The sequence below is a fragment of the Oryctolagus cuniculus genome, chromosome 8 (assembly GCF_051225735.1).
Source record: "Oryctolagus cuniculus isolate XC-2025 breed Fujian yellow rabbit chromosome 8, ASM5122573v1, whole genome shotgun sequence".
Lineage (NCBI taxonomy): Eukaryota > Metazoa > Chordata > Mammalia > Lagomorpha > Leporidae > Oryctolagus > Oryctolagus cuniculus.
In genome coordinates, this window is record NC_142874.1 from 52,418,247 (window position 1) to 52,562,425 (window position 144,179).

The following is a 144,179-nucleotide window of genomic DNA, read 5'->3' on the forward strand; positions in this document are numbered from 1 at the left end:
TTGACATATTCCAGGGCATTTTAATACCTAGGTCCACATGGCACTTAAAAAGTTATTATGCAATACAGCATACACATATTTTATTATTGACAAAACTGGAAACAAAATGAAACTAGGAGTAACAAGATAATAAATCAAGTTAATGTAAATTATGTATGAAGTTTCATTCGGCAGTAATATGATAGGTAATAAGATAAAATAGTCATTTTGTTGTAGTGAGGTGAAATCTAGAGAACAGAATAACTTGAAAATGAATTGGGGAAAGAGGGTAGGAATTTGGGAATGTTTCAGTAATCACTGTTGAAGGTTGCAATTAACTGATACACCTAGGACAAACAATTGGTGGAGTTGGAGTAAACGTGAGAGGGTCCAATCTTTAGGTTGGCTGAAAGTCATGGAGAGAACATTCCAAGGAAATCCTTAATATATATATATATATATATATGATATTATACTTGTTTTCACCTGAAGTTATCATCAGTTTTCTAATTATAACTCCTAAATAACCACTCCAGTAGAGTAAAATGTAACTAAAAAGTGTTTCAAGAAAGGGAGTACTGAGGAAAGTTATTCAGTGTATATTCTTTACCAAGAACTGTAGTAGGCATCTAACTTAACTACAATTTTGGTAGTCAATAATATCAGCATGGCTTTTTTAGACATTAAAAAACGGGATCAGAGTGGTTAAATGACTTGCAGAATCAGCTGACTAATGCCACATCTTGTACCATGTCTCTCCAGAGGATGTCCATTCAGTAATGGCTGCAGCTTCCTGGGACAGCTCAGAGGTAAAACCTCTTGATGTTAGATTTTATGAAACCTTTGTTGCTTAATATATGACTGCTGGACCAAAAGCATCATGTCTTCTGGGAGCTACTGAAGTCAGAAACTGCATTTTACCCAGACTGTAAGATGCACACTGTGCAAGTTCTACAAAACAATGTTGCCCAAGTCTTTGGCTTAACAGAGAGGATGAGGAATTCCTAGACAGGCAAAATCAGAATCAAAATCCTTTTAATTCACTGATATACATACTTTCTAAGAGTTAGAGATGATAGAGACCCCCTGACACCCACATGGAGACAATCTATCTGTGGACTCCAGGTCAAAAATGTCTTTGAGAGGTAATAAGGTAATGGAGAAATCCAAAGCTGTGGATGAAGTCTGGAAAGTGAAAATCCAAGGCAAAAGAAAATAATGAATTATTTTCATTAGTAGCACATTTGTAAATATGCATGTTGCTTGTTTATGCATTCCTAAAATACATACGATTTTCGTTAATTCACTTAGGAAAACAAAATGGAATTCCATAGAAATTGCCTCTTTTTTTCGTATTTATTCATTTCTTTCAGTGGACTTTTTAAATATTTATTTGAAGTTTCAGTCCCAGTGCCAAGATCTTTCATATTGAGAAACATGTTTTATAAGACGGTGCTTTTTACAATTTTATATGCATTTATTTTTATTTTAAAGAGAAAGTGGAACACGTGGAGATCTTCCATCTTTTGGTTCACTTCCCAAGTCCCCACATCACACGGACTGATCCAGTCAGAAATCAGAAGCCTGGAACTCAGTCTGGGTCTCCCGGGAGTTGACAAGGACCCACGTACTTGAACCATCATCTGCTGTCTCCCAGGATACACATTAGCAGAAAGCTGGAATTGGGAGCAGAGCCAGGACTCCAGTCTAGGCACTCCAAAATAAGATGCAGATTTTCCAAGGGGCATCGTAACAGCTGTGCCAAAAACCCACCAGCTAAAATGATGACTTGATAGTCATTATTAGGGACTTTTGGATATAATTTCAAGTGTTTTCTCAGAATCTTTATTTCAATAATTTTATACCTATTCAGCTAGTGACAAAGCTAGACATTCTAAATTTTGCATTTTTCTAACTGTAAATAGTGTAGCAAAAATTTTTAAAGCTTTTAGATTTTGAATAAACTACACAAGATCTTAATACTTTTTCACCATTTCCTATATTTCTAAAACCAGGAAATCATCAGGGTTTGACCACCTCCTCCACCCTTTCTCCCTCTCTGCAGACATCACAGGACAGCCTCTCTGTATTGTGCAGAGGTTCACTTACCTCCTGACTACAGGAATGCTCAAGTTATCTGGAACCAGCTCTGTACAAGTACCGAATGCAAGCTAGATTAAGTAGTTCATCTATCCTCATTTCTTCAGTACAGTTCAAGACTTGCCCAAAACTTGATCGGTGCCTTGGTCTAGCCTTAGTTGTTCCTTCTGCTTTTCTATTATTATTTTTTAATTTTTTCAAATCTAAAATTTTCTACCTAAAATCCTTTATTTAAAGAATACAAACGTCATGCATTTCTCTTTTTTTTAGAAGGCTTTTATTTAATGAACACAAATTTCATATGTACAGCTTTTAGGAATATAGTGGTTCTTCCCCCCTATTCCCACTCTCTCACATTTCATTCATTTCATATATACAAATTTAGAAACACAGCAATTCTCCCTACCCTGCCCTCCCTCCTGCTTTCCTATTATTTTTAAAAATCTTTTTGGTTTTGTGTTTTGCTAGTATTTGCCCTCTATTCCTCATTAGTGCACAATGTTACACTCACAAATATGACAACTTAGAGGAAATAGACCAATTCTTTAAAAGCTGCAAACTATGATAACATAACCAAGATGAAGTGGATAATCCAGCCTCCATTATAACCAATAAAGACAATGAATTTATCACACAGAACCCCTCAGAAAAGAATCTTCAGACCTGCATGGTGTCACTGTTTCTTTTTCCCAAATATTTAAAGAAACATTCACAATTTTACAGTATTTTTCCAGAAAATGAAAGAGAAAGAAGCACTTTTTTTTTTTTTTTTTTTTTTTTGGCCAGGCAGAGTTAGACAGTGAGAAAGAGAGACAGAGAATTATAGACAGTGAGAGAGAGAGACAGAGAGAAAGATCTTCCTTCTGTTGGTTCACTCCCCAAATGGCCGCTGCGGCCAGTGCTGCGCCGATCCGAAGCCAGGAGCCGGGTACCTCCTCCCGGTCTCCCATGTGGGTGCAGGGACCCAAGTACTTGGGCCATCCTCCGCTGCCCTCCCAGGACCCAGCAGAGAGCTGGACTGGAAGCCGAGCAACCGGGACTAGTACCTGGTGCCCCAACCGGGACTAGAATCCAGGGTGCCAGCGCCACAGGTGGAGAATTAACCAAGTGAGCCACAGCACTGGCCAAGAAGCGCTTTTCTACCAATTTGAGGAGGCCAGTATTACTCCGGTGCTAAAATAGATACGTTACCAAATAGAAAATTACAATTAACTCTAATGAACTTTGAAACAAAATTCCTTGATAAAATATCAGCAAATCAAGTAATAAAATGATGTATGAAAAAGATTATAAATGGTGGCCAAGCGCAATGTATTCCAAGTATGCAAAGTCTTGTTCAGTATTTGAAAATAAATATAGTCTATCGCACTAGCAGGCTGTCATAAAATCACCTGGGATGGGCTGTATTTTGTTCCTATCTCCAATTTCAAATGTTGAAATTTTTACTGCTGGTACCTCAGAATGTGTTTTGAAATGTGTTCTTAAAAGGGAGAATTAAGGGGCTGGTACTGTGGCATAGCAAGTAGAGCCGCTGTGCTGCCTGCAGTGCCGGCATCTCATATGGGTGCCAATTCAAGTCCTGGCTGCTCCATTTCTGACCCAGTTCTCTATTATGGCCTGGGAAAGCAGCAGAAGGTGGCCCCTGCACCCACATGGGAGACCAGGAAGAAACTCCTGGCTCCTGGCTTTGGATTGGTCCAGCTCTGGCTGTTGCGGCCATTTGGGGAATGAACCAGAAGATGGAAGATCTCTCTCTCTCTCTCTCTAACTCTACCTCTCACATAAATAAACTCTTAGAAATAACAATAAACTTGTAAATGGATTATACAGGTGCTGCTCAACACATTCATTTCATTGATTATTTTCCCTTCACTTGCTCATTTATTCATCATGATATTGTTGAGTTCAAAACTTATAATGATGAGTCTACAAAGAAAAAATATCTGTCCATATAGCTATTACTTAATTGGCTTGGAAAAATAGGGAATGGTATAGGAAATTATTACAAAAGCAGCAGAGGAAGATGGCCCAAAGTGCTTGGGCCCCTGCATCCATGTGAAGAAGAAGCTCCTGGCTCCTGGCTTCCAAAGGGCCCAGCTCCGGCCGTTGCGGCCATTTGGGGAGTGAACCAGCGGACAGAAGACTTCTCTCTCTCTCTCCCTCTGCCTCTCTGTAACTCTGCCTTTCAAATAAATAAATAAATCCTTTTTTTAAAAAAAATAGAATTCCAGGAAGTCATACAATTGAGCTGAGATTCAGTTTCCTCTTCCTTGAAATTACTGTGCCAACATAGTTTATGCCAATCTGTTTAAATGCTAGTCAATACAAGGCTGGAGCAATGATAAGGCACCAGGGGATCCCAAAAACTGCTATGAATTATTCTGAACTCTTTAGAGGAGATTGCAAGCTGAGCACACTAGCATTGAATGTTCCCATGTCATAAAAAGTCTCAAAATCTACTTCCACACAGAGTACAGTGCTTATTAAAGGATAAGTCATAAGGATGTGCTGCTCTGTTTCTAAAGAAAACTGTTCCTTGAGCAATTAATTGCCTAAGATTTAGATAGAAAAAAAAGCACTTTTAAGGTAATAACCTACCACTGGTTTTGTTTACATACAGTAATTATTGTTACACATGTCATCATAAAGGTAAACACTCTTTTTTATTATTGTTTATCAATTCTCTATCAACAATGCATTTTCTTTTTATTAATCTAAAGACAACAGTTTGCATATTTAATAGCTACAATTCTAAATTTGCCTGTCCTGCCTCCTACCTTTCCTCCTTCCCTCTGCCTTCCTTCCATCATTTCTTATCTTTTAATTTTTGCAATAACATTTTCAATTTACTTTATAATCATAGGTTTAATGTTATGGTAAATATAGTGTTAAACAAAGTAAACAAGGGCTATAAATAATAATCAAATTATAAGATATCAATTTCACTTTTATACATTCAGATATTTCTTGTTCTGTCTATATTAGCTACCACAAATAAGAAAAAAATGTCCTTTGGGTCTGGCTTTCACAAACATAATGGCCTCCATCTGCATATATTTTGTTGCAAAAGACAGGATTTCATTCTTTTATAAAAGGCTGAGTAGTATTCCATCATGCATATATACACCACATTTTCTTCATCCAGTCATCAGTTGATAGACACCAGGATTGATTCCATATCTTATTTATTGTGACTTAAGCTACTATAACAACAGGGGTACAGACAACTCTTTCATATGCTAATTTCATTTCCTTTGAGAAAATTCCCAAGAGTGGGATGGCTGGGTCATATGGTAGATCTATTTAAGGATCTCTGAGGAACCTCCAACCTGTCTTCCATAATGGTTGTACTGATTTACATTCCCACCCACAGTATAATAGGGTATATTTTTCTCTATATCTTCACCAGCATTTGTGTTTTTTAAAATTTTTTTTTATTTCTGAATTTGAGTTTCTTGAAGCCTACACCTGAAACTTCTGCCACTGGCTCTTGGTACCATTGCTTGCAAATATTCTTTTGTTGTGAACATTTATGTGTGTTTTTGGAAACAAAATAAAGATGACTAAGTAATAAAATGAGTATTTATGAACAATTTGGCTTTGCTGTATAATAACACAGCTTCATGAAAAGCCAAGTTCCTTCAAACAGGGGCAGTCTACAGCCCAATCAGATGCCTTGGAGTGTTATGACCTCATTGTTGTGACAAAGGTGAACTTGACCTGAGCTTTCTTGGCTCGGAGCTTAAAAGATCTCCCTGTGAAAGGAAAGGATTCTTCTGTTTTGGCAACATACTCCCTCTTACAAGGGTGTCAAAAAGCAAGTTATGGCATCACTGTGACCACTTAGATGAAACCTGTAGCTGCCTCTTCACTTTCTCTTTCCAGGGAGATATGCTTTCCTGGTACAGAGTCTTAAACTGTGAAAGGTCAGGGTCAAATGACCAGCAAAGGCCATGACCATTTAAGAGATCACTGTCTTCTGCTGGCTGCTTTGTCTTGAGTGCCTCATAGAAAGCATATTTATTACCATGCTGCAGTATGGATAACAGGTGCTTTGCATTCTTCAATAAACTCTGGGACACCAATGGCTTACATTATATGGAAAACAGTGGATTTCTTTTCAGATGAAATGTTTAAAGCAATGCTATTAATAATGCTGTGTATAACAGCTGCATTTATTTATTCATAAATACAGTGCAAACATCTTACTTGTCAGAAGGAGAGGATTTTCTTTTACTATAAAAAGATAATTAATTCAGGCTGGATGAACTTAATGGTGCATTTGCCATCTGGGCAAAGCAAACAAAACACCAGAATAGAACTCTGTGAAGAAAAAAATAATCAAAATATGAAATAAAAATACCTGCTTATGCTTTATTTTGATTTCATGAATAACAAATAATTTTCTACCCCAGGTATAATGTTTATGCTTATTTTGAAAGAAATATAAAAGGCAATAGGGCATAGAAAAAATATACAAGTGAGGCTGGACAGAACTTTCAGGTGGTTTCTTGTTTTGTATTTTTAAATTTTATACATCAGTAGCAGAAGCAAAATATTTTCAAGATTCTGACACTCTTCTTATCTATGCCCAAGAGGGACAGAAACTCTTAGCAAATAGAATAAGGTAACTAAAAGTACTTTATGAGCTATAAAGAATCACAAAATTTTAAGAGCAGTAATACTATTACCATCAGCCTGGTGTGTCCTTAGAGAAGACAATGCAGACACATTGGTGGTTTGAATTCAGTGATGTTCAGGAAGCTGAACTTTGCTGATGACCATTATCTTAAAAACCTTAGAACAGACAGCACTTGTCATGTAGAACCAACACCACGCTGACATTCCAGTTTCATTTTTAGGCTTTCAGCTGTCACTTTTTCAGAACTGTTGCTTCTTTCCTATCCTCTCCTTGAACCCACCAGCTTTCTTCTCTTCTAAGCCCCTGCGTATTCAAAACCTGCAAGTCCCTGATTACAAGTAGTATAATTCCAAGGATTAAATTGGAATCCCCTGGTATGTTTCTAACTCTACCATTTGGGGCAAGTCAGCTTGAGCATGTCCCAAATTATATATCTTTTCCCTCTCTTATTCCTACTCTTATGTTTAACAGGGATCACAATTCAGTTAAATTTCAACACTTAAGAATAACTGTGTATTAATTACAGAATTAAATCAGTCATATTAAGTAGAACAGACAAAAAAACTACTAAGAGGGATAATGTATTAAGTTGTTCATTAACAGTCAGGGCTATGCTGATCAAGTCACCGTTTCCCATAGTGTCCCTTTCACTTCAACAAGTTTCCTTTTTGGTGTTCAGTCAGTTGTCACCGATCAGGGAGAACATATGGTATTTGTCCCTTTGGGACTGGCTTATTTCACTCAGCATGATGTGTTCCAGATTCCTCCATTTTGTTGCAAATGACTGGATTTCGTTGTTTCTTACTGCAGTATAGTATTCTAAAGAGTACATATCCCATAATTTCTTTATCCAGTCTACCGTTGATGGGCATTTAGGTTGGTTCCAGGTCTTAGCTATTGTGAATTGTGCTGCAATAAACATTAGGCTGCAGACCGCTTTTTTGTTTGCCAATTTAAATTCCTTTGGGTAAATTCCAAGGAGTGGGATGGCTGGGTCGAACGGTAGGGTTATCTTCAGGTTTCTGAGGAATCTCCAGACTGATTTCCATAGTGGCTTGACCAGTTTGCATTCCCACCAACAGTGGGTTAGTGTCCCTTTTTCCCCACATCCTCGCCAGCATCTGTTGTTGGTAGATTTCTGAATGTGAGCCATTCTAACCGGGGTGAGGTGGAACCTCATTGTGGTTTTGATTTGCATTTCTCTGATTGCTAATGACCTTGAACATTTTTTCATGTGCCTGTTGGCCATTTGGATTTCCTCTTTTGAAAAATGTCTATTGAGGTCCTTGGCCCATCTCTTAATTGGGTTGTTGGTTTTGTTTTTGTGGAGTTTCTTGATCTCTTTGTAGATTCTGGTTATTAACCCTTTATCTGTTGCATAGTTTGCAAATATTTTTTCCCATTCTGACGGTTGTCTCTTCACTCTCCTGACTGTTTCTTTTGCAGTACAGAAACTTCTCAATTTGATGCAATCCCAAGATAAGAGTTGGAGAACTCAAGGGGCTTCCATAGCCTTGGAAACTCATGACTGGAGCATAGGGAGATTACTGATGCCATAGACAGGAGTGTCAATTGGTAAAGTCAACAACAGGAGTCACTGTGCACTTACTCCTCATGTAGGATCTCTGTCCTTAATGTGCTGTGCATTGAGATTTAATGCTATAATGAGTACTCAAATAATATATTTCACTTTGTGTTTCTATGGGGGTGCAAACTGTTGAAATCTTTACTTAATGCATACTAAACTGATCCTCTGTAAAAAAAAAAAAAAAAAAAAAAAAAAAAAAAAAGAAAAGAAACTATCAACTCCCAACTTGACTCTCACTGGGATTAAACATGACAATAGGTCTGATCTGATTTCATCATCATTAAAAAAAATCATCTATTATTTTTCACTTTATGTTTCTGTGTGGGAGCAAACTGTTGAAAGCCTTACTTAATGTATACTAAGCTGATCTTCTGTATATTAAGATAATCGAAAATGAATCTTGATGTGAATGGAAGGGGAGAGGGAGTGGGAAAGGGGAGGGTTGTGGGTGGGAGGGACGGTATGGGGGGGAAGCCATTGTAATCCATAAATCGTACTTTGGAAATTTATATTCATTATATAAAAGTTAAAAAAAATAAAAAATAAATAAAAAATTAAAAAAAAAAAAAAACAAAACAAAACAAAAAAAAAAAAAAAAAAAACAAGTAGTATAATTGTGATTCCAAAGCTCCCTCCTTCACCTGCACATCCTGATTTTTTCCATTTCCCTTGCTTCAACAGCACCTGTCATCACTCAGCAGCGCACAGTTCTCATGCATTGGTGCCTTCCTCAATCCTTTTGCTCTTGATGAAACTAATTGGTCTCCTTTGTACCAAACAGTTTTCAATGCAAAGTGATTTAAAATATTATTATTGCAAGAAACCTTCCCTGTGATGAGGTTTTAACCACAGACCAATTCTTACAATCCTTAGACCCCAACACTGGACTTGCACATTATTCCTTATGACTTTAAGCCTTTAACATCATATATACCATCAATATATTCATTGGCAGTGACCACCTACTGAAATTGATTTCTATTAAGTATTGCAAGGAAATAAATGACTGCAGTGACAACATGTAAGATGGTGTATGTGAGGTGATTTTATGAACCCGGGATTGAGTGGTAAGGAGACTTTGATTGCAGTTTATTCTCTTGACAATAAAAATGATGCCTCATTTTTTTTTTTTAGTGATTTCAGAGTAAGAGTCTTATTTCTTCTGAGGTTTTAGAAAAATTCTTACCAGAGCCTATCTATTCCTCTGATTAACTCTTCCAGCATCCCCCAGGATAATTCCTTGTTGCAATCCATAGCCAAACTCAGATTTCACTTTCTCAAAGAAGCTCTTTCTGACAACTTGAACAACTGAACAACACTGGTCCTCCCTGTATACACTGTCAAGTGGGGCCCATCATGATGTTGGTAACAAGTAACAAAAAACTCAACTTTGCCAGTAGAACAGTAATGTGGGATGTTCACTCCATGAGGGCTGAGAGTATGGATTTCTCATCACAGTTGTGATTGCATTACCAAGCATAAGGTGCGCACACCAATTTTCAATAAATATGGTCACAATAAAAAGGAGAGTGAATTCCTTCATGAAAAATATGAGAGTGATAATAGTGATGGTGAAAACAAATAAGCTATAAGGAGATCCTGGATTCTCTGAGAGCATTATTCTGAAAGTTTTGGCACTGTACAAGTGAAGTGTACAATTTTTAAATTTGCTTCTGTGTAGCAACTTCCTCTTCAATTCTTCCAATAGTTAAACTTATTTTGAAATGCAAGATTGAAAAAGTAAAATTCAGGATGAAAGCATGACTATTTACTCATGATTCATTAATTTTTCCTCTAGTTTACATCAGATAGAGGATGCAATTATGATTAGGAGACTTCATAATGAAGCCGAAGTGCACTTTGCATAACAAATTATTTCATAAGGCCATGATTCAGCCATCAGACACACTCAGAAACACTGAACTGAATTTCTATGGAAATGGGACTTCCTCTGGGTGAAATATTTACATATGACATGGAAATGCTAAGCCTGACTTACCTGTGAGTGCAGAGAACTTACACCAAGCCTGATACAACACACATAATGAAATATAACAGCATTTTCTAATATTTCTGTTTTGGGTGGGGGAGAGGGCATACAAATCATGTTATTTGATTTTCATATCATACATGTCAGGGTGACCTTATGAGCTGCTGAATTTGATGTCCATAAACAGAAACACATCAAAAGCTATAAGCTCTTCCTGCAACAATAGGACCAAAACAAAGTAATTCTATTGATTCACTCTTCTAACATAAAGACTGAGAGTACATAAAACTAGACCTGTTGGTTGATTTTTAAATTATTTTAGCACACAAATTATGTATTGGTTCTGCTTGCTTTCCCACCATATTATCTGCCTTCTGGTTCTTTCTGTGTATCAAAGATAGAGTATACAGATAATATTCTCTCATATATCTTTTCCTTAGTTGAAATTAAGAAATTTAAGTGCACAACTCACCACTATGACTTTGGACTATAAACTTGATTTTTAGCAGGCTTGCTTTCACTGTTTGAAGTTAGGTATAGAACTTTGTGCTTTGCTTTAATATATGTAACATATGGGGGCCAGCGCTGTGGCTCATTTGCTTAATCCTCCACCTGCAGCGCTGGCATCCCATATGGGCTTCGGGTTCTAGTCCCGGTTGCTCCTCTTCCAGTCCAGCTCTCTGCTGTGGCCCGGGGAAGGCAGTGGAGGATGGCCCGAGTGCTTGGGCCCCTGTACCCGCTTGGGAGACCAGGAAGAAGCACCTGGCTCCTGGCTTCAGATTGGCACAGCACTGGCCATAGTGGCCATTTGGGGAGTGAACCAATGGAAGGAAGAACTTTCTCTCTGTCTCTCTCTCTCTCACTGTCTATAATTCTACCTGTTAAATAAAAAATATATATGTAACATATGGCAAATACTTTCAGCATGTAGGGTAGCAGGTGAGCCACACACACAGTATCCTTTAGACAAATGATGTTAGGTCTATTAAGGGGCATGGCTCAAGAAGGGCAGAATCTTAAACACAAAAAAAGACTAATTCTGAACACAAATATGAACAACACGATAGACTGTTTTATGCGATTGTCTCTTAACTAAGAGTATTTTGAGAAATTGTAGATCCGTGTCTTGAGTTTCCTAAGATCAGATCATGTGAGCCATATTACATAACTATGTGAGAATAATTCTACTTCTGAGCTGGAAATTTTAAACTCATTGTATGCTAATTTAAACAAAATGGCTATTGCTCACTGTAAAATATTATTGGTAATGTAAATGGCATTATACCTTTTCTTCTCTCAAATTAATAAACTCAGGAGTTAGACTAACCTTTGTTTAAGACTCGAAATGGAAAACTTAGAATTAAAAATTTTTCATTTTCCCGACTCTCTACCAACAGAAAAGCTAGAGATCTTGCTAATTTTAGACAGTACTGTATAGAAGATTTATAAATGATTATGAAAATTATACACAGAAAAGAACAAGCAATTTCTGTTAGATAATGTTGACTCAAAAAATCATCAGGTTTATCCTAAAACATGACAAAAATATGAAAATAAAATATCTGTACTTGGGAAAGCATGAAATAAAATATTGATATTAGTTTTCTGTATATCATCCTTCCTATCACCAAAAGTTACCACCACCACCACCTGTGATTCAGTATTGTCCATTGCATGCCCTGTATTGCAATTTCTTTCTTTCATGACAGGAGTTTTATGTACCAATAATTACGTTACAGAGTAAAGCCCAGGGTTCACACATGTTTCCTGTTTTCCTTGTTGGTAGCCAATTTTTCCTCATTACTACATCCAGTGGAGAAGTCAGAGAGGCATACTTGTCAGTGGTTCCCCTCTGGCAGGAGCATCCCAGCATGGGTGTGGACCTGTGGTACTGGTACCCAGTCCTACCATCTGTTACATGATTTGACTCTCCCCTTCAGTGACTGCTCCCTATGTTTCCATAAGAGGTAAAATACCAACGCAATTGCAAATGATAAAATATATACACAAATTTATTCAACATTTTTCATCATGCTACACATATATACAATCTCAATAAATTAAAAACAAGCTAGCAAAATATGTCTGTACAAAGTCTGTAGTCACTATGTTATTCATTTTTGTACCTTTATTTCTAGGATTTCATTTGATCCAACCCCTTCTCATCTGCTTGCAGGAAAAACGTGTTCTGGCAGCACATTTGAAATGCAGTGTCTTGTTGCCTCCAAGCAGCAGGAAGGAGTTTGTTAATAATGGAAACACTGCACAGGATCCACGGCAGTCAAGGAGAATTGATGAACATTTGTACAATATGTATAAAACTCTGCAAAAATTCAGTAATATTTTTTTCCTCCAGTTCCTCACATTCTTTGCAACCAGATTCCGTTACATTCTGCTGAACAAAAAGAAAGAATTAGCTGGGCATGCCTAATGCACTTCTTTCCTAGGGATATCACATCATTTGAACTTTCTGGTTCTGGAGACATAAAAACTTTGGCCAATTAATGTACATTAGGAAGAACTATGACAACAGAGAACTAGTAGATTTGATATGGGCATTTTCTTTCTATAGTAGATAAAGGTTATTGAAAAAAAAAAAAGCTGTGTCTACCAAGCTATGAACTTCCAGTTTAAAGCCTTTCAGTGGTGTCTTACCATCTACCCCTAGCATTAGGCATTAAGTTCAACACCCACCTCATGCACCCACCCCCTTAGCACACAGGTTCTTTCCTGACCTATTTCTTTAAGCTTTCACCACCACCTCTACTGTGGGGGACAAAATCACAGAGTGATCCCCGCCTTCCACTCCCATGCACACATCATACCATTAGATGCCCCTCTGCCTTGCTAATGTAGCTGCTGCTACTCACACAGTTTGTTCAGGTGTTGTCTCCTTTAGGAAAGCTACCCTGGACCCCTGAGCTCCCCAGCCTTAGGTTCCATATGCCTTCTCCAGGTCCCAGAATCTTTGTTCAGACATTTCTCACAGTATCTCATATACTATGTATTATGGTATACTTCATATACCACTGTTTTCTAAGCTCTCTTCCAGGAGGGCAAGACCATGCATTTTTGTTTGCCTAGCACTCAGCATGGGACCCAGCACATGGTAATCATCTGGACATTTTGGCTCAGTGGGGCCATTTAGGTGAATATCACAAATTGCTGTAATTCAAACACAGTCTCATGAATAATGAGAATGTTTCAAATGCAGCAGTCATGAATAAACTTTTTAGAGATCATCTGAACCATGGGGGCTGTGCCAGCAAAATTCCAAATTAGATTTTAAATCCATTAAGCTTTTGGAATTCAGATTCACCAGTGTTTATCAAGCACATAGTCAATGCTCAGCACGGTCATATTTCATATAGTGCTGTCCTATTTGATCCTGAAAATAATCATGTCAAACAGGAAGGCAGAGATATGAAGTGACTCATTCCAGTCGACATAATCAGTGGAAACTCTCCACATCTCGGCCTTGCTGGCCTGCCACTCACTCCAGTATGCAGGCCACACTGTCAAGATGAGGGTGACCAGAGAGATGAACACCAAGCTTCAACACTAATACTGCCATAAGTTGTCTGCTCCATGGCTCACTCTCCCTGGGTGAGATGGAGATTACCTATCACAAGAGTTTGTTAGCAATAACTCCATTTCATAAGTATATTGAGTGTTTAGTCTATACAAGGCATTGTTCCGGGAATTGGGATTCCATGCTGGAAAAAAAAAAAAAAAAGAAAGAAACATTTGCCCTTTTGAAGCTGTTATTCTAGTAGGAAAAACAGCCAATACTCACTAAGCAAAATGTATAATATGTCAGATGGTAGACATGCAGGGAAGAACACAGGGAATGCTAAAGTCGGGGAGGGATTGCAACTGTAAGAAGTGACATCACTGAGACACTACAGCATCCTGGCATCCCAGACACACTAGCTCAGGGTCTTTGAATGTTCAGTTGCCTCTGCCAGAACACACTTCTGTTGGTACCCTTGAGGCTCAGTCCTTCACACCCTGGTCAAATTTCAGCTTATTAGTTAAACTGTCTCTAAACTAGGACTTCTGTCCCTCCTTATCTGCCTTCTTTTTTGTCACTGGACTTAATAAATAACTGTATAATTATTCATTTGCTTATTGGTTAATTGTGAGCAGGGATTGTGATTTTTTTTTCATCCTGTGTCTTGAGCACCAGGATTTATTAAATGAACTAATTTTATTATCACCTCCGCAATATAAAACTCCTATCGCTTTGGACACTAGTGATTTGCCATGAAAGCCATCATTCTTTGTACATCAGGGCATTTGTGTGTTCATCCCACAGCTACCATGAGAGTTGCCAGCAATGTTCTGGAACATTCCACTGCCCATATTACCTAAGATATGCAAAATTATATTTAAATATTAATACTTTCATTATTCTTTTTAAAAATTTGCATTTCCAGGAAAAAGAGGACTGACTCCAGAGTGAAACTTCCTGGGAAAGAATCATGGCTGCCCATTCGACTGTGTTTCATCTAAGCCCAGTGCTCCAATTTCTTCAAACCTCATACAGAGATAAGGATAACTACTTCACATATGTATTGTGAGGATTAAGTGAACTGCCGCCCAGTTATAGCTTGAAGAATAGTGTCTGGTCCACCATAGTAACTCAATAAATGTGAGCTACTACTATACTTGATTATGTCAGTAGACTACTGTCTGTCAGGTGCACCTGAGGATAAACACCTAGAGGTGAATAACCTGTTTGGCTTACCACTAGGACCTGGCATCAATACACACTGTCTAACATTATTCAGCAAATGTTTGTTTACCAAATAAGCACATGAGTAATTCTGGATGGTGTGCATGCCTACAATGTTGTCACTTTCAGATGTCACTCCACTGGATTTGAACGCTGTCACCCAAGTGCCCTTTAGGAGGATCTGCTTGTCCATTAATAACTTCCCACAATGAAGCCAAAAGCATCGGATGTGGCTCTGTGTAACTTCTAGATAACTCACCCCTTTAGAAGATAAACTGGTATTTGCTAGGATGATAAGGTTTTGTACTGTTTCATTAATGTCCATGTTTCTGGACTCATGAGAAATAACTCGTAACTCCAGGAGAAAGCACTTCATCGCTGTGACTTTGCAATTGGGCTAAAAATAAAAGTTACAGAGAACCATTTTGAAAAAAATATTTTCTCATTATTCAATTTTACATTCATGCAATTTTGAATTTTTTCAGTCAAGGACTTTTTTAAAAGATTTATTTATTTATTTGAAAGTCAGAGTTACACAGAGAGAGGAAAGGCAGAGAGTGAGAGTGGTCCTCCATCCGTTGGTTCACTCCCCAGATGACCACAACGGCCGGAGCTGTGCCGATCCTAAGCCAGGAGCCAGGAGCTTCCTCCGGGTCTCCCACGCAGGTGCAGGGACCCAAGCACTTGAGCCATCCTCCACTGCTATCCCAGGCCACAGCAGAGAGCCAGATCAGAAGAGGAGCAGCCAGGACTAGAACTGGTGCCCATATGGGATGCCAGTGCTTCAGCCCAGGGCATTAAGCCACAGCGCTGGCGCCTGAAGTCAAGGATTTTATAAACATACATAATGCTCTTCAAATTTTATGAGCATTCAGTTTAATTTTTTCTTTTGGCTTAGAAATAAAAATCGAAACAAACCAATAAAATAATTACAAAGAATATCACTATTGTGCAGGAGAAAGAACATAAAACTAGAGAACCTAGAAAGAGTAGAAAGAGGAGCACATTTCTCCTATGGAAAGAGTAATATTGGACCCCTAGACTCTCAAAATATCAATACAGTCAATTGTAAGAATGTTTAAAAATCAGACTATATATTATCATTTTAATTGTAATCATCCTATACCTGCAAGTTCCAAATTTTCAGAGGCATAAGTGATTCCAAGAAATTTATTAGAAAAATCAAAGCAGATATAGTACCTATCCATAGCTGAATGTATCAGAAAGATTACCACAAAAATACCTTTCCCACATTAGTTACTTTATTTAAATCCTAAATTTCAAAGAAAGGAAATATTTAATGAACATGTGGAGATTTGATCATGATTCCAGTGACTCTGTGTTCACAATGGCTTGCACAGTGCTCGGGACCCTGCAAGCAATCCACATGATCACTGAATGAAGGAATAAATACAGGAGCAAATCTATGTGCCTGGGACTAGCAATGTCCTTTACCCCCAATAGTAGCTGCTTAGGATTGAAAAGCAAATATTGTCACCATATTAGCAAAAACAAAACCGAGGTTCAGAAATATTGATTTACTTCCAAGGTAACTCAGGAGGAAGTGGCTGAGTCAGTATTCAAATCTGAATTTCAAATTTGGGTTCTTTCTACAACCCATGAGCTACAAGATTATCTGGCAAAACCAAAAAATCTCAGAATGTTAAGTGTTGGTGGTTAGCTGACTGCTTTCTGCTTTGAAAAACAAATGAAAATAGAAAAGATGCTTAGGCCAGAGGAGTGCAGCAGCAGTACCCTAGTGGTCGAGAGATACTGCTTTTTTCCAGTGTTTGGATGTGGCTTCTTTCCAATGCTTAGAAAGTTTGAGTGGGGACAATGCTTTCTATTTCAGAGAAATTCTAACTGAGACAGAATATTGTGTTGAACGCACACAACATAGTTTGTTTTCTTGGTTTTAGTAACAATCCAGAGAAAAATGATTAAGATCATGACTGCAATCATGTTTGCTTTAGGCAATGTAAATATATTTACGATGTAAGTTCAAGGTCATTTTTGAATTCTGATCAGGTTTATAGATTATATTTCTTTTCTCACCTAGAGAATATTTAGTCAAAACTCTTTCCTGACAAAAGTAGGGAATCCCAGAAAAGGAGGAACACAGATGCCTTTAAGCAACTTGTAGAAAATACAATTAGACTTGCTGACATACTGCAACACTGGAAATAACTGAGATGCTGGATACTTTTAAGTTGAATCACTCAATCTGATTCGTGCATCTGATTGCATCAAGACGCAACTACATCACAAGAACACATAATATATTTTGTCTGACATTCATAGAAAAGGCTTTTTTATATTTTGATTTGGCATCATTATAAAAAAGCATTTATGAAGTTTTTTCCTCAAGTCAAACAACCTCAACAATCACTTATAAATTTCATTCATCATATAAGAGCACATTATAAGTTAGATTAAAACCCGCACGTGGGGGCAAACATTTGGCCTAGCAGTTAGGCTGCCACTTAGCATGTCTGCGTCCCATATCAGAGTGCCTGGGTACAAGTTCCCTCTATCCCTGGTTCCAGCTTCCTGCTAATGTGAACCCTTGGAGGCAGCAAGTGATTCCCTCCACTGCTGGTTCCAACTTCCTGCCAATTCCTTCCCCTGGAGGCAGCAAGTGATGGCTGAAGTGGTTGAGTCCCTGTAATGAACATGTTGACCTGAATTGAATTACTGTCTCTCAGCCATGCCTAACTCAGTCTAAGTCATTATGGGTATTTGTAGAATAAACCGGTGAATGGGACATTTTCTCTGTCTCTTTCTATCAAATAAATGAATTTAATATAACAATTTAATTCTAAAACACACATTTTAATTAAGTAGTGAAAATGCACTTCTTAGACTTTTGAAAACTGGAAAGTAAAGCAATTTTGAATAAAATACTGTACTCACATGAGCATCACTCTCAGTATATAAAGTAGCATCAATATGGATGGACTGAAAGGAAACAGAATTCAACAACGTGAAAATCCATGCCTCGTTTTAGATAATATGAAGACAATATCCTGAAAATAACTTCAGCTTTTTAAATTAAATTTCTGGAGATAAGTTTATATTCATATCAAGTGTAAGAGAAAATACAGAGATTCTGTGTACCTTTCATCAGGTTTCCCCCAATGCAATACCTTGCATAACCACGGTGTCATAGTATAGCCAGAAAACTGACATACATACTATAGTGGGTATGTGTGTGCACATGTCTGTGCAGTTTCATCACTCACTCAAAACGGTTCTATCGTGATGAGGCTCCTCCTGCTCTTTTTGTACAGGCAAACCCTCCACCCTCTCATCTCATCTCATCTTCCCACCACCACTTTATCCTGCTGATCTCCAGCTAACCCTTCTCTGTTCTCCATGTCTATGATTTTGTCGTTCCATTCGTGTGATATAAAAAGAACCATACAGGATATTTAGCTTTAAAATATTCTTTTTTTTTTTTGAGAGGTTGTGGATTTACAGAAAATGAACTGAAATTATAGCACTCTCATATGCTCTGTTACCCTAATCCAGTTTTCCCTATTTTTAAGGTCTTGAATTAGTGTAGTACGTTTGTTACAACTGGTGAGTCAATATTGCTACATTATTAAGTCTACAGTCTATTAGGGTTCATTTTTTTATGTCTCAATTTCTCTGTGTCTTGACAAACGTATAGTGACATGCATTCACTATTACAGCATCATATAGAACAGTTTCACTGCCTTTCCCCCAACCCTTGGCAACCATTGATGTTTAAAACTTTCTCTATAGTTTTCCATTTTCCAAAATTTCATGTATGTGGGATCATACAGTATGAAGTCTTTTCAGATTGGCTTCCTTCACTTACTAATATACTTTCAAGTTTTTTCCAATTCTTTTCATGGCTTGATAGCCCTTTTATTTTTCATCACTGAATGATTTTCCACTGTATGGGCGTACTAGAGTGGAGACTGGCTTTTTCACACAATATAATTCTCTTTAGATCCATCCAGCCTAACAATAGCTATTCACCTACTGAAGCACACAGTGCTCATTTGTGGTCTGGAGCAAATGAACAAAGCTCTATGAATACTTATGGGAATGCTTATCTGTGAATGCACAGTTTCATTTCTGTGGGGTAAATATCCAAGAATATGTCTAACTGTTAGATCAGATGGAAAATGCACATCTTTTACAGGAAGCCGTCAGACTATGGAGTGGCTGTGCCATTTTATATTCTTAGCAGGAATGAATGATTCAATTCCTTCACAGTCTTTCCAGAATTATCACTAGTCTAATTACATTTATTTGACATTATCAGCAATTCTTTTTTATTTTGGACATTCTTACTGGTGCCTGAAGAGATGTCAATGTTATTTTAATCTGCATCTAAATAAAATACACTCAGATTTGGTACTCTTCAAAACAAACAAACAAAAAAATTAGAAAGCTTGTTGAGGAGATTTATCTCTTTCCTTTCCAATCTGCATGCTATTTATTTATTTTTTCTGCTATGTTGAATGAAAATGAGGAAAGCCTACATGTATGCTTTTCTTCTGTTGCTAGGGGAAAGCATCCCGTCTTTCACTCACCACTAAAGTACAGCAGTTGTAGGGTTGTTGCTAGGTTTTCTGTTCTCAAATTGAGGAGGTTCTCCTTGTCTCTACTTTGCTGAGAAATTTTAACTTGAATGGGTGATACAGGGATACCATGACAAAGTATCACAGACTGGTTGGTTTAAAAAACGCAAATCTATTTTGTCATAGTCTGAAGACCAGAAGTCTGACATCAAGGTGTATAAGGCTGGTTTCCTCTGAGACCTCCTTGCTTGGCTAATATTGACCGCTTTCTCTTGGTGTCTTCACTCTGTGTATCTGTATCCTCCTCTTACCTTTTTTGAAGAATACCAGACAGATGGGTTTAGGACCTAACCCAGTGACCTCATTTTGACTTTATTCATTCTTTTTTTTTTTTTTTAAAAAAAGATTTATTCATTTATTTGAAAGGCAGAGTTACAGACAGGCAGAGGCAGAGAGAGGTCTTCCATCTTGCTGGTTCATGCCCTAGATGACTGCAACTGCTGGATCTGCACCTACTGAATCCAGGAGCCAGGAGCTTCTTTCAAGTCTCCCATGTAGGTGCAGGGGCCTAAGGACTTGGTTAATCTTCTACTGCTTTCCCAGGCCACAGCAAAGAGCTAGATTGGAAGTGGCACAGTCATGACTTGAACCAGCACCCATATGGGATGCCTGTGCTGCAGGCAGCGGCTTTACCAGCTATGCCCTAGAGCTGGCCCCTTAATTCTCTCTTTTTAGAACGCATCTCAAAACACATTCTGAGGTGCCAGCAATAAGAATTTCAACATTTGAAATTGGAGATAGGAACAAAATAGAGACCATTAACAGGTGATTTTATGACTTAGCCTGATAATGTGATAGCCTATATTGATTTTCAAATACTGAACAAGACTTTGCATACTTGGAATACATTGCGCTTGCTCACCATTTATAATCTTTTTCATATGCCACTTTGTTATTTGATTTGCTGATATTTTATCAAGGAATTTTATTTTGAAGTTCATTAGAGTTAACTGTAATTTTCTATTTGGTAATGTATCTGCTTTAGCACCGGAGTAATACTGGCCTCCTCAATTCGGTAGAAAAGTGCTTCTTTCTCTTCTATTTTCTATAAAATACTGTAAAATTGTGAATTTTTCTTTGAATATTTGGGGAAAAGATACAATGACATCATGTAGGTCTGAAGATTTTTTTTTGAGGGCTTTTGTATGATAAATTCAATGTCTTTAAGTGGTTATAAGGGAGGCTGGATTACCAACTTCATCTTGGTTATGTTATCATAGTTTGCAGCTTTTAAAGAATTGGTCCATTTCCTCTAAGTTGTCATATTTGTAAGGGTACCATTGTGCATTAATTTTTTCTTATTATCCTGATATTGGTAATTTGCATCTTCAATCTTTTTATCTTTGCCAGTCTTACTAAAAGTCTAGCAATTTTATTTTATGTATTTATTTTTAATTTATTTTACAGGTAGAGTTATAGACAGTGAGAGAGAGAGACAGAGAAAAAGGTCTTCCTTCTGTTGGTTCACTCCCCAAATGGCCACTATAGCTGGAGCTGTGCCGATCTGAAGCCAGGAGCCAGGGGCTTCTTTTGGTTTCCCATGCGGGTGTAAGGGCCCAAGCACTTGGGCCATCCTCCACTGCCCTCCAGGGCCACAGCAGAGACCTGAACTGGAAGAGGAGCAACTGGGACTGGAACCTGGCTCCCATATGGGATGCCAGCGCCACAGGTGGAAGATTAACCTAGTGCACCATGGCGCCGGCCACTCACAATTTTATTGATCATTCTATATAACCAACATTATCTTTCATTGTGCTTTTCTTTGTTTTCCTGAATTTCTTTTTTTTTTTTTTAAGATTTATTTTATTTATTTGAAAGACAGAGTTACAGAGAGAGGTAGAGACAGAGAGAGAGGTCTTCCACCCGCTGGTTCACTCCCCAGATGGTTTCAATGGCGGGAGCTGTGCTGATCTGAGGCCAGGAGCCAGGAGCTTCTTCTGGGTCTCCCACAAGGGTGCAGGGGCCCATGCTACTGCTACTGATTTCCTATGCCATAGCAGAGAGCGGGATTGGAAGAGGAGCTGCTGGGACTAGAACCGGTGCCCATATGGGATGCCGGCATTCCAGGCCAGAGCTTTAACCCGCTGCTCCACAGCGCTGGCCCCTTCCTGAAATTCTTAATTTATTTGTTTATTTAATTTTAATTCATGCATTCCTACTGGTTGTGTTGGGTTTGCAATTTTTCTAGTTTCGTGAGATGGTAACAAAGTTCCTTGACTTGATATCTTTGTTCTTTTTGAGTGTAGTTACTTGGTTTTTAATGTTTTCCTCTCAATATTGCTTAAGCAGCATCCCACATGTCTTCTTGCTCTGTATTTCATTTTCAGGCAGTTTATCCATTTTCAATATTCATTATGACTTGCTCTTTGACCCTTTGATTATTTAGAATTAGACTATGTAATCCTCAAGTTTTCAGAGATGTTCCTATTGTATTTGTGCTAATGACTTCTACTTTGATTCCACTGTGGCCTAAGAATATATTCTGTATGTATGATTCAAATTCTCATACTTTTCCTATTTTATTTCCCAGGCCAGAATATGTTCAGTCCTGATAAATGCTCCATGGATGCTAAAAAAAAAAAATAAATAAAAAAAAAAAAAATTCTGGGGCCAGCACTGTGGCATAGTAGGCTAAGCCCCAGCATCCCATGTGGGTGCCAGTTTGTGTCCCAGTTGCTCCTCTTTGAATCCAGCTCTCTGCTTATGTCCTGAGAAAGTAGTGGAAAATGGCCAAGTGCTTGGGCCCCTGCACCAACGTGGGAGACCCAGAAGAGGCTCCTGGCTTCAGATCAGCCCAGCTCTGGCCGTTGTGGCCATTGGGCGAGTAAACCAGCAGATGGAAGACCTCTCTCTCTGTCTCTCCCTCTCTCTGACTGTAACTCTACCTCTCAAATAAATAATAAAAACCTTTTTTAGAAAAGCATATTCTATTGTCGAGAGGAGTGTTTCATGTATTAGATTATGTCATGTGGGTTGGTTGTTCTGTGTTTGTCTATATTCTTTCTGATTTTCTGTATGATAGTCCTATTAGTTACAGAGAAGGAAACAATGAAGTCCTTGGCTCTAATTATGAGTTTTTCTATTTTGTCCCTTCAGTTATGTTACTTTGTGCTTCATGAATTTAGAGACTATTGTTTGGTGCATATATATATACTTAAGATATTATATATAATATATTATAGTATATATAATATACAATATATCATATATAATACACAACATATAATAATATATAACATATTATAGTATAATATATTAATATAATATATAATAAATAATAAATTTATATATGATGCATTATATATAATATCTCAAGTATATATACATATATGTATACATATATATATGTGTGTATATATATGTATTTAAGATAGTATATTTTTCTCTTGGAGATATCTGCTATTATTATGTAATGTTTCTCCAGCCTCAGGAAATTTTATTTGCTTTTTAGTTTAATTTATCTAATATAAATATAGCCTCTTTTGTTTTAAATTAATGTGTGCAAGTGTATTAGTTTCCTAGAGCTGATATACACAAAATACCACAAAGTAAGTGAGTGGTTTACACCAACAGAATTTTGCTCACTCGTGTTTCTGGAGATGAACAAAATCAAGGTGCTGGCTGGGCCATGCTGATTCTGAAGGCTCTAGGGAAAAATCCTCCCGCGTCTTTCCCAAGCTGCTGGTGAACCTTGGCAATCCTTGGCCTTCCTGAGCCTGTAGCTGCATCATTCCACCTCTATCTTTATACAACATTCCACCCAGTGGGTTTCGTTGGGTCTTTTCTGTTTCTTATAAAAGCTCTAGTTATTGGATTTAAGGCCCACCCCATTCTAGGATGACCTCATTGTCACCTCATTAACTGTGACTGCACAGACAAATAAGCTCACATGTTGAAGGCAATACAGGGCCGGCTGCTCGGGGAGGGCAGTATTCACTGCATAGTATATCCTTTTCTATTCCTTTAGTTTCCGCTGACCTATGCCATTGTACTTGATGTGAGTTTCTTGTAGATAGTTTAGCTGATTTACGTTCCGTGATCAACTCTGCCCATCTCTGGCTGTTACTCGATATACTCTCTCTTCTTCTTCTGTGATGCTGAAAATACAGCTGCTGGATCTTTTATGACTGTCCTCAAGATCTCCAAGCCTTTTTGGGACAGTTTTCTACATAGTATTCTATCTTCAATATAGTTGACTTTCCCTTATAATAGTTACTTTGCTAATTAGCACTTGTTTTGAATGTTTTATATTTTAGTTATGTATTTTTCAGTTATTTAATTTCCATTTGGTTCCTTTTATATTTTCTAATTCTCTGCTAAGGATTTCTCTCTTTTTATTTGTTTCACAGGCATTTGTAATTGCTTTTTGAATTTTTTTATAATAACTGCTTTTCAAATCCACGTTGGATAATTCCATCATATGACCCATCTTGATTTTGGATTCTGTTGATTGCCTTTTCTCATTCAAGCCATAACTTTCCTGCTTTTTGGCATCATGACTGATTTTCAATTGTATCGTGGCATTGTGGCTGTGTTGTTAGATTATGGTCCAACCTAAATCCATTTCAATTAGATTTCACATGCAAGTTCTGACTTGCTTAGGTATACTGCAACGATAGTGGCAGTTTAGTCTTCAGCACCTCTTGGGTGCTAGTTTGGTAAGCTTCAGGCTCTCACATTTTGGTTTCAGCTACTGTGAAAAGAGGTACTTTTCCAGCCTAGGCCATCTGATTTCTCCAGGGAGATGATGGGAGACTCTGGCCACCAGGGCTAAAATATAATTCTCCAGATCATGATTTTGAGTGAGGATCCTAGTCTCTCTCTTTCTCTTGCCCACTGGTTCTGCCAGGTTGCAGAAGAGGACCTCTAGTCCACAGCTGAGTGAGCACTTGCCTGGATGAAGCCATTTCCCATGCAGGTGCCACCAACCTCCCTAGTTTCTTTAGCTAGGCCAAGGAGTGTCTGACCTATAGAGACCCTTCAGGCTAGACTATGTATTGCTTTATACATAATTACAGCTTGAAAATGTAAGCAAAAGATTTTGGGGCTTCAGAGAGCTCATACCTTTCCACAAAAATATTGGGTCAATGAGATCTCATTAAAAGTGACAGAAAACACAAGGAGAAACATACATCATAGAAATTATGCCAGCAATTTTATGGACAAATGAGTACTCACTTTTATAAGATCTTCAATTCTTTTCAGATCACTAATGACATCATGCCAGTTGGCTTCTGTTTTAGGAAGACCTGCACTGATACAGCTGGAAAGGAAAGCACACAGAAAAGCATTTGGAATGAGCACACTAGTGCTTATAATTGAAGGAGCAATCAAGAGTTGTTTTATTTGGACTATTGAAAGGACCAGTGTTGCCCTTTTTCTCTGTATTCAACAGCTGTAGAGAAATATAAATATCAAAAATATAATACAACCTTGACACTTTAGGTGTAACTCAAGTCTTGACCAATTAGCTAGGAGCCTAATTGCAGTCATAATTCATAAATAACCTTGATCAATTTATCACAAAGGGAGAAAAACAGTACCAGATGTGTGTTTAGTGCCCAAATAAATGTTTCTAACTGAAACATTAAATTTATTTAAGTAGAGGTTCTTTAGAAAGTTTTAGGTCTAACAAATAGATAAAGTTCTTAAAATAAGCAATAATCATTTTCATGTAATGATTTCAACAGTAAGTGTTCTTTACAGTGTGTCAATTTAGCCCCTTTCATATGCTCATGCTACTACTATGCTTGCAGCAGGTTTCTTCACAAATATTGTAGGCTTTAGCCCAATCTGGGCTAAATAATCATATATTTATTCACTTCGGTAAAAATTTCAATTTGATATCCAGAAAAAGGCACTAACAGCAATCAAATGATTATGGAATGATTCCTGGAGCTTCAGGAAATACAGTCACTCTCTGAAGGGTCTTTTTAAAAGAAAAGAAAAGATTTATTTATTTATTTGATAGAGTTACACAGAGAGAGAAGGAGATAGAGAGAGAGAGAGAGAGAGGTCCATCCCCTGGTTCACTCCCCAATTGACCTCAACAGCTGGAGCTGTGCTGATACAAAGCCAGGATCCAGGAGCTTCTTCCGGGTCTCCCACATGGGTGCAGGGGCCCAAGGACTTGGGCCATCTTCTAGTGCTTTCCTAGGCCATTAGCAGAGAGCTAAATTGGAAGTGGAGCAGCTGGGACTTGAACCAGCGCCCATTTGGGATGCTGGCACTGCAGGGGGTGGTTTACCTGCTACACCACAGCACCAGCCCCTGATGTGTCTTGTAAAGAAGCATGACAGCCGACGCTACTCTTTCTTATGAGGAAAATTTAGTTGTACAACTCTGTTTTCTTATAGCCTAAGTAAGGTATCAGTACAGTGAAAATGAAACAGCAGTCACAGTACAGAACAATAGTGTGTATGCTTTAGGCCAACTGACTGCATAATAGTAGTTGAATCTAAGAGAAAGGAAAAAGTTAATAGGCACAGGAAAATATGGATCTTTATTAGAAGAAAAAGCAAAAAATCTAAATAAAGGAAAAAACCTTTTATATGGAACCAAAATAGCAGTCAGGCAATAGGAAGAGTCAGTGCCAGGAACAGATTAGAAAAGTAACACAGTGAATCCTTAATACCCACTGCTGTGAACAGCATGTGAGGTATCAGTAAGTGAGGTATTTCCAAGATTAGCCAGGTATCAAGAGGCCTGTATTATTTGAGGGACACACTACTCTTTGGGAATATGGCAAGAAATAGAAATTCTCATCAAGGTGTTCACCAAGCCTCCCAAATCCATATAATCTTCCTTCTATAACATCCTGAATACTGAGTACTAATAAATATGAGAAAACTGAAGATAAACCACTTTAATGGGGAAGATATTCAAAGGCAATCATATGGCCATTAATCTAATGATACTTATGGTAAAATTAGGGGCTGGCATTGTGGCTCAGTAGATGCTGGCATCCCATATCAGAGTGTTGGATGGAGTGCTGGCAACTCTGCTTCCAATACAGCTCCTGCTGATGTGCCTGGGAAGCTTCATTTGATGGTTCGAGTATGTGGGTCCTTGCCACCCATGTGGGAGAAACAGATGGAGTTCCCAACTCCTGGCTCCTGGTTCTGGCCAGGCACTACCTTGACTGTTGTAGCAATTAGGAAAGTCTCTCCCTCTCTCTCCTTCACTCTGCCTTTCAAATAAATAAATAAATCTTTTTAAGAAAACAAAACATTACCCAAAAATGAAGACATGAATGCCAGCCTCAGCTAAAAAATGACTGTTTAGGAGTAAACACAGGTAGCACTGGATGGAAGTACTTCTCAGATACGGTTTCTGAAAAACAGAATTATAGACAAGATGATAATATTTTTAGCAGAAAGCTTAAGTTTAAAACAATGTCTTATTCTTTTTTATATGCAAAATGTGCTTTTATCACAATTTTACAATTAATGATCATTAGTAGAAATGATGAAACTTAAAATTTATCTTTGTTTTTCTGCTTTTTCTCCCTTACCTCCAAGTCTGTCTCTTATGTTCTAAATTCATTAACAGATATTTCTTCAGATGAATGTCAATGTTAACAACTTAACAAGGTTACATATAAGTGAACTGTATATATACATCAATATGACCACTCAATTTTTTTCTTATTCTTTGACTTCTCATTCATCCTTCTCTCCTTTTTTAACAGGCTAACATAAGTATAATAACATACATTGCTAACATGGAAGCAGTATTTCTATGTTAATTTCATGTGACTGTATAAAATTAATTATATGTTAACATCACCTAGAGAAAAATTGGATAAAATGGAATCAATTAAATATGTTCTTTTCCTTCCTGACAGACATTATATAATTTTCTTGGTAATTTGGAAAAGTTATTTATTTCAACATTTTCCAGAGTTTCAATACTTTTATCTTCTTCTTGTGGTTTGTCAAATCTTTAATAGTTTCAAAAAGTAGTGTTAATTACCACTTTGCACACCAAGAGTCTTTGCTTCATTTAGTCTACACTGAAGATATGAATAATACCAGGCCTTGCCCTCAAAGACTACATAATTTACACAGTAGATAGACATTTAACAAACAAAATAGAGTTAGATAAGTGGAATAATGCATTCACAATGGCATGAAGCATGTAGCAAGATTATTAATAGAGCTCTTAAAAACCTATTTTATTTTTCTTCAAAATAGGAATAAACCTTATGTGAACAGATATGTGTGACATCCCAATATCATTAGAGAATAATCATATAACTTATTATGAAATATCTAAATTTCAAGTGATTTGTTAAGAAAAATCTGTATGCTGATTTCATTTATGTTTTCCTACCGAAATTCTCATTACTCAATGCCAGGGTAAATCCTTAAGAACTGAAGAAGAGCTGGCTATGACGATGGGTTTCCAGCAGCCATCCATCCAGAATGCCTCCTAGAAAACAGCGAGGGTGAGGGATGATCCATTAAAACAGGCAGACAGCATGGGGGAAAGAAAGGGAGGGAATTAGTATTCATTTAGCACTGACTTTATTTTTTGGAGAAGATGGACAGACAGATAGAAAGTGAACTTTCATCCACTGATTCGCTTCCCAAATGCCTGCAACATCTGGGACTGACAGACTGAAATCAGGAGCTGGAAACTCAATCAATTCTCCCACATGGGTAGCTAAAACTCAATCACTTGAGTGAACAATGTGCATTAGCAGGAAAGTGGAGTCAAGAGTTGGAGCCAGGTATTAAAACTCCAATGTGGGATGTAGTCATTTTAACTGATGTCTTAACTGTTAGGCCAAATGCCTTCCCGGCACCTACTTTTTAATGGATGCTTTATTACTTACTTAATATATGCTGGATCACAATTAATTCTCACAATACTACTGTAGGGTAAGGTTAACAGCATTAGGGCAAGCTACTGAAACCCCACAGCAAAAAACATTACAGCCAAAATTTCAGACCTAGTTTGTCTAATTACAAAACCCAAACACTTTGCTACATTATGTCCCTGAATTGACAAATTCCAGAGCGATGTATATGAAAAAGCAGATATAACCAAATACTTGAATTCATATAACCGCTGCCTGTTAGTCTAACTTACACAGCAATAACTCTTTGTGCAGACCTTAAATAAATGTCTTCAGTCTGATGAAATAAATGACTATTAACTGAAACATCATTTGAAAATTTTGTAAATAACAAAATTCTATTTTTTTCTAATTCAAAGCTGGTAAAGAAAGTGAAAATCGAACTTTCTCTCATTTGACTACATTTAATTTAAAATATTTAAAATAAAAATATTTGAAGTACAAACTTTTATTCATACTGTCATTTAAATATAGCTTAAATATAGTATGCATTTGTTGACCTCCTCCACAAAGTTCAATGTGCCACATCCCCTGAACACAAGTATTCACTGTGATTAATTTCAATAACTCAGATAACTAAATTATTAGACTTCCCAGTTGTTCAATTCAAAAAGTTATTATTAAAAATATATAATGAATTACTCTTTTCTTTTTTGACAGGCAGAGTGGACAGTGAGAGAGAGAGACAGAGAGAAAGGTCTTCCTTTGCCGTTGGTTCACCCTTTAATGGCCGCTGCGGCCGGCGCACTGTGCTGATCCGAAGGCAGGAGCCAGGTGCTTCTCCTGGTCGGCCCAAGCACTTGGGCCATCCTCCACTGCACTCCCTGGCCACAGCAGACATCTGACCTGGAAGAGGGGCAACAGGGGCAGAATCCGGCACCCCAACCAGGACTAGAACCCCGGCTACCGGTGCCGCAAGGTGGAGGATTAGCCTAGTGAGCTGCGGCTCCGGCGATGAATTACTCTTAAAAGGGAAAGTTAACATTTATCTAGATATTAAGCAAGATACCGTAAGGATATATCCAGCAGGAATACTTTTTGTCTGACAAAACATATTAAATCAAATCTTCCAATTAAGCATGATCTAAATCACTCATTAATTCATTTAGTTAAAGCAAATCCTCTTCATTGCTCTCATCTTACAGTCACTCTCTTTGTGTTATCTCACTGCTTCAAATTTCTTATAAAACTCCCAATTATCTTTGTAATTTCATCTAAAGCCTCTTAAATTCCCTGCATTGTTGTGGTATCCCAAATTCCACATTGTTGAAACAATAATAGTATTTATCGATTTGGCCTTGAGTACTGGGAAGGGTGATACAGTTTTTAATCTGGCCTTGGGAAGCTACTTTCCGAACAATGGGGATTCATCGTGTGCTCCTCTAGCAGGGGGTCTTCTGAAATGTCACAGTGAACTTCACTGCCCTGCCCGGTGACTCCCCGCTGTTGTAAGTACTCATAAAGAAGAATAAGTGCTCTGGCCACAGTGCTGCACAATAGAATACGGTTGCCAACTGGGGGAATGCAGGAGGAAGCATCCTCTAAAGCGTCTAACAAAATAATGGTAATGGGAACCTGTGTAGCTGGAAAGGAACATGTCACAGCTGTGATCGTGACTCGGCAAAAGAACAAGGCTTTCTGAGCTGACAGTGAAGGATCTGGGTTTTCCCAAACAATCAACCTGCCACATGCTATAGTTTCGCAGACTAAAAATTGTACTGAAAATATATGGGTGTGCGTGTGTGTGTGTAAGTTTGTGTGTGTGTGAATCCTGTGGGTCACAGAAACCTGAAAACACAAAAACGTGCTATCTTTTCTTTGGGAGCAGGAACCAATGATAACTATATATAGTTAGTATATATACATATATAGTAGTATATATGTATTAATTATATATATAGTAATATACCCACTATCCATGATGAAATATTAACTAGAATAAATATTGTTTATCTAATGTTTTATATTTCATATATATTGCATTTGATACTGGGAATATCTTTAAGTGGGAGAAGCTACTCTTATTTTACAGTGAAGAAACCGATTTTGTGAGAGGTTAAGTGACTCAGTTCTGGTATATGGCATGCATAGAGCCATGATAATGTTTCCATATCATCTGGATTGAGCAAGGGGAGGGAGGAGGCAACACATTTCGAACTCCATAGAGAAAGTATCTGAATCAACCCATGGGAATAATAAAAAGCTACTGCTCTCTGAGTATGCAAAAGCAGGTCCCTCAAACAATTCTGCCACACAAGGGAACTCACGTTTACATACATTACATCTGCATTCTGTCATTAGACTTTCACAAAACACCTTTTAGGAAGAAGTGGCTGACACCAATGTAATTACTTTCGAGGAGGCAAATATAGAGTGGAAACTTTCTACTTCCCTTTCTGCCACATTATTTGAAGAACTATAGAAGCAGTGTTTAATTCTGCCATACTAATTGCAAACAGTCATGAAATGCCCTCATAATCAGTCCCTCTTTGGTTTCTGCTTCATTACTGTGGGTCCTAGATCTGACAATAGAAAAGATGAAATCCCAGGCCAAACCTCCAGGAGCTATTCACAGGGTTTTAGGCAGGAGAGTTCTGGACCTTATAACTAGGTCTCACTGCAGGGTGACTGCCAGCCTCATGGCACCACTGCCATCTTAGCAGGATGATACTGCTCAGGAGAGCAACTTCCCAGAGAATGGCCAGTTCAACACAGTGGGGCAGCTCTGGCAGCTTTTATGCTGGACTGCTTTGTGAAAATAACTGCAAACATATTACATTCTGTACAAGCGTTGCAGTTCTTCCCAGAGAGGAAATAAAAGCTAACATTGATGGAACAAACACATAAGCCTCAGCCATTCCTGCTCATTGCCCAAAAGGTAGATGAATATCAGAATTTATTCCTTGTCCTTGAATCGTAATTGTCTTTAACCCCACCCCTGCATTCTTCCCCAGGTTCAGAGGCCCAGAGGCCACTTGAAAGACCAGTGTGGAGGAATTCGCCTCTGCCTGCTGCCTCCTACCCCGGCCCCAACCCCTAGCCCTCCTAAGATATAAGAAAGCCCAGTCTGGGTCTCCTGACAGGTGTTCCGGCACTCAGTTCTGGTATATGGCATGCATAGAGCCATGAAAATGTTTCCATATCATCTGGATTGAGCAAGGGGAGGGAGGAGGCAACACATTTCGAACTCCATAGAGAAAACGCTGGCAGCTGGTCACCTCTGCGGATTTACTGTCTCTGAATAAACTTGCTCTGGCTGTAGATTTATATTCCTGCCTCCTCCCCGTGCTGCAACTCTTTTCCTGGTATTTTTGTGCCCCATGTGAGGAGGCAGCAATCTGCACTCTTTTCCTAACAAACATACTTGCAATGTTGTTCTGTTCTGCTTATTTACTTGTCCAGTCACACATTTCAAATTTATAAATAGATTTACTAATAAGACATGTAAGCATTGCATTACTCTGAATATATACCACTTGTTTACTCAAAAAAAAAAAAAAAAAACTAAGTTAAGCTAAAGAAGAAGGCAAGCCAAGACTGAGTATAAAGACTGTAAGACAGCACTGCTGTCCTTAAGTCAATTAGTCAATATTAGTTGAGCACTTACTATGGGCTGTTTTGTATGACCTTGGGTTGCATCATTGATTGCAAGAGAAAAATAACCTTTATTTCAGGAAGTCAGACCATACATAACAAACCAAGTAAGTTCATTTTATATTTGATCAGAGAGTTACAAATACTACGGGAAAAAAAAAAAACACAGAATGAGATTAGAAGCATGGTGTTGCAAGTTTTTGTAGGATGTTCAGAATAGTTTATCAAGAATGCAAAATTGGACAAGACACACATAACAAGGGCATTAGCTCCAACGATGTCTTAAAGAATGGCATTTGATGTGGTAGGAACAGCTGAAGCAAGGTCTCCAGGGCAGCAGCCAACCTGTGACTTTGGGGGACAGAAAAGGGGACAATGTGGGGCCAGCTCTGTGGCATACATGTAAGACCACCACATGCAGTGCCAACATCCCATATGAGCACCTGTTCAAGTCCCGCTGCTCCACTTCTGATCCAGCTCTCTACTAATGGCCTGAAAAAGCAGTGAAGATGGCCCAAGTGCTTGGGCCTTTGCCACCCATGCGAGAGACCTGGGAGAAGCTCCTGGTTCCTGGCTTTGGCTTGGCCCAGCCATGGCCATTGTGGCCATTTGGGGACTGAACCAGTATATGGAAGATCTGTCTCTCTATATATTTCTCTCTCTCTCTGTAACTCTGACATTCAAATAAATAAATATTAAAGAAGAGAAAAAATAAAAGAAAGAAAAGGAGAAGTGGAGTGAGCAAGGGAGAGCAGTCTGAGATGACGTCAAAACGTAGGTGGTAAAGGGTGGATCTAGATCTAGTCAGGACATTTCAGTTACTGCAAGGATCTGAAAATGAGAAATCACTACATATAATTGACATAGTCTGAATTTCTTTGTTAAGAATCTCTCAGGCATTGGGCCAGCACTGTGGTAAAGTGGGTTAAGCTGCCACCTGTGACACTAGCATCCTATATGAGCACTGTTTAGAGTCTCAGCTGCTGCACTTCTGATCCAGCTCCCTGTTAATGCGCTTGTGAAAGCAGAGGAAGATGGCCCAAGTACATGTCCCCCACATCCATGTGGGAGACTCAAATGGAGTTCAAGACTCCTGGCTTTGGCTTGGCCAGAACCTGCTATTATAATATTTGGGGAATGAATCAAGACAGAAGATCTCTCTCTCTCTTCCTCTCTCTCTCTCTCTCTCTCTCATTCTCTCTCTCTCTCTCTCCTGCCTTGTAACAAACTTTCAAATAAATAAATAAATCTTTTGAAAAACTTAAATTAATATGTCCCTCTGGCTCCTGAGTCAAGGGCAGCAGAGGGTTCTATGGGGATAGAAGTAGTAATCCAGGTGAGAGATGGTGATGGCTGCAGCGAGGGGTAGCAGGTGATTAGAGTCTGGAAACAGCCTCTTATTAGAGAGCCGACAGAATTTCCTGACAGATTAAACATGGATTATAAGGGTAAAAGAGAGATGGAGCATTCCACCAAATCTTTTGCCCTGAGCTACTGAGAACATGGAGCTACTATCAACCTGAATAAGTAAGGCTGTTGTTGGCATGCTGAATTTGAGATGCCCACTAGGTATCAGTGTAGGAATGTTGAACAGGATGTTGGATATGTGGGAAGAGTCTGGACTAAATATCGGTATGAGAGCCAGGGGACTGGTGTAGGTTAGAGAAAAGTACCAAAGACTGAGTCTGGGTACTTCAGTATTAGTTATTAGTTGGGGAGAAAACAATCAATTGGTAAAGAAGAATCAAAAGAAATGACCAATGCAAAGGGGAGAATAGAGTATTGTAGAACGGAAGTCAATTGGGAGAAGTAGATCATGGAAAAGGAAATGATAGTTGAGGTAAAAGTGCTTATGGGTCATGAAAGACACAGACTGAGCAGTGGCCAGGGTCTTGGCAAGGAATAAATCATTCATGACCCTGCCAAGAGCAACTTTATGGGTGTAACAGAGATAGGAGGTTGAGGATAAAGTGTAAGAAAAGGATTTGTGAACTGCTAGTGCAGGCAATATTTTCAAGAATGTTGCTTCAAAGTGGGAAAGGATGGGGAGTGGTAGAAGGTGGCAGAAAGTAGAGGAGATGCAGCATGTTCACATGTTGATGGAGCTGGCTGATACGAGAGGAGAAAGTTGAGGACGGTAGAGAGTTGGGACTGAAGTGCCTGAGTGATGCTCTCAAGCCAGCGAGGAAGGGGAGGGTATTGCAGGCACTGTGGGGCGGGAGCTGAGTTGTTCACTGGCACAAGAAGGAAGGCTGAGTATAAAGGTGCAAGGGCTATCAGGTGTAAATTCTCAACCAGGTTTTAATTTTCTCAGTAAAATTAAGACAAAATTCATAAATAGAGAGGGGGAATGGAAGGAGAAGCTGGGGCTTTGTGTACAGAGTACGACATGAAATAACCATGGAGGCAACAGAGAGAATGAACAGAGGTGAGCATAGGATGACAGCCTGACTTACTGGAAGGTCATGGTTGTAAATGGTCATACAGTGAGATTACTCATAGAACTTGCCTATCTTTTTTCTGAGCCATAGTGAGCTGCAAAGAATGGGTAGCTGGGAATAAGTACAGAACTGTTATACATAACAGATAACATACTTGTTATCTGGATGCCAAGAATGCATAAACAATAGAAAGGTAAGGGATTTTAGAGTATATATAAAGGAGTGACTGGGAGATCTGTCCAGGCAGTGCATGAATACTGGAAGGATTTTAGGCACAAGTATGGAAAGCAACAGCATCTAGGTAGAGGAAAGTGCCCAGGCAAGGACGTATGCAAACAAGTGTAATATGTTTGCAGGGAACAGTGAGTCATTTCCCTAACAGTGTGAGAGTGTGCACACTGTCACTGGTGCCTAGAGCACACAGTGCTGAACACTTTCTGCAAAGTGCCAGATAATAAATATTGCAGGCTTTACAAGTCCTGTGGTCTTCATCACGACCACTTAACTTGGCCACTACAGTGTGAAAAGAAGCCACAGACAATGAATAAAATCCATAAATGAATAGGTATGGCTGAGTTTCAACACAACATTATTTATCAAAGCATGTGGTTGGTGGATTTGAGCCACCAACCCACTATTTTAATAAATAGTCAATTTGCTGACAACTTCTGACCTCTATGGATCTTTTAATCAGTTCTAATTTGAGTAAGCCTCAAAAAGTAATATCTTTAAAAGACTCAAATCCTCCTACCATAACAACACTGGCATTTTTTTTCAGTAATTGCCTTCAAGCTGTTTTCAATTAATATCTATATGAATTTTTTAAATAAGAAATTTCTTTAAACATAATCTGTAACCAACATTAAGGCTAAAGATGATAAACTATATTACCATGGATTACTGCTGGATTTTCAAAAATTGCTTCATACCACATAAGACCAGAAGTTTGTACCTGATTTTCATACAAAATTACATAATATATCGACAGGGTTTTCCTGTGGTTTAGATGTGATTTGTTCTCCTAAGGTTCATATGTTGGAATCTTGGTCCACAATGTGGTGCTAAGAGGTGACAGAAACTTGAAGACATAAGGCCCAGTGAGAGGTGATTAGGGCATTGGAAGTGAACCCTTGGAAGGGATTAGTTTCTGCAAAACCAGGTTGTTATAAAAGGCCACACCTGGCTCCCGAATCTCTCTGGCTTCCTGTCATGGCATATGATAGTTCTCTCTTGCACATACACCCTCCATTATAACACTCATCTGGAGGCCCTCACCAAAAGCCGCACTTCTGGGTCCACCTGCTCTTGAACTCATCCTCTCTAAAACTGTGAGATAAAACAAGCCTTTTGATTTATGACTACCCATCATTGTGTATTTTGTCATAGCAACAGAAAATGGACTAAAACTGGCCCATAAATCTCACAATTTATCAAAACAAAAAATATATCAATAGGTAGGATGTTTTTTCTTCTTAAAAAATACTATTTCATAGAAAGATAAGTGAGTGTGTTTGTGCACACATGCATATGTCTGTGTTTATCTTAATGAAACGACTTTAAGTTCTTAGGAATGCTTAAAACAAAATAAATTACTAAATTCTATCAAAATGTTTCCATATCAAACCATAATCCATTGAAATAATATTTAACAGCAAAGGAAAGAAGTAGAAATAAGATTGGAACAACTTAGCTGTCAATGCTACTGGAAAGAACATTTATTAAACAGATGACATTACATGAAATGAACATAGGAAACACCTCGGGCAGTCTATCACCTAAGTAGAAAAGAAAATGTGCATGTATACAGCTAGAGGGCATCTGGGAGGTGCTCTTACTGCTCTCTGATCATAGTTATGTAGCAACAGACTCATGCTTTTTTTGTCACTTTGTATAAATGCTTTTGAAAAATGTTTGCAAGTGTATTTGAAAAATTCTAGCCAATAAATTTCTCTAGGATAGGTGCACTGTACAGCTTCCTCAGGTTAGCATGGCTATGGCAGATACTTAACCTGCTGCCTAGAATAGTCTGTGAGACCTGTTCCTCAGGACACTTTCCAAAAGCACTTCTTAAGGTGGAGAAGTTCGCCTAAACCACATTAGAAAAGGACAGAAAGTTGGAAATTATGAGATATGTCTAGAAATTCCAAACAGTATCTAAAAGGAGATCCAGAAGGGACAGGAAATAGAATGGAAAAGTGAAATAATTAAAAAAATCATAAAAAATTTCAGAGTTAAAAAATGCAAACTTTCACACTTAAAGACCAAAAAGATAAATTAAAAACACAAAAAACCTTAAATTAAATTTCATAATTCCAGGATAAGAAACGCTGACAGCAAGTTATTTAAGGACAAGAATCAGAATGAATTTAATCATGTCACCTACACGAAAACAACCCATCATCTTTCAAAGTTCCAAGGGAAATGAATTAGAAAGCCACTATTATTAGAGAAACAGGATAGACAACATTCTCTCTTATAACAGACCTTAGAAAATATCAGACACACAGAATGTCTGTGAAAAAATAATAATCTTATTAAAAGACAATAAAAAAGCTATCTGGGCTTGGTGTTGGGTGCAGCAGTTTAAGCTACCTCTTGTGACATTGCCATCCCATATTGGAGTGCTCATTTGAGTCTAGGCCACTGTGCTTCTGATCCAGCTGCCGTTAATGTGCCTGGGAAGGCAGTCGAAGATGGCTGAAATGCTTGGGTCCCTGCACCTATGAGAGAGAGACTCAGACAGAGGGATAGAGTTCCTGGCTCCTGGCTTGAATCTAATCCAGCTCCGGCCATTGTGGCCATTTGGGGAGTGAACAAGCTGATGGAAGATCTCTCTTTCTCTCTCTCTCTCTCTCCCTCCTTTCTCTCCCTGTCTGAAATTCAAATAAAATTCAAAGTCTTTATTAAAAAGTTACCCAAGAAAAAAGAAAGATGTGGGATATAAAAAAGAATAGAATACAAAACAATAATAATTTACACCTGGGTTTAAGTAACTAATGAGCAAACATTTTTTGAAGCTCTTTTTTTTTTTTCCAACATTCACTGTGTGAAAATGTGAAATGGCGATAAATGTTTATCTTATTCATTATTGTACCTCCAATACAAAAAGTACACTAATGGGCATATATTAAATGTCTTTGGGTTTGAGTTTTCATTTATTTATAATTGTGGGGAGCAGCTTGGACTAGACTGAGTTACTGGAATTAAGACATTCTATGCATCTGCTCTCCTCTGTGGGGAGCAGCTCGGACTAGACTAAGTTACTGGAATTAAGACTTATTCTATGCATCTGCTCTCCCACAATATGGCGTTGGGAGAGAAGTAAACAGCTTCCACATAGCTGCCTCCAGTTCAACTAATAAACTGTAGGACTTGCTCCTGATTGGAGAGCAGCGTACTCGGCGTGTGGGCAGCCGAGTTGGGATTGGCGGAGGAGGACTATAAAGGAGGAGAGAGACGGCATGCACCAGGAACATCTATGAGGAACATCTATGGGGAACATCTAAGGGAACCCGTGCAGCCCCCGAGAGAACCGGCCGGCGGTGTGCCGCTCCCCTGCGGAAGTGGGGAATGCGGCCAGGGGGAACTGCCCTTCCACGGAGGTGGAGGGGATAGTAGCCAACCCGGGAAGAACCAGCAGCAAACCCGGGGAGGGCCGAGCAGACGAAAAGAACAGCGCAGGGTCTTGTGTTGCTCCTCCACGAAGAGGGGGAGCGACATAATGGTGCCGTGACTCGGATAGGAAACCTAGCTCGGATAGGAAACTTAGGACGGATATGAAACTTAGGAGGGAAGAAACGGGAAGAACTAGGGAAAATATCGGAGAGAGAAACTAGCAAACAGCCTAGGGAAAAGCCGGACGAAAAAGGAGCCGGAAGAAGCTATTGAAAGCCTAGGCATAGACTCGAAACAGCCTAGGGAAAAGCCGGACGAAAAAGGAGCCGGAAGAAGCTATTGAAAGCCTAGGCATAGACTCGGATACGGACTACGGGGGGAAGCTGGGAGAAATCTCTAAGGTTGAAAGCGAAAGTGAAAGCTAGAACAAACAGACTCGGATACGGACTGTGGGGAGAAGCCAGGAGAAATGAGGGAGGAAAAACGTTGGAGGAAAGCTTGGGGAAACATACCGGGTAGAGAAAAATGTTAGGGAAATTGAAGCCGTGGGGGGCAGGCCAAGGCGGACACGAAAGCCACTTTGGGGTTCTCAAGTTAGCCCGGGAATAGGGGGCGAAAAGTTGAAACCAGAAGCTGAGACGTAAGCCAGGTTGGGATCCGTCTGATTAGCCCGGGGAGCAAAGGACGGGAAGCCAAACCGTGGGGCGGAGACGTACGCTGGGTTGAATTCGCCAGGCTAGCCCGGGGAACTTAGATTGAATGCTAGTGGCGGACACGTAAGCTACGCTGTGTTACTCGCGGAAGCCGCCGCGTGCAGAGAGAGCACGGGGCGTGAATAGATAGGGAACGGGGCTGGCGTAGGCCGTGGTTCAGACGCGAAAGGGTTAAGCGTGGAGACCGCGGAGCGCGCGAAGCCGAGCCGTGCAAAGCCGGGAAGCTGCGCAGATGAGAGAGGCGCGCGGGCTGAAGTGGCGCAGAGCCGGGAACCCGCCGGCGGGGCGAGGTGCCGGAAAGCCGCAGGGATAAGAGAAACAGAAGTTTAGAAGTAAAGTGAGAAAAATAGGAATGCTGGAAGATAGAAGTAAAATGGGAGAAATAGGAATGCCCGGAGATAGAGAAATAGAGAAATAAAAAGGCCTCCCTACAACACTGCAATGTGAGAGCTTGGATTCGGTCTGCCTAATCAAGTGAGGCGATGAGCACCTGCGGGCAGCTAGCAGCTTATGCGCCGCAGGTCACCGAAGACAGGCACGAATTAACATCAGTAAGGCTTCCCCACAATACAACAATATTAAGCTTGGATTCGGTCTGCCTGATTTAAGGCGGTAAGCGCCAGCAAGCAGCTCGACCAGAGTATGAGCTGCAGGTCACCGAAGATAGGCACAAACCAACACTAATAAGTCTCCCCCACAATACGGCAATGAGAAGGCTTGGATTCGGTTTGCCTAATAGGTCTTGTAAGTCCCCTGCAGGCAGAGCAGAGCATGCGCTGCAGGGCACCGAACACAGGCACGCATCAGCGCCTAAAAACCTCCTCACAACATGGCGAAGAGAGGACCCGGATTCGGTTTGCCTGATGGATAGGACTTGTAAGAGCCTGTGGCAACTCTAGCAAGTAGAGCAGAGTGTGTGCTGCGGGACACCGAAGACAGGCGCGTATCAACGCCAAAAAAATAAAAAGAAAGGGGGATCTGTGGGGAGCAGCTTGGACTAGACTGAGTTACTGGAATTAAGACATTCTATGCATCTGCTCTCCTCTGTGGGGAGCAGCTCGGACTAGACTAAGTTACTGGAATTAAGACTTATTCTATGCATCTGCTCTCCCACAATATGGCGTTGGGAGAGAAGTAAACAGCTTCCGCACAGCTGCCTCCAGTTCAACTAATAAACTGTAGGACTTGCTCCTGATTGGAGAGCAGCGTACTCGGCGTGTGGGCAGCCGAGTTGGGATTGGCGGAGGAGGACTATAAAGGAGGAGAGAGACGGCATGCACCAGGAACATCTATGAGGAACATCTATGGGGAACATCTAAGGGAACCCGTGCAGCCCCCGAGAGAACCGGCCGGCGGTGTGCCGCTCCCCTGCGGAAGTGGGGAATGCGGCCAGGGGGAACTGCCCTTCCACGGAGGTGGAGGGGATAGTAGCCAACCCGGGAAGAACCAGCAGCAAACCCGGGGAGGGCCGAGCAGACGAAAAGAACAGCGCAGGGTCTTGTGTTGCTCCTCCACGAAGAGGGGGAGCGACAATAATTACACTGTTCTCATTCTCACAACCATCAGCCTCTTAGCTTAACTTGTATCTCCAACCAGCAGGTGTCCCAGTAAGTCACAGTAATATTATCCTAAACAAAACACTAAGCTTCCTACACATTTGGAACCTGAGCTCCCATACAATACTTTGAATGTGCATGCTGGATATCATCAGGCCTCAGTCCCCTAGCATCCCTCCCTTAGCTGAAACTTGCATTACCTGAATTTTTGGCAGCAAATCAACCACTCTCTAAAATTAACTCCTGTGTTGAAGGAGTGATACAGCCAGCCCTAAAAGGTTCTAATCACTGGAGTCATGAGGTCATTTGCTTCTCCACAAGGTAACACTTTGATGGGCAGTATTATCTCAGGGGGTTTATTTTAGGGAGAATTTCAGGACCAGGGCAGAAAGTAACTTCCGCTTGCAGGTAGACCCTAGATGAACTGAAGTCCACTTGGCCATCACAAAAATTCCCTAGCAAATAAGATATTACAGACCAATTGAAGGAGAGCCACAACACTGCAGACCAAATAGAAACTTGGACAGGAGCTGAGCACATACACCTCTTAGACCTAACTTCAATCTATAAAAATTTTTACCCCTAATACTTCGGGGAGCCTGGGAAGTAAGCAACAGCAGCCTGGCACCTTGTTCTGCACCCTGCCTCATTTCTTCTACCACCCTGAAGTCAATGACTGGCTCTGCACATTTGGTAAGTGGATCCAGTTTGGGGGGCTTCTACAGTGGCTCCTTCAACCAGTTCAAGGGTTTATTCCCTTATCTATCGCACCTTTCTGCTACATTGATTCCAAATTCCAAGCTGCTAAGTATTTCTAGAAAGAACAGTGCCATTATAATTTCACGAGCTGTAACTTCCAGTAGTCTTCCCTCCTCCTGTTCATTATTTCTTGCTCTGACATCCTTGACCAGACTTTTAGATCAACTTTATTGAGGTGCAATTTTAAGCTGATAAAATATACCTATTTTAGGCATATAGCTTGCAGAATTTTGGCAATTATATAAATCATGTAGTCACCAGAACAACTGAATATAGAGCATACTTACAATCACAAAAGTTTCTTTTAAACCATTTTTCAATCACTCCATCTTCAACCCCCAATGCAACTATTAATTAAGGCAGCTATTAATGTAACCATGTACTTTTCAAAATGGCAAACTGTTGAAATCTTTACTTAATATATACTAAGTTGATCTTCTGTATATAACGATAATTGAAAATGAATCTTGATATGAATGGAATGAGAGAGGGAGTGGGAGTTGGGAGGGTTGTGGGTGGGAGAGAAGTTATGGGGGGGGAAGCCATTGTAATCCATAAGCTGTACTTTGGAAATTTATATTTACTAAATAAAAGTTTAAAAAAGTGGCAAAGTGGGAAGAAAATCATGGACAATATCCACATGGGAAATAAATTGCAAATCCATGCCATGCTTATTCATTTATATGTGAACCTGAAACATTTGGATGCTGATTAATTGGAAACAACAAAAAAATTAACTACAAAAAAATAGACAAGACAAATAGATGGAACTTCCAAACTAAAAAAAAAAAAAGAAGAGGAAAATGGGGCTAGGAAAATGTGGTGTTAAACAGAAGGTGGTCGTGGTAGCTTGTGATGACAGCACAAAAAGAGAAAAAAACACACAAAGAAAGCACAATAAAAATATACACCGTCTATTTGGGAGGTAGAGCAAGAGGGCAGCACACCCACGTGCACATCTCCCCACAGAGACACTGATGAGGGCAGATAGCCTCACACCTTCACAAATGCTACGGAAGCCAAGTCGGAAAGCACACCGCCTAGTTTTGGTATGACAAGAAAGTCCCACTGAAGAAAGCAGGAAAGAGCCTACATCACCCCTTCCCAACTCCAGGAAATACAACATGAAAAGGGAAGTCTACACCTTAGTTGGAGAAGGGGAGGGAATTAAGTCTGCACCTTGGATTGAAATCCATGACCAGTATCAGCACAGTAAAAACTGCAGATCAATAGAGTCCCAGGGCCCATTCTCCACAGCCTGTACCTGCAGACTTACTTTTGGGATCCACCTTCGCCCTGTGGCTAAGGACCTGCCTCAATCTGCTGTTCCCAGTGTCCAGTAGAGAGCAAAGAAAGAGCATAACTACTGGAGAGCAGGGCCAGGAGCTCAGAATGGGTAGCAGTGGACACTTCAGTGATATTGATTCTTCCAGTCTTTGCACAGGTTTCATCATTCCAGTTCTTTGTGGCCACTTCAATTTCTTTCATCAGTGTTTTATAATTTTCATCAGAGAGATATTTCATCACTTTAGTTAAATTTATTCCTTGGTATTTTCTTTCTTTTTTCTTCTTTGCTTTCTGTTCTTTTTCTTTCTTTTTTTTCCTTATATTTCTTTTTCTTTCTTTTAGTTCTTTTCTCTCCCCTTCCTCCCTCTATTCCTCCCCTCCTCCCTTCTTTTTGTAGCTATGGCAAATGGGAATAAAAGTGGTGACATGTGCATCCTTGTTTTGTTCCAAATCTTAGGAAGAAAGCCTTCAGATTTTCTCATTATGTATGATGCTAGCTGTTTGTTACATATAGCCTTTGTTATGTACATGCATGTTCCTTCTTTATCTGATTCTTCAGAGTTTTTTTATGAAAGGCTGTTAAATTTTATCAAATTCCTTTTCTGCATCTGTTGAGGAGAATCATGACTTTTATCCTTCACTCTGTTGATGTGTTGCATCATGCTTGTGGACTTGTGTACAGTGAACCATGCTTGTACCCTGGGATGAATCTCCCCTGATCATAGTGAATAATTTGTTTGATGAGCTGTTTGATTCCATTTCCTAATATTTTGTTGAGGAATTTTGCATCTAGCTTCATTGAGGATATTGAAAATACTGCTAAGAACATTCATTGGAGAATTGTGCTGGGAAAACTGGATATCTACATGTAGTAGAATGAAAATAGATCTGTAGCTATACAAAAATAAACTTAAGATGTATACAAAAGTTGAAACTTTGAAACTACTAAAAGAAGCTTAAAGAGACTAGAAAGTGCGAGCTTTTTTAGATCAGACCCCAAACAAAAAGAACATAAACACAGAAATAGAAAAATGATCAGAGCTGGTGCTGTGCCTTAGCCGGTTAAGCTGCTGCCTGCAGCACTGGCATCCCATACAGGAGTTGGTTTTAGTCCAGCTGCTCCACTACCAATCTAGGTCCATGCTAATGCAGCTGGGAAAGCAGCAGAGGATGGTCTAAGTGCTTAGTCATATAAAAGGATGGAATCTTGCCATGTGCAACACCATGGATGGGAATTGGAGGTCATTATGTTACATAAAATAAGCCAAGCACAGAAAGACAAATACCACATGATTTTAATAATACGTGCAATCTAAAAAACAAAAATAGGAGAGGGGCCGGCTCCGTGGCTCACTTGGTTGATCCTCTGCCTGCGGTGCCGGCATCCCATATGAATGCCAGGTTCTAGTCCCGGTTGCTCCTCTTCCAGTCCAGCTCTCTGCTGTGGCCGGGGAGGGCAGTGGAGGATGGCCCAAGTGCTTGGGCCCTGCACCCACATGGGAGACCAGGAGGAGGCGCCTGGCTCCTGGCTTCCGATCGGCGTAGTTCCGGCCATAGTGGCCATTTGGGGAGTGAACCAACAGTAGGAAGATCTTTGTCTCTCTCTCTCACTATCTAACTCTATCTGTCAAATAAATAAATTAAAAAAAAAAAAAAGATCTTATAGAATGTAAAGACGTAATGGTGGTTACCAGAGGCTAGGAATGTAGGTGGGAGGCAAGGGTGTGGAAAGGGTGATTAATGACTGCTAAGTTATACTCAGAAGGAAGTAGTTTTGGCCTTTCTACTGCACCATCATGTAACTACAGATAATAGTACTGTAATGCATATTTCTTTAAAAAAAAAAAAAAAACTAGAAGAAAGGACTTTGAATGTTTCCACCATCAAGAAATGTTAGGCTTGAGGGGCTGGATATGTTTATCCCAACTGAACATTATGCAGTGTATGCATGTATTGAAACATTGCATAGTACTACAGAAAAATGCGCAAAGTTTTGTGTCAGCTAAAAAATTTTAAATAAAATATATAAAATAATGCACAATTCTAAATATACCAGCAACCACTAACTTATACTCATAATGATATGATGAACACTATATTTTCTTATTACAAGATAAGAATAAAATTACTTAATAATATATAAATTTTAAAATAAGATGCTTATAAGAAATATAACAAAAGGAAATGATACAGCAAGTTTATGAATACAATAATAGAAAAAGATATGTTAAGTAAATATTATGTACTGTATTAGAAAAATGAATTCACATGAAAAGACTTAAACATTACAAAAGATAATGAACATGGATAAAGGTTAAAACCCTTTGGGAAGATATAACAATTAGGAACATTCATGTATCTAATACGGTAGCTTCAAATTATACAGAAAAAAATAACAGAGAAAAAGGACTTTAATTATAGATTGTAATATGTTTTCTATAAATTTGCTCATTAAAAAAAAGTTGCTGAGCCTGGCAGTAACCTGGCTCTCAAAAATTTTTCCCCTAATTTGTAGTACTTACCAATTCTATTGTATAAGTGCATTACCATGCCCACTCAAGGTACCAACTGTATAAAAGCCAGCTCATAAAAGTCCTGATTATTTAACTATTGGGTTTAATGAGCCAATTAGAGTTGTCTCTAGTACAATACTGCCTAAGGCAAAATTTTAAAACACTATAAACAATCCTTCTAATGTAGTACATAGATATATTAGATTAAATATAGTTAACATTCTACCCTAAAGAGATAGCCCATTATAAAGTAAATACATAGAGTATCTGTAAAAGCTTGTTTATTGCCTATACCTAAAATAAAATCTCAAAAAATTACCAAGTGGGCAGGAGGGAGGGTAGAGCAGGAAGAATCACTGTTTCTAAATCTGTATATATGAAATTCACGAAATTTGTATACCTTAAATAAAATTAAGAAAAAAAAAATAAACACAGAAAAAAATTACCAAATCCTGAAACCATGCCTACTACATTGTGTCATCACAGCTCAATAATATAAATGGTACTAAAACATTGAATTGAATAATCCTGAATTATAATAATTTTAACAATATTGAATTAAACTCACAAGTGTAAAATGGTCTCTTTAATCCTAGAGTGAAAAAAGAATTCAAAATGAAAATTACACTTTATTAAAATACCTGGAGAATATAGCAAAAACATAACCATAGCAAATTTTACAACTTTTTACATAAATTGAAATTAAATTCACATTAAACTGGAATATTTTATGCACTAATCTCAGGGATCTACAAAATATAGTAAGCACAAAGAACATTGATTAATATGCTAATGAGATGCAAGCAAGTTAATGATAGAGTAAAAAGTGGTTCCTCTGTGAGCTTGGGCTGACAGGCCCTGTGGTTAATATAAGAATTTGCTCCTTGAAAAGCAAATCTGATCAAATCTAAAGTCTGTCTAAAAAGCCAACTGCCTATTATTAGTATAATTTTTATAAATTACATAATCATGCACCAATAAAAAATACACACTATCAAAGAGACTGAAGAATACCTGATTAGCATAAAAACCATAAAATAAATTAAAGAACTAGGCAAAATATATGTACTAAAAAGCTCTGAATTTTTGATAAATGTTTTTCCATACATTTGGGGACTATACGGTTATTATGATTCATGAACACCAAAATCTGATATCAAAACTACGTGGAGATAACCCCAATAAAGAAAACTACATTGTAATCTTCTATATGAAAACAGATGCAAATTTTCAAAATAAAATCTTAACAAATTTCTTCAAGCAGTGCGTCAACAGAATAATATAAAACAACCAAGTAGGTTTTATCTTGGAAATGAAACAGATGGTCAGCATCAAAAAATCAGTGCAATAGAGGCCAACACTGGCATTGCAGGTTAAGCTGCCACCTATAGCGCCACCATCTCATACCTGCGCTGGTTTGATTCTTGCTAATGTGCCTGGGAAAGCAGCAGAGGATGTCCAAGTCCTTGAGCCTCTGCATCCAAGTGGGAACCTGGAAGAAGCTCCTAGCTCCTGGCTTTGGCCTGGCCCATCCCACATCATTGCAGTCATTTGGGGAGTGAACCTTCTGATGAAAGATCTCATTCTCTCTCTCTCTCTCTCTCTCTCTCTCTCTCCTCCTCCTTCCTCTCTTTGCATAACTCTGCCCTTCATATAAATAAAATAAATCTAAAAAAATAAAAGACAAAGGGATCGAGACAGCAAGTAAAGAGAAATTTGCAGTGAGAATCAGAACAACCATCTCTATCCTTTCTTTAATAAGGGTTCAGTAAAAAGCGCTGTAATTCCTTCAGGTTACTAGTCCCAGCTAAGAGGTTCGGAGAGCAAGCAATTACAGCACTCCCACATACTCTGATGGTGTGTTTCCTTGAATATAAGAAGTATGCATATGCATGGATGTTTCTGAGGTTGGGTAACATCTTTTGTATGATCTCCTCCCTCATCCTTAGAAAAATCTGTTATTAAAAATATGGTGCCTTTTGGGGTCAGCGCTGTGGCGTCGGCATCCCATATGGTCGCCGGTTCTAGTCCTGGCTGCTCCTTTTCCAATCCAGCTCTCTGCTATGGCCTGGGAAAGCAGTAGAAGATGGCCTAAGCACTTGGGCCCCTGCATCCATGTGAGAGATCCGGAAGAAGTTCCTGGCTTCAGGCTCCGGATCAGCTCAACTCCAGCCCTTTTGGCCATTTGGGGAGTGAACCAGCAGATGAAAACCTCTCTCTCTGTGGCTCCTTCTCTCTGTCTGTAACTCTACCTCTCAAATAAATAAATAAAATCTTAAAAAAAAAAGTAAGAAAAATGCAATGCCTTTTAAAAGATTGACAGTGTCTCAGGTTTTCTGAGACAGATTTATGTATGCCTGGAGTATAAAGAAACGTCTTCAGGATCATTACGTGGTGGGGGGAAGGAAGACAGTTGAACTGGGAGGAGAAGTAATTGGACAGTGTGGCCACTAGGTCTCCTCTTGGCATCCTCAGTGTACTTTTCACAGTGGCACCAAGCCAGGGGCCTTTCTAAACACTACATCCCAGTGCCCTCCCAAGAAACACTGGATGGAGGCTGATGCCTGGTGTGGTGGTGATACATTTTCTCTTAGGTAAGACTGTCAGTTTGGAAATAGCAAGCAGTGAACCCAGAAATTGGGAAAACAAATTATTTATTCCTGAAGGAGTCCAGACCTTAGGATAGTGGCCACTACAAATGATACTTAAGAATGTGGGAAATATACTTGATGTCAATATGACATCACTGTACTATGATCATCAAATATTCAACATAAATTTACTCTAGTACCAACTATCTCAAAGTCTGTTTCTGTAAAAGACTGGTTTATCTGGAAACCTGCCCTCTTTGGGATAATAGAGACAACGAGAGTTACTCCTGAATATGCATATCAGAATTACTGTATTTTGCCATGCAGGAGTAAAATTATAAAGATAACAGCTAGTCTAGTGCTCATTGTGAATCAAGACAGATTTCCCATGAAATCAGTGGAGCGTAGGCTCTAGCATCCCTTTCCTCATGGCCTATATTGTGAGAGCAGCAGCCCAGGCCTGTAATGGAGGCATGCAGAGTGGGCCCTGGCTGGGATCCCCTTGCACCTGCTCACGTCATCCTGGGTCTGCCACAGGTACTACTGGCAGGCGGGCTGCCAGAATTTACTTCCATCAATCAAGACTCCAGGGATAATCTAATCAGCAGAGAATCTGGACCTTACTTGGACCCTAAAGATGGACCTATGAAGCTTTTAGGCCACTGTGTCCCACCACCTCCGTTCATCTCTCTTAGACAGACTTGCACACAGCATGAAGATGGGGAATCCAGAGGGAACTGGCCAGGCTGGGGCCCTGCTGAGGCAGTGGCTTGTCTGACACCATGCCAGCTGAGACCCACAAGTTGCACTTCTCTGAGCGTTCCTTCCAAATAAGGACAGCCTGAGCAAGAAGCCTTGGAACACAGTAAAATTGTAGTGTTTCCATTAATGCATTATGAAGGTAAATGAATGCTTCCTAAACCATCAACAATAAAAACATATTTCAATCCGTTTTACAAGAGAAAAGAATAAATTGCCTTCTTTTCTTTCTGGAGAAATTATGAAAAATTACCATATGAAAGAAAGAATCTGATTCTCTGCCATGAAAAATGTGTAGGAAATTAAGTATTCTAAAGATGAGTCAGGAAGTTAATTAATAATGAAAATACATTATGATGAGTATGGTACTTTTAAGATTCTTGATATCTGTAATATATAATTTCTTTTCCTGCTCTAAATAAAAGGTGTTCTAATTAACTAACTTTACATTCATGATTTGGGTTCCTTTTCTTAAAGAGAACTCAGCCACTATAAAAGGTTAAGCCCCCCACAAGTGATTCTTCCTTGCATAGGATGGGTGAGGCACTCTTCCAAGTAGCCATAAGAAGACACACAAGCTTCCTGATAGCTCTCTTACTATTTCACGATGTGTATACAACTTTAGGAATATAGTGATTCTTTCCACCATACCTATCTTCCCACCCATACTCTCATTCCTCTTTCTCCTCTCTCTCCCACTCCCATTTTTATTTTTGCTAAGATCTATTTTCAATTAACTTTATACACATATGATTAACTACATACTAAGTAAAGAATTCCACAAATTGTATGGAAAAAAATTGCTCCTCAAAAGTCAAGACAAGAGCTGTTCAAAGTCACTGCATCTTAAAGTGTTAATTTCACTTCTACAGATTACCTTTTAGGTGCTTTATTAGTTATTAAGTTATGTATTTTAAAAATGGACATAAATGCTATTGTGGGCTTCATTTTATGGTGGAAATAAAATAAACATTCAATTACAAATGGTTTACTAACTGGTCTTAACTATGCATGCAATAAAAATCCATGTTTAGGAGGACAGTTCCTGTAACACAGAAAGTACTTTAACAGACATTTGTTGAATGATTGTGAATACCTGAATAATAAAGAGTATTGAATAAACTCTGCTGGAAATGTAAAAGGCCTTTGGTTTTGGTGGCATTTGGGCAATTGAGGTTAAGAGTGGATAAGCTTGGCCGGCGCCGCGGCTCACAAGGCTAATCCTCCGCCTGCGGTGCCAGCACACAGGGTTCTAGTCTCGGTTGGGGTGCCAGAGTCTGTCCCAGTTGCTCCTCTTCCAGTCCAGCTCTCTGCTGTGGCCTGGGAGGGCAGTGGAGGATGGCCCAAGTACTTGGGCCCTGCACCCGCATGGGAGACCAGGAGAAGCTGGTCCTGGCTTCAGATCAGCGCGGTGCACCGGCCACAGTAGCCATTGGAAGGTGAACCAACGGTAAAGGAAGACCTTTCTCTCTGTCTCTCTCTCTCTCTCTCACTGTCCACTCTGCCTGTCAAAAAAAAAAAAAAAAAAAAAAAAAAAAAAAAAAAAAAAAAGAGTGGATAAGCTTTGAAGCAAAGGAAATTACCAAACACTAATACAGACCTGGCATCAGTAACAGCATCACAGGATGAGAAAGCCTAGGAGATGCCATTGTCTAGAAAAGTTTCAAGAAAGTCAAAAGAAACATGTGAACTGGCATGCTGGAGCTGGGTGGCATGCACCCTTCAATGTCAGGCTGAAGAATCTGATTTGATGTTCTAGGCAATGAGCCACTGCTTCAGTCTTAGGCAGTGATGATGGCCAAAAACTGTACTTGTCAGGGATCAGTCAGTAATTTAGTGGACAATGGAGAAGAAAAACATTACACTTCATTTTATAACATCAGCTAGTATGAAAATTCAGGCCAGATATTTACCTATTAGAGTAACCAGAGCCCTAATCTGGTAAGTAGTCCTACTAATTGAATATATGATCATCAATAGTCACTTTTTTTACAGGAAAGGAGACATTATTGACTACTGACTATTGAAGAGTGAGAATTTGTAGTTGATTGTATGCTGAGCATGTGTGTTAATTATTAGTTCTATAGTTACAGACACAGGTCATAATTAGCAAAGATACTAGCATGAAATCTCCCAGCTTCTCCAACACTTAGGCCAATAAAGGCTTCCATCTGGCTTGTGACATTCTTTGTTGCTGTTGTTTCCATAAAAATATCTGCTGCTTTAAGTATTCATTTTGTTTCTGTATTTTGTCCTGCATACTAAGGTTAGTCATTACTTAATCTCTCTACAAATCCATTCACTGTGTGTTTAAGTTATAGTTAACACTAGAACTGTAATAGTAGGTGAAAATCAGAAGTGAGCAATTTTTTAAAGGTTATTTATTTATTTGAAAGGTAGAGTTACAGGGAGAGAGACACAGAGAGAGAGATAGATTGATCTTCCATGTGCTGATTCATTCCCCATATGGTCAGGAGCTTCTTCCCAGTTTCATGAGTACAGGGGCCGAAGCACTTGGGCCATCTTCTACTGCCTTCCCAGATCATTAGCAGGGAGCTGGATCCGAAATGGAGCAGCCGGGACTCAAACTGGCACCCACATGGGATACTGGCACTGCACAGGGAGGCTTCACCCACTGCACCGCAGCATTGGCCCCAGCAATTTTTTCTAAGAAAATTGTATCACTCTCTTTCACCTATAATCCTCTTATGCTTCTTTAATACCACTGTCTCCATCTTCAAAAAACTGTTATTCTAATAATTGTGAAAATATTCATGGGAGATTGTTTGCATATCCTCAAGTTCCTTGCATAAAATGTCACAGTATTTACATATAACATATGTACATCATCCCATATACTTTAGATAATCTTTTATTGCCCATATAATGCAAAAATTGTATAAATGGTTTTTAATAATCTATTGGGGAATAATGATGAGAAAAAAGGCAATACATGTTTTGTAGACATGTAACATTTTCTGAACATTTTTGATTCATAGTTGGTTGAAACATGGATTCAGCCTATATGGATAGGGAAAAAAACTGAACATGGACAAGACACAAGTGAGCCAGGAGGGTTTTTTTTCCCCCCATGGGGATTAATTTTGTTTATGTTGAAAGAGTAAAAGAGAGAGAGAGATCATCCATCTGCTAGTTTACTCCTCAAATGGCTGCAATGGCTGGGGCTGGGCCAGGTCAAAGGCAGGAGCCAGGAACTCCATACAGGTGAACCTACCTCAGTGGCAGGGGCCAGAGCACTGGCGTCATCTCCTGCCACTTGCCCTGGTGCATTAGCAGGGAGCTGGAGAGGAAACACAGCAACTAGGAGTCGAACCAGCACTCATGTGGGATGCCAGCATTGCAGGCAGTGGCTTAGCCCTCTGTGCCGCAATGCTGGCCCCAGAAGTTTGTAAACTACTTATTTGAGTTTGACACAGCTCAGTAATAACACAAACTGAAATCACCAAGTTCACCACTGTTTCTATTATTCTACCTCATCTCACTTTTCTCTAACTGCCCAGAGGAACTTCCAATGTTGATTTTCCACTTGGTGCATGCGAATGTGTACGTACTTGCCACTGGAAAGAACAAAAGAGAGGAGGCCGGCGCTGTGGCTTAGCAGGTAAAGCCGCGGCCTGCAGTGCCAGCATCCCATATTGAAGTTACACCTTGACAGTAGGGACTCCATTTTGGAGAACCTAAGACTCCATTCTGGGAAGGTGCCTTCCCCCCAAAACACACACACCATGAAACTCTGGTCTGAAACTATGATCTAAAACAGTTGAACTATAGCAGTCCACTACATCACACTTGGCAGAGCATAGAAACCCCCTCGTATGATCGCTCAAGCTTGGAAGTAGATAGACTGTACCTGGGTTAATGATTAAAATGTAATTTGTCTATGTCCTACATATGGTTAAAACTAATACCTGGATTAGTGTCAAGATCACAATTAAAATTATTAAGATTGTAACTGGTATTGTTAAGATTATAATTGATACTAGTTTCGCATAGGTTTTAGGTCAGCTTGACCCCACCATGTATTTCCCCCGGATCCTAGCAACCATGTATTCCCCTCCTGATTTTGCGGTTTTTGCCTTTATAAACCCTGTTGCTTTGGGCTGCAGGGTCGCGAGTTCTTTAGGGCATGAGCCCACTCTCCACCACTGGCAATAAAGGACCATCAAAGTTTATCAATGTGTGGCGCTCCTTTGTTTACACTTGCCCAGGTACAATATGGGCGCCGGTTCTAGTCCTGGCTGCTCCACTTCAATCCAGCTCTCTGCTATGGCCTGGGAAAGCAGTAGAAGATGGTCCAAGACCTTGGGCCCCTGTACCTGTGTGGGAGACCTGGAAGAAGCTCCCTGTCAATGCACCTGGGAAGGCAGAGGAAGATGGACAGAGTGCTTGGGCACCTGCCACCCACATGGGAGACCCACATGGAATTCCTGGCTCCTAGCTCCAGTCTGTTCCAGAACTTACTATTGTAGCCAGATGGGGAGTACCCAGCAGATGGAAGATCTCTCTGTCTCTGCCACTCTGCCTTTCAAATAAATAAATAAATCTTTAAAAACAACAAAAAAGACAAAAACCCTATTCTTGTGGGAATTATATATTTTTAAATGTGACTGTACTTAAGATGGATGTGTGTTATGGACATGTGAAAATACACAGCAAGGGGCAGCGCTGTGGTGCAGCGGGTTAATGCCCTGGCCTGAAGCGCCTGCATCCCATATGGGCGCTGATTTGAGACCCGGCTGCTCCACTTCCAATCCAGCTCCCTGATGGTCTGGGAAAGCAGTAGAAGATGGCCCAAGTCCTTGGGCCCCTGCACCGCTGTGAGAGACCCAGAGGAAGCTCCTGGCTTCAGATCAGCACAGCTCTGGCTGTTGCGGACAATTGGGGAGTATAGCAGCGGATAGAAGACCTCTCTTCTCTTTTCTTCTCTTTTCTTCTCTTTTCTTCTCTTTTCTTCTCTTTTCTTCTCTTCTCTTCTCTTCTCTTCTCTTCTCTTCTCTTCTCTTCTCTTTCTCTCTACCTCTCCTCTCTCTATGTAACTCTGACTTTCAAATAAATAAACAAATCTTTAAAAAAAAAATACACAGCAGTGACTTCCTGATATAAGCTACCTAATACTTCATGCCTTAAATAGTTTTGATAAAAATTTGTTGAGAAAACATGTGTAACTCCTGATAAAATTAATTTTATTGGTAGAATTCAATTAGCAATATTTTCCAAAGTTAGATTCAGTAAAGAAAACTCAGAATCATTAAGTAAAATTTTCCTAGTGGTTACATTTTCTTTCCACAAATACAAACCTTAATTTAAGAGAGAGGTATGTATGTAGAGAACAAGCTAGATTTTAGTGCATTAATTGTGTTTTAAGAAGATTTATTTTTATTTATTAGAAAGGCAGAGTGTCAAAGACACAGGTAGTAAGAGAAAAAAAGATCTTCCATCCACTGGTTTACTCTCCACATGGCTTCAATGGCTGGGGCTGGTCCACGCTGAAGCAAGGAGCCTGGAACGCTTTCAGGGTCTCCTAGTGGGTGATGGGAGCCCAAGTGTCTCATCCAACTTCCACGGCTTTCCCAGCTGATTAGCTGGATTGGAAGTAGAACAACCAGACTCAAAGCAGGGTTCCTATATGGGTGGCAGCTTTTTGAGTGGCAACTCAACCCTCTGTGCCAGCTGCTAGTATACTACTTATTAACATGTGAAAACAACAGCTAAACTTCTCTTTGTTAGTTTTAAACAAGTATTCAATAAAAGCTCCACAAATTAGCAAACACATATTGTGAGAACAAACTCTTTTATGAATAATCTTCATAATACAGCATTTCAGTTCAAATGTTCTATCTACTGCTGACTCTACAGGTTTGAATAATTGTCTAGAAAAACAATCACTTCCTAGTAGAAATAATTTCAACCTGAGTTCTAAGTTTGTGAACTGAAGCCCACAATCCAGATGCTGACAAAAGAAACTGGATGGTTCTTGGTCACAGAAACAACACAATCTGAGAGTTACACACACCCAACGTAGAGGATAAGTTTCTGCACTAACAACCCCTAAGTCAAGCCAATTTAATGATTTAACCTAAGCACCTGCAGAGACACTATGGGTTATTAAGTTAAAAATAAAATATAGTCTTATAAAAGAGTGAAAATGACACAGGGAGTAGCAAATGTTTTCTTAGTTTTCAGTGCAAATATATGAAACATAAATTACATGGGAATAAAACATATGTGAAAACTCCTCTTATTCACTTTAATATTCTAGGCCATGGTGGGGGAGGGCATTAGCATGCTAATACTGACTTTTTACATCAAACTAAGAACATTAGCAGCAAAGAAGATGAAAGAACAATTCTCCCCATTTAGAGCATTTGGGCTGCCTTGAGGCATTAGGGCACTATGGAACAGCCTTCTGGGCTGCTGTTCTCCCTTTTATTTATTTATTTATAAAGGAAAATGTGAAGGAATATCTGTGTAGTTTAGAGTTCCTCTGGACACTGAGCCACCTATCTCCAGGAGAAGTTAAAGATCACCATGACTTTGATATCCTTTCAAAAATTTTCTTTCTTTCCTGCCTTTTACTCAGGTTAACTGAACATGCCAATTCAAAGAAAGAAAAAGGGAAGAAATTGTGTTTCATATTGCATCGCATATAAGAACTCATAGCTAGAATCAAAATGTAGTCTGGGGATACATGAAAAATGTACAACAGTGGAAGACAGGCACTCTCTCAAACTCTTCTCAATTCAGGTGAAACAGGAACATTAATAAGTCACAGAACTACAGGGTGAACAAAGGGCACATTGGCAGAATTAAATACCATAGATATCAGTCAGTAGGGATACAAAGCCAAGGTTACAGGGTTACAGGATTTTAAATGGGTAGCAAGGAATTTTAATATGAAAGAACTAGCATTAAATCATGTTCACTGCAAAAAGAAAAGTAAATTCCCTGAAATGTTCAATTAGCATTCATTGGGAACTCCTTGCTGTGAAGCACTTAGGCGCCACGCTGGGGTGAGGAAGAGGTGAAATGTTGGACATAAATGATATCTGGTCCTTGAAGTTGCATGTATCCAAGGAAGATGCCAAAGAGCTTGATTCTAGTGCGTAGAAGGGTTGGACAAGATGGCTGAGCCTCTGCGGGGAGGCTGATGGGAGAGATTTTCTTTAGGAAGAACATCATAAGGATATGTTCAAATGCAAGACACCCACAGCTCTGAGTTAATGCCAACGTGCAGGTTCCGAGCTTTTAATAGCACACAGGATGGGAACACGTAAAGAAAATTTCCAATCAAATTTTGTGGAACTTTATAGCCAAGACATAAAGTTATCTCCATGAAGGCCGCTTTACAATGAGGCTTTCCATCAAGGATTTGACAGAAACAGAACCATCTGACATGTCTCTGATATTCAAACAGAACCATGAAAACAGGGATACAACATTCACTCTGCTGAATGACACACATAAAGCTCAGGAGATGGTTCACTTTTGGACACGGTGTTGATGGCATTTGCCTCCTTGCCTCTAATAGCACACAGTGATACGCTCCCTGCGGCTATAATAAAATATTGCTATCAAGCTAGAAAATCAACACATTGGCTTCCAAAGCACATGCACTTGGTAGTTTCCCTATCAGAATCCTACAGCTTTATGAAGCCACGTACTGACAGAATGGCAATGTAAGAAGAGAATAAAACCAAAAGAAAAACAGATAAACAGCTGTTTCCCTGTGCACTGCAAATATACACCAGCATAGGTTCCTGCAGCCCGAGAACTCCTCTTGTTCCATACACACCAAATGACAACATGGATCGTTTTGCTCTGTTTTGGATGCTATTTTCCAAACTTTATTACTAGGAAGATCTTTTCCTACTTGGATGTTGCCATTAATATCCTCACTACTGGTGAGAGAATTTATACCTTAGTCTCAATTTTTAAATTACCTGTTTATTTAATTTTCCTCAGCACTTCAAAACACATGGACACACTGACTTGGCAAAACTGAGGGCAACACATTAAAATGACAATATCAGCCTTTCATACAGTACATTCACAAAGAAAGGCATAATTTGCTTCTCCAAGAAAACGTGTGGCCATGCTGCATATAGTCTATAAGATTATGTCTGTCTTGTAATATTTTGATAATTCTCTTTGATAGCAAAATATTCATGTTCTCATTTAAAATAAGCACAACCGTGCATGAATTGTAATAAAATAGCATTCAAAGTAAAGATCTTTCTGGTTAAACAAAAAAAGAAAGGAAAACACTCCCACTTATTTGAGAAGATAAATGTATACAAATATTGGAACCCAATAAAGAGTTATATTGTGTGAAGAAAGACAATTCTATAACATTTTTAAAAAGACTTATTTATTTATTTGAAAGGCAGAGTTATATAGAGAGAAGAAGAGATAGAGAGAGACACAGAGAGAGAGATCTTCCATCTGCTGGTTCACTCCCCAACGGCTGCAACAGCAGGGTCTAAGCCAGGAGGAAACCAGAAACCAGGAGCTTCCTCTGGGTCTCACACGTGGGTGCAGGGGCCCAAGCACTTGAGCCACTTTCTGCTTCTTTCCCACACTCAATAGCACAGAGCTAGATCAGAAATAAAACACTGGGATTTGAACCAGTGTCCACATGGGATGCTGGTGCTGCAGACTGCAGCTTAACCAGCTGCACCACAGCACTGGCCCAGACAGTACTATAACTTGGTTAAGTACCAGGCATATTCTAATCAGTTTTATCATAATATTCACAGTTTTATCATAATATTCACAGAGACTAGTCTGTATAATGCTTTGTGTCTTAATGAGATCCAAATTTCTTATCAGTCAAACCAAAGCAAATTAAATATTTTTCACAACTTGAATACTGAATAAACTGTATCACAGCAGACGTCATTTGTGATAATAAAATGTTGGAACTCCTCATTTTTGTAACTGGGAACAACATCTCTGGGTGCAGAAATGTCTAGTATTTTGTCCTAAAAGACTTAGATATTGAGGACACCAGGATCAGACTTTATTTCATGCAATCCACACTGCTCCTAATACACCTAAGCTGGTTATCATTCATGAGGCTCTGTCTGGCCTCGTGAAAAATGGGGAAAAGGCAAATCCCTATCTTTGCCTTACTGCAGACAAATAGAGAAGATCCTAAAGGTGTCAACAAAAGAAAATGTCCCATCTAGTGGCCTTACAAATATACATCAAATAGTTTATACTGTTATTTAAGATCAACAAAATAACACTTATTTGTTTTTCCTCATTTATGCACCAGATCAAACATTTTTATTCATAACAATTCATGTGGTCTCTAGTTCAATGAGCTTTGTTTGATCAAGGGTTGAATTTTTCTGTTTTTGACTGTATCTTTTGCAATTTGCTATGGGAATTACGGTCACTTGATTCAATTATCTCTAAAAAGGTTTCAGGTAAATACAATCACTATGATTTCATTCATTTTTCCAAAATTAACTGCAGTGATAATGACACTTATTAGCTAAGGTTTTTTTTCCCTCCTGTTACAAATTATTTTCTGTCTAGTTGAAAGGCTGAGAGAGAGAAAGAAACAGACAGACAGACAATGATCTCCCACCTGCTGGATTACAAAGTTCCTCTCTAGTACCCACGACTGGTATGTCTGGGCTGGAGTTCAGCCAGGACCTGAGCCTGCACTCCAGGTCTCCCATCTAACTGGCGGAAGCTCATTGCGTTGAGTCATCGTCACCTGCTGCCTCCTAGGTTATGAATTATCAGGAAGCTGTAGTCAGGAGCTAGAGCCAGGAACTGAATCCACATACTCTGTTTTGGGGGCATGGGCATTCTAAGTGCTAGGCCAAATGCCTGCTCTGACCATATTTTAGAAGTGTGTTAAGAAGACAAACAGAAGGAGAGAAAGGTATAAAGACCAATGCTTGCAGCAAAATAGGGCAGAATAAACAAACTCATGTTCAAATTGCAGAAGTACATACAGCAAAACAAAACCCAATATATGATTCCTGTCCATCTGGATCTCCTATTATATAGGAACAGTATGCTTAAAACTTGGGTTGGAACCCTTGAAGGCAGTACTTTTTATAGCAGTATGTGAGACCATTTGACTAGTCAGTGGGTTCTCCCAGAATGCCCACAGATAAAATCAGGCCCTCTCACAACTGTCTTATAGAGCCAAAGCTCTGGAGTTCCATCAAGCCTGGGTTTGACCCCCAACTCTGCCAATGACTTATGGTAAACAGAATTATATTATCCACCCCTCTCCTCCAATTCTACTCTAGCTGTGCACATGGTGAGACTTCACTCCTCTGATTACGTTGTGTTACCTGACACGGTTGGCCCTACGATAGGGATATTGTTGGGGTAGGTTGGCTATCTAATTGCAAGAGCCCTTAAGAGCAGAGCACTTTTTCTGACTGGTAGAAGGGAGAGTCAGAGATTCAGACCATGAGAAGAATTAGACATGTCCTTGCTGGTGTGAAGAAGGAGGGAGCCACATGAGATGGGATACAGGTCGAATCTAGCAAAGATAAGTGCCTGCTGACAGCCCAAGGATACAGGAATGACATTCCTACAATACAAGGGACTCAATTTTGCCAACAACCTGAACATGCTTTGCAAAGGACTATTTCCAGGTCTCCAGGTAAGAGGCCAGGCTAGCTGCCACCTTAATTCTTGTCTTGTGAGACTATGAACAGAATATCCACCTGAACTTGCCTGGACTTCTGATCTCTACAGAACAGTGATACAATTAACTGTGCCCTTTTAAAGATTTATTTATTTGGGCATCACAGGTAGTACCACAACACCAGCTCCGAACAATGGTATTTTAAGTCTCTCAGTTTGTGATAATTTCTTACACAACAACAGAAAATTAATAGATAGGGAAACTCATTTAACTTCTAGACGGCTGAAAAGCAGAGATAATAATAGAAATCATAAATGGCTATAATGAGGGATACTGAGATTATGCATGCAATATGCCTAGCACAGTATTTAGCATGGAGTGAGAATTGAAGATGCAATTACTATGCCTTTAAATATTTTATGAAAATTGAGAGATTTCTAAGTCAAACTTCCCATTATTTTCTGCAAAATTGTTATTACTTATGCCTAGCTTCTCCTTTACTTTAAATAGACTTACAGGTTGGTACAAATTAAAATAAATTTTCATATGAGATCCACAAAATAAACAGATGATTCCATAAAGTCCATGTGAATATCAGTCTTGTTAATCTGTATTTGTATTCCATATATGCCACAGTTCAGTAAAGCATAACAAAACACAAACCAAAACCAAAACTAAACCAACAAGCTACCATTAAAATGTACTGAAGTGCTAGTAAGTGGACAAAGTTCATAGACTCTAGGTTTTAGTTTGAGTTAAGCCTCTACCAATCAAATAGATTTCGCTAAACTTTCAAAATTTTAGGACCCACCAGGAAAGAAAAAAATGCCTTGTGAATATTCAATTTTCCTACTATATTAGTTGGCTGGTCCAAATAATTTATAGCCATGAAAGCACAAAATCAAGTCAAGAGTAAAGAGAAGATGACTAATTATGTTGGACTATTAGGAAAGATAAGAAATGAGGATGTTTGATTTTGGAGAGAATAAACCATATGGAGAAACTCAGAAGGTGGAATCTACGACACTGCTCTCAGGATGAATAAAGTCATTTTCCATGCACAATATAAATGGACAAAAGGACAGGAATGGCAGAAAACCATGTGCTGAGCTGATGTATTTTGCAAAATGGCAATAATCACATCCTCTCTCAGGTGTGTTGCCAGAGACAGAAGGAGTCAGTGCACTGGTATTAGCCACTGAAAAGACTAAGGATAATGGGACAATGGGTTAATATTGCTTCAGAAGGTGAAAGGAAACCAAAAGGCATGGCCTGTGGGGAGCAAACCGGACTAGACTGAGTTACTGGAATTAAGACTTATTCTATGCATCTGCTCTCCCACAATATGGCGCTGGGAGAGAAGTAAACAGCTTCCGCACAGCTGCCTCCAGTTCAACCAATAAACAGTAGGACTTGCTCCTGATTGGAGGAGAGCAGCGTACTCGGCGTGTGGGCAGCCGAGTTAGGATTGGCGGAGGAGGACTATAAAGGAGGAGAGAGACGGCATGCACCAGGAACATCTAAGGGGAACATGTAGCTGAAGGAACACCTGTGCAGCCCCCGAGAAGAGCCGGCCGGCGGTGTGCCGCTCCCCTGCGGAAGTGGGGAATGTGGCCAGGGGGAACTGCCCTTCCACGGAGGTGGAAGGGACGGTAGCCAACCCGGGAAGAACCAGCAGCAAACCCGGGGAGGGCCGAGCAGACGAAAGAACAGCGCAGGGTCCTGTGTCGTTCCTCCACGAAGAGGGGGAGCGACAATGGCCCAAGTAGGAAGCACGGTGAGGAGTTAAGATACCAAAGGCATCACTGAAGTGTCTGACTGAGGTGGCCATCATTCCCAGGGCAATGTGGTAAGGAACTACAAAAGATACAAAATAAATAAATAAAGGATAACCATATCTTGGTTATATAAAGTTATCACCTAACAAGCAAGCCCATGGTTACTGATCTCCAGAAAATACTATTATAAGGCAGAATGTCTGATGTGTTGAACACAATGAACAGACAAATCACTGTACTCTTTTTCTTTTTTTAATACCGAACATTTATGGTCCTGATCCAGAAAACCAAGTATCTATTTTCTTTTTATTTGGATGAAGAATATGTACAGGAAAAAGGAGAATTTTCTTATAGTCTACCCCAGGTTAAGTGATTCATTAAATGTTCATCACTCACCACAATGCTCCAACTGCTGTTCTAGGAAGTGAAGCTATAACAAGGTCAACACCATATCTGTCCTCATTGACCTCACAGCTTGTTGAGGAAGGCAGACAAGCCCAGAGCAACTCTGTAACAGTGGGAAATGTCAGAGGAGTGTGCTTTGAAAATGTGCAAGAAAGGGAACTGCCATTGTGGTGCAGTGGGTTAAGCTGCCACCTGCAATGTTGCCATCCCAGATGGGCACTGGTTTGTGCCCTAGCTACTTGTCTTCCAATCCAGCTCCCTGCTAATGGCCTGGGAAAGGCAGCAGAAGGTGGTCTGAGTGCTTGAGCCCACTCAGAACCCACAACCCAGAATAAGCTCCTGGCTCCTGGCTTCAGCCTGGCTCAGCCATAGCCATCTTGGCCAAGTGAGGAGCAGACCAGTGGATGGGAGATTCTCTCTCTCTCTCCCTCTCTCTCTCTCTCTCTAACTTTGCCTTTAAAAATAAATAAATCTTAAGAAAAAAAAATGTGCAAGAGAAAATGTGCTTGGCCTAAGTAAGGAGACTTTCTGAAGCAAGCAACACTGAAGCTGGGACCAAGCAGGCAGAAGTCATTCATGAGAGGAGTGTGGGGAGGATTCCAAGCTGAAGAGGCAGGTGCCTCAAGGCCAAGAGAAAAGAAAACTGAGTTTCATTTTCATGAAATTGAATAAGACATTCCCTATAACTACAGACGATGGTGAAGTACATAATTGGCTATAAACTGGCATATTGTTCTTTATTAACCCTGCTTTTATGTATTCAAAGTCAGTTCAATTTTGCTACTCTGAATATCTCTCAGTGTAGAATAAATGCTACTCCCGAATGCCTGAAATCTGCTGTTTTTAGGACAATGGAGAAATTTGTGTTTTCTGTTTCTCCAAATACACCCTCAAGAGTATTATAATTATAAAGCTTCTCAGACTACAAAACAACAAAGATATATCAATACAACAAAGTAATTTCTTTCTGTCATGAGGGAGTGAAAACACTCTCTGGTTAAAAACAACACTGAATCTATTAGGTTAAAACGAATACCAAAAGAAAAAAAAGTAACACTATCCATTGGGCCATACACTCTCTAACCTTTCATTATGCATTGAGATAAGAGGAAAACTAAATGAAAATATTTATTTTCTTGTCATAAAAACTAAATTGGCAGCTATTAGAAGACAGAATTCACTTCTTATTACTACACAATGGTAGTGTAATGATCAAGTAACAAGGCTTCAAAATCCTCAAATTAATAGATTTTCTCATACACTCAGACAGATCCTTCATGAATAACATATTGATTAGAAGTGTCACACTATTTTTTAAAAGATTTATTTATTTTGAAAGCAAAATGACAGAGAGAGAGGGAGAGACACAGGGAGAGACTCCACAGAGGGCCACAGCAGCCATGGCTTGGCTAGGCTGAAGCCAGAAAATCCACCCTAGTCTCCTACATGGGCAGCAAGGGGCTCAAGTACTTGGGTCATGATCCGCTGCCTTCCTGGAAACAGTAGCAGAAAGCTGCATCAGAAACAAAGCAGCTGGGATTTTTAGCAGGACGCTGGATTGGAAGCTGCGACTAGAACCAGCACTCTGATGTAGGATGTTGATTTCACAATCAGTGGCTTAACCCACTGCACTACAATGCCAATCTCTAAAACATTACTTTTACTTTTGATTTAATGCTATCACTAGTACTCAAACAGTATTTTTCACTTTATGTTTCTGTGTGGGTGCAAACTATTGAAATCTTTACTTAATGTATGCTAACCTGATCTTCTGTATATAAAGAGAATCGAAAATGAATCTTGATGTGAATGGAAGGGGAGAGGGAGTGGGAAAGGGGAGGGTTGCGGGTGGGAGGGACGTTATGGGGGGGAAGCCATTGTAATCCATAAGCTGTACTTTGGAAATTTATATTCATTAAATAAAAGTTAAAAAAAAAAACATTACTTTTACTTTTGCCAACATTGCAAGTGGCAGCCTAACCAGCTGTGCCACAATATCAGCTCAGATGCACTATTTCTTTAATCAACAAATACAACGAAGAGCAAAGGAGAACTTAAAACTACATGTTTTTCCATAATATGTTTAGTAATCGTTGCTGAGATTAAAATAAAAAAAAAACTGCTATCCACTGCACATAGACAAAAAGTTCACTTCACCAAATGAGAAAATACAACCCCACCATGTACAAATGTGGTAGGTTATTAGCTAAGATGACAAAGAAATCCCTCTCATCTCATGCGTCCCTTTGCAATGTGACTTTGCCACTTCTCCCATCGAGATGTGGAGTCTATTTCACCTCCCCTTGAATTTGGGCTGGCCCTTTCCCTATAACTAGCTATGACTAAGAAGAAGTGTGTGACTTCTGAGGCTGAACCCTAAGAGGGCTTGGCACTCTGTTTGCTCCACTGTGGTAAAATCCAGCTAGACTGCTGATTGAAGAAACTACATGAGGACAGACGCTCTGCCCACAGCCAGACTCCAAAGTCAGAGACATGTGAAAATCCTGAATGAGCCCAAACAAGACCAGCAAAAAAAGTCACTCAGATAACTACCAAAATCATGAGAAATAATGCACTTTTGGGTTTTTTAGTCACCAAATTTTGGATGATTTGTTACATCTCTCTCTCTCTCTCTCTCTCTCTCTCTCTCTCTCTCCCCCTTCTCTCTTTCCACACATACATATGTATGTGTGTATAAAATAACATTTAAGGGCTGGCGCTGTGGTTAATCATCAGCCTGGGGCACCGGCATCCCATATGGGCGCTGGTTATAGTACCCGGTGCTCTGCTTCCATTCCAGCTCTTTTCTATGGCCCGGGAAGGCAGTAGAAGATGGCCCAGATGCCATTTTCTACTGCCAGATGCCCCTGAACCCACGTAGGAGACATGGAAGAAGCTCCTGGCTCCTGGCTTCGAATTGGCTCAGCTCCAGCCATTGCAGCCATTAGGGGAGTGAACCAGCAGATGGAAGACTTTCTTCTCTGTCTCTCCTTCTCACGGTCTGTAACACTCTCTCTCAAATAAATAAATAAAACCTTTAAAATATATAACATTTAAAAATTTACAAAAGATGAGCTAGTGGTCTCTTGTAAAGAAATTCCCCAGTCATAATATAAAGTCATCTAAACATCTATAGTATTTTGCAGTACTTTTGCAACTTCGTTTTGCCCTAGGGATAGCCTTATCTGATAGATATGATCCAGACTAACAGAAAAAGCAACATAGGGTGATCAGTTTACTTGTAATAAGCATACTCACAAAATTGAGCCTCCATATTGGTCTATCAGTTTCTTTAGGCAGTCTATGTAACCCATCTTTGTCTGTTAGTACATACATGATCACTAGTATATAGGAGGCTATTTTTTTTTAAGAATTGGGTGGATGGATGGATGGATGGATGGATAGAAAGTCAGAGAAATGAACCTGCCCCTTCTCTTGCTTTTTTCAATATTTAAGAAAGCTCTGACATGCGAACAGCCCACCCTCATGCCCAGGATCTCCAAAGTCTTTCTTGCACATGTTAGTGGATTCAGCGATTTTTCACTTGAATTAGCACTTAGCTAATTAGTACTTAGCTAATTTTTTCCAATTTTTAAAATTTATATAAGGTGAATAAATTTCACATATTTCATATATACAGATTTAGGAGCATATTGATGCTTCCCACCCTATCCTCCCTAATATCAAACACTTGAGGTACTAAGGTACCTGGAACTAGACACAATATTGTCTATCTAAAACTGACTTCTGTAACTTGAACTCTGCATCCATATACAGCAAAGTGATTTCAAAAGCTTACCTGAGGGGCAAGTTAATCTGAGGCCAGTGATGCTGCTTATCATAGGGGTGCCGATTTGAGTGCCAGATGATCCAGTTTCAATCCAATGCTACTGCACCTGGGAAAGAAGCAGAAGATGGCCCAAGTACCTGGGCTCCTGCAGCCACAGGGGAGACCCTGATGAAGCTTAACCTGACTCAGCCTTGGCCACTGTGGTCTTTTGGGGAGTGAACTAGCAGCTCGCTCGCTCTCTCTCTCTCTCTCTCTTTCTCTGCTTCTTCTCTCTGTGTAACTTAACCTTTCACAGAAATAAATAACATCTTTTTCTTTTCATTTATTTATTTATTACTTATTTAAAAGTTAGAGTTACACAGAGAGAGAGGCAGAGACAGAGAAAGATCTTCTATTCTCTGGTTCACTCCCCAATGGCTGCAATGGCCAGGGTGTGCCAGGCTGAAGCCTGGAGCCAGGAGCTTCTTCCAGGTCTCTCACACAGATACAGGGGCCCTTGCACTGGAGTTATTCTCCACTGCTTTCCCAGGTGCTTTAGTAGGGATCTAGATTGGAAGTGGAGTGGCCTGGTTTCAAATCAGCACCCAAGTGGGGCGCTGGTGCTGCAAATAGCAGCTTTATGGGCTATGCCACAAAGGTGACCCCAATAAATACACTTTTTTAAAAAAGTATGTCTGAAACAAGATGTCATCTTCAATGAAAGACATAAAATAATTTCTAGTTTGTATTGGAGAAAATTGGATTGCTCTTTAGTGAAATCTGCTGTAAAAAGCAAAATGTTTTGGTTACATTTTTTAAGATTTACTTGAAAGACAGTGTGACTGAGAGGAATGGAGGGAGGTCATGGGAGCAACAGAAAGAAATATATCTTCCATTCCTTAGTTCACTTCCCAAATGTTTGCAACACCCAGGGTTGGGACAGGCTGAAGCCAGGGGCCAGGAAATGCATCCTAGCTTCTCAGAAGGGTGGCAGGGGCCCAAGCACATGGGCCATCATCCATTGCCTTTGTAGTCACATTAGAAAGGAGCTAGATTAGAAGCAGAGTAGCTGGGATTTGAACTGACACTCTGATACGGTATGTCAGCATAGCAAGTGGCAAATTAACCAACTATGCCTCAACACTGGGCCCCTATATTGGTTAAGCTTGAAATCAGTAAAATTCCATAGTGAAAATGTGCTTAAATTCCTAGTGATCTATTTCAATTGAAGGAATAAATGGACTCATTAATCATGGTTAGTTTTAGAAATTTTTCTCAAGTTGTGTCATTGATTTTGGTTAATTTGGATAGAATTAAAGAACTCAAATTATTTTTACTTAAATTCTATCTGTAATGCATTTATTTTGGTCAATTTTAAAAGACTGTAACCCCCTCCAGTACCATAGTTAAAGCATAAATATCCCAATGAATTGATGCCAAATGCAGCTTCTTATATTTTACATTACTTTCCACAGCATTATTAAATTATGAATTTTATGAACCATTACATTCTAATCAACATTTTAAAAATTCATATTTTTAGCCTACTTTTATAGTTAATTGATAGAAATCCTTAGAAAGAACTTTATAGGGCTCCCAAGAAGATGGACATGATTTTATAAATTCTATTTCTGGGGAAAAAAAGCTTTCAATTTGAATATATATATATATATATATATATATAATTTAGCAATAGTATTTAATTAGAATATTACACATCTACTACATGCTGCCTCAATACAAATTCATTTTCACCGACTGGTATCTCAGTAGATCTAAAATCAAACCACAAGCTGTTCTTCCACTTGTTCCATTTGCGCTAGATTCAACACAATGCAGCAGATGTCCTTGGCTCAGAAGCACCCTTAACCAGCCACTTTCCCTGGCCCCTGATGTCCTTCTCGATCTTCCCTCGTTGTCACCACTGCTGTTTGAAACAACATAGTCTAGGCTTGCATCACCCTGAGGCTGAGCGCCTGCAACTCCAGTCTCTTACATGTCGATCACACTGTATGTGATCATCACGTCGTGTGATCCTAATGGGCTAATTTAAATCAAAAGTAATACTTTCACCAGCAGCCACTCAAATAATTTCAAGTGTTCTTGTTGCTTTCTCTTGTCTGTCTAAATTGAAGGAGAGGGGATTGAGGGAGGTTAACTTCTTAGAATTACATGTTTAAAATATATGAAATCTGTTCCCTTTATATTAATAAAAATTAAAAAGAAAAAATAAATAATATGGAAATTTTGAAGTTCTACTTAATGATTCACCTGGTTTTCCAAACTTACTTCTAGTTAGTCTCCAACAGGAAGTCACCTGTCTCCCTTCAGTTAGACCAATCACCTTGCCAAATTCTATGTCAGCCCTGCAGATAGAAAAGAATATTTTTTTACTATCAATAGTACAGGCATTAGAGATGGGCATTTGGTGCAGTGGTGATGATGCCTCTTGGAACATCCACCTCCTTTATCAGAGTGTCTGAGTTCAAGTCCCTGCTACCCTTCCCATTCAGCTTCCTGATAAGGCATACCCCGGAAGGCATCAGATGGTGCTTCAAGCAATTGTGTTCCCTGCCTCCCTTGTGGAAGACCCAGATTTGGTACTTCACTCCAGGATTTGGCCTGGCCCAGCCCCATCTGTTGTGGCAATTTGGGAGTGAACTAGTGGATGGAATATTTCTCTCTTTCTCTCTCTCAAATTAAAAATAAATAACTTTTAAAAATACTAACAGTATAGCTGTGGCTGGCGCTGTGGCATAGTAGGCTAAGCTTACACTTGTGTTGTCAGTATCCCATATGGGCGCCAGTTCATGTCCCAGCTGCTCCTCTTCCGATATAGCTTTCTGCTGTGGCCTGGGAAAGCAGTAGAAGATGGCCCAAGTACTTGGGCCCCTGCACCCATGTTAGAGACCTGGAAGAAGTTCCTGGCTCCTGGCTCCTGGATTCAGATTGGCTCAGCTCTGGCCATTGTGGCCATTTGGGAAGTGAACCAGTGGTTGGGAGACTTTTCTGTCTGTAACTAACTTTCAAATAAATAAAAATATTTAAAAACAAACAAACAAAAAAGAATAGTAGCTAATAAATATCAAATGCTGACTACTTATCAGTTACTATTCTAAGCTAGTTATGTCTTAATTAACTAGTTTTTTTATTACAACTTTATAAGAGACACGTCATTATCAACATTTTAAAGATAACAAATCTGAAGAACAAAGAAATCACATGGCTTACTCAAAGTTACATAGCTAGTTAGTAATGGCAGGAACAGAGAGCCAGATGTCCTGTTTGCATCCGGATTTTACCACTGTAAAACATTCCTCTTGGAATTAAACCAGTGCTCTCTTCCATTTGAATAACCCCATCTACATAGCCTTCATGGGGCTCTAATCTTGAAAATGAAACCTAGCCTACACCTAGCTTCTTCTATAGCAGAGAGAGGTAGCTGCCTGCCAATAAAGGCCAGAAATGAGGCTGCCCTGCGGAGAGGGAGAGGGAAGTGAGTCACTGATTCAGCCAGGATGATGCATAGGAAGAGAAACAGAGTGGAGGAATGCACATGTGGGCTGGATTCTGCATCCAGGCTGACATTCTTTTGGGAATGAGCTGAAAGAAAATTTGGCAGTTGGCTGGGCACTGCCTGCCTCCAGAATTCCTGATGTGCACCAACATGAAGGGGAGTCCTTGTCAAGAAGCAGCCCTAGGTGGTGGAGTAACAAAGGGGAGTATAAGTGAGTGAGAGAGAAGAATTGAGAAGTTTCTCCCCAAACCCTCAGGAAACATGGAAGAGACTAACGCTTGCCTTGGAGAGGTAGCGGAAGGTAAGTTAAAGTGAGCACAGCCCACCAGTCAGAGATAGTCTAACAGCATGAGCCAAGGAGGAAGACAGGGGCTCTGGGGAGCCACTCAATGCTTTTTTTTTAGAATTTCCATTCTAAAGACAACCGCTCAGAACAAGGACGTGAAAACATTTTAGGTGTGTGTGGCATCAAATACTACCTCTATCTCTATCTGGAAATCAGTCATTTTGTATTTTTAAATAAAATGATATAGCTTAAGCAATTAGAAAATATGTATTAAGAACAGGAAATTGTATTATCTGCATACTTTTATCAATAAATAAATTTTATTTATGTAAAGTGAGCTTTATGAGCTGGGACAGTGGTAAACCTTATTGTCTTAATGTCTCATAAAACATGATCACATGTCTGGTTTCTACCAATAATGTAACATATTATTTCTGAAAATTAAAGTAAGGCATTGGGTTAAATAAATCAGCTCACTCTGCAGGTGCTAATGGTGAGGCTCATGTTGTGTGTCTATCCACATCTGACTGACACTCAGAGTACTGGGACAACTAAGTGTTATGTGCATTAGACAATCCAGACAAAGTAAACACACTCCACATTATCACTCATATGTTAACTAAAAAACAGTGTTTCAAAAATTGGTATTAATTCAACTCCACTACCAGTCTTTTTTTTTTTTTTTTTTTTTTTTTTGGACAGGCAGAGTTAGACAGTGAGAGAGACAGAGAGGTCTTCCTTTTTCTGTTGGTTCACCCCCAAAATGGGCGCTATGGATGGCACACTGCACTGATCCAAAGCCAGGAGCCAGGTGCTTCCTCCTGGTCTCCCATGCAGGTGCAGGGCCCAAGGACCTGGGCCATCCTCCACTGCACTCCCAGGCCACAGCAGAGAGCTGGCCTGGAAGAGGGGTAACCAGGACTAGAACCGAGGGTGCCAGCACTGCAGGTGGAGGATTAACCAAGTGAGCCATGGTGCCAGCCTCGCCACTAGTCTTATAACCCAGTAAGGAGAGGCTTGAAAAGCAGAAGACAAATTCATTTCCTAATCTTGCTGACTAGACAATCACATCTTACTTAAAGGTGTTTGCCACATGAAGTGAAAAACACAGGATGTGGAGTACACCATGGGTTCTCAAACACAGGGTGGCACGGGTCTGTTCTAAGATAGCCACTGCTATCCAAGATCTCCCTCACACTTGCTTTGCTGACATTCTCGCATGTCCAGTGGTCCCATATGCAACTCAGAGGACCACCTCATCGGAGGATAATAGGACTGTTCATTGTGCACCTAATATATCCCAAACACCATGTAAAATGCAATACAGGCTGTAGTTCCTCAGTCATTTATAGAACCCCTAGAGGCAAATATGATTACCATCTGCGTTTTACAAGTGACAAAATGAGAGTACAAGGAGACCCAAGGATGGAATACAACATGTCTAAGTGAGAGAGCTGGGCTTCAAATTCTACTCCGCTCAATCTCTGAAACACTAAACCAACAGTACTCTAATAAGTCATTTGACAAAGTTAGCACCCATTCTTTTTTTAACATAAATTTTAAACAAATGGAATAGATGATAATTCTTAATTTCAAGCCTTCTAGCAAATCTCTATAGGTATAGTTGTTGTATTCAGGAGCAAGAATAAGATATCCTGCTGCTTATTCTTTGTACTGTAAGGGAGAAATCTGAAATTATAGTTGTAGTTATCCAACTGGAGGATTGAGGAAGGAAGAGGAGAAGGGAGGGAAGTATGGTTATATTCTTAGAGCTGTACCTAGGAAATATGTTCTCTTAATATTAATAAAAATTTAAAAAAGAGAAAATTACAGGTGGTACATAAAGAAATCAATAAAATCATGTTGAGAAGCAAAAAGAACAATTAAATTATTTGAGAAACATACTTTAATCCCAGATGGAAACACTATATATTACAGGGACATACTTTTTTTTAGAAATTATTTGATAAGAAGTGCAACTGACATATAAGAGGTGACATAAGAAGTGCAACTGAATCTTAAGTTCATTTGGAAATATCCATTGGTGAAAATAATTTTTAAAAAGGAAAAGAATATAGACTCAATATATGGTGGAATTTATCACAAAATTAAAATAAGTTTGGATTATTAATACTACAATGTTCATGAATTACTCAATGAAACATTATAACTAGAATTTTGAAGCAGCAGATAAGGGAAGATTGTTTAACAAAGTTTTTTAAAACAATTAATTAGCTCTTTAGGAGAAAATTTACATTGTCACATCATATCGGAAATAAATTCTAGATTTATTAAATAAAAAAGTCATCTATAAAAATATAAGTATACATTTATCTGATTTCCAGATGTACTATAAAGTAATATTTTTAAAAGAACATCATGGCTGGCACCGCGGATCACTAGGCTAATCCTCTGACTTGCGGCGCCGGCACACCGGGTTCTAGTCCCGGTCGGGGTGCCAGATTCTGTCCCGGTTGCCCCTCTTCCAGGCCAGCTCTCTGCTGTGGCCAGGGAGTGCAGTGGAGGATGGGCCAAGTGCTTGGGCCCTGCACCCCATGGGAGACCAGGAGAAGCACCTGGCTCCTGCCATCGGATCAGCGCGATGCGCCGGCCGCAGCGGCCATTGGAGGGTGAACCAATGGCAAAAGGAAGACCTTTCTCTCTGTCTCTCTCTCTCACTGTCCACTCTGCCTGTCAAAAAAAAAAAAAAAAAAAAAAAGAGAACATCATGAACATCATGACAGGGCTGGCACCGTGGCGCTCTAGGTTAATCCTCTGTCTGTGGCACCGGCATCCCGTATGGCACCAGGTTCTAGTCCCGGTTGCGCCTCTTCCAGTCCAGCTCTCTGTTGTGGCCGGGGAAAGCAGTGGAGGATGGCCCAAGTGCTTGGGCTCCTGCACCCACATGGGAGACCAGGAAGAGGCACCTGGCTCCTGGCTTCGGATCAGCATAACTCCGGCCATTGCGGCCATTTTGGGGGGAGGGGTGAACCATGGATGGAAGACCTTTCTCTCTGTCTCTCTCTCTCTCATGTCTGTAACTCTACCTGTCAAAAAAAAAAAACAAAAAAAAAAACAAAAAAAACCAAAAAAAAAAAACAATGGGGCCAGCATTGAGGCATAGCAGGTAACGCCATTGCTTGTGTGCCAACATCCCATATGGGCACTGGTTTGAGTCCTGGCTGCTCCACTTCCAATTCAGCTTCCTGCTATTGTGCCTGGGAAAGCAGTGGAAGATGGCCCAAGTTCTTGGGTCCCTGCATCCACATGGGAGACCTAGATGAAACTCCTGCTCCTGGCTTCACCCAGCCCAGACCATTACAGCCATCTGGGAAGTGAACCAGTGGATGGATGATCTCTTTCCCCCTGTAACTCTGACTTTCAAATAAGTAAATAAATATTTTAAAACAAAGAACATCAACAAAGGAAGATTAATTAATCTTACAACAAAAATTTTGCTAAGTTCTATAAGTTAATATATAATAAAGAAATTGACAGGATGAACAAGAAATAGTCAAGTAAAACATTAAAAAAGGCTGGCCACTTTAACACTTAAAATACTATTTTTACCCCTAAGCTTAAGAGGATCTGGGGTCTTATTGCAAGTTTTTACATTGTTCCCTTAGAAGTAAGTCCATAGGAATGTATGCAGAACTATACAGCCTTACAATTACAAACTTCATACACTTCATAATTACAACTTTAGGAACATGCTGATTCTTCCCACCATGCTTGCCCTCCCACCCACACTCCCACCCTTCTTCCTCTGCCCTCTTTTATTCCCACTCTTATTTTTAACTAGAATCTATTTTCAATTAACTTTGTACACTAATGGTCAACTCCATGTTAAGTAAAGAGTTCAACAAATAGTAAAAAATAGCATTTTAAGTGTTAAAGCAATCAGATGGATAGGATTAAGTGTTAAAAATGATCATATTGAGGCCGGCGCCGCAGCTCACTAGGCTAATCCTCTGACTTGCGGCGCCGGCACACCGGGTTCTAGTCCCGGTCAGGGCGCTGGAGTCTGTCCCAGTTGACCCTCTTCTAGGCCAGCTCTCTGCTGTGGCCCGGGAGTGCAGTGGAGGATGGCCCAAGTACTTGGGCCCTGCACCCCATGGGAGACCAGGATAAGTACCTGGCTCCTGCCATCAGATCAGCGCAGTGTGCAGGCCATTGGAGGGTGAACCAACAGCAAAGGAAGACCTTTCTCTCTGTCTCTCTCTCTCACTGTCCACTCTGCCTGTCAAAAAAAAAAATGATCATATTGATAGAATTAATTGCTAAAGTGATCATATAAATAGGATTAAGTGTTTGGTAATAATAATAGATAAAATTAAAAAGGAGCAAATTATCTAACATGGGAAGCACTCCATACAGCAGACTCATAGAATGGCAATTGCTTTAAGTAGCATTCTGACCTTAGAATCAGCCCTTAAGACATTCTGGTCTGGCTGAAAAGCCCACAAGAGTATTTCAGGCATGGCAAGCCAAGAAACAGTGGCAAAAAATTTCTTAAAGAGGGACCTCTATGGGTGAGACACCTGTGGAAAGAAGCGGTCATCAAAGAAGGATATGCTTTTCTCTGATGGAAAGAGAATTTCTACTTTGCTTATGGCCTTGTCTAAATATTGAAAGGGTTTTTATATTCAAAAGGCTTCCACAGCCTAGGCAGCTCATATCAAGAGCTTTGGGTGATCACTGACATCATGCTTAATAGTTTTAATTGTTAAATTGACAATAGGAGTCATTGTTCACTAACTACCCATGCAGGACTCCTGCCCTCAAAGAGACATTTTAGGACAGTTAGCAGTAAAACATGTTTTCAAAGATTTATTGCATTTTAGTATATTAAGTAGAGGATATTCTTAGGTCTCATAGTTTTAGTTATGCTAAAGTGTCCAACCCCATTGCTTGTTTTCTTAGGTGCTTCTTTAATTAATGATAAAACATGTTTCCAAAGACTAATTTTCTTTTAATGTATAAAATGGAGGTTATTCTTATGTCTTATAAGCTACAGTTATGTTTAAGTGCTCCCAAAAGATGTATAATTCTTGGGTGCTTCTTTTAAGTTAATTAAGTTTTTCAAAAAAAAAAAAAGTGACATTAACTTTGAGATGCAATGATTTTGAACAGTCCTTGTGCTGACTATTAAGAAATGTTTTTTTTTTCTTTTTTTCTTTCTTTTTTCATACAAATTGCTGAACTCTTTACTTACTATAGACTTAATTTTTGGTGTATAAAGTTAATTGAAAATAGATCTTAGTATAAAATAAGACTGGGACTAGGAGAGGGAAGAAGAAGAGAGGGGTGGGAGTGTCAGTGGGAGGGCAGGCACAGTGGAAGAATCACTAGATTCCTAAAGTTGTACTTATGCAATGCATGAAGTTTGTAATCCTTAAATAAAAGGAATTTTTTGCACTGTGGCATAGCAGGTAAAGCCACCATCTGTGGTGCAGGCATCCCATATGGGTGGCAGTTTGAGACTCAACTGCTTCACTTCTGATCCAGCTCTCTGTTAATGTGCCTGGGAAAGAAGCAGAAGACAGCCCAGGTGCTTGGGCTCCTGATCCACAAGGGAGACCCAGAAGCAACTCCTGGCTCCTGGCTTTTGACTGGCCCAGCTCTAGCCCTTGTGGTATTTGGGGAGTGAACCAGCTAATCAAAAATTTTTCTCTCTCTCTGTAACTTTGACTTCAAATAAACAAAGAAATCTTTAAAAAATATATACTGGTTCCTTTATATATCAGGATATAAAATTTGGTAAGAAAACCAAGAAGTATCTCTAAATATAAAGAAATTGATGGATAATTTCAAGGCGTGAAAATACAATAAGCAAATGAACCCCTTAAAGAATTCAGCTTCTACCCTAAACACAGTGATGAAATCCTAAATCTACCATTTGTGTTTTATGGAAATTTTTTTCTATATAGTATGCTCACGTGGTTGAAAACCAAAAGAACATGACAACATTTTCATTTAGAGTCCATGCTACACATCCTCTCCCTGTCTACCCCATTTTCCTTCCATCCTGGTCTCTGTAGGCAGCCATTTCTATTTATTTGCTATATCCTTGAGAGTTTCCCCTATGAAATGTAAGCAAATTCAGAAAAGAACACATGCTCATACTTCCTTACTTCTTAAACAAAATTAAGTAGCCAGCACTCTATGTTGTGGTAAGTATATAGCAATGTGACCTATATTTTCTGCTATACACACTGTTCAACCATATTCTTTGCTCACTGCACTATTTCTTCATACTTCCCCATTCCCCATCAGAGGTAATTTCTGGTTCTTTGAGAGGTAAACATTTTCTCCCACCTTTTAATCCTCTTTTATATTTCCCCAAAGTGGGTTTATTTTTATTTTTATTTTTTTTCTTGTCAACCAAAGGATTTTTTTAGTCAGATCATCTGTTATTTTTTGTCCCAATTTTAGAGATACTGGAATTGGGTAATGGTTAGAAATTATCAGTTAAATTCTCTTGGGGTTTCTAAATATTAAGTCATCAAAACACAACAGTTTCACTTCCCCTTGCTTGAGTTTTAGAGCTCAAATTTCGTGTCTGCTTGGTTGACTAATATGGAAGTTTCACTAGTAGGGCTCAGAGTTATTGTGTATATTTCGTTTTTAGTTTTTTTTTTTTTAGATTTATTTCTTTAAAAGTCATAGTTAGAGAGAAGGAGAGGCAGAGAGAGAGAGAGGTCTTCCATCTGCTGGTTCACTCCCTAATTGGCTGCAATGGCTGGAACTGTGCCAATCTGAAGCCAGGAGCCAGGAACTTCTTCTGGGTCTCCCACGCGGGTGCAGGGGCCCAAGGACCTGGGCCGTCTTCTACTGCTTTCCCAGGCCATTGCAGGAAGCTGGATCAGACGTGGAGTAGCTGGGACTAGAACCGGTACCCATATGGGATGTCGGCACTGCAGGCAGCGGCTTTACCCGCTAAGCCACAGCACCTGCCCCTCTCATTTTTAGTTTTAGCAGAAATAACAGAAATGCCTCTCATATTTTGCCAATAATTATGATCCTGTTTTTGGACTGAGAATGTTTGTGTATTCTTTTATTATTACATAAATAGTATAGTAACTTTGTGAAATGTTTTGCTCTTACTTAATTGTATTGTCTTTTTAAAAATGTGCACAATGGATGTTAAATTGTATCAAATGAGCATTCTGCATCTATAGAGGTTAATGGATGATTGTTTCCTTAGACCAAGGAAAACATCATGACCCTACTTGGTCAATATATAGTCCTCCATTAATGAGTAGCTGATTTCTTTCTGATAATAATTTATTGAAAAGTTGTGTATTCATAAAATATAGTGGGGATAGTTTTCTTCTTATGAAATTTTGGTTAACCTCAGATATCAATGACATTTTCACCATAAGAATTCCACCATGAAAAGAATGGCAAGGCCAGTGCTGTGGCGTAGTGGGTAAAATCACCACCTGAAGTGCCAGCATCCCATATGGGTGCCGGTTCAAAACCCAGCTGCTCCACTTCCTATCTAGCTCTCTGCTCTGGCCTGAGAAAGCAGTAGAAGGTGGCCCAAGTCCTTGGGTCCCCACCCACATGTGAAGACCTGGAGGAAGCTCCTGGCTCCTGGCTTCAGGTAGGCACAGCTCCAGCTGTTGTGACCAACTGGGGAGTGAACCAGCAGATGGAAGACCTCTCTCTCTCTCTGCCTCTCCTTCTCTATGTGTAACTTTGACCTTCAAATTAATAAATAAATCTAGCAGAAGAAAAAAGGAAAAAATAAAACGTTGATTGACCCAAAAAAGGTAAGAAAGGAGGACAATACTATGAAAACAGCTGGGTTAACAGAAAAAAATTAATGTATTAAATATAAATACAACTACATGAATTGTATTACATGGAATGAATAAGTACTCAATAAAAGATAAAGACTCTCAGACTGCAATAAAAACAAAGATGAACACAGCTATATGCTGTCTGCAAGACACACCTGAAACATAAAACAAAGATAGGCTGAAAGTAAACCATAGGGAAAATGCTTGTCATGCAAACATTAAAGGAAATAAATCTGGGGTAGCTACATTGATATCAAAGCATACTTAAAGGTAAATAGCCTTGTTAGAAAGATAGGATTGAGGAACATTTCATGAACAAAAAAAGTCAATCTACTAGGAGGATATCATAATCCAAAACCTATATTCTCCTAAGATCCTACCTTCAAATTTTATGAACCAAAATTAATAGAACCAGGAAAGGAGAAATGGGTAAATTCACCATTATGAGTGATTTTAAATCATCTTTTCCAAAAGATCACGGATGTACCTTTTTTTAAAAATGATTCTTACAGGTTGGGAAGGGTTAGGACAGGGGTTACTGAAAAAGGCACCAAAGCACAGTTGGGTAGAAACAAGTTACAGTGTTGTGCAGCACAGTGGGGCAGCTGCAGTCCACAGGACTATACTGCATGGAGAACTAGAAAAGAGAAGCTCCTAGGCTTAAATAGAAAGAAGAGATAAGGAAATGGAAATACAAATTATCTCATTTCATCAGTTTCTGCGATGTTGAAATACTGCACTGAAATCCTGAATAATGTACAAGTATTAAATGTTAATCAAATTTTAAAAGCTGATACAACAAGCAGTAAGGATATAGTAGGTCTGAAAAAAACAATTAATAAAGTTGATATACATGATATATACTAAGTCTTGTTGTCAACAATGGCAAAATTCATACTTTTCTCAAGTCCTCTTAGTACAGTTGCCAAAATTAAGTTTATGTTGAGCCTTAAAGCAAGCCATTACAAAATTAACAGAACTGAAATTATTCAATGTTTTAATTTTCTAACAGATTCTAGCTGTGAAACCAAGAAACAAAAATGATAATTAGTAAACTCCTCAAGTGCTTGAAAATTAAGCAATGTATTTTTAAATAATCCACAGATCAGCAAAGGAATTCCAATAGAACAACAATAAAGGAATGGCACCCTCATGAGACACAGAACAAATATTTTACTAAGGAATGCCATTCCAGGAAAGTGAGGGAAGGTTAACAAGGGAAAAATCAGGAAGTAGACAGAGCAGCTAACACAAGGCAGTACTGCAGAGCTGGTCACTTCCAAGTGCACAAAAGTACACAAACTGCATCTTAAGGGATCACTCATAGGTGAAGAAAAGGGAAGAATGTTTTGCTAACTCATATATCCCACATTCAGAAGTGAACTTCACAGGCTGTTTACTGATCTCTCTGCCTCTGCCCACTGCATTATAACATCAACCCCTAAAATACTACTTTTAATAATTTAAGTTATAGAAATCAGTGATGGATTATGACACATTTTAAATGGAAGTATCATGTGTACTAAAATAATATGTACTGCACTTCTGTAATATCACAGGGAAATGTCACAATTTGTTGTTACAATAAGCAGGCATTTGTAAACCATTTTACATTACCTGTGTAGTAAAAATGACCTGGAAAGAATCAAATAATAATTTGACTCAGTAATTGCATAACAGATATTTTTCTCACTTTACACTTTCCAGTAGTTTTGACTCTTTTTTATTTTTATTTTTATTTATTTGACAGAGTTAGTGAGAGAGAGAGAGAGAGACAGAGAAAGGTCTTCTTTCCGTTGGTTCACCCCCCAAATGGCTGCAATGGCTGGCGCTGTACCGACCTGAAGCCAGGAGCCAGGTGCTTCTTCTTGGTCTCCAACATGGGTGCAGGTGCCCAAGCACTTGGGCCATCCTCCACTGCCTTTCCGGGCCACAGCAGAGAGCTGGACTGGAAGAAGAGCAACCAGGACTAGAACTCGGCACCCATATGGGATGACAGCGCGGCAGGTGGAGGATTAACCAAGTGAGCCATCGCTCGGCCCCATACTCTTTCTTTTTAAAGATTTATTTATTTATTATTTAAAAAGCAGAGTTACAGAGAAGCAGAGGCAGTGGGAGAGAGAGGTGTCTTCCATCTGATGGTTCACTCCCCAGATAGCTGCAATGGCCGGAGCTGTACCGATCTGAAGCCAGGAGCCAGGAGCTTCCTCTGGGTCTCCCACCTGGGTGCAGGGGCCCAGGCACTTTGGCCATCTTCTGCTTTCCCAGGTCATAGCAGAGAGCTGGATTGGAAGTGGAGCAGCCGGATCTCCAACGGGCTCCCATATGGGATGCCAGCATTGCAGCCAGCAGCCTTACCTGCTACACCACAGCACTGGCTCCAGGAGTTTTCACTCGTACAAAAGCACATATTACTTTGATAATCAGAAAGTAAGAAGCAAAGGGCTTAAGCAAATTGAGTTAAAATGGTCAATAGGGCCACCCAAGTCTGTAGATTGCAGCTATGGCTGAAATAAAGATGAACAAATGCACAAATGAGACCTGTATTAACCCACTCCGTACCCAAATTCTGCCTTTCTCCAAATACAAAAAGCAAAACAAAGATCATGATAAACACTCCAAGTGAGATTAGATTGGCACAAATACTGCAGCAAGGGTTTCTATACCATAGAAGCTATTCTGTTTCCCAATTATTGATACAAAATAAAAACTTCCACCCAAAGAGTGCCTTCCAGGATCCTTGCTATAGTCAAGGCAGGGCTCACCAAGCAACATCTTACCCTTGAATGACTGCTTTCAGTATTCAAATTAAAGAGATATTTGAGGTCCTTAATTTCACCTACACTAGATTCCTGGCTCATCCTCACATCAGACAGGAATAGCTTTCATAGGCTACCACAAAATACCAAATGCCTCTGTTTAAAGAACCTCAACGAAGCTAGCCAAACCTAAATGCCTAGGAAACAATGTCAATTCCTGCAAAGAAAAACAGAAAGTACATGCCACTTTCCTTTTGACTTCAAAGCACTTATTTACTACTGAGATTTGAGGGGAGATTCCTGTTTCAAGCTCTTACATATTTCAGCCATGATTTCATTTAAAGAAAATTCCCCAGTAACAGATAATTTGTCCCAGAATTGGTCATAGTGGAATTTTTCAAAAATAATGTGTTTCTTTTCATCAGCATTTCAAAGTGGGAAAATAAATAAATAAATCAGAGCTATACTGTTATCAGTAGAAATGTTCCAGGTTCCATGCTCAATACCCAAAATGCACTCCAGCTTCTTGCTGGAGCTCTCAGTGCAACAACCCCCCCTCTGTTCACATCCATAAGACTGTCAGCAAATAGATTCTTGACTTTGGAGAATTCCTAATAAGAATTCCAGGAAACAGCATAGTTTCAAGGAACCATATGAAGTTAAGGAGGAAGTTTTAGTTCATAGACAATTTTTGCCACGGAGCATATTTTTCACACTTTTCAAATTATATTTCATTTATTATTTTCTGGAATTAAAAATGACTGAATAAGAGAGCAACAACTTTTTTCCTCTCAGGATTCTTGTAAAGGGTTTCAGTTTCCCTTTACTTTCTCCACTGTTTATCTTGATCCATGTGAGTACTTCAGGAAATTCACAGAAAATGGAATTAAAAGATAAATGTATTCTGGTACAAAGCATTTTTTTTAAATCAACTATTTAAGAGGTCTTTAAAAAGGTTATGTAAAACATGTATTATAAAAAAAACTATGCATGGATTTCAAACTTTTTTGTGACAAAACAAACTTGACTTTTAATTACAATTTCCACACTTTTCGAAGCACCTTCATTTTTTTTTGTTTCAGGATATTATATAAATTGCAACTGAAAGGGACACTTTCACTTTACCTATAAGAAGCCAAGTGCTTGGGTTTGTATTCCATGTTTTTTTTTTTAAGTTCTTGAAACGAAACTTGATATGATATTTTTAAAAATTTCAATTATTCATTTAAAATTCCAAGCTGCATTAGTCTCTTATTTCCTTACACTAGTAAACTCATTCAGAAACTAGATAGCTGGAGGATTGCATTTATTACATTAAGCACTTCAGTTGCTTTAAGATTGACCTGTAACACAGCAGAAGGTTAGATGCATAATCGCGTCATTTTATTTTGCCAGAATTGGCCAGTGTGAGCCACAGGCCAAACCTCAGCAGCCACCTGTTGTTGTGAGCAGTGTTCTGCTCACAGCATGTTACCCACGTGGATGGCTGCTTTCCAGCTACTGCGCAAGGTGACTAGTTTGAGAAGTCTAAAATATTCGTTATCTAGCTATTTTAAGAAAAAAAAGTCTGCCCACTTCTGTTAGGTATAATAATCTCTGCCCTTGTATAATGCTTTATAAATTCTTTTTCCACCAAGAGGCTCATTTAAAAAAAATTCTGAGTATATATAACTTTGCCTAATTGGTCACATCTTATTTAAGTTATTGCAAAAAGTATGTACATTGCATAATACTACTTTCTATAATTTTTATATATATTTTTATCTTGAGAGGTAGAGAGAGAGAGAGAAATATTCTATCCTCTGGTTCACTCTCCAAAAGCCTGAAACAGCCATGGCTGTGCCAGGCCAATGTCAAGAGCCAGGTCTCCCACATCAGTGACACAAGCCCAGCCACTTGAGCCATCATCTAGTGCCTACCAGGATGAATCGGCAGGAAGCTCAATCAGAAACAGAGTAGCCAGAACTTGAACTGACACTATGATATAAGATACCAGCATCTCAGCATACTGTGCCACAATGCCCACCCCAAATAATACAATTTTAAAAACTTACACCACCTCATATAGGCTGGCTATCTGCTAAAACTGGCCTCTGTGCTCCATGTGACATCACCAGCAGGGAACATGATGGAATACTGCTGCAAGCAGCAAAGTGGCCATATACCAAAACAGATTCTGTAGGAGTCAAAGTAAGAATAAAAAAATTACAGATTAATATTGAGCAATAATCTCTTCCTCAGATTAGTGGTCACCTATGTAACTGATCATGTTATATAAAAATAGTAAAAACTGGTGGCCGGTGCTGTGGCTCACTTGGGTAATCCTGTGCCTGCGGCGCTGGCACACCAGGTTCTAGTCCCGGTTGGGGTGCCGGATTCTGTCCCGGTTGCTCCTTTTCCAGGCCAGCTCTCTGCTGTGGCCAGGGAGTGCAGTGGAGGATGGCCCAAGTGCTTGGGCCCTGCATCCATATGGGAGACCAGGAGGAAGCACCTGGCTGCTGGTTTTGGACCCGCGCAGCGTGCCAGCTGCAGCACACCGGCCATAGCAGCCATTTGAGGGGTGAACCAAAGGAAAAGGAAGACCTTTCTCTCTGTCTCTCTCTGTTTAACGCTGCCTGTCAAAAAAAAAAAAAAAAAAAGGTAAAGAGAAAGATTGTGAAATCAAGATTGCATTTTTGGAATTAATCTTTATTAAACTGATCAGATTTCCCCACAAAACTCATATTTACATTGACTATAAACTGAAATTCTTTCTATAGCAATATAGTAAAATGCTTTTCATTTTAATACAAAATAGCACAAAGCAAATGTGACATCACACATTTGTAGGCTTGATTTCAATTTACTAAGTCTTACGAAGATTTTGGAAATAAGTTGTAAACATCTATTCTAAAAGTGAAATGGCAAAGTCTCCAATGAAATATTCAGTATTAAAACTCAACATTATAACATCATGTTATACTTGTGATTCTGAGGGTTTTAAATATGCCAACAGATTATACCATTAGAAAACCTTAAAATACTAAAAATCTTAAAATACTTAAACTACTGTTAAGAAAAGTCCAACATATAATTTTTAAAAAGAGATTGAATATAACTTCTATTGCGTAAAATGAATTAAGAAATATATTTATAAAAGTTCAGTATGATCCATAATATAAAGTATACTTATACTACTACTAACAAATTTAATTAAAGATCATCTTACTTCTGATGACATTTGAGTTAGTAAAAGTTTAATATGATTTTAAAATCAAAATTTTTACAATTCTGTATGAATACCTACAAAGTGACATCTTCCTGACATTAAAAAATATTGACTCTAGGGGCTGGTTCTGTGGTGTAGTGGGTTAAGCCACTGTCCACAGTGCTGGCATCCCATACAGATGCCAGTTAGAGCTCCACCTGCTCCACTTCCAATCCAGCTCTCTGCTAATGCACCTGGGAAAGCAGTAGAGGATGACCCAATGCCTTGGGGACCTGCACCCCTGTGGGAGATCCAGAAGCAGCTCCTGACTCCTGGCTTCACCCTGGCCCAGCCTTGGCCATTGTGGCCTTTTCGGGAGTGGATCAGCAGATGGAAGATGTCCCTCCCTCCCTTTCTCTTCTCCTCTCTCTTTAATTCTTTCAAATAAAATAAATAAAAAAAATTTTACGAAAAATGCACACATTCTATATCTTTTAAAAAATTGACTCTGGTGCAAACTATTGAAATCTTTTCTTAGTATATACTAAATTGATCTATATATAAAGATAATTGAAAATGAATCTTGATGAGGAATGGGATGGGAGAGGGAGTGGGAGATGGGATGGTTGTGGATGGGAGGGAGGTTATGGGGGGAAAAAGCCGCTATAATCCAAAACTTGTACTTTGGAAATTTATATTTATTAAATAAAAGTTAAAAAAAGAACTTAAGCTAGATGACCTAACAGTTTTAATTTTATTTTTAAAGATTTATTTATTTACTTGAAAGGCAGATTTAGAGAGAGAGGGAGAGAGGAAGAGGGAGAGAGAGAGAGAGAGACAGAGAAACAAAGAGAGGTCTTGTATCCACTGGTTCACTCCTCAAATGGCCACAACAGCTAGGGCTGGGCCAGATTGAAACCAGGAGCTTGGAGCTCCACTCCCATCTCCTATGTGAGTGCATTGGCCCAAACACTTGGGCCATTCTCTGCTGCTTTCCCAGACACATTAACAAGGAACTGGATGGGAAGTGGAGCATCTGGGACATGAACTGGCACCCATATGGGATGCCAGTTTGCTAAACCCACTGTCCCCAAATGCCAGCCCTCTAGTTTTAATCTTTAAAAGTATTTCCAATAAGTAGCGGGGGGGGGGGGGGGGGCGTGGCTTGAGAACACTTAAATAATGCTCTGAGCGTGTTAAAAGAAAAATGAAGAAAGCCCCAGGTAAAGCTACTGCATGATGCAATTAATTATATGCTCAAGGAAGATGAGTGACTTGGAAAGACTTTCAGTGAAAGGGTGATCCCAAGTTGGCCTTAATGAATGAGTAGTTGCAGCCTAGCAAAGGAATGCTGCTTTCAGATGCTCAGAAATCGACGAAGTGGATATTCTAATAGGATTTTCAATGTGGTTTTACTCTTGCCATAGATTTGGTGACTGGATTCTAATACTTAGAACAAAGAAGCATTAAGTTGTCCTATGTTCTAAAGAGAGTTTTGTAGCTGGGTACAGCCATCTCATCCAAGCTAATTCAGAGGCAGGAAAACCTGTACTACTTCTCATACTTCCAACTACCAACTCACTCCAGTACCTAATCTCTGGTCCACATAAAGAAGACTACAATACTAGTGAGTGTTGGTAGAGGCACTGCTAGAATAACCATTCAGGGGCCTGATGGGCAGCACTATGGACTGTAGACCAGAAAGATTGTGCCATGGACTGAATGGTGAAATACCAGTTTGAAAGCTACCATTTATGCTACTAGATATGAGCCCTGAGGAGACAGGATCCTCATCTTATTCATTTGGAAGGCTGAAAGCCTATCACAGTGTTTGAACCCAAGGAGGCAGTAATTTCCTTTTTAATTGAGTTTGACTACTTCATAGAGCAGCACACTTAAGACAGAATTTTTTTTTTTTTTTTGAGAGGCAAAATTAGACAGTGAGAGAGAGACAGAGAGAAAGGTCTTCCTTTTTCCATTGGCTCACCCTGCAAGTGGCCATTATAGCTGGTGCGTTGTGGCCAGCACGCTGCGCCAATCTGAAGCCAGGAGCCAGGTGCTTCCTCCTGGTCTCCCACGTGGGTGCAGGGCCCAAGCACTTGGGCTATCCTGCACTGCACTCCCGGGCCACAGCAAAGAGCTGGACTGGAAGAGAGGCAACAGGGACAGAATCCGGCGCCCCGACCAGGACTAGAACCCAGTGTGCCAGCACCGCAGGCGGAGGATTAGCCTACTGAGCGACGGCGCCAGCCAAGACAGAATTTTATTTTGTTTTAATGTGAGGGAAATTCTAGAAATGGAGAAAGAACAGTACCTTCTCTATATATCATATCTTCTTTGGTTTTTCTTTTATTGGCTTACAGTCAATAACACTTCAGAAGTATCTAGGCTTATGTTGTACAATTTAATAGTCACAAACCACATGTGGCTATTTAAATTAATTAAAATAAAATGAAATGAGAAATTACTTCCTCAGATGAGCCAGCCACATTTAATGTACTAAAAAGCGACATGGGGGCAGTGGCCACTATGCTCAACACATCAGGTAGAGAACATTTTCAACACTGCAAGACAATCCCTCCAGGCAGCACTGATCCAGGGAGAGTACAGACTTTGGTTTCACACAGATCCAGGTCTAAAACCTGACTTAGCCCCTTACTAACAGTAGGATTAATTTGTTTCTCAGGGCCACAATTTTTTAATCTACAGAACAGCGAAATGGTAATACCTACTCACAGGGTCATTATGAGGTTCAAGTGAATGCATTCATGCAAACTGCATAGAACAGGCCTTGACATACAGTCAGCACTCAACATTATTGGCTCTTATTAGCAATTATCACCATTGTGAATGTAACACTTCATCATGAACCAGTCATTTTATCCCTTGCAAGCAGGCTATGCCACTGCTCCCACAGGACTGGCAAGAGGGAAAATCACTTTTGGCATCCTCATGGTCTAGTGTAGTGCTGGGAAAGTGTCAGCTGCAATGCATAAAATTTGTGCCAACTAATTCTTCAGGAAGCTCTTTGCAGGAACAAAATGTCAGGTGAACTAAAGGTATGTTGCTGATGTGGCTAACATACTACTGCTAGTGCTTTATCATGTCAAAGACTAGGAATAAACAGCTTTATGCTTGATTACAATGGTTGTTGGGAAGATCTACCCTTTGAAAATCTAAAATTAGATTTTAAAATTCTAACAAAGAAAAATGCTCTCAAGCTTGCCATGAAAAGGGCAAAGCCTAGTTCAACAGAATTTGAAGGGGTAGAGACACACTAGAGCTTGTGAGGCTTTTATGGTGATAAATCTGAGCTTTGTTATGAAGAAAAGAAAAGCCACATAAGGCAAGAGAGATAGTAGAGAGGAAAAATAAGGGATGAAAATAAAGGAAAGAGGAAAAGAGTCACAGTGTTTTCATCTTTCAAGGAAAAAGGAATAGGGAAAAGCTTTGGGCGCAGTGGTAAAGATGGTGTTTGGGATACCCGCACACCATGGAGTGCCTGGGTTTGAGTCCTGGCTCCACTTCCAATCCCAACTTGCTGCTGATGCACACTCTTGGAGGCAGTAGATTATATGGCTCAACTATTTGAATCCCTGTCATCTACACGGGGTTCTGGCCTTCTGATTTTGGCCTGACCCAGTCCTGGATCCTGTGGGCTTTTAGGAAGTGAACCACTAGATGACTGTCCTTATTTCTCCATCTTTCAGATAAATAAAAATCAATAAAATAAGAATAAATATATAGTTGTAGGTGCTTGGTATGGTGATTAAAAATGCCCCTTGGGATGCCTACATTATGGATTAAAGTCCCAGTTCTATTCCTGATTCCAGCTTCTGGCTTATATGCATCCTGGGAGGCTGCAGGTGATGGCTCAAGTGGTTACATTGCTGACTCTTACGTGAGAAACCTGAACTGATTTCCCAGTTCCTGACTCTAGCCTGGTCCAGTCTCAACTGTTGTAGGCACTTGGGAAGTGAACCTCTCCTCTCCTCTCCTCTCCTCTCCTCTCCTCTCCTCTCCTCTCCTCTCCTCTCCTCTCCTCTCTTCTCCTCTCCTCTTCTCTCCTCTCCTCTCCTCCCCTCTCTTCCCCTCTCCTCCCCTTCTCTTCCCTTCTCTTCCTCCTCCTTCTCCTCCTCCCCCACCTCTTCCTTCCCCCCTTCCTCCTCCTCCTCCTCCTCCTTCTTTCCTCTCTCTCTCTCTCTCTTTCATCTTGTCCCTCTGTCTCTTTGCCCCTCTCTTTCTCAAATAAATAATCTTTAGAAAGGAGAACAAAGGGATAAAGAAATATTTTCCTTTAATTTCATAGGCCAAGTCATTCCCTCATTTACTTGTGGCTCCAAGCAACAGAAAACTATATAGGCCTGAATTTAGCAAATGTTAGTTTAAGCCTCTTTAGTCTTACTATACTGCTTCACAAAAATAAAAATTGTTGTATATATATATATGTATAATATTTGAGCTCTAAAAATACATATGATATATATGGCAAGCTGTTTTGATGGATCTCTGACATTTCAGACACTTGAGTTAAAGATAAATAACTCAAAAAAATAAAAACAAAAAGTTTCCAGATATGTGTTTAAAATGAATGCTCTTTTTGGAATTCACCAAGTATTTACATAAAAAGGTGTATGAGAAGTTATTCTTCATCATAAAAATCAGCCAGTCATTACTAAACAATTTTCCAGTACTGTGACTATAGATAATAGTTTAACTATTAAAGTGTATGTTGAGATTTATAACAACCATAAAGACACAAACCTCTACGTGCTAACTCGGAGCTGCCATGGAAGATGTACTTCATCTGCTGTAGCACGAAATACCATCTGACAATTTGTAATGACACACATTTCTTACTACATGCTGATAATTATCTATCAGTGAAAATGACAGCTTAATGATATAGAATATCTCCTACTGGCAAATAATGGATTAAAACATTCCTACTGCTTCTCAACAATCCTTTACAGTAGCAAAGAGATGTGATCATCGCAACACTCAGGAATAACGTTTGTAATTAAATAAAACAATCTAAGGCAAAGCCAATCTTTTATTAAACACAGATGCACCTTGGGTCACATAATCCCTCAGTGCAGTGTCTGGACACTCGCTAGAGCCAGTCATCGTTCTTCCAATCTTTCACTACTCTTGCTCATCAAAACTCTGGCATCTCCCATTCCAAATACTGGGCGTTCTAGGAAATGTATCAATGTATTAACCCTGCACACTGGTTTGTGAATGAACACAGGTCTCATAAATTTGCTGTAGACTTCCCAACATCTTGTTTGTAGAACCAAGCTTGCTGGGCTCCTTGACCATGGCACCTGCTGGAGTGTTTGGACTGCTGAGCTCTCCTGTGCTCCAAAGGATCTGATGACCTCCCTCGCCCTGCATTGGGCTGCGAAATTTGTCTATCTTGAGTAGGTCTGCTGGTCCTTTTCTCTTGACCTAGGCTGGGTGGAATTACCTGAAATACAGTTAATAAAGTGTTTGCTCCCAGGATAGAAGACAGGCAGCTGTAGTATTTTTTCCTCTTTCATTTGCCTTACTAAATAATCTTATTTAAATAGTAGTTACCATAAACTATCACTTATAAGAATGCCATTCCTGCCTCCTTGATAATTTTTGATTTTCAGTTTTCTCTGTTTTCTATCACTTTCTCTATTGGTGGAGAGAAAAATGGGCTTTTCAGACCCAATTGAGCACTTGGTATGCTTCCTTCCTTTAGGGAAATCGCCCATTTGTTATGATTTTCCAAGATTATGACTCTTTCTGCTGGGTGTACTTGTAACAGGATAACTAAGATGGCTGCATTTTTGTTTCTGAAGATGTTGGATAATCTTTTTGAGGGGTATAAGAGGTAGAAGTGGGCTACTTGCTTCTTTCAACAGAGCTAACCATAAACAACCAACATTCACTATCAACTTAAATGTACAAATAACTAGTAAGAAGAATCTTTGCCAAATATGGAGTGGGAACAAAGGAAATTGGAAAGCCTTATGGAATATTTGTCAGCTAAGTTAGGACACAACACTGACATTTACCTCCACTCACTTACAGGACATAGCTGTCCACACAATTAGCATTAAATGTATCACTACCATGTGCTACCACAAACACTCATTTCTGTACACCTAGAAGCTCTCTCTTCAGATGTGTTGTACAATAATGATGAAGGTAGTTGCCAGCTTCTCTCTTACTATACTCCATATAGATGCCCACCTTTCCATTCTGTTTATCATGGACAAAACTTCTGTTAATATAATATTGAGATAAAGACTCCTGCATTAAATTTGGAGCTCCAAAAGCTTACCAAAGCCACAGAATGAATGAAAATCTAGAGACATGGGCCCTGGTCTTCTTTAGTCTTTAAAGCAAAGCAACTTTAATGAGGTACTTCACATATCTGAACTTCAGTTACTTGATAGTTAAAATAAGGTTAGATTGGAGGCATCTGAAGTCCCTTCTAAAGCCAAAGTAACTCTGATAAAGGCCAAGGTTGATTATCAGCACAAAATTGAATTGATTCATGTTAGTCCTCAGACCATCAGACTTAAGAACCAAAGGAATTTCTCTTATCTAATCATCTCAATTTTCTCCAGAATAGGAAAAAAGAGAAGAGAGATTAAACGTATGGTCCAATTTTACATGAAGACATAAAGTTGGGGTTTAACAATGTGTTGCTGATCACCAGTTAGATTATTTACTGGAGTTCATTCAGTTAGCAGTGTGTACAAAGTTTACACTAAACATCATCTTGCTTCTCTTAATTAACTTCAGTTTCAAAATAGGTCCACCCTATCCCTAAAATGTAACATAATATATTTGAAGACAGCAACTCTGGATCCATTGACTAAATCTAAAAGGGAGATTTTCAGGATTTTTTTTTTTCCATTTCACATCTTAGATCTATCTACATCATCACTACCACCAGCAAAATGCCACTGTAGAGTGCAAATTGCTCCACTCTATTTATTTCTGAACAGCTACTTTTGGGGTCAGAATAGTAAAGAGCTCACCCACATCTCCTCTGGAACAACTCTGTTTCATCCTAACTCGAAGTCTCTCAATTAGCACTTTCCTATTCAGAAGAGGGTAGATGGATATTTCACAATCTGCTTCACTCCAATGGCCAAGTCACAATCCTCTGGCACTGCTTGGCATATAGTAAATACTCAGTAAAATGAGCTATTGTAATCTTATATTTCTGTATTCTATGAAGAGTTATTTCCATTGTCTGCTAAAACGACAGGATTTAAAAAAAAAAAACTTGCATTAACTTTGCTGCTCATTAGAGATTTTTTTTATAGGTATCCTTCCAACTTTTGGAAGACCCTACTTATTTTTATTCTTCTAAGAGCCCTCTAAATTTTACTGTATCATTGTGATTTACTGATAGAATTCCTGATGCTGATCCAAGACACACAATCCATAAGTAAACTGTATTTCATTGTGGTGAGTATGTTCCTGCTGGAGAAAGCTATATTGCTTATTTGACTATTGTGTTATGCTAGCTATATTTTATTTACTATTAAATGGTATTGAATTTTTTTTTTGACAGAGTGGACAGTGAGAGAGAGAGACAGAGAGAAAGGTCTTCCTTTATCATTGGTTCACCCCTCAATGGCCGCTGCAGCTGGCGCACTTCAGCTGGCGCACCGCGCTGATCCAATGGCAGGAGCCAGGTGCTTCTCCTGGTCTCCCATGGGGTGCAGGGCCCAAGCACTTGGGCCATCCTCCACTGCACTCCCGGGCCACAGCAGAGAGCTGGACTGGAAGAGGAGCAACTGGGACAGAATCTGGTACCTCGACTGGGACTAGAACCCGGTGTGCCAGCGCCACAGGCGGAGGATTAGCCTACTGAGCCGTGGTGCCAGCCCAGCATTGAAATTTTTAAGTCTTCCATCTGGCAACCTTGCTAAACTCTCTCATTTGTTAATTCGCATGGTTTTCATAAATATGGAAAAATTTACTTCCTCTCTTCTAATCTTTACACTTCTTACTAATTCTATCAGTGAGGCAGTACCCTCGAGGTGAAAACCACAGATCCTAGTGTTCCTGAGTTCCAACCTAGCTCTCCCAGTTCCAGATTGCAGATTCTGGGCAAGTTACCTAACCTCTCGTTGCCTCATCTCAAAAGTGGGTGAGAAAGCCCCTCATGAGTTAAGGAGAATTAGATGTTAAAACGCTTGGCACCATAGATAACATGTGTTTTCTTATACACAAATATTAATTGCTCTACTAGATAATATATCCCTGAGGATATTGTGTCTTTACATAAGAGAGACATGTACGCAGAAAATGCTCAATAAGTAGCTGACAGAGTGAAGAAAATCTTTTGGTCCATTATTAGCTGACCTGGATTACCAACCTTAGGCTGGAAGTCATGCTTTTTGTATTGAGCAACTGAGAGTAACGTGGCTTGAATTGAAAGATGTCCAGACATAGGAGATAAACACCCTAATATCAAGTCAAATAAGCCATCAGCATTACCACATGTCTCAAATTTTAAAGACTCATCAAAAACCATGAGAAAACGAAGATTCTGCCTTCCAGAAATAGTTAAAAGATACAAAACAAAGATTTGTAAAAATCTGGTATTTCCAGTCACTGCAAATTTTAAAGTAATATAATAATGTTGTTAAACTATATTTTTTCTTTTGAATTCTCAGAAGAGGCAATGAATTAAATGCCAACAATACTATTTTACAATGCTTCCCTCAGAGTTTGTACTACTGATTTTTTTCAAAATACTGGGCAAAAATAGAATTAAGAAAATGAAAGGATTTCTATTTGAAGGAAGTTGGATAATAGGGTGTGCCTGGCCTCTATTTCCTTTCATTAATTGAAACACTCACTTTGGAATTCATAAAATTATCCTCTCTATAATAAACCTGGTACAAAATATTAAACAGCCTCTTTTTTTTTCACTTATAAAAAGCTCCTATCCCTAAGAATGAATGTAAGGGTTCTATCCGTAGCCTAATCCACATCAACCCTCAGGAAATTCCATTTTCATTTGTGATTTTCATAATAAGGAATACACTCAGAGAATTTCCCCATAACCACGTGATCACTATTAACTGACTCTGAGTCAAACCTAGTCAAACTTCTCAGAACCTTGTCTTACTTGACCTATCAACTACATGTAATAGACTACTACCAACAAAAACAATAGCATCACTGATTTTCCTATGTGGTAGGCAAGTGCTAGGCACACGAAGACAGAATGTCTCCCAAATTTCAACCCTTATAATAACACCATCACTATTCTTAGCATCCTTTGTACCTTGTGCTTTACGTGAAGAAGATGCAATAGGAACACTAGTCAAAACACCAAAACACCGCAAGCATTACAAGGCAAGGATCTGTTGGGTAGACGGCGCACAATGGCAGGGTGTGAGCAGTATTTCCAGAAGAAAAGAGAGGGGATCCAGTGGGGTATTGGAAGGAAAACATCTTAGAGGAAGACTCTTTAGAGATGGTATGGAAGCCCCCCAAGTGAACAGCAGACAAAGTGAGTATGAAAGGCAACCACAGGCTGGAAGGTGTGAAGTCTAACATTCTCATTTGAAGACCTAGAAGCGGCTCAAGCCTTCCTTGAAGTTCTTCCCTCAACATGTCCTTGCCAAATTCAGGCACAGTCCCTCTGGTCATCTCGTGTGACCCTAAATGCTCAATAGAGGCCAATGCCTTGTGGGAAAACATTCTGCTAATTGGCTTCAATCAGTAATTCATCTTTTGTTAACTTACAAACTAAAACTTTTACATAAATAGCTCACTCGATCTTCAGTCTAGGACTTCCATTGACTTACAGGACATTTTCAATTGTATCTTTGACTTTTATCTCAATCTAGATATTCCCCAAATATCATCCATCATCTTCATCCATCTCTCTACCTCACTCCATATTTTAGCTGTAATCCGTCTGTGTCTCTGGTATGTTCACGTTTTCTGAATCTTGTGACTGACAGCTAGAAATACTCCATATGCCTTATTTCTCCCACTGAATTCAGACCAGGCAAGCGCTGAGGCAGATAAATTAATTCAATGAATAAGTAAAATGTATTAATAAATTAGATTTGCCTTGAGAACAGATTTCTTATGACTTTTAATAGTATATTACTCCTTAGCATACATTCACTAATTCAACAAATATTTATTAAGACATTACCATATGCCAGGTTCTGACAGATGTTGGAATACAGCAATAAATTAAATAATCAGAAAGTATCTGCCTTACTACAGCTCATGTTCTAGTGGGAGGAGGGAATGTTAAAAAACAAATAAATACCTACATTCCTATCAGAGTGCCCTTTTGAGTCAGGCCACTCTACTTCCAATACAGCTCCCAGCTAATGTACCTGGGAAGCAGAAGATCATGGTGGCTGAAGTACTCAAGTTCCTACCACCTAGGTGGGAGACCCAAACAGAGTTCCTGGCTCCCGGCGGCAGCCTGGTCCAGCATGAGTTGTTGCAGCCATTTGAGGAGCAATTCAGTGGATTGATGATCTTTCTTTTTCTGTCTCCCTGCTCCTATCTCTGTCAGTTTCAAAAAAAAAGTTACTAAACAAGCAAACAAATAAATAAAACATATATAAGTCTACAGTCCCTGATCTGGAAATCTTAAATTCACAAAGCTCTAAAAAGTCAGTTTCTCAATTCACCAGTTAACAAAACACAAACTGAACTGGCATAAGACTATTTATCAGTTGTATTTATTTCACTGTGGGGGCATTAACTGAATAAGAATAAGCTTGATTCTTTTTTTTTTTTTTTCTGGACAGGCAGAGTTAGACAATGAAAGAGAGAGAGACAGAGAGAAAGGTCTTCCTTCCGTTGGTTCACCCCTCAAATGGCCGCTGCAGCCGGTGCACTGCACCAATCTGAAGCCAGGAGCCAGGTGCTTTCTCCTGGTCTCCCATGCGGGTGCAGGGGCCCAAGCACTTGGGCCATCCTCCACTGCCTTCCTGGGCCACAGCAGAGAGCTGGACTGGAAGAGGAGCAACCAGGACAGAACCGGCACCCCAACTGGGACTAGAACCCGGAGTACCAGTGCTGTAGGCGGAGGATTAGTCTAGTGAGCTGCGGCGCCGGCCTAAGCTTGATTCTTAAGGTGATATAGACACACTATATTACTTTCCAAAATATCAAAACAAAACAACACCAAAATATATTTGACCTTAAGAGAGTTGGATAAGGTACTACAAACTTGCTTCTAGGTCGGATGGTGATAGGCATGTGTCAGATAGTGAGGAGTTGAAGCAGGGAGTATTTGTGGCAATGAAATGTGTAGAATTACAGTCAAGGAAAGCTTCATTTCAAGGGAAATATTTGAGTCGATTCCCAAAGGAGATATGGGAAGGGGGCAATATCTGAGAGATGAGAATTTTAGATAGAAGACACTTAGCCAAAAACGGAGCATTATGGTTGGTTACTGCAAAAACTGTCAGTGTGACTGAGTCAGTGAGCCAGAGGAAAACTAGCAGATGAGATAGTAAGGTTACAAATCACTTAGGGACATAGGGAACACTGTGAGCTGGGAATTCAGTGGAGGGTTTTGAATACAGAAGTGGCAGGACCTGATTCATATGTAAAAGGATTGCTATTGCGGGGGCGGGGGGGGGGGGATGATCTCCAAAAGTAGCTGCCATCAATCAATGATTCCATCCCATGAACATGCATGACAATACTCGTTAAGAGGTAGACTCCATGCCTTCTTCCCTGGAATCTGGGGTAAACTTCTGACTTGCTTTCCCCAGTAGAATGAGACTCATTTGACAGTTTATAGAAGCGAGAGACTACGAAAGGAGTCTGACAACCCTGAGAATATCATATTGTGAGGAAGTTGACTCTAGCCATGTGGAAGGCCCAAGTGGAAGAAAACCACAAAATCCAGCAAGAGTCAATACTGAGGCCTCATTCTCAGGTCACAATGTCTCAAGCCATCTCAGACACGGTGTAGCCATTTAAGTCCATCAGCTGAGGCCACAGCCTTACAGAGTAAAGTCATCAGTCCTGTGTCTTAACCAAAATTTTAACCTTGAGAAAATAAAGTAATTCTTGTTTTACACCACTAAGTTTTGGGGTAGCTTACTACCTAGCAATTAATACTGACTCTGAAAGTGAAATGAAACCTGGTTAGGTGAAGAGAATCCAGCACACTGTTAGCAATGCTGGAAAGGCAGTGACAGAGTTGTTATGAGAGGGCAACACATGTTAAGCAGTGGCAGGATGCCTGGCAACACCATCCTATCACCTACAACAATATAGAGGAAAGAAAATATATTTCTGAAAGTGATAATTGGCCAGAGTTGTCTATGGTCAAGTATAGCAGGAGGAAGATAACTAAAATGTTTAAGCAGAATTTAGAGGAAATAGTTCAACCCAAGACTTGGTAGAGTAGAAAATACTACTTATATTCATTCTTGCCTTTCCAGACAGCACAAGATTCTCAGATAGAAGTGCTCTTAGGGCAAACATCAAATCTGGGTTCTACTAACACAGTGCTATTCAGGTTAAAGATGAAATCAAGCATGTAGCTAGAATACCCTCTCTTGAGACCTCTGGAGGACTTCAAGTGGGCTTAGAGAACTGACCAAAAGGGCTTCTAACATGGACAGTTTCTCCTCGAGCATCCTGACTCACAGACAAAGTGAGGAGGCACTTACCTCAATGGTTGTGAGGGTTTGCCTTTCATCCAAAGAAGTGAGCCTCAGTAAAATTCATAGAAAGCCTCCAATATTTTAAAGAGAACTGAACTTTCAGAACTGTGGTGCAGTGGGTTAAAGCCCGGGCCTGCAGAGCAGGCATTCCACATGCACCCATCCTGCACCCCACTCCCATTCTGCACCACGTGGGAAGACCGGGAAGAAGCTCTTGGCTCCTGGCTTTGGATCAGCCCAGCTCTGGCCATTGTGGCCATTTGGGGAGTGAACCAGCAGATGGAAGATCTTTCTCTGGCTCTACCTCTCTCTGTAACTCTTTCAAATAAATAAAATAAATCTTTTAAAAAAAGTATGATGCTTATCTCATTAACAACATATGATCAACAACTACTTTAACGAGAGAAGCTGTTTAAAAAAAAGAAAAAGAAAAGAAAGAAGAAAATTGCAACAGCAAACAAAGCGAAATGCACAGAAGGTCTCTGGATCTCCAATTCTAAGAACAGGAAGCAGGCTACTCAACTGCAATGTGAGTTATTTCTACCAAACAGAAAATAAGAACCTGAGGAGGAGCCAAAAGGGCAAAGGGTGAAGTTAACAGCCATAGAGATCCATTCCCAGGGAGCAAACCTGAACCTTAGTCACGAACACTTTCGCTTCATGAGGAGGACACTGGGGCACTGTGCCTGGCTGGATTTAAAACTGCTATGGCATAATTGTATTTGCCTTCTATTTTCTTTATTATTTTTTCCACATATTTATTTGAGAGGCAGAGTCAGAAACAGACATACAGAGTTGGTTCACTCCCTCAATGCCTGCAACAGCTGGGGCTGGGCCAGGTTAGAACCTGGAGCCAGGAGCTCAATTCAGGTCTCCCAGGTGGGTGGCAGGGACTTACCTACTTAAGCCATCACCTGCTGCTTCCTAGGGTGCACATTAGCAGAAAGCTGGAATTGGGAGCAGAGCAAGGACTTGAACCTGGACACTCCAATATGGGATATAGGGGTCCCAGCAGGCCAAATACTTAGCCCTATTTTCTTGTTTGTGAGTGGCCTTGTGAATTGTAATTGCCCTGTCTTTGTTTTGTGTGTTAGGACAAAGGGAAGGTGGGGGGAAGTGGTAAATCTGTGTTTTTAGTTCACAGAACTCTGCACTGAGGGAACCACACCAGAAACATCTCATCCATACCCGGAGAACTAATTTAGAAACTTTAAGTCTAAGCTTGATGCATATGGAAGTTCTTGGAAGTCAGCAACCATTTAAGAAGTCCAGCTCCTAAGAATGCCAAATGGTGGAGTTAGAATCATGCCAGGGGATCCCAATACAATCCCATCAAGGTGGCATGTACCGATGCCATCTCACTAGTCCAAGTGATCAATTTCTGTTCACAATTGATCACACTGATAGGTCTAAGAGTCAAAGGGATCACACAAACAAGACTAGTGTCTGCTAATACTAGCTGACAGAATCAAAAAGGGAGAGAACGATCCATCACAGGAAGTGGGATACACAGCAGACTCACAGAATAGCAGATGTCCTAAAGAGCACTCTGGCCTCAGAATCAGCCCTTAAGGCATTCAGATATGGCTGAAGAGCCCAGGAGAGTATTTTAGGCCTGGAAAGCCAAGACACCCTGGGGAAAAAAAAAAAAAAAAAACTAAATGGAAGATCTCTGTGAGTGAGATCCCAGTGGAAAGAATGGGGCCATCAAAGAAGGAGGTACCTTTCTCTGAAGGGAGGAGAGAACTTCCACTTTGACTATGACCCTGTCGGAATAAGATTGAAGTCGGCAAACTCAAAAGGCTTCCATAGCCTTGGCAACTCATGACTAGAGCCTAGGGAGATTACTGACGCTATATACAAGAGTGTCAAATTGTTAAGTCAACAACAGGAGTCACTGTGTACTTACTTCTCATGTGGGATCTGTCCTTAGTGTGTTGTCCAATGTGAAGTAATGCTATAACTAGTACTGAAACAGTATTTTACACTTTGTGTTTCTGTGTGGGTGCAAACTGATAAAATCTTTACTTAATATATACTAAATCGATCTTCTGTATATAAAGAGAATTGAAAATGAATCTTGATGTGAATGGAATGGGAGAGGGAGTGGGAGATGCGAGGGGTGTGAGTGGGAGGGAAATTATGGGGGGGGGAGCCATTGTAATCCATTAACTGTACTTTGGAAATTTATATTTACTAAATAAAAAAAAAAGAATGCCCTCCCCAGGATGTAAAGATATAAAAGTTAGCCATGCAAAGATACCACAGAGGGAGATACTGGGTAAATCTTCCAGCTGTCTTAGCTGAAGCTCCAGATACATGCATGTAGAAGATTTCCTGGATGTTTTATACCCAGCAGCCCAAGAAGATTTAACATACTGTCTGTAGCCTAGACAGCAGAATCAAGACAAATAACAAATTATTCTTTTTTAAGCCTCTGAGCTTTGGGTATTTTTTGTTACTGTTTTGTGGTTGAAGTTTTTTGACTTAGGGAAAGAAAACAGAAACATTGTGGCTGCTGTGTTGAGTACAAGCTGGAGAGTAAGGTGGGAAAAAGTGCAGCAACAGGGAGATCAACTCTTGCAATAATGCTGTGAGACATTACAGTAGTTTGGACTTGGGTGACAGCAATGATGGTACTGAGGAGATGTCAGCAGAGGGGTTTAATTTCAAGGCATAGGTAAATAATATGGTAGCAGATTCAATGTGGGATATGCGCAAGGGAGAACTTAAAGACAGCTCCAAGATTTATCGACTGATTGATTGTCTATGTAAATGGAACTGCTATAAGTAAGATGCAGAGGACTATGCAAGAAGCAGATTTGGAAGTAGAAGTCTACATCCAATAGACTTTGGATATGATCTGGAGTTCAGAGGTGACATAACTACAGATGTAATTTATGAATCATCAGTGTATGGAGGTATTAAAAGCCAGGAGATTGGATGATATAACGAAAAGAGTGAGTACAGATAGAGAACAGCCCAAGGACTGAGCCTTCAGACTTTCTTATTTTTATAGTTAGGGAAATAAGAAGCCAGCAAAAGAAGAAGATAAGGAAACAATAGGAAAATAAGGGGAGTGAAGCAGCCTGGAAGCCGAGTGAAGAGCTCCCATCTCCCACTGAAGGGATACACAGGAAGAGAACCAAGGATTAACCACTGGATTGAACAACTTAGAGGCTCTGAGTACCTTTCACAAGTGCATTTTCAGAGGAGCAGTGGGGAATGAATGACAGCTTGGCTGGTTTAAGGAAGAATGGGAAGAGAGAAACTGCAGACAGAGAAGATAAGCAACTGAAAGATTTCATGTAAAATATGATCAGAAAAATGAAATGATAGTGGAGAAAAAATACTATAGGACAAAAAATCCAAGAGTTTTGCTTTGTATTTAATGGGAGAAATTTGAGCAGAGATATGTGCTGATGGAAAAGATCTACTAGAGATGGACAAAAAGATGATGATGGAGAGAAAGATTTACTAGAGTTACGTCCTTGGTATAGATAATGGGAATGAGACTACATACTTGAGTTAACTGTGGTGGACTTCTGGCTGGATTCCTTATCTCTAATTTTTTTTCCTGCAATAAATTTGATCCAAAACTAGCTTTCCTAAAATACTACTTTGATTACATTGCTACAGATTCTTTTTTTCTTCTTTTGATTCCTATTCTCTCTTACATTTCTCTTCTATGGTTTCAAACTTTTGAATAACCTAATTACTGTCACCCCAGTCAACACGAATCAACTGTGTGACCTGCTGTCCTCTAGGCACATGATACACACTGTTCTCTCTGTTGATAATGTAAGTCCAGAGACAGACACATAATAAAATGGATTTACAGTTATAAAAGCTATTATGGGAAATGCAGACAGCACCAAATGAATTCACAGAAGGGAAAGAATAATTCTCCCCATGCAGTAGATGTGCACAATACGAACTAGAGATGGTGGACATTATGAGAAGGACCCATAAAGGCTAACAAGGAAAGACAAGGGATGGCAGATGTGGGTAGAACACAGGGGCAATGAAGTATGGCTGGAACTCAGGCTAAAGGAGAAGACTGCAGTGCAAATGTCCCTACCCTATTAGAGCATTTCCCAAGTGAGAAGCCTCTACAGAAGCCAGACCAGGGATTTTTACCACTCTTATTCCATTCCTATACACTGCTCTTAGCACACTACACCATCCTCACGCCAAGTGGGAGGTGTGGGTGATGATAGGCTGAACTAGCTGAGATCTCCCACCTGAAGAACACACACTGCTGTGAGATTTGTATAACTTCGAGGTGTGTGGGCACAGGGCTTTCCAGATGCACTACTTCCATAGGAGCCTTTCTTTTCTAGGCATGATTTTATTCAATGACTTGGTTTTAAGGCTGGCACTTGCCCTTTATCAATGGGATTAGGATAAATTGAGAAAAGGAGAATCATCTGTTTCAAGAGTAAAACAATCCTATAGAAGTGAGCTGTAATTGAAGCCACCCCTGAAGTCATAGAAGTGAGGGCCCGCCATGCTTTTCCCCCTCTGTGGATGGAGCGGGCTGAGCCTGTGGCCTCCAGAGTCCCACCAGCTTGGTGAAATCTCCCCATAAGTCCATTTTATTCCATGAACTTTGTGAAGTGCCCTCCCTTCCCAAAAGATGTAATCTTCTCTGCTGTATCCCCAGCCCAGGGCCTGCCACCCCACAGGCATGCAGCCAGGACTGGCTTGAAGACTGCGAGATGGATGCATTTTCCTCGGGCATTTCCCACCTCTCAGGTCTCTCATCCCATTTAGCAACTGGACTTCACAGCATCTAGTTTAGGTGGCAGGCACTGACAGTGCCCTGTGTCGTCCTCACGAGAATCGCTCAGATCCTCATTTCAAAGATGAAGCCCACAGGACTCAGAGAGGGTAAGCACCGTGTCCTAGATGACAAAGCCTGAATTCTAACCTAAGACTACTTGAGCTCGGAGAGGAAGCACTTGCTCCCGAGGCTCTGCGGCATCTTATTTTCCGCTGATGTCATCACAGGCACCTGGGGTCCTACACATATAGGGCATCTGTTGCTTTTCTGAAAAAGGCAGTGCAGAAATTCAGACTATTTCAGCATCCATGATTTCCATGGTACCCTGTTCATCGAAACTTCAGGGTTTCAGGATCATGCCCTGGCTTTGCACATTTCAAGCTGCCATGGAATTGGGCAAACTAAAGATGGTCTCATAGCCATTATCAATGGGCCTAGCGCTGAGTAACAAAACTCAACAGCCTGCAACAAAAAGCATTTATTTGTGCTGCTCTCAGGCTTATGTGCTGGCTTGGGCAGCCCCATATCAGCCTGTAAACCAGCTGTGCATAGCTCCAGGGTCTTAATAAGAGATATGAATGAAATGTGCCTGAGGCCAGCAGATTTCTAGCCAGTTCTCCTTTCCTACTTCCCCTTTCATAATTACACTTATACCACATTAGGAAAGAAAGACATATCTTTTCCCTATCCACAATGTTATCATCCATAATGCTATCCATAATGTTACCACCTCAGCATGGTGCCAAGTAAAAGGGTAGTTTGGAACACGATATAAGAGGCTCCTTTGATGAAAGCATTGATATCAATCATATATATCTCCATGACACATATTTCCAACATAGCTTTAATTTTATGCCTATAAATACTTATTAAAGTTATTGAGGTATTTTAGTTAATTGTGTACTAGTAATATTTAAAATACTACAGCCAAGAGTAATTTAACAATAAAATATTTTAATTAAAATTAATTTTCAATTTATATATGTATATTTGTTGGAGTAAGGAGAGTAAAGAAATTGGGAAACAAGAGTATAGTATAAACTTTCAAACTGTAGAATGCTCTATTAAAGAAAAATTAGTTGTAATTTTAGGTCCAGGAAAGTACCAGGGGTTACCTTGTTTCTTGAGTTTCAGTTAAAAGGCACATGAGCAACATTCCCAACAAGGAGAAGAATTCAGTGTTATAAGGGATCTAGGGCCTTCTCTGGGCTCTTGTGAGGCACAAGAGTATGTGGAGCCTCTGTCCCTTGAGGCTTTCCACCCCACACTCCTATCATCCTTGTAAAGACTATATTTGCCTCTTCTAGGACTATTTTCACTTTTGGTTCCTTTATCTGGCAAAATAATTTCTGCACTCTCCTGGCCTTTCTGCACTGTCTCTACTTGGAGGAACAATTAGTATCTGCATTGCCCTCAGGCTCCGCTGTCCATCTCACATGGTCTGTCGACAGTCCTCTCTTCCTGCAGGGGATACAACACTGTTTCTAAATATTCTGCCACCAGATGTAAAATGTGTACAAATAGTACTACTCAACTGAGCTCAAAGAGCCTCTTTATTTCCTATCTCTGACTTTAGGACTGCGTGACTTAAAAGAAAAGAAGATAATATGCATTAACATAAAGCAGATAATAGATAGTACTCAGTCACTCCAAATGATGATAGCCATTTATTTCAGGGCACAAAAATGGTTATGCTGGACACATGACCTTTGCAAGAAGATAAAACATAATATTGAAAAATCAAGATAAACTCAGGGGTGGGTGTTTAGCCCAGTGGTTACAACATCCATTAAAACTTCTATGTCCCATATAGGAGTACTTAGGTTCAGTACTCTGCTCTGGCTCATGACTGTAGCTCCCTGCTATGCTGACGCAGATGCTGGAAAGCAGTAGTGATGACTCAACCAGTGAGGTTTCTGCCACCCTCTTGGGAAACTTGGAATGCATTCCTGGCTCTCAGGCACTGCAGAGTGAATGATCCTGGGAGCACACAGTCTCCCTCTCTGCCTCTTAAACAAACAAACAAACAAATATATAAATAAAGCTCTCCACAGAATGCCTTACTAGTTGTGTCTTAATCCAAAAGAAACTGCCTGCCTGTATTAACTTTTTTTGTATAAAGTGCAGATAAGGGAGGGAGGAAGGAATGGAAAATCATAATGTTCTTAGAACTGTATCTACAAAACACCCCTAATCTGTTTAATTAAATTAATCTGTTAAATTAAAATATAAACTATGTAAAAAATGCAATGGTGGTTAGAATTCAGTGAGGGCAAGTAGATGAATGGCCAATGCGGTATCGAAGACATAGCAGGGGCTTCCTTTTTTAAGTTTCAGATTCACCTGAAGTTCCAACTGGGACATTGTGAATAACAGTAACTTACTACTTAGTCCTTCTACTAAGACTTCTTGGTTACTCTTGCTTCCCCATTCAATACAGTCTAGAAACTGTAAAAAAAAATTCCTTATATATGTTCACATTCTTTGATAAGTGGTTCAGTATATATAAAATCCATAGATATATATGTTTTATATATAGATTATAGTCTTAACATATAACCTTTAAATATATTATGTAAATATATGCACATACAGTATATATAAATGCATACAATACAACTACATATATATTTGACAATTATTAATGAAACTCACCATCAACTAGTTGTTAGTTAATATATTCCAGTACTTGCTAAAACCACAAATTGTTTCTCAATTTGCCTATGGAATTTTCCCAGGTAAATCATTCAAATAGGAAAATAGCAAGGATGTTAGCAATGTTCAACTGTAACAATCTTGGAAAAACAGCTATCATTGGGTAAAGCTTAAGACCTAAGGTTCAAGTGAAGAAAGCCATTGGCTTCTTGCCAACCCAACTATTGTAAACTCTTCTTAGAAAGAGAACTTCCCAGATGGTGAACTACCCCACCTCCAGTTGTGATACAGTGAGAAGGACTGGTCTAATCTCCCCTCAAATACCAGGTAGACAGACAGAGAGACAAACACTGATCAGTATATAGTTGCTTACTACTGACTGAACGCTGTCGGTAGAAAGGGATTCATGTTAGACAAGTTCACTCAGGGGCAATAAAAGAAATTTCTCCAAGGAACCAAACACATACAGTTAATCACATGAATATAATTTGATTTTCATTTTTAAGTACACAATCAATAATATCAGTTAAACAAGTACCATACAAGAATCACCTACTACCAATATTCCATCATAACACTATTGTAAAATGATACAGTGGTTGACTGTCACAGACAGATTGTGAGAAATATTTCTATGGAAACAAAATCAGTCTCCACAAATATCAGCAATCTTAAGTCTATCTAAGTTGGAATCCCAGTTCCATTACTTTCTAGCTCCATGGCCCTGGGAAAGTTATTTAGCTACTCTATATTTCAGTTTCTTCAATTACAAAACACTGATACCTGCACTCCCATGTTTGCTGCAGCTCAATTCACAATAGCTAAGATATGGAATCAACCTAGAAGTCTGTCCATCAACTGAATAACTAAATAAAATGTGACATACACACACAATGGAATATCACTCAGCCATTAAAAATAATGAAATTGTGACATTTGCAACAGAAAGAATACAGCTAGAGATCATTGTACTGAGTGAAATAAGCCAAGTCAGAACAGACAAATATTAGCATGTTTTCTCTTATTTGTAGAAGTTAATATATAATATAAATGTGTGTGGATATCCTATTATTTGGTATTTAGTTTTAAATATTGCTTCATTGAATCATACCATGTAAATGACAATATAAAAAAAAGCAAAGAAATGCAGAGGGGGAAATAGTAAGTACTCTTGGGATACAAGTAATGTTTTGTTCTTAATTTGGGTGTTGGTTGTGAGTGTGCTCAGCCGACAAAAAATTCATTTATCTGTACACTTATGTGCATTTATTTGTATGTATACTGTATTTCAATAAAATGCTTAAATAATACAAAGATAAAATAAGGATAAAAACATATAGTCTCTAGCACATTAGTTCACTATGGTAAGTTTTAAAAATGCATGCTTAGTGCAATATATGGTACCAAACAAGAACTTAATAGGTTTTGGCGACTATATATTATTTCTTGTAATTCAAGCTGTGTGTCTAGAGAAAGTGTTCTGTATTATTATTAACTAACTTTCAGAAAAATACTTAACACAATGAACAGAACTTAACAGTAAACTAGGGGCTGGTGCTGTGGCACAGTGGATAAAGCTGCCTGTTGCAATGCCGACATCCCATATGGGCACCGGTTTGAGACTCTGCTGCTCCACTTCTGATCCGGCTCTCTGCTGTAGCCTGAGAAACAATAGAAGATGGCACAAGTGATTGGGCCCCTGCACCCACATGGGAAACCTGGAAGAGGCTCCTGGCTCCTGGCTTCAGATCAGCCCAGCTCTGGGCAGTGTGGCCATTTGAGGAGTGACCCAGCAGATGGAAGATCTCTCTGCCTCTGCCTCTCTGTAACTGTACCTTTCAAATAAAAAAATAAATAAATCTTTTTTTTTTTTTTTTTTTAAGAAAAAAGCAGTAAACTATGGGAGAGAGAGGAAGAAAAAAAAAAAAACAGTCTTAGGAGTTTTAAAAAGGTTTACAACTGTTTGGGGTCAGAGCCTCATTTAAAAACCTGATCAGAGTTATACAGATACTTCCCTCAAAGAATTGTGTACACCCATCTGGGTGCCTTTGCGTGCATGCACACACGCACACGCACACACACACACACACACACCACTATACTGGTTCCTTTTCCAGCCTTCCTCAAATCCATCAAGGTCACCAAATTTGAGACAGGGACTTTCCTAAAGTAAAATATTCAATTTGCAAAATTTATTCCAAAAATTTTAAACCATTGCTTTTCTCTGCCCCCCCAATTTAGTTGATAAATACATTATAAATACACATTTAATTGATAAACATTTCCTTGAAAGGTGCTGTTGACACCGGCTATGTTAATTTCAAGGAATAAAACAAAAACAAAACATATAATTGTTCTTAAACCTATCAGTAATCTGCAGGAAACTTCCAAGACAACCACACCTTCAGATTCTGGAGTTGTCATTACAAATAAGCAGACAGCAATGCAGCCGAAGGTAAGGAAACAGTTTTCCCACTAGAAGTTCTGGACCAGGGGCCAACCTAACACCTGCTGCCACTGCTGCACAGCAGGAGCCCCTGCAGGAGCCGCCCTCCTGAGTTTGATTAAAACTGACAGGAGAAAACAGAGAAATACAAAGGTATTTTTAAAAGTTCGTGGGAAAACAGAATTAAAAGATAAGTTTATTTTTTGGTGTAAAAAGAAAACCCACTTTGAAATCCATGCATATATTTTTCATAATACACAACTTCAATAAACTTTTTGAAGACCTCTTGTAACAGGATATGACATTAAGATACAATCATGAAAAACCTTAGGAGTTTTCTGATGCTTCTTGGGTTAAACTTAGCTTTATATTTACTTACTTTCTGATTTTGAAATGGTTACTGCTTGGTCCTCAGCCCTCTCCTTTCCATATATCCCTGTCCCTTCCTCGGTACCCTATCATGCCCACTACACTGCTATTTAAGAAAATGAGTTTTAATTTTAATGTGTATTGCATCCTGCTGCTTTTAATTGAATGCTTCCCCTTGCAGCCCCTGCTTAGAAGACACATAGCAGATCCCCACCTGTTTATTCTGCAACAGGTACTCAACAGTTCCCACTGATCAATACAGCCAATTTCTCCACAATGTCAAGTGGACATTACCAGCACTGGGAGGAGGAGGAGGGGTGGAAGAGTGGGTGGGAGGGCAGGTATGGTGGGAAGAATCACTATATTCCTAAAGTTGTACTTAAGAAATGCATGAAGTTTGTATTCCTTAAATAAAAGGTTTCTTTAGGAAAAAAAAGTAATTAAAAGATACGTAGTGGAAAACAGCTGGTGATAGCCACTTTGCTTCCAGTTTCAACTTCTGACTCATCCTATGGAAGAATCTACTATAAGCAGCACTTAAGAATTATGTTGTTTTACACATACTTTGAAGTCTAAATCATTTTAAATGCATGGACTTGCATAATTAAATTCAAATTGTGTGTTAAAGTGTATGCCCTAACACCACGCAGACTTAATAGCACTAGAAAAAAATTAGCTGGATTTTCATTTAAAGCCATCGTGAATAAGGATTTGGGTTTTATATCAATACAATTCTCTCGCATTTCTCTCAAGTCATTCTGTTGTTCCAGATGTTACTTTTCTAAGAAATAAGTGGCTTGTGCGGATTTGGAACTAATATACACCCAGGAGGCCTGATTGCCAAGTAGCGATTATTGCGGCAAATTTCTCTCCCTAGAAGACTAGTCGCGATCAGAGAGAGGCAGGAATTTTACCTTGCACGCACGCACGCACGCACGCACGCACAGGTTCCCGCGGGGAGTCAGGGAGTTGGAGAGGGGGCGGGGAGGAAGCCCGGAGCTGCGGTACCTTTCTTGACCTTTCTGCCAGACCACTCTTCTCAGAAGCCAACAGCTTAGCGGCCGCAGCCAGACGCGCACCCCTCACCCTGGGCCAGGCGGCCTCGAAGTCCGTGGAGCGCAGGGCGCAGCGGCGCCCGCAGCCAGGAACGCGGAGTGAGCGCAGCGCGCTGGGAACCGCGCGCGACGGCCAACGGGACGCGGCGATCTGCGCTCCTCTGGACGCCGGAGGGTGGCAAAGAGAACCCAGGAGACGAATGAAGGGGCAGACGGGAACAAAACTTCTGCACGTAGCGCCGGGAAAACTTTAGTCGCGGTCAAGAGGGTGGGGCGGTCGGCTGGTGGCTGGGCCGGAGAGACGTGTTAGTAGCGCCGCGGCTGGGAGGGGCCCAGGGCGTAGGCTTTAGGGGGAAAATTCCATCTCCCTACCACCTCCCGTCCCACAGCCTGGGAACAGAGTCCTGTACCTCTGTCAAGTGCCGGGTACAATGTGGACGGGCGGCAGCTCGTGCAACCCGGAGTGCGGCCACCTGCCCCCCTTCCCGGGCGAGGGGCGTCCGAGGGCAGTGAGCGAGTCAGATGGGATCTCCCCTGCCGCCCTCCACCCTGGGAGTCCCAACCCCCAGCGAAAGGAAAAGTGAAAGAGAAAGAGCCAGGAGACCAGGCCAAGATAAACATCCCCAGCGGGAGGGGCGGGAGGGCAGCAGGCTCCGAGTTAATTTTCCCCAGGTGTTTGGTTCCTTGGGAGCCTGGCGCGTCTCTGCCGCCGCCAGGTGCAGGGCTTGGAACTTGGAGGGAACGCGGCAGGACGTACGAAAGCGCCCGCTCTGCCTCCCTTGGACACCGGACTCTGGCCTCCGCCTCTGCTTCCAGGGATACCAGCGGAGCCCCGACGCGAGGAGAGGGTCCCCAGGCCGCACCCTCAGCGACGGGCACCGCGTGGAGGCGTCCCCAGCAAAGCCTGGAGACACCCGAGGAGTGGGCGCGGCCAAAACTCCCAGAGGAAAGGGAAAAGGGTGTTGGACGGAGTTGAGCGGCTGCTTCAGACCAATCGCTTGGCCGGCGGGAGCTTCGAGGAGGAAGTCAAGTCTTGAGAAGACTTGGAAGACGACACCTAGTTCCTGATTTACCCAAGGCAGCAGCATGAGTGTACAAGAACGAGTCTCTCTCAAGTCACTTTTTTCAGCCCATTGTGTAGCCCAGGGTTAAAACAGGGTGAAAAAAATTCTGTTTTTTTAATTTTGAAATTTGATGGTGTTTTAACATTTGGCCACATTAACCTCAAATGTGGACATTATATGTGTATACATATATACTATTTTTCTTGAAAACAAAGATATTAATATCGCAAAAAATGAAGTATTTTCCATTTGCAAGGATCGCCTTCCTTGAGATTGAGGGAGCTATAAACCCATCAAAGTGATGAGCAAAGCCCTCCTGCCCGGTTTCGAAAGCTCTTAGGAGAACCTCACCTGCACACGAATTACTGAAAGTCCCTGGTAGATGGTGCTTCCTAACCCTTCAGAGATCTGGCACGAAGACAATGCCTCCTTGAAGCTTAATAGAAAATACAACACTTGGGGCTGGCACTGTGGCTAGTAGGCTAAGTCTTCGCAATGGCGCAGGCATCCCATATGGGCACTGGTTCCTATCCCAGCTGCTCCTCTTTTGATCCAGCTCCCTGTTTGTGGTCTGGGAAAGCAGTGGAAGATGGCCCAAGTGCTTGGGCCCCTGCGCCCATGTGGGAGACCTGGAGGTAGCCACTGGCTCCTGGCTTCAGACCAGCCCAGCTCAGCGTTGGGGCCATCTGGGGAGCAAATCAGCAGTTGGAAAACCTCTCCCTCTGTCTCTAACCTCTCTGTGACTCTGCCTTTCAAATAAATAAATAAATATTTTTTAGGAATATAACTGTGTCCCCTTTTTATTATAGCAATATGATAAAAATGAAATAGAAAAATCTTAGAATGATTAAATACTATACATAAAAATCCACATAAATCATTTCATATTTATGAAAAATTTGAATTTATTTCCATAAACTTTCCTTTTATAAATTATTTTAAACTTGAAATAATTGTTTAGAAACCTGTAAATATATAAAAAGTATTTTACAACCATTCAGAACTGACCATATATATAGGTTGTTTTGTGACCCACTGCAACTAGCACTGACACAGAGCTTCTGAGATGCTGTGTGCTATGCACCTGGTGGAGGAAGCAGAGGTCCAGTCAGGCACCTTAGTGGCCACACTTAGTACCTTCTAGTAGAGCTCGGTATTACTGATGCCAGAAGGCACATGACATCCCAGGTCCTGATCTTCTTATTGACTATCTACAATACAGAGGGACATCACTGTAGACACCACATTTTTAGCACTCTGTGGCCATGACAGTGAGTCACATGTACTGAGCTACCAGAGAGCATTCCTTCCATTGACTGAACTGTACAATCAGGGTACATAAGAAAAATAAAAGTGATCTACAACCACTGATTGGAACTGATATAAAGAGTTCTGGAACAAGCTGAATGATACATGAAGGTACTGAAAAAAGTTCATGGAAAATAGAATAAAAAGATAACATTTGTTTTGGTGGAAAAAGTTTCGAAATCCTTGCATATGAGGGGTCCTCAAGAGGGCATATGGAAAATGTATATTAAGAAAAACTATGCATAGATTTTTTTGCACCATGATAAACATCTTTCAATTTCATTTTCCATAAGCTTTTTGAGGCATCTTCATATAATATGAAACCAGTTAGTCGTATTGTGGCTATCAAATAACAAAATAAAATGGAACTGAAAATTGTTACACCCATAGAATATGTTTTGCTCTACTACTTGCCTCCTAACTATGTAGGTCAAATTTGTTTTCTTAATTACAGACCAAAAAAAGTACTTTTGAATTAGTTGTGACTGCATGCAACTCAATGAAGGTGGATTTCAGACATAATTTGTCTTTGTTGCATGGCACTCACACAGCAAAGTCTTAATGAATGCAACTTGTATTTTCAGTTGCCACAGGCTATTTGGCAAGATTTTGAAAATTACTCACATCGGTGAACAAGTAAATTCCACTGCATAAATTAAAAGTATAGACTAAGATTGATGAAATATTTTGAAACTGCTATAAGATAACTAATCAAATTATATTGTAGGAAGAAATAAAAATTAACTAAATCTCACTAAATCTTTCAGAGGCGATAATAGTCATTTTGAGTTGAAAGAATTAGTGATAAAACCATAATTCAATAAAGTTGTAATACCTGATTTATTCCAAAGATGTTTGCCAACCGGGCAGTCCTCTTTAAAATAAAATACTAATGAATACTTTCTGTAGCTTTTGAGACTATGTGGAAGAAATTAAAATTTAACTGTTAGCTCTCCAACTTGGTATGCAAAGTTCACGACCATGATCTTATTTATGGTCTTCCTAATATTAAAGCATACGCCTAGGATACATTGACCTCCTGGTCTTTGGAAAACATGACCTGTCTGAGACCCCTCAAGTTTCCATTTCAGCTAAAATGCCTGAGTTAGGGCTCCTATTGTGGCACAACAGGTTGAGCACTGCCGCTCCTCCGCACGCGGAGGAGCTGCACCGGACCGGGCGCTTGTTGTTCCCTTTTTTTACAAGTCCTTTCTATAGTAAAGTAAGAATAAGTAAACAGCAAACTCCCAAAGCAAGAATGAGTAGAGAGAAATGAGAAAGAACGAAGTAACGAACTTCCCCGCGAACTCTCCAACGCACTCTCCAACCAACCCACACCACCATGCCGTCTCTCTCCTCCTATATAGTCCTCCTCCGCCAATCCCAACTCGGCTGCCCACACGCCGAGCACGCCGCTCTCCTCCAATCAGGAGCAGCTCCTGCAGCTTGTCAAGTTGGTGAGAGGCAGCTGGGTAGAAGCTGTTTACTCCTCTCCCAGCGCCATATTGTGGGAGAGCAGATGCATAGAATAAGTCTTAATTCCAGTAACTTAGTCTAGTCCGAGTTGCTCCCCACAGAGCACCTGTTTGAAAACATCCACATCCATATCAGAGTGCCTGGGATCAAGTTTCACCTCAGTTTCCAATCCAGTTTCCTGCTAATGCACAAGCAGGAAGTGGCAGGTGGTAGCCCAGGTGTGGGGAGCAACTCGGACTAGACTGTTACTGGAATTAAGACTTATTCTATGCATCTGCTCTCCCACAATATGGCGCTGAGAAGGGAGTAACAACTTCTACGCAGCTGCCTCTCGCCAACTTGAGTGATGACCTGCAGGAGCTGATCCTGCTCCTGATTGAAGGAGAGCAGCGTACTCGGCGTGTGGGTAGCAGAGTTGGGATTGGTGGAAGAGGACTATAAAGGAGGAGAGAGACAACATGCACCAGGAACATCTAAGAGGAACATCCGGATAACATCTGAGCAGCCCCCGAGAGAGCCGGCCGGCGGTGTGCCGCTCCCCCGCGGAAGTGGGGAAAGTGGCAGGGGGAACTGCCCTTCCACGGAGGTGGAAGGGACGGTAGCCAACCCGGGAAGAACCAGCAGCAAACCCGGGGAGGGCCGAGCAGACAAAAGAACAGCGCAGGGTCCTGTGTCGTTCCTCCACGAAGACGGGGAGTGACATAATGGTGCCGTGACTCAGATATGAAGCCTAGTCAGGGTTTAGTGTCGTTCCTCCACGAAGAGGGGGAGCGACACCCAGGTACTTGCATCCCAGCTGCCACATGTGTGACCCAAATGAAACTCCTGGTTCTTGGCTTTGCACTGGCCAAACTCTGGCTATTGTGGTCATTTAGAGGGTAAATCAACAGGTCGAAGATTCTCTCTCTGTTTCTTCCCCTCCTTGTTTCTGTCACTCTGTCTTTAAAATAAATAAATACTTTTTTTTAAATGCATCTTTTGTATTGTTGTGGCTTCCCCCCCCGACCTCCCTCCCTCCCGTGGCCCTCCCCTCACCCACTCCCTCTCCCATCCCGCCCTTCATCACGTTTCATTTTCAATTACCTTCATATATTGAAGATCAACTTAGTATATACTAAGCAGGGATAAAATAAATAAATACTTTTTAAAAAAGGAATATGCCTGAAATGCAGCTTGTACCTCCAGATTGCTTCCTACTTCTTTATTTTTGGTGGTCTTGACAATACAGAAACACTCTTGTCCTTAAAGACCACTTAAGGTACCAAGAGTTTCTCAAGTTGCTACTTTTTCAAAAGTGCACCAGTGTTAGCTTTTAATCTTCTACTTCCTATAGGGTGTCCCTGGTACTGTGCTAAGCACAAATATTTTTTTAAAGATGTATTTATTTATTTGAAAGACAGCATTACAGAGAGCCAGAAGGAAGAGGAAGAGAGAGAGAGGGAGAGGAGAAAGAGAGGGAGAAAGAAAGGGAGAAAGAGAGGTTTTCCATCCACTGATTCACTTCCCAAATGGCTGCAACTGCCAGAGCTGGGCTAATCCGAAGTCAGGAACCTGGAACTCCTTCCAGGTCTCCCATGTGGGTGCAGGGGCCCAAGGATTTGGGCCATCTTCTACCTCTTTCCCAGGCCATAGCAGAGAGCAGGATTGGAAGTGGAGTGGCCGGGACTCTAATCGGCACCCATATGGGATGCCAGTAGTGCAGGTGGCAGCTTTACGCACTTCGCCACAGCACTTGCCTCTACAATATTTTTAACTCACTGAATCCTCACAGTAATTCTATGAGATATGAACTATTATATTACTGTATCCATTTTACAAAAGGAGAAGCTGAGGCCTAGAGAGATATGCAAGTTACCTAAGGTAGCATGTTGATTGGCCCAGAAAGGATTTAAACTCAGGTAGGCTGGTTGCAGCATCCACCCCTTTCCCCTGCTGCCTCCAGATTGATAACCACACTCCATTACTTCTAAAACAAAGGGCTCATGAGGAAAGAAGCCACGGACATTCAGGTAGTATCTCTTGATCCAATTTTCTTTGCTTCCGGATAATTTCACCTGCTACCAGAGAGGCAACCCATCAATTCCCTTGAATTTCTGTGTCTCGATCTCACTGTGTTTTTATGATGAAACATCTATGAGGATTGCAGCCTGGTTACAAACATTGGGTATTTGAATAAAATGACTGACAGAAGGTTGGCAGAGCATTGCTCACTGTGGAATTGAAACAGCAGAACTAGGAGCTGACAGATTCTGGCTGGTTCCTAATAGAGATGGGTACTTGTATTTGAACTAATATGTCAGAGGAGGCTCATGGCACAGAAGGGAAAAAGACACCTGGTTTCCAGCTGGAAATGAATTTAAAAATAATAATATTTTATTGAATCTTTTACTTATTTGAAAGTACCTATAATTTTAACAGCACTGGTACTTAGTAAGAGGGAGAAAGTATTTAAATAGAAACAACAGATGAGTTGATGTGTCAACAACTTCATTGTGAGCAATTTTCTAAGGTCATTCTTATCCATCAAGAACCTAGGTCAAAAAATTAATTACCCTACTTCTATAATATGAAAGTGTATTATAAATGTATACAATATGAATGGATCTTATTGGCATTTATTTCAATGACAGATTGTAGAAGGAATTTTCATCACAGGTACTTGCAGATGTAAGGTAAACACACATCTCTTGAATTAGTTCTATGATATAAATTTCTGCACTTTTTAACAACATATAGTAACTTTAACAAAAAGGTGTAATCCAAAGCCAATAACCAGTAATATGTATATGTTAACAGTCAAAGTTAAACTCATTTCGGTATTCAAAAAAATGTGTATTTGTGGCACATCAGAAAACACTGAAATGAAAATAACATTTGGTTTTACAAATTGTTGTTGAAATAAATGCCAGCAGGATCTATTCATATTATATACATTTATAATGTAGTCTCATATTACAAATATAAGTAGGATAATTAATTTTTACCTAGATTTTTGATTGATTAGGTTGACCTTAAAAGACTGTTCAAAATCAAATTATTGGTAAACTAACTCATCTGTTGGTGTAAGTGTAGATCCTCAGTAACTTTAAGAAATTTATTTTGGTCAAAATAATTTTACCAGAAATAACTATACTTGAAACAATTTTAAATTATTTCTAGAATATTATTAATTCTTAATATTATTAATTTAAAATTATTTCTAGAAGCAAAATTTGAGAACTTTATGTGTGTATATATGTGTATGTATATATTTCATGTTTGTGTATGTGTTTATATACAATATGCTTATGTAATACTTGTATGTGTACAGTAGCTGTTTGCAAGTATCATGAAATAATTTGATAATTTACATGGCTTTCTTCTACGGATTATATATGTATTTAGTTCTGCAATGTGTTAACTAAGGTTTCTTCAACGTATTTATCAAGATAAGCTTTCATAGCACTCTGACATGTATCAACTATACCAATAGATGACTGATAATTGGTTAAATAGCATTGGTTTTGTTATTGTGGTGATTGTAGTTTGGGGAATTATGTTTATGAAATGGCAGCCTCCAATTACAAACCTAGAAGGCTCAGAACAGAAAGCCTCACAGAACAAATTAATATGCTCAAATATCCCCATTTACTAAAACAATTTAAAACACACAATGAGATGCAAAAGCAAGGAGATGGGGTACGAGGTTAATACACTTAGGATAGGGTGCATTGGTGTGAAAAGATTTAGCTATCTAAATCATCATTCATATAACATTTTTCTCTCCCTCTCCCCCTACCTCCCTTCTCCCTTTCCCTCTCTCCCTAGTTCCCTACCTCCTTTTCTTTCTATCTCTCTATTTCTATTTCTAACTTTGTCTCCATGATTTCAGTCTTCTCTGCTGATGGTTGGTGATGAGGACCCAAGTTGGGGTTTGAATAAGGATAGGATGTACAGATGGAAGTTCTCAGGGTCGAAACACACATTTACTTGGTCTATCACAGGAACACTGGAGCACAGCTATATATTTTCAACTAATTTCCTGAACAGCCTGAGGTTTTACCTACATTTCAGAGACATAAAACATAAAATCAAGATGGAGCCATACTGGATTTTACTAATGAATGCCCAACTTAAAAATGGTATATAAAAATGTCTACTGAAGGTGGATGAACATGGAGGTTAAAAAAGACTCATTATTGAGGGCTATTCATTCATAAGTCAACTTTATAAAAGTGAAGTTAGCCAGACTGAGAGATCATAGTTCTGATTTTAATATAATAAGACAAAATGCATTGAAGAAGCCAAGAAAAAAAAGAATTGCCACATCAGCCCTCCTCCAGCATCAAGCAGTGCAACTCCATTTCTCCTGAGTGGGGGAGGGAGAAGGAATTAAATCTATATCTCAGACCAGAAACTCAGTATTGGACCTGCTACAGTAAAACCCAGTGCTGATCAGAACCGTGTGATACCTGCCCCCAAACAAGTGCCTCCAGATTCAGCCTTTAGACCTTCAAGGAACTGCCTCTGTCATGACTCCCTCAACTTCCGACAGACTCCAGCCCTTGTGGAGTAGGATGGGAAAAGTCACCAGACTTTGCTTTGGAGCTCAATGTTAGGCCTGCTGTGGTGAGCCCCAGGATTGGATAAAGCCCATAGGTCTCTGTTCTCAGGCCGGTGCTCACAGGCATAGCCTCTAGTGATTCTGAACAACATACTAACTGCACATAAGGGGCAGAGGAGACAGGGACGCCCTCTCAGTCTAAAACAGCAACAGACTAACAGCAGACTTCAACTTAGAACACCATCTAGTGCTGAAACAGCAGAAGTGTCCAGAAGCTCAGGGAATATAAATAGATTACTTAGAATTTCTGGAAGGCGTGTACTAACAAAGCCAGATTATGATGAATGGAAAAAATTCCTAACCTTTCAGTGCACAATGTTTGCCAACAAGCTTTAAGTACTTCAATGAAGGGGAGGGCATTTGCCCACAACCCATATTGGAGTACCTGCTCTGAGTCCTGGCTACTTTGCTTCCAATCCACTTTTCTGCCAACACATACCCTGAGAGGCAGTAGATGTTGGCTCAAGTACTTGAATCCCTGCTTATCATGTAGGAGCTCTTGACTTTGGCCTAGCCCATTCCTGTCTGGTCTGTTGTGGGCGTTTGGAAGGAAAGAAGATTTCTCTCTCTCTCTCTCAAGAGGAAAAAAAATAAGATGTCAAGAATCAGAGCAATTACTACTGATGTATGCAAATACTCAGAGGCAGAATTTAAAAGTTATTAAAAAAAAAAAAAAACTCAGGCCGGCACCCTGGCTCACTTGGTTAATCCTCTGCCTGCAGCGCCGGCATCCCATATGGGTGCCAGGTACTAGTCCCGGTTGCTCCTCTTCCAGTCCAGCTCTCTGCTGTGGCCCAGGAGGGCAGTGGAGGATGGCCCAAGTGCTTGAGCCCTGCACCCACATGGGAGACCAGGAGGAAGCACCTGGCTCCTGGCTTTGGATTGGCGTAGCTCCGGCTGTAGCGGCCATTTGGGGAGTGAACCAATGGAATGAAGACCTTTCTCTCTGTCTCTCACTCTCTCTCTCACTGTCTATAACTCTGTCAAATAAATTTTAAAAAGAAAGAAAGAAAACAGGGCAATTTAGTCAGAGCTCATATTTTAAAAAAAAGAATAAAAAAATAAAGAAAAAAACTCAATGAGATTCAGGAAAACACAGATAAGTGATCATTAATTTAACAGAGAAACTAAACAGAGGGAAAAGGAAGTATTTTAAAAATTAACCAGAAATCCATGAGCTGAAAAGGACATTAAATGAAACTAAAAATGTGAAAGAAGGTCTAAATAGCAGAATACATGAAACAGAAGATGGGATTAGGGAGCTCAAAGACAGCCTGTTTGAAAATACACTGAGAGGAATAAACAGAATGAGGAAGAATGAGGAAAGCTCACAGGAACTTTTGGACAGAATAAAAAAAAAAAGTATCTGAGTTATTAGGGCTTAAGAGAAACTCGAGAAAGCCAAAGGAGCAAAAAAAAAAAAAAAAAAAAAAAGGTATATTCAAAGAGATAATGACACAGAAGTTCTTAAGTCTGAAGAAAGATACAATTATCCAGGTATACTCAGATTCAACTCAACTATGTCTACCTCCAGACAGTATAATCAAGCTTTCCAAAGTTAAAGACAATTCTCATTGCTGCAAGAGAAAAGAAGCAAGTAACACATAAGGATATCCTAGGTTTCCTGACTATAGGCTTTTTGGCAGAAATATTACATCCCAGGATAGAAATGGAAGATACTTTCACAACTCACAGTTCTGAAGGAACAAAAATTGCAACCAAGAATACTGTACTTAGACAAGCTATCTTCTAGATAGGAAGGTGGTACAAAACAAAAGCAAGGTTCATCACTTCCTATAAGAAACACTAAAGACTCTCTAAATCGTAAACTACCAATGTTAATAAGTAAAAAGAAAACATTAGAAAACTCAGAAGACAGAGAACTTAGAGTACATTCACACATCCACAACCAACTGATCCTCAACAAAGGTGCTCAGAACACACTTTGGAGAAATTGGAATTTTCTCAATAGTGTTGGGAGAACTGAATATCTACATACAGAAAAAATGTAACTAGACCCTTATCTCTTGCCATTTATAGAAATCTATACAATATAGATTACATATAAGCCATAATAAATGAAATTATGAATAGGGAAAATTCTTAGAACATTGGAAGGACATGGATTTTATGGATAAGACGCCAAAAGCACAGGGAACACAAGCAAAGGACAGACACATTAGATTTAATAAAAAGTGCATGCATGTCATGGAAACAACACAGCAAATAGACAATCTTTTATATTAGGAGAAAGTGTTTGCAAATATACATCTAACAAGGTGTTTATAATCTGTATGTATGAGTAAGTCAACTCAATTACATGAGACTAAATTATAAAATGGGCCATAGATCTGAATGAATACTTTTATATGGAAGATTTGCAGACAGCCAACAGGTATATTTCAAAATTATCAACAGGACTAATGATCAGGAAAGGGTACATTAAAACCACAATGAGACATGACTTCACTCCAATTCAAGTGGCTATTAAAAAAGGCAAAGATAACAAGAACTGGTGAAGTAGGGAAAAGAGATAACTCTTTCACACTGTTGGTGGGGCTGGGAATAAATCAGCCATTATGGAAAGTCATATGGAGGTTCCTCAAAAAATTAAAAATAGAACTACCACATACTCTATCAATCTCACTACTTGGTGTTTATGCAAAGAAAATGAAATCAGTCTGTTAAAGAGACATCTCCTCTTCCATGTTTATTGAAACCCTACTCATAATAGCCATGAAGTGATAATCTAAGTGTCCATCAACTGATAAGTGGATAAAGAAAATGTGATATATATCATAATATTTATCAACTGTAAAAACAGGTTAAATCTTGTTATTTGAGACAACAGAGGTCATTGTGTTAAATGAAATGAGCAAGGCAAAGGAAGGTAAGTACCATTTGATCTCATTCATATGTGGATGTTAAAAGATGTTCTAGAAGCTTAGAGTAGAATTATGGCCACTAGAGTCTGGGAACAGATAGGACAAGAGACGAGTTAATGTTAATTAACAGGGACTGGCTGGCGGCGTGGCTCAATAGGCTAATCCTCCACCTAGCGGCGCTGGCACACCGAGATCTTGTCCCAGTCGGGGCGCCAGATTCTGTCCTAGTTGCCCCTCTTCCAGGCCAGCTCTCTGCTGTGGCCCAGGAAGGCAGTGGAAGATGGCCCAAGTGCTTGGGCCCTGCACTGCGTGGGAGACCAAGAGAAGTGCCTGGCTCCTGCCTTCAGATCAGCGTGGTGCACTGGCCACAGAGCGCCAGCCATGGCGGCCATTGGAGGGTGAACCAACGGCAAAAGGAAGACCTTTCTCTCTGCCTCTCTCTCCCACTATCCACTCTGCCTGCCAAAAAAAAAAAAAAAAAAATTAACAGGACTAACTTATAGTTAGGTTGTAGAAAGAAGTTCTGGTGTTTTATTGAACAATACTATGGCTATTGATAATAATATTGCTCTGTATATATTAAGAAAAAGCCAGAAGACCCATCTATTTGCTGCTTACAAGAAACACATCTTTCCAACAAAGATCCATACAGACTGAAAGTGAAAGGCTGGAAAAAGATATACCATGCCAACAGAAATGAAAAAAGAGTGAGCGTAGCCATCTTAATATCGGACAACATAAACTTTACCACAAAAACTGTTAAGAGAGACAAAGAGGGACACTATATAATGATTAAGGGATCAATTCAACAAGAAGATATAACAATTATCAATGTACATGCACCTAACTACAGGGCACCGGTTTATCTAAAAGATTTGTTAAGGGACTTAAAGGGAGACTTAGACCCCAATACAATAGTACTGGGGGACTTCAATACTCCACTCTCAGAAATAGACAGATAAACAGGACAGAAGATCAACAAGGATACAGTAGATTTAAACGACACTATAGCCCAAATGGATCTAACAGATATCTACAGAACTTTCAATCCTACAGCTAAGGATTTTACATTCTTCTCAGCAGTACATGGAACCTTCTCTAGGATTGACCACATGCTAGGCCATAAAGCAAGTCTCAGCAAATTCAAAAGAATTAGAATCATACCATGCAGCTTCTCAGACCATAAAGGAATGAAGTTGGAAATTAGCAACTCAGGAATCCCTAGAGCATACAGAAACACATGGAGATTGAACAACATGCTCCTGAATGAACAATGGGTCATAGAAGAAATCAAAAGAGAAATCAAAAATTTTCTGGAAGTAAATGAGGATAACAGCACAACATACCAAAACTTATGGGACGCAGCAAAAGCAGTGTTAAGAGGAAAGTTTATATCAATAGGTGCCTACATCAAGAAATTGGAAAGGCACCAAATAGATGAGCTTTCAATTCACCTCAAGGATCTAGAAAACCTACAACAAACCAGACCCAAATCTAGTAGGAGAAGAGAAATAATTAAAATCAGAGAAGAAATTAACAGGATTGAATCCAAAGAAACATTACAAAAAATCAGCCAAACGAGGAGCTGGTTTTTTGAAAAAATAAGCAAAATTGACACCCCATTGGCCCAACTAACTAAAAAAAGAAGAGAAAAGACCCAAATCAATAAAATCAGAGATGAAAAAGGAAACGTAACAACAGACACCACAGAAATAAAAAGAATCATCAGAAATTACTACAAGGACTTGTATGCCAGCAAACAGGAAAATCTATCAGAAATGGATAGATTCCTGGACACATGCAACCTACCTAAATTGAACCATGAATACATAGAAAACCTAAACAGACCCATAACTGAGACAGAAATTGAAACAGTAATAAAGGCCCTCCCAACAAAGAAAAGCCCAGGTCCAGATGGATTCACTGCTGAATTCTACCAGACATTTAAAGAAGAACTGACTCCAACTCTTCTCAAACTATTCAGAACAATCGAAAAAGAGGGAATCCTCCCAAATTCTTTCTATGAAGCCAGCATCACCTTAATTCCTAAGCCGGAAAAAGATGCAGCATTGAAAGAGAATTACAGACCAATATTCCTGATGAACATAGACGCAAAAATCCTCAATAAAATTCTCGCCAATAGAATGCAACAACACATCAGAAAGATCATCCACCCAGACCAAGTGGGATTTATCCCTGGTATGCAGGGATGGTTTAATGTGTGCAAAACAATCAATGTGATACACCACATTAACAGACTGCAGAAGAAAAACCATATGATTATCTCAATAGACGCTGAGAAAGCATTTGATAAAATACAACACCCTTTCATGATGAAAACTCTAAGCAAACTGGGTTTGGAAAGAACATTCCTCAATACAATCAAAGCAATCTATGAAAAACCCACAGTCAACATCCTATTGAATGGGGAAAAGTTGGAAGCATTTCCACTGAGATCTGGGACCAGACAGGGATGCCCACTCTCACCACTGTTATTCAATATATTTCATGAAGATTTAGCCAGAGCTATGAGGCAAGAAAAAGAAATTAAAGGGATACAAATTGGGAAGGAAGAAGTCAAACTATCCCTCTTTGCAGATGATATGATTCTTTATTTAGGGGACCCAAAGAACTCTACTAAGAGACTATTGGAACTCATAGAAGAGTTTGGCAAAGTAGCAGGGTATAAAATCAATGCACAAAAATCAACAGCCTTTGTATACACAGACAATGCCATGGCTGAGGAAGAACTTCTAAGATCAATCCCATTCACAATAGCTACAAAAACAATCACATAAACAATGGAATAAACTTAACCAAGGACGTTAAGGATCTCTATGATGAAAATTACAAAACCTTAAAGAAAGAAATAGAAGAGGATACCAAAAAATGGAAAAATCTTCCATGCTCATGGATTGGAAGAATCAATATCATCAAAATGTCCATTCTCCCAAAAGCAATTTATAGATTCAATGCAATCCCAATCAAGATACCGAAGACCTTCTTCTCAGATCTGGAAAAAATGGTGCTGAAATTTATATGGAGACACAGGAGGCCTTGAATAGCTAAAGCAATCTTGTACAACAAAAAGAAAGCCAGAGGCATCACAATACCAGATTTCAGGACATACTACAGGGCAGTTGTAATCAAAACAGCATGGTACTGGTACAGAAACAGATGGATAGACCAATGGAACAGAATTGAAACACCAGAAATCAATCCAAACATCTACAGCCAACTCATATTTGATCAAGGATCCAAAACCAACCCCTGGAGTAAGGACAGTCTATTCAATAAATGGTGCTGGGAAAATTGGATTTCCACGTGCAGAATCATGAAGCAAGACCCCTACCTTACACCTTACACAAAAATCCACTCAACATGGATTAAAGACTTAAATCTACGACCTGACACCATCAAATTATTAGAGAGCATTGGAAAAACCCTGCAAAATATAGGTACCGGCAATGACTTCTTGGAAAACACCCCAGAAGCACAGGTAGTCAAAGCCAAAATTAACATTTGGGATTGTATCCAATTGAGAAGTTTCTGTACTGCAAAAGAAACAGTCAGGAAAGTGAAGAGACAACCGACAGAATGGGAAAATATATTTGCAAACTATGCAACTGATAAAGGGTGGATCACCAGAATCTACAAAGAAATCAAGAAACTCCACAAGATCAAAACAAACAACCCACTTAAGAGATGGGCCAAGGACCTCAATAGACATTTTTCAAAAGAGGAAATCCAAATGGCCAACAGGCACATGAAAAAATGTTCAAGATCACTAGCAATCAGGGAAATGCAAATCAAAACCACAATGAGGTTTCACCTCACCCCAGTTAGAATGCCTCACATTCAGTAATCTACCAACAACAGATGCTGGAGAGGATGTGGAGAAAAAGGGACACTAACCCACTGTTGGTGGGAATGCAAACTGGTTAACCCACTATGGAAGTCAGTCTGGAGATTCCTCAGAAACCTGAATATAACCCTACCATTCAACCCAGCCATCCCACTCCTTGGAATTTACCCAAAGGAAATGAAATTGGCAAACAAAAAAGCAGTCTGCACCCTAATGTTTATTGCAGCTCAATTCACAATAGCTAAGACCTGGAACCAACCCAAATGCCCATCAACGGTAGACTGGATAAAGAAATTATGGGACATGTACTCTATTGAATACTATACAGCAGTCAAAAACAATGAAACCAGGTCATTTGCAACAAGATGGAGGAATCTGAAACACATTATGCTGAGTGAATTAAGCCAGTCCCAAAGGGACAAATATCATATGTTCTCCCTGATTGGCGACAACTAACTGAGCACCAAAGGGGAAACTTGTTGAAGTGAAATGGACACTATGAGAAACAGTGACTTGATCAGCACTTGTCCTGATGGTTGATGTACAATGTAATACTTTATCCATTTTAGTATTTTTTTGTTGTTCTAGTACCATTGGTTGAACTCTGTAATTAACACACAATTATTCTTAGGTGTTTAAATTTTAACTGAAAAGTGATCCCTGTTAGGAATTTGGAAAACATTATGCTGAGTGAAATAAGCCAGTCCCAAAGGGACAAATACCACTTGTTCTCTCTGATAGGTGACAACTACCTGAGCACCAAAAAGGAAACCTGTTAAAGTGAAATGAACACTATGAGAAACGGCGATTTGATCAGCCCTCACCCTGACTGTTGATGAGCAGCTTAATATGTTATCCCTCTTAGTATTTTTTTTTTGTTTGTTCTACTTAATACTTTTGGTTGAATACTGTAATCAATACACAATTCTTCTTAAGTGCTGAAACTTAACTGAAAAGTGATTGCTGTTAAATATAAGAATGAGAATAAGAGAGGGAAGAGATGTGCAATTCGGGACATACTCAAGCTGACTTACCTCAAACTGGTAGATTTAGAAACACACCAGGGGATTCCAATTCAATCCCATCAAGGTGGCATGTACCAATGCCATCTCACTAGTCCCAGTGATCAATTTCCGTTCACAATTGATCGTAATGATAGGACTAAGAACCAAAGGGATCACATAAACAAGACTAGTGTCTGCAAATACTAGCTGATAGAATAAAAAAGGGAGAGAACGATCCAACATGGGAAGTGAGATACACAGCAGACCCATAGAATGGCAAATGTCCTAACAGCACTCTGGCCTCAGAATCAGCCCTTAAGGCATGCGGATCTGGCTGAAATGCCCATGAGAGTATTTCAGGCATGGAAAGTCAAGACACTCTGGAGGGGGGGGACCTAAATGAAAGATCTCTGTGAGTGAGATCCCAGTGGAAAGAATGGGTCATCAAAGAAGGAGGTACCTTTCTCTGAAGGGAGGAGAGAACTTCCACTTTGACCATGGCCTTGTCTAAATATGATCAGAGTCAGTGAACTCAGGGGGCTTCCATAGCCTTGGCAGCTCATGCAAGAGCCTCGGGTGATTACTGATGCCATAAACAAGAGTGTCAATTTGTTAAGTCAACAACAGGATCACTGTGCACTTACTCCTCATGTAGGATCTTTGTCCTTAGTGTGCTGTACATTGAGATTTTATGCTATAACTAGTACTCAAACAGTATTTTTCACTTTATGTTTCTGTGTGGGAGCGAACTGTTGAAATCTTTACTTAATGTATGCTAAGCTGATCTTCTGTATATAAAGAGAATCAAAAATGAATCTTGATGTGAATGGAAGGGGAGAGGGAGTGAATAAGGGGAGGGTTGCGGGTTGGAGGGACATTATGGAGGGGAAGCCATTGTAATCCATATTCTGTACTTTGGAAATTTATATTCATATTCTGTCTTTGCTACTTGCAAATAAAGATGTCAAAAAATCTCAAAAAAAAAGAAAAAAAAAAGAAAAAACCAGAAGAAAGGATTTTGAGTCTTTTCACTAAAAAGTGATGATAAATGTTTGAGGAGATAGCTATGTTTATCCTATATTGAAAATTGTACAATGTATCTTAGAAGTCATATGACACCCCATAAATGTATACAATTTTATGTATGCTAAAATATTAAAAATTAAAAAATACATTTGAAAGTGCCCAAAATGTCTACTTCAAAATACATAATTATAACTATGAATCTTTCCATATATCAATAATATCTTCAATTTATATGTCATGTATTTTTACCTATTCTGTCAATATCCAACATGTTTTTCAGGTTACTAGCCTTTCATTTATTTAACACATTTACAAAATTTTCATGCCTCATATATTATTCATTTATTTATGGCCCATGTTTATCACAGATCTATGATATTTGACCATATTTCGAAGATACCAGATTACTGACTATAGATTAACAATTCATTGTTTTCTTGGCCTCCGTAGAATTAAATTTCTCTGATAATACAACAAAGCATCTTGTAGTAATTCTTTGTTTTATTTACTCAAGATGGGTAGGGTATGATATTTAGATTTATTATGTTTGTAAGCTTTTTCCTGAATCAACCTTGACGTCTTCAACCCAGAGTTCTCTTACCCATAGCCTCAGGACCACTCTGATTCTGAAAGCACATCCTTCACACTTCAGCTGCTCCTTCAGACAGGACTCCTCTTTGGGTCTTCACATTTTCTGGGATGAGATCGTTTGTGAGAATTCAGCACTCAGCCATCATAAACCTCTCTGAAAATAGAAGGACTCTTCCATACCTGATAAAAGGCATCTACAAAATGCCTATAACAAATATTTTACATTAAAATGAAAGACAAATGATTTATTCCTGAAGTTTGCCATAAGAAAGATGTGTTCCGGCTCCGTGATTCAGTAGGTTAATCCTTTGCCTGTAGTGCCAGCATCCCATATGGGTGTCGGTTCTAGTCCCAGTTGCTCCTCTTCCAATCCAGCTCTCTGTTGTGGCCTGGGAAAGCAGTAGAAGATGGCCCAAGTCCTTGGGACCCTGCGCCCACATGGGAGACCAGAAAGAGGCACGTGGCTCCTGGCTTCAGATCAGCACAGCTCTGGCCATTGCGGCTACCTGGGGAGTGACCCAGCAGATTAAAGACCTTTCTCTCTGTCTTTCTGTCTCTCTCTCTCACTGTCTAACTCTACCTCTCGAGTAAATAAATAAAAAATCATTAAAAAAAATGGTGTGCCCCCATCAGTCCTGTTTAACTGGTACTGGATACCCTAAGCAGTCAATAAGACAATAAAGAGAGGGGAAAATTCTATAAAAATCGAGAAGAAATAGGTATATGTTCTTTACCTATTCCTAAGCATTCTACCAATTTTCTTAAAGAAATGTGAGTGAATTTAGCAGAGTCATAGAATATAATAGAAATATAGAAATATAAACTAACTTTCATGTACATTATTAATAATTAAACATTAAAATTTTTAAAGTACAATTTAGAAGAGTACCCACCATAACATATGTAAGAAGAAATTTCACAGTGTGTTCTCTGTAATATATAAAACCTTGCTGGGAGAAATTGAAACTGCTCTAAATTGGAAGTCGACAAACTTCAGCTGAAACCTTGGTTTGTTTTTGTTTGAGGATACAGCTATGCTCAGTGTTTACATATGGCTTTTGCAGTTAAGAAGCTGCAGCAAAGACCATATAATTTAGCAAAGTTTAAAAGCTTACTGCATTATCGCCTACAATAAAAGCTGCCATCCCTCATCTAATGCTTGCAGAGACACACTAGGTTCATGAGTTGGAAGGCACAACATTGCTAACTTGCTAATTCTCCCCAAGTATATCTACAGATTCAGTGTTATCATGGCAGGGCTTTTTTGTGCAACTTGATAATCAAATCTATAACCAAAATGCAAATGTGAAAGATCTAGTAGAAGAAAGAGCATTTTGGGTAAGAAATAAGTTGAAGGACATATGCTACTATGTACCAAGACTTACTATAAAGCTCTAATAATCAAAGTAATGTGTTAATGGCACGAGAGAAGACAAATTCAAGGAACAGAATAGAATTCAGAAATAAATCCATACATATATAACCACTTCATTTTGATAAATGTGTCTGAATAAGAGAGTGAAATGATAATTTTTAACAAATGATGTAAGGACAACTGGATATCTTGACAGAAAAAGTTATTTTCAGTTCCCTAACTCACATCATATGTAGTAATAACTCAAAATGGCTGAAAAGTAAAAGCTGAAAATGATAAAACTTCTAAAAGAAGTCATTGGAGAAAATCTATGCAGTTTTGGTGTAGGCAAAGATTGTTAGGACAGAAAACCTACTAACCATAAACAAAAGAAATATAATTGGATTTTATCATAATATTAGCTGTTTCTCACTTTTTAAGGTTGAAAATGACTACTAAGCTGTTAAAAGTTCTGGAGTAACATGATAATGTATTGTTTGATCTAATTCTCAAACTTAGTTGTCTAACAACCAACTTAAAGGAAAACACCAAGTACTCCATACAGAACTTGTACTGCAGAAAACACACTTGCAAAGTTCTATTGAAAGCATATTATGTTCCTCTGGAATTAATTCCACTAACGATGCTAATTGAAGGAGAAGAGAATGATAATCAAACAGCAATTTTGGCCACAGAATGGCTCTGGTTGGATTCATTATATATATATTTACTATATTATTTCCAATGTTTGGGAGTTATAGAGATTTATTTTCCACCGATTTTTTTTTCTGATAATATGTTCCTTTTTTGTACTATTTTTCCCAGAGGGACCATATGATGATTTTCTTCTATTTTTAAAATGAAACATATGTGAATATCCTTAAAAATGTGAGGCAATTGTGCTGAAATTGTGGTATAATGGATTAAGTCACCACTTGCAATGCCGGCATGCCACATGGGCTGGTTTGAGTCCCAGCTGCTCCACTGCAGATCAAAATTCCTGTTAATGTGTCTGGCAAAGCAGTGAAAGACAGCCCAAGCCTTGGACTTCTGCAGTCATGTGGGAGACCTGGAAAAAGTTCCTGGTTCCTGGCTTTGGCCTGGCCCAGTTCTGGCCATTGTGCCCACTTAGGTGACTGAACTAGCAGGCAGGTATTATCCATTCTCTGATTCTCCTCTCTCTGTCACTTAGCCTTTCGAAGAAATAAAATAAATCTTAAAAAATGAGCTTGAGCTCATTAGCTCTGAAAATGTGAGTTTTTAATCCATTCCAACATTGTCACTCTTGAGACCATTCTTCTTTTTTTTTTTTTCTTTTGACAAGCAGAGTGGACAGTGAGAGAGAGAGAGAGACAGAAAGGTCTTCCTTTGCCGTTGGTTCACTCCCCAAATGGCCACTGCAGCCAGTGTGCTGCGGCCGGCGCACCACACTGATCCAAAGCCAGGAGCCAGGTGCTTCTCCTGGTCTCCCATGGGGTGCAGGGCCCAAGCACTTGGGCCATCCTCCACTGCACTCCCTGGCCACAGCAGAGAGCTGGCCTGGAAGAGGGGCAACCAGGACAGAATCTGGCGCCCCGACCGGGACTAGAACACGGTGCGTTGGCGCTGCAGGCGGAGGATTATCCTAGTGAGCCGCGGTGCTGGCCGAGACCATTATTCTTTCCAAAACTTTAATTAAATATATTCTGGAGAAGCTCATTCTATCTTCCTTGGTTCTCAACCTCTCTTTTATACTTTTTCATCACTTTATCTCTTAAGTACTAATTGGGTTTTTTTTTTTTTTAAAGATTTACTTATTTATGTGAAAGAGTTACACAAAGAGAAGGAGAGGCAGAGTGTGAAAGAGAGAGAGAGGTCTTCCATCCGCTGCTTCATTCCCCAGTTAGCCACAACGGCTGGAACTGCACCAGTCTGAAGGCAGGAGCCAGGAGCTTCCTCTAGGTCTTCCCATGCTGGTAGAGGGGCCCATGGACTTGGGCCATCTTCTACTGCTTTCCCAGGCCATAGCAGAGAGCTGGATCAGAAATGAACAGCCGAAACTCGAACTGGCACCTACATGGGATGCCAGCACTGCAGGCTGTGGCCTTACCCGCTAAGCCACAGCACCTGCCCTAGCCAATTATGTTTTATCTTCTGTTTCCTTAATTCTCTTCTAAGCTGTTGTACTGTAAACTTTGCTTTAATTCACTAACTATACTAACTATATTTTTCATTTCAAAAAGTTCAGTTTTGTTTTATTTTTTCTAGTCAGGTTGTCTTCGTGTTTGATTGGTACTTGATTCCTCTTCATGTTTTTATTCCATATTTTATTTATGTAAACTTGTTAGTCATATTCGTTTTATATTTGAAATAATAAGTTCAATATTTGTGTGCTTCTACCAAATGTCCTTCATTCTCAATGCCTAGTTTAATTGTTGTGTTTTGTGATCCTTGATTCTGAGCGTATGTTAACTATCTGGGAATTTGTTGAGATTGATGTGAAGGTGTGTTTATCAACAAAAGATCCTTCTACTTGCTCTATATCCTAGATAGCTGTTTGTCCAAATTTCCCTTAAACTAAAATTATTTCATTGCAAATAATGTGAATTCAAATCCAAAACCCAGTAAAGAGCAGATCTATAACCAAAATATTCGGGAAAATACTGCTGCCCCCTTTACACAAAGTAAGCTGCTCCGAGAAGCCTTTTGCTTCATCCTTTCCTTAACTTAGGGCTATGTACGTCTGTCTGAGCTTTTCACAAGGGTGTCCAACATAATTCCTCACTTTGTCTTTGACTTTCTCTTTGAATCTGAAAAAGTTGTAAGCTCCCAGAACTCATACAATCTGTGTTAGGGGGCAGCTTCAGCATGCAGTTACTCCCAGTCTTATTATACTTTTGTTTTACTCCAGACTTCAGGGAATTTCCACCACTTTTTTAGATTAAATTACATTTTTATTTATTGAAAGTCAGTGTGTCAGAGAAAGAAGGAGAAACAGAGAAAGACAGAGAAAAAGAGAGGTCTTCTATCTTTTGGTTCACTCCACAAATGGTCGCAACAAGTCAGGGACAGGCTGCAAACAGAAGCCAGGAATTCCATTCGGGTCTCTCTCATGGGAGACAGGGATCCAAACATTTTGTTCATCTTCTATTGCCTTAAAAATTGTATCAGCAGGAAGCTGGATGGAAAGCACCAGGACTTGAACTGGCACTCCAATATGGGATGTTAGTGCCTCAAGCGGTGACTTTTCCCACTGCGCAACAACACAGACCCCCTTCATCAGTTTCTTTAGATCCCACAAGTTTTTTATAATTACAAGTTTTATCTTATTCAGCATTTAGAGTTTTTTCACACTTCTTGTAGATATTTTTCAGAAATTCCTAGAACTTTTGATGTTGCCTGAAACCAGTGCTCTCAAATGAAGATGTTAACATTGTCAATGAATTCACCACTGCTGAGGCTCAAAGAGAAATGTCCAGCAGACCCTGTTTAGTTTTACCTCGGCCATTAGAGTCTTCCTTTCATGTCTTCATGTATATTTAAAATAAGTTAACACTCAGATGGGTATACATATTTCTTAGATTGTTGCTAGGAAAGACTCAGAAAATGATTAAAGGGACAGTTACCACCTATAGACTACTCAAAAATAGACTAATCAGTCTGCTTCTGATATATTTTCTACCTCTCACCTCTTGGCCAAGTCCTTCTTTTCAATTCTGTCTGCATTCTTCTTCCTCCAGCCCCAATCATGTCTAGTTCCTATAAGCAGAAATAAAGATCCTCTGCAAGGATACATGAGCTGTTTTTGTTCCAGTGGTTCCTCCAAGTAAGCATTTTTGCTTCTGGATAACCCCATGTTGAGCTAGGGAGATAAGGAGCAAAAATACCCCTTAATTGTACATTAAGGGAACAAAGGTGGAGAAAAACACACAAAAACATACAGACTAATTCTTCAAGATTTTAGAGTGAGAATTTTTAAATTATCCTGGGGTATTGTTTCTTCCCTTTCTTTCCTATTATTCAATCTCCTACTAATGACTTTGTGTTAAGAATACTCTTGTATTTTCTAGTTTCCTATGCTTATGTGTTACAGGTTCATTCAACTCAGTCCTATAGAGGGTTTTCTTTCTCCTTGGTTTGAGATGATCGTGTACATGCAGTTTCTTGGATATTCTATGACACCTGCCATACATGCCAACAAGGAACACCGTGGCTGAACACTGATATTTTGCTGATAACTGGCTATGTTCCAGCACTTTGTTGTTACCTTTTGTTAGCCACAAAGTCAGACTTTATGGGAACATTTTTGCTCAGGAAATATTACATCCTTGGGGTTGGCTGTAAATTCCCATCTCACGTCTACAAAGGTAGTCAAACATGACATCAATCCCACCCCTTCAGTCAGATTTGAAGTTTATCTTGAAATAATGATTTGAACTAAAGATATTTTTCAGCTATGCTTACATCAACTCCTAAAGTAGGATACACATATCACAAATGATTTGGAAACTGATAAAGATGAGAAGTGCTAGCACAACAACTTTTTCTTTCACACACACACACATACATACACGCATACACACACACAGATACATAGATAGATTTTCCTTCTCTTTTTCCTCTCTGTCTCTATTCCCCCTTCCCTCTGCACTTCTCTTTTCAGAGAAGAAGAGAAAGATGCTATTAATTTCAAGATCTCTTTTGCTCTTGTTGAGAAAAAATTTGACAGCAAAGGGTAGGAAACCTCAAAACTGGGGATAAATTTAAATGAAAAGAGCTTGAAATAGTCAAGATAAAATTCTATCTTTATCTTTGATTCTGATGAATATAGTACTGTGTTCACATAGTTTTCATCAAATGCAAATCACACATTAATCATTTCATTCTTCATTTGATAACATGAAACTTACCAATGTGATTAATATTTTTCTAGGACAGTCTCACCTTTAAGTCCTGTGGACAGGGCTGGTGCTGTGGCACAGTGGGTTAAGGCCCTGGCCTGAAGCGCCAGCATCCCATATGGGCCAGTTCTAGTCCCGGCTGCTCCTCTTCAAATCCAGCTCTCTGCTATGGCCTGGGAAGGCAGCAGAGGAGGGCCCAAGTCCCTGGGCGCCTGCACCCGTGTGGGAGACCTGGAAGAAACTCCTGGCTTCTGGCTTCGGATTGGCGCAGCTACGGCCATTGCGGCCATCTGGGGAGTGAACCAGTGGATGGAAGACCTCTCTCTGTCTCTACCTCTCTCTGTAACTGTCTTTCAAATAAATCAATAAATCTTAAAAAAAAATTCTGTGGAAAATCTCAAAAGTTGGAATAGATTCGATTTTAGATTTTATTACATGAAATAACAGGCACTAATGCACACGATTTTCAAATTTATATTATTATATATATTATATATATTATATATATATTAAATAACAGAAAGTATTCTGTGAAAATGATGGATAGTTATTTAAAGTGGCTTATAGGTCAGCGCTGTGGCTCACTTGGCTAATCCTCCACCTGCAGTGCAGGCACACCGGGTTCTAGTCCCGGTTGGGGCACCAGGTTGTGTCCCGGTTGCTCCTCTTCCAGTCCAGCTCTCTGCTGTGGCCTGGGAAGGCAGTGGAGGATGGCCCAAGTGCTTGAGCCCTGCACCTGCATGGGAGACCAGGAGGAAGCACCTGGCTCCTGGCTTCAGACCGGCGCAGTGCACCGGCTGCAGTGCACCAGTCATAGCGGCCATTTGGGGGGTGAACCAACGGAAAAGGAAGACCTTTCTCTCTGTCTCTCTCTCTCTCACTGTCTAACTCTGCCTGTCAAGTAAATAAATAAATAAAGTGGCTTATAGATGTTTATTTTCCATCTCAATTTCCTAGGTTAATATGGTGACATACTTGATAGTATGAACTCATTTGTTTATGAAACTCCGTTATTTAAAAATATTTCTTCAAACCTGAGTAATAGAAGTTCTCATTTTAATAAAAAATGCACTGAGCACTTACAATGTGCTAAGCATTGGGTTGGAGGTTTACATATGCCATCTAATTTCATAGCACTGCAATGAGGTATTTTTCATGATTTTACACTTGAATCTGAGGCTTAGAAAACTCAATGACTCACGGGTCCTTACAGAGTAGGTAGCGGATGAAGGATACAAATCCATGAGATTGGCTTCAAATAATGTATGCTTTTATTTGCTGCATTTCAATATTTTTTGTTATGAAGAGTACAAGATTAAAAAAAAAAGGCCCAGTGCCCTGAAACCTACTCGTGGTAAACGCAGATCTTGTGAGAGAATCACCTCTCAACATAGCATTATAGCATTTCAGAGTTGACAAAGCCCTGCAAACCAAGTGGTCCTGCTCTGTCTATTCAGCCATGAAGCGGAAAGAATGTTTAAAATTTTCAAAGGAAATACATTAACTTCCAATATCCATCAGACACTAAAATACTAGCTCCAGGCATTTCAGGTTCATCTTTAGATAATGTTAAATTACTTTTTGTGACATCATAGCTTTTTGCAACTTGTTGGGTTTCCAAGGTTGAGATGATAAGTACTGCATGACAGTCAATATGAAATAGGAGAAAGGGTGAACATGTTTAATCTGATTTCAAGTTTGAGAAGTTACTCAGTTTTCAATTAGTGCACACATACCTTTAATAACTAGTTGTCATTCTTTAATAACAAAATTTTAATATTAAAAGTATTCATTTTTAAATTAATACTGAATTTGAAGACAGGATACTTTTATTTGGAACCAACTACCTATGAAAGGAACTGGAAGCTTCTTATTTTGGTCTAAGAGTGCCATGAAAAATTGCCAAGGCAGTAAGGATGCTAGGAATAACAATGACAACCAAAAATTGAAGAAACTATGATCTAGTCTGATATCCTTTACAATGTGTGCAGTAGACCCTTTGAGCACATTCAGACTGATAAAGGACACAGATCTATAACAACTACATAAGTAAACAAAAACCTGTGAAAAACCTGTGTATTTATAGTGCCCCTAAATCAATTTTGTTTAAAATAGTGAAATATGACATATATCAAAGCATTTGTGGTTTCTCAAATTTACCCCATCAAGATTTTCTCAACTCAGAATTAGACCATTTGTTTCTTCTCATCACACTAAGAAAAATCTCTTATATGTTTATATCTCCTATTGATTCAAAGTCCATGTACAAAGAAATTTTGGGGCATCTGTGGAGATAGAAAATACATTTAATAAAACATATTCTAGAGTTCTTTTTCTAAGTAATTCTGTAACTCTCTCTCTCTCTCTCTCTCTCTCTCTGTCTGTGTGTGTATGTGTGTGTGGTGTGGTATGGGTATGTATCTTTATTGTCCATATAGTCTCTAATAGTCTTTAAATGCTAGGGGCTTATTTATTCACCCAATATTTTTTGAGTGACTGCATATCAGTCAAGCATTACATTAAGCCAGGATTAAGTGTTTCCTAATTATAGACTTTTTATTTATTGACATGAATGATAACCAAACCATATCCTTTAAATTACATTTCCAAGACTTATTTATTTGAAAAGTAAAGTGACAGGGGCACAAGGGACAGAGATCTTCCATCCACTGGTTAACTTCCCAAATGACTGCAATGGCTGTGGCTGGTCCAGGCTGAGGCCAAAGGTCCAGAACTGAATCTTGGTCTCCCACATGTATGGCAAGAGCCCAAGTGCTTGGCCATCTTCCCCTGCTTTCCCAAGTTCATTAGCAGGGAGCTGGATAGGAAATGGAGCAATCAGAACTGGAATTATCACTCCAACGTGGGATGTCAGCATTCTGCTGACCACATTACTGGATCCCAAAATACACATTTTAGGTGAATTAAAATACAAAATGTTTTGGGGCCAGTGTTGTGGCACAGCAGGTGGAAATGTCACTTGCAACACCAGCATCACACATGGGTGCTGCTCTTGTCCCAGCGGTGCCACTTCTGATCCAGATCCCAGTAAAAGGCCTGGGAAAAGCAATAAAAGATGGCTCAAATATTTGGGCCCCTGCCACCGATGTGGGGGACCCAGATGAAGCTTCAGGCTCCTGGCTTAGACCTGGCTTAGAGCTAGCCATTGGGGCCCTCTGGGGAGTGAACTCATGTGGAGAATCCATCTCTTTCTCTCTCTCCCCCACCACACACACAATTCCCTCTCTGTGTGTATGTGTATGTGTGACTCTTTATTTCAAAATAAATGAATAAATCTTTAAAATAAGTTTTACTAGGGGAATCCCAGATGGCAGAATAGTGAAAGGGTGGATTGATCTAGGCTAAGGGAAAATAGTAAAAAAAATAATAAAGTGGAGAAAGTGTATTTTCAGGGGGAGAGTTGGAGGTAAAACTTCAGTGGAGGTTCAGTGGAAGGAGGAGAGACACGTGGATATGTGTGAGGGGTGCAGATGAGCAGCAGCAATCATGGATACAATATACCACCCTAGAAGCACAGTGCTGGAAGAAAGTGCCAGCTGTAGAGAGCAAGATGAGATCAGACTGCAGCCACCAGTGTCACTGGTGATATAGCTAGAGGGAGAGCCTAGAAGACTTCACTGCCTTTGAACCTGTCTTGGAGCCCTGAGGGGAACAAGGTGTCCACTAGCACAGCAGAAAAACGGGCATGTTTTGCTCTCCTCATCCCCCCACAATGAGTCCCATCAACCAGTTGAGAGAGGGTGGGCGCCATTTTGGACATAAGTAGGTAGCAGCTGTGGCAGCTCTTGTGTGTGTGTGCTCCATGACTGGCGGGACAAATCATCATCTTGTCTGTAGAGGCACAAGCAGCAGCTCATGTGTGTAAACTCAGCAACGGGCAGGGAGAAGGAGCCATTCTGACACCAATACTGGCTGCAGAGGCTCTTGGAACACTGGGCAACCAGTGGGTAGAAGACGTGTTTGCCAAACAAGTAGGGCTGCAGCCAATGGCTGCTGTGTGTGCCTGTGATCCAGGTATTTTATCAGAGTGAAAAGTTTACATTCTCCACTGTCAGCCTGTCTGGGAGGACTGACTGGTCTGAGCACCCAAGTATGACTTTCAACATTTCACAGGCTCTGGCAGTTAAACCACCTGGGCAGAGCACACACAGGCAGCTGGCTCTGGGAATGTCTCAGCCTCTCCATGGATGGGACAGGCTAGTGGGGTGGAGCAGATCCTCTACACTCCATGACTGTGAGAGCCCTGGGTGCTGGGACTGTGGGAACTCTGTGACTGCACGAGAGAATGCAGGGTGTAGCTGGGTCCCTGGACGATCACTGTGCACAGCTTCACGTGCTCACAGCCCCCTCATTGCCTAGGGTGGGTCATTGCAATGGGATTTGTGTTTGCACTGAGGACTGCATAGGTCTTTTGTACAATTCATGCAGAAACAATGATGAGTATTGTACCCACTGTGGGCCAAAACGCAGGCATTGATTATCTTGGAAGTGAGGAGTTGAGGGTGTGATTATCCCAACAGAGGTCATCAGACTCGCTCCCCTCTTAAAAAGAAGAGATCTACCATGCCAAACTAAACTTGGGTGTCACCCCTGGACACTCACCCCACCCTGGAGTACTGGTCAGATCTCCCTAGCCACTACCAGAATACACCTCTAGGTATTCATTGAAAGAGCAGATACTCCACTAATCCACAGAACCATAGTTAAAAGACAAAAGTGATCAGAGGAAAAAACAATTATCTCCACAAATGCCTAAAAATAAATGCAGAAAATCAAGAAATAAGAATAAGGAAAACAAACAAATAAGCAAAAAAGAATAAGGAAGACAACAACCCCCCAAAAAGGTACAAGACACTTCAATATTAGAATGAAGTGATTGATAAAATGCCTGAAATGGAATTCAAAAGATTAATCATAGGATTACTCAGGAGCAATGAGAAGCAAATTCACAAATTAAATTAATCCATACATGATATGAATGAAAAATTTTCATATGAAATTTTGAGTTTGAAGAAAAATCAAAATGAAGTGTTAAAAGTGAATAATTTAATATTTCAAATAAAAAATATGGTGGAAAGCCTTAACAACAGAAATGGTGAGGGACAAGAAAGAATATTGGAGCTGGAACACAAATCTTCAGAAATTTTTCAGTCAGTCAAAAAAAAAAAAAGGAAGAAATTAGAAATATTAAAAATAATGGAGATTTATCGGATACTATCAAATGATGCAACATATGGATTTAGGAGTTCCTGAAGTTGTGGAAATGAGAATGGATTAGAAGGCCTATTTAGTGAAATAATCACAGAAAACTTCACTAATTTGGAGAAAGAAAGGGACGTCCAAGTACAGGATGGACATAGAATAGACATGACCAGAAAAGAACTTCACCATGACACATCTTAATCAAATTTTCAACAGTAAAACATGAATAAAAGATTTTAAAGTGTACCTGAGAGAAATGCCAGACTATTTTTAGAGGATATCCCATTAGACAAAAAGCTGACCTCTCATCAGAAACTCCACATGCTAGAAGAGAATGGAGAGACACATTCCCAGTCTTAAGAGAAAAAAAAAAAAAAAACCTGTCAACTCAGAATATTGTACCATGCAGAGCTTACATTTATAAATGAAGGTAAAATAAGGACCATCCATAACAAGCAGAAATTGAAAGAATTTGTCACCACAAGATGCTTAAGAATGCGCTACACACAGAAACACAGAAAGATAGCCATCATTATGAAAAAATGTGAAGGCAGAAAATCTCCCAGTAAAAGTACAAAGAAAATACAAATGAACAATGGGAATATCTCTGGAAAAATGGCAGAGCCAAACTGTTACTTATCAATAGTAACCTTGAAAGCAAATGGCTAAATCCTCCAATCAAAACATACACAATGGTTGAATGGATTAGAAAACAAGACCCATCTATTTGCTGCCTACAAGAAACATGCCTCATTACCAAAGATACATGCAACACACAGAGTGAAAGTGAAAGAATGAACAAAGATACTTTGTGTTAATGGAAAGTAAAAAAGGACAGGGGTACCATCCTAATATCAGACAAAATAGACTTTACCACAAAAACTGTTAAAAGAGACCAAGAACAGCATTACATAATGATTAATGGATGAATTCAATGGAAAGATGTGACTACAATAAGTGTATATACACCTAATGGCAAGGTACCTGGGTATTTAAAACAAATGTTAATGGAACTCAAGGGAGACATAGACTCCAAAACAATAGTAATAGGGGACTTCAACACTCCACTTTCATGAATGGACAGATCAACTAGACAGAAAATTAACAAAGAAACCACAGAGCTAATTGATACTATAGACCAAATGGACCTAACTAATATCTACAGAACTTTTCATCACACAGTTGAAGGACACCCATTCTTTTAATCAGTGTGGGACTGTCTTTAGGCTAGACTCTATGCTAGGACATAAAGAACATCTCAGCAATTCAAAAAAATTGAAAGTACACCGTGAATCTTTTCTGACCACAATGGAGTAAAGCTGGAAATTAACAACTCAAGAATCTCTGGAGCATATGCAAACACATGGAGATTGAACACCATGCTCCTGAATGAACAGTGGGTCATAGAAGAAATCAAAAGAGAAATAAAAACAATTCCGGAAATGAATGGAGTCAACAATACATCATATCAAAATTTATCGAATACTGCAAAAGCAGTGTTAATAGGGAATTTTATAGCGATCAGTGCCTACATGAAGACATTGGAAAGTACCAAATAAATGAACTATTAAGGCATCTTAAGGATCTAGGAAAACAACAATAAACAAAATCAAAAATTAGTAGGAGGAAAGAAATAATTAAAATTTTTGAAAAGAAAGAAACAAAATTGAAAAAATACAAAAGATCAGAGAAATGATTATATTTTTGAAATATAAACAAAATTGAAACAATATTGGCCCACTAACCAAAAAGAAGAAAAAAGAAAGCAGAAACTCAAATCAATAAAATGAGTGAGAAAGAAAATATAACAACAGAAACCACAGAAATAAAAAAATCAGGAATATTACAAAGAACTGTATGCCAATAAATTGGAAGATGTAAAAGAAATTTATAGATTCCTGGACACATACACTCTAACAAAATTGAGTCATGAAGACACAGAAAAACTAAACAGACCAATAACCAACATATCAATCAATAATACAGACCATTCCAACAAAGAAAATCCCAGGGCTGGATGGCTTCCCAGCTGAATTCTACCACACATTTAAAGAAGAATTAATTCCAATTCTTCTCAAATTATTCAAAACAACTGAAAAGTGGGTAATCCTCCCAAACTCCTTCTATGAAGCCAGCATCATCTTAATTCCTGAATCAGAAAGCGATACAACAAGGAGAACTGCAAACCAACATCCCTGAAGATCATAGATGCAAAAGTCATCAGCAAAATATTAAGTATTTGAATACAACAATACATCAGAAGGATCATTCACTAGGACCAAGTGGGATTGATCCCAAGTATGCAGGGATGGCTGAACATTTGCAAATCAATTAATGTGATACATCATATTTACAAACTGAAGAACAAAAATCATATTTATAGATGCATAGAAAGCATTTGACAAAATACAACATCTTTATCAAATTTGGTAAAGAACATTCCTCACACAATGAAGGCAATTTATGACAAACCCATAAACCTCATCTTAGTGCATGGGGAAAAGTTGGAAGCATTCCCACTAAGATCCAGAACCGGACAAGGATGCCCACTCTCAACATTGCTATTCAATATAGTCCTCGAAGTTTTACTCAGAGCCATTAGGCAAGAAAAATAAATCACAGGAATACAAATTGGAAAGGAAGAAATCTAACTGTCCCTATTTGTAGATGGCATGATTCTACATAGAGGGGATCCAAAAGATTCCACTGAGAGACTAATGGAAATCATAAGAGAGTTTGGTAAAGTGGCAGGATATAAAATCAACACACAAAAATCCATGGCCTTTGTATGCAAAGACAATGCTGTGGCCAAAGAACTTCTAAGATCAATCACATTCACAATAGCTAAGAAAAAAATTAAATACCTTGGAATAAATTTAACCAAAGATATCAAGATTTCTATGATGAGAATTACAAAACAATAAAGAAAGAAATAGAAGAAGACACAAAAAGTGGAAAAGTGTTCCATACTCTTGATTTGGAGGAATCATTATTATCAAAATGTTCATACTACTGAAAGGAATTTGCAGATTCAACGTGATCCCAACAAGATACCAATGACATTCTTCTCAGAACTTGAAGAAACCATGCTAAAATTCATATTGATGCACAAGAAATCCTGAGTAGCTAAAGCAACCTTATATAATAGAAACATAGGCAGAAGCATCACAATACCAGATGTCCAGACTTCAGAGCAGTTATAACCAAAACAGTCTGGTGCTGGCACAAAAATAAACCCGCAGACCAATGGAACATAAAAGAAACTCCAGAAATCAATCCACAGGTCCACAACCAATTTATCTTTGAATAAGGAGCTAAAATTAATAGCACAGTGTCTTCTGGGAATGCTGCTGGGAAAACTGATCTCTGCATGCAGAATGAATCTAGACCACTACCCACACCTTACACAAAAATACACTCAAAATGGTCAATGAACTAAATGTATGACCTGATACTATCAAATTACTAAAGAACATTGTAGAAAATCTGCAAGACATTGGCATAGGCAAAGTCTTCTTGACAAAGATCCCAGAGGTGCAGGCAATCAAAGCCAAAATTAACAAATGGGATTACATCAAGCTGAGAAGTTTCTGCACAGCAAAAGAAGCACTCAGTAAAGTGAAGAGACAACCAACAGAATGGGAGAAAATATTTGCAAACTATGCGACTGAAAAAGAGTTAACATCCAGGATCAATAAAGAGCTCAAGAAACTCAATAACAACAAAACAAATAATCCGGTTAAAAATGGGCAAAAGACTTGAACAGGTATTTTTCTTTTTTTTAAACTTTTATTTAATGAATATAAATTTCCAAAGTACAGCTTATGGATTACAATGGCTTCCCCCCCCCCCCAATAACTTCCCTCCCACCCGCAACCCTCCCCTTTCCCTCTCCCCCCCTTCCATTCACATCAAGATTCATTTTCAATTCTCTTTATATACAGAAGATCAGTTTAGCATATATTAAGTAAAGATTTCAACAGTTTGCACCCACATAGAAACAGAAAGTGAAAAATACTGTTTGAGTACTAGTTATAGCATTAAATCACAATGTACAGCACATTAAGGACAGAGATCCTACATGAGGAGTAAGTGCACAGTGACTCCTGTTGTTGATTTAACAAATTGACACTCTTGTTTATGGCATCAGTAATCACCCTAGGCTCTTGTCATGAGTTGCCAAGGCTATGGAGGCCTTTTGAGTTTGCCGACTCTGATCATATTTAGACAAGGTTGTAGTTGAACAGGTATTTTTCAAGAGAGGAAATTCAAATGGCCAACAGACACTTGAAAAAAGGCTTAGGATCACTAGCCATCAAGGAAATGCATATCAAAACCATAATGAGATTTCACCTCACCCTAGTTAGAATGGCTCTCATACAGAAATCAAAAAACAAGTGCTGGCAAAGATGTGGGGAAAAAGGTACTCTAATCTGCTGTTAGTGGGAATGTAAACTGGTGCAGCCACTGTGGGAGACACTATGGAGATACTTAGAAATCCAAATATAAACCTGCCATGTGATCAAGTCATCCCACTCCTGGGAATTTACCCAAACAAAAACAAATGGGGATATGAAAGAGTGATCTATACCCCCATGTTTATTGCAACTCAATTCACAATAGGTAAGATATGGAAACAACCCAGATATCCAATAACTGATGACTGGATAAATAGTGATATATATTATATATATATATGTATATGCACACACACACACACACACACACACTATGGAGTACTAATCAGCAGTTAAAAAAATGAAATGCCTTCTTTTTCAATAAAATGGCTGCGACTGGAAACCATTATAGTTAGTGAAATAAGCCAGTCCCTAAAAGACAAATACCATATGTTCTCCCTGATCTTTGATAACTAATAGTGTACCCAAAAGGTAATCTAGTGGAGTGAAATGACATTTTGACATTTGATGATTTTTACAGCCCTTGTCTTGACTGTTCAGGAACATTTTTTTTTCTTCATACCATTTTACTTAGTGTAGGGTTAATCTTATTAGTATAAATTTAACTAAAAATAGATCTTTGTAAAAATATAGAATGGGAAAAGGAGAGGCAGGAGGAAGAAGGGTGGGAGGGTATATTGGTGGGATGGTAGGGTGGGAAGTATCATTATGTTCCCAAATATTTATATAGGAAACACATGAAATCTGTATACCTTAAATAAAATTAAAAATAAATTAAAGAGAAAAACATTTTGTTATTCTTTCATTGATTTAATCATAGATGAGGACTTATTTAAAATTAGAAGACTAGTAATTTGTAGCACACATTATGATACATTATAATTATACATAATAATTACGTTTGGCAAAACATTTAATACATGAAAGCTTGATTAGTCAAAATACTGAAGGCATAGATGAGTATAGAATGAAATGTAAAACGTTTATTGAATAAACATTCTCAACCTCTACCATCCAAATCTCACTTTCTTTTTGGAAGTCACCCCTGCCTACACTGCGGAATGTATCTTTCCATTATTTCAGGCATGTAAATACACAAACTTTGGGGTCATATTATCATTATTATTATTCTGCTTTCACTTAAGTAAGTTATTCCCCTCGTCATTTTATGCAGGCATACATATAAGGGCACATCCAAAGTTTCATAGGAAAATAGAATTTTAAAAAGTTTATTTTTATGCAAAAATGTAAAGCACATGCTTATAGCTTTCATAACATGCAGATTACATGAAATTTTTGAAGATACCTCACATATCTTCTCATGAATTCATGGTTTTTCATAATGTTTATTTATTATTATTTCTTTAGCCAATCATGGTTTTTACTAGATTATGGTTTTTCTTAGATTGTTCCTAATTTTTACATTTTATGGTGGTGCCTCCTATAACATCCTCAGTCATCTATATCCTAGACTACACATGTGAGGATCTTGTTATATGTACTCCTTGAAGTAAAGTCTTTATGGTCAAAATAAAAGGGTGCTTCTAAAAATTTGTGAAAATTGTACTAAAAGATGTTTATTTTGATGCAAAAATTGTGAATTCATGCATAGTTTTCTTTCGTAATACATGTTTTCATGAACTCTTTGAAGACTCCTTATATTTGTGCATTTTAACTCTTGATGTATACAACCAAATTGCTCAAATTGCCTTACAAAGTTGTTATAACCATTTGGATTATCAACAGTAAAGCAGGCTGCTAGTTTCTGTATAAGCATTTATGGAAAAATGTCTGTAATTTTGTTTGTGGGCTGGTAAAATTTGTGATTGTTCAATTAACAATAGGATTTTTATTTTATAAATCCAATATTATTAACATAATCATCCAAAACATATATAATGATATTTTGTTTCTATTTTCTGTCAGTTTTTGAGAGAATTGTACTAAATCACCCAAGGATGATAGTGCCTTCTTTCTCAAGTACTGCTTAAATTTCTAGCAGCATTTTGAACTTGATTTTTTTTAACTTTAAACCTGTGATGTTATGTTCATAACAATTCATGATGTGCAACACACGGGTAGATTGTACTTTATACAATGTATAAAGTTATCACATTGAAATTCTTTTGTCCGATGGGCAATATATATTTTATGATGTTACTATAAAGGATTTCCTTTAGTTAACGATTTACCCATTACAATATTTTCATCTGCTAGTCTTACACTTTCAGTTTCATATTTTCCATCCATTAGCCTTATAATTTTCATTAATAATGTTTTACGGGTTTCTCTTACAAATTATTAATGATGAAATTATAATATCTAATTTTAAAATCTATTTTCCACAATCTAAATCTTCTGTCTTTTAGAAGGGCAATTATTTGTGTCTAGTGATATATTTTGACTTTGTACACTCTATTTTATGTTTCTTAGTTTCACATATTCCTATTTTCTTCTTTTTCAGTTCCTTTATCATATATTACATCTTAGCATATTTGGTTTAGAAATTTCATATCACATTTCTATTCGTCTAGTTGTTATATTTACTTTAGTTTACATGTTAAAACCTAATCTCCACACAAGTGGTTTACACAGACATTGTATGTGCACGTACCTCTATGAGCTGCATCCTCACCAAGATCCCTTTCACTTCTGGTACTGTGCCAAAACAATGTTCATATCTTAGTAATGACAGTTCTACAGTTTTTATGTAAATTGAAGCTTATTTCCAGTGCTCTTGCATGTCTGTCTTAGCATAAATTTGAGATTTCATCCATAATATGGTGGTGTATAGCAGTTCCTCATTTCTTCTTTGTTATGACTTTCTATTTTTAAGCTTATATCATTTAGTTTTTTGAGATAACATTTTAAATTTACATTATAGTCAAAGGCTTAATGGCTGCTCTAAATAGATAATAAATAAATAAAAAATAACATTACCTTAGAACAGCAGGAAAGTTGGCAAGGGGCATGAACAATAATCAATAAAATCATTTTCAACTTTACTTGCATAAATTTTAAAATAGTCACAAAATCATTAAAGATACAGTGGTACATAATTTCTATCAAGTCATTCATTTCTTTTTCTTTTTCTTTTTCTTTTCTTCTTTTTTTTTTTTTTTTTTGACAGGCAGAGTGGACAGTGAGAGAGAGAGACAGAGAGAAAGGTCTTCTTTTGCCGTTGGTTCACCCTCCAATGGCCGCCGCGACCAGCGCGCTGCGGCTGGCGCACCGCGCTTGATCCGATGGCAGGAGCCAGGTACTTATCCTGGTCTCCCATGGGGTGCAGGGCCCAAGCACTTGGGCCATCCTCCACTGCCTTCCCGGGCCACAGCAGAGAGCTGGCCTGGAAGAGGGGCAACCGGGACAGAATCCGGCGCCCCGACCGGGACTAGAACCTGGTGTGCCGGCGCCGCAAGGTGGAGGATTAGCCTAGTGAGCCATGGCGCCAGCCGTCATTCATTTCTTTACATTGCTAATTAGTAGTCCATCATACAAAATTCTAGAATTTGTTTATCCATTCACCTGCCTTTGGTCATTTTGCTTTCAAAAGTGTGATATGATGAATATCATTATACAAGTCTTTCTTGGTGGGTATAGAAGTCCATGTCAAGAACTTGAAAGAATCTCGAATTTTATCCTACTTAGAAGTAAAAAAAAAAGAAACATTTGCTTGCCATAGTTTCTTGGGATCTTGCAGAAGACTTAACACTTCTGAGTTAGTAACAAGACTTTATTTTTCATGGCACAGTAAGCTGCTAAGTATGAGCATATTTTTGTTAGTTCCTCTGGCCTCTAAACCTCATGGTGTGAAACACTGGGGCTCAGGTGGTCTGCATTTAGTAAGTTTGTGAGCTAAGAAACCTCAAACTGAGGAGCTCCACAATTTTTTAACAGGTTGGAAGCAAACCTGCTGAACTTTGCCCAAGAGAGAGACATTGCCTTTATTATATTAGACAGTAAACAAGTTTACTCTTTGAACTGTATGGAGGTATTATTTCTACAATT

General features: G+C 39.4%; 1 protein-coding gene across 16 annotated transcripts; it reads right to left on the reverse strand.

Moving 5' to 3' along the window:
• Positions 1-12,293: 12,293 nt before the first annotated feature.
• On the reverse strand, positions 12,294-107,380 carry IL15 (interleukin 15). 16 transcript variants are annotated; one of them, XM_089301686.1, is made up of 9 exons: positions 106,885-107,380; positions 106,428-106,762; positions 64,969-65,065; positions 27,988-28,086; positions 26,888-26,985; positions 24,832-24,916; positions 17,951-17,995; positions 15,297-15,434; positions 12,294-12,691 (listed from the first exon to the last, which is right to left on the reverse strand). In XM_089301686.1, exons 4-9 carry the CDS (start codon positions 27,997-27,999, stop codon positions 12,581-12,583), a joined length of 489 nt encoding a protein of 162 aa, XP_089157812.1. In that variant the 5' UTR covers positions 28,000-28,086; positions 64,969-65,065; positions 106,428-106,762; positions 106,885-107,380; the 3' UTR covers positions 12,294-12,580.
• Positions 107,381-144,179: the final 36,799 nt, after the last annotated feature.

Bases quoted from the DNA above. Each gene is read 5' to 3' on its own strand.
- IL15 (XM_017347246.4), bottom strand. The intron at 17,996-24,831 runs GTGAGTACTCAT...GTTTCCTTTCAG, and splicing joins GAATTGAAGATCTTATAAAA to TCCATCCATATTGATGCTAC. The intron at 12,695-15,296 runs GTGAGTTATCTA...CTTTTTGTTCAG, and splicing joins CCAGTTTATCTTCTAAAGGG to CAGAATGTAACGGAATCTGG.